This window comes from Mesoplodon mirus (genome assembly GCF_964341445.2).
Source record: "Mesoplodon mirus genome assembly, chromosome: 3".
NCBI lineage: Eukaryota > Metazoa > Chordata > Mammalia > Artiodactyla > Ziphiidae > Mesoplodon > Mesoplodon mirus.
Genome location: NC_138978.1, coordinates 22,425,382 through 22,560,787, shown reverse-complemented (window position 1 = coordinate 22,560,787; position 135,406 = coordinate 22,425,382). Strand labels below are relative to the sequence as shown.

General features: G+C 40.5%; 1 protein-coding gene across 1 annotated transcript; it reads right to left on the bottom strand.

The window, feature by feature from the left end:
• Nucleotides 1–36,056: 36,056 nt before the first annotated feature.
• Nucleotides 36,057–126,468, bottom strand: CLIC4 (chloride intracellular channel 4). Its single transcript, XM_082613302.1, has 6 exons — nucleotides 126,214–126,468; nucleotides 80,740–80,849; nucleotides 63,198–63,323; nucleotides 55,752–55,858; nucleotides 40,304–40,485; nucleotides 36,057–39,599 (listed from the first exon to the last, which is right to left on the bottom strand). The coding sequence occupies exons 1-6, from the start codon at nucleotides 126,283–126,285 to the stop codon at nucleotides 39,435–39,437; spliced, it is 762 nt and encodes a 253-aa protein (XP_082469428.1). The 5' UTR covers nucleotides 126,286–126,468; the 3' UTR covers nucleotides 36,057–39,434.
• Between the last annotated feature and the right edge of the window lie 8,938 nt (nucleotides 126,469–135,406).

Below are 135,406 nucleotides of genomic sequence, written 5' to 3'. Positions count from 1 at the left end.
CAGATGAGCAAGCGAGAGGGATGGCTCTTCTTTGCTCCTGGAGACCCCTTGTCCATGAATGCAGGTCTAGGAAGAGCAGGGGAGGTGAAACCTGGCTGGGACCTTGCCAAGTTGTCCCTCTGGGTGGGAGACCAACAGCCATATCACCTCAGTCCTGGCATCTTTCACTAAACAGAGCATCTCCCCAGGCCAGAGGAAATCTTCAAGGAGCAAAATTCCACTAGAAACAGCATCTCCCAAACTTCACTCACTCAAGTATCGTCTCTCCACTTTTTCCCATATCTGGCCCATATCAGCTACACAGGTGTTTTACTTAACATTTTTCTTTAACATATTACCTCTTTCTAGTCTCTTCAACACATGGTGCTGGGACAACTGGATATCCGTATGCAAAAGAATGAAGTTGTACCCCTACCTCACATCATATACAAAAACCAACTCAAAATGGATCAAAGACCTAAATGTAAGCACTAAAGCTTATAGAGGTTAAATCTTCATGACCTTGAATTTAGCAATGACTTCTTAGACATATGACACCAAAGCACAAGCAACAAAAGAAAAAAGTAGATAAATTGGACTTCTTCAAAATAAAAAATGTTGTGTATCAAAAGACACTACTAGGAGAGTAAAAAAGCAACCCACAGAATGAGAGAAAATATTTGAAATCACATATCTCATAAGGGATTAATATCCAGAATATATAAAGAACTCCTAAAACTCAACAACAAAAAGACAAACAAACCAAATCAAAACTGGACAAAGGACTTAAAAGACATTCTTCCAAGAAGATATACAGATGGCCAACCAGCACATGAAAAGATGCTCAACATCAAAAATCATTAGGGAAATGCAAATTAAAACCACAGTGAGATACTACTTTACATCCACTAGAATGGCCAAAATGTTTAACAAAGAAAGAAAATGGCAAGTGTTGACAAAAATGTGAAGAAATTGGAACCCTCATACATTACTGGTGAGAATGTAGAATGGTGCAGCCACTTTGAAAAAACAGACTGGCATTTCCTCTAAAAGTTGTACATAGAGTTACCACATGACCCAGCATTTCTGTCCCTAGATGTATACCTCAAAGAATTGAAAATAGGTATTCAAACAAGTACATGAATGTTCATAGTAACACTATTCACATTAGCTAAAAGGTGGAAACAACCCTAATGTCCATCAGCGGGTGAATGGGTAAACAAAATGTGGTCTATCCATACAACAAACTATTATTCAGCCATAAAAAAGAGTGAAGGACTGGTACATGCTACAACATGGATGAACCTTGAAAACGTTATGTTAAGTCAAATAAGTCCGACACAGAAGATCGCATATTATATAATTCCTTTTATATGAAATATCCATAATAGTTAAATCCATAGAGACAGAAAGCAGATGAGTGGTTGCCAGGGCTTGGGCGGGGAGGACTGAGGAGTGACTGCTTAGTGGGTACAGGGTCTCCTTTGGGGGTGATTAAATGTTTGGAACTAGATAGAGGTGACGGTTGCACAACCTTGTAAATGAACTAAATGTCACTGAATTGTACATTCAGTGTACAATGAAATTAACAAGAAATGGAAACAATCCAACCGTCCATCAGTGGTTGAAAGGATACACAAAATGTGGTGTATCCATACAGTGGAGTATTATTTGGCCATGAAAATGAATCAAGTACAACATGGAAGAAGCTTGAAAACATTATGTGCTAAGTAAAACAAAAGAGCACCTACTATACGATTCCATTTATCTGAAATGTCCAGAATAGACATTGACATTAACATTGTCTATTGTTCACAATGTTCAGAAATGTCTATCCATAGAAACAGAATAGATTAGTGGTTGCTAAGGGCTAAGAAGAAAGGGGGATGGGGAGTGACTGCTAAAAGGTACATCATTTCTATGGGGGGCAATGAAAATATTCTGGAATTAGTGGTAATGGCTGCATGACTGTGTGACTATCCTAAAAACCACTGAACTGTACACTTTGTAAAAGGGTTAATTGTATGATATATGAATCATATCTTTTTTCAGAAAAATGCTTTTGAGTCTGGAAAAATTGGGGACAATCTGGTATGACCGAGGCTTCTACTCTCCATGATAACAGCACCTACCTCACAGGCGGGATGAGCAGGCTAAAAAGCTAAAGCCGTGATTCTCGAATTTTAGATTTCAGCAGAATCTCCTGGAGATGTTGTTAAAATACCAACTGCTGGCCACCTTCCCAGGGTTTCAGATTCCGAAGGAGCCCAAGAATTTGATTTCTAACAAGTTCTTAAACGATGCTGATGCTGCTGGTCCCTGGACCACCCTTGGAGAAGCACTGAATTAATTCTTGTAAAGTGCTCTGGGTCTGGCCTCTGAGCAAGGACTCACTATCACGTAAACACATTTTAATTATTCCCATAACCCTAACTGGGAGGTTTGCAAGACCAGGGTTATTATCTTGGTGGTGAAATTGAGGCTTAGAGAAAGCAGTAACCACCTGGAGTCCTGAGGACTGGAGGTGGCAGGACTGGGACTCGAGCCCGGATATTCTGGTGCATGTACTTCCCTCTGAATTCCCCACAGTTCCTGAAGCACATGCTAGGTCCGTTCCAGACTCCCAGTGCTCCAATCCACTCACTCCATCTTCAGCAAACTCACTGCAATCTCCCTGCTATTCTGGGGTTTTGTCTAAACCCTCTGCTCTGAATCCGCTTCACTCTGGATGCTGCTTCCGGCCACCCCCTCCGCCAGCTCCAGAGCAGGTCTCAGCCTTATCCTCCCTGCCACTCCCTGCCCCACCCACCAGAGACCCAGTCCTTGGTCCCAACAGGCAGGATTGGGGTAGGGCAGCCTGAACCAAGTCACAGAAGGAAGGGGTGGTCCTGAGGTCTCCAAAGGGGTCACATAACGTTCTCAGCAAACCCCTCAGAGTTCCTGCGAAGGCACGTTACATGCCATCCTAGTTGCTCCTGTCAATTTCACAAAAAGGGACTTTCTCAAGGGCAGGGAGTCAGGCAGGCTGCAGGCTGCAGGATGATGTCTCTCCACCAGGGTCTGTCATTGGCTCATTCATTTAAATATTTCCGGGGCACCTGCTCCGTGTCAGGGGTGTGCTGGGTTTTGAGGGAACACAAAGTTGCAGAAGGTCACAGCCAGGTTGGGAAGACGACACTGACCCTGAAACAGTCATTAGACGGGTTTGTCTGAGGGGAGACCCCATAAAGAACACCTTGAACCATCCCCAGAGAGCACAAGCCCCACCTTCGTCTGCACCCAGAAAAGATGGTCCAGAAGCAGCCTGGTGTCAGAGCCATGGTTTCTCTCTCTTTCCAGATCGGAGCCAGAGGTAGTAACACCCTGGAGACATGGGCAGATGCCACCTGTTTAGGGATGGGATGACCAGTGAGACTGCTGGCCGTGAGGAAACGGAGGCACATCTGCTTTACGGAGCTTAATCATCAAGACGAGCTGCTTCTCAAAGGAAACTGCTTCAGTGAGGGAAGATGTTCAAAAGTGTAACAATACACTGTAACTCAGCCATTCTAAAAGGCATGGTATTTCACATTTTAATACCTCTGAAATCAGGGCACGTCTCCCAGTATCTGCTGGCCAGGGGCCCTCTGGATGGGGTCATTATTGCCTGCCCAGCACTCTGGTATGGGTTTCTGCGGCTTGGAAGAAAACCCTGGAGACAATAGAAGAGTATTCTTTTAACCTCTAGGAACCAACCGGTTGTGGGTAGAGGGTGGAGGAGTCAGTAAAGCAGACGTGTTCAGCCACATTCCTCACGCGGGGATCAAATGTGGGAAGAGTCACAAAAGGCAAGGCCAGCGTAAGGACCCTTGGCTTTCAATTTATCTGTGAATTCTTGTAAGAAATGCTGCTTCAGAGAGGCTCCTTGGTGGAGGTGGGCTAGGGAGAGCACACAGGAGCCTTCTAGGCTGCTGGAAAACTCTCTCCTGACCTCTACAGTGGTCATACTCAATGAGGTGCTCGTAAACCAATCTCTGAGGGGGGAGGGGAGACCCTGAATTGTAGCGCTTGCCAATTTCCATGGTGTAAATATTCTCACCATGGCTCATTTTAAGTGACTAAGATTTTAAAAACCAGTGTGCAAAATTCCTAGATATTTAACCATGAGCCCACCACTGATGTATACGTACGTGGACAAAAACTCATCAGATATACTTCTGATTTGTGCATGTTATTATATGGAAGCTTTAGTGCAGTAAAATGCTTTTAAAAATAGAAAGAGAGAGTGAGGTCTGCGTCACCAGCGCTGGCCGACACAGAGGACGATGTTGTGTGAGAAAGCACCAGCCTTGGCCACTCTGAGTCAGAGTCAGATTTTGAATATGAAGAAGTTTATTTTCACATAAATTCAGTTTCATTTCACATAAATTTATTTTCATATAAATTTCCTTTTATTATGCACGAGAGTGATATGTATATATATGTATATATATACATATATATGATATGCAACTAAGTCTAAAAGAGCTCTTTTACTAAGTAGGAAACAAAAAAATCCTAAGTGATAACGTATTGTGTCTTGGTTTAACGGACAGCATTTTTATTTCCTAGGGTATATAAAATACTGGTGTATCTATGTTCAATGATGTGGATTTATTGAAATATAGTAATGTATTTTTTTCAGTTTTACGGCTGTTCTCAAGAACTGTTTAGAGCACTGGGCCAGGAGTCAAGAGGTGAGTTCTAAGTCTGGATTTGCTGCTCTGTGACCTTGGGCAAGTCAGTTAACCTCTCCGAGCTTCAGTTTCCCTACTTCTAAAATAGGGATGATAATATTGTCTACCTCATATAGCTGCTGGGAAGATTAAAGAAGATGCTGTGTGCAGCATGGTTGAGCATCATGCTTTTAGCGAGGCAAAAAAGAGCTCAATAAAGGGCAGCAAATTGATGTCATTGTCATTTCTTAGCTTCTCTGAGCCTCCATCTATCAAATGGGCCCAAGTCCCAGGTTTGCTGGGAAGATCCACTGAGCTGTTGCATATATAAGTGCTACACAAACTAGAAAGGGCTCTGCTAATGAGAAAGATTGTTAAGAACAGTCTAAGAAGTGTGTGCAATAGACATCAGAGCATCAAGACCACGACTGAACACATCACCCAAGGGAGAGAGTGAAAAGGGAACCGTGAAAACACACGTCAAGGCTCAAACTCACTTCCACATGTGGAAACATCTGTCAATCTGTGGTTAGACCTGCCGTCCCAGCCTGGTCTCTTGGTCATTTCAGAATGGAGAAGTGGCCATGGGAACGGCCTCCTCGTCTGTAAGGGACTGACGTAGGGGCTTGGACAGAGGGCGGGGGATGAGACACCAGAGATGAACTGAAAATGTTCCCAGGGAGGCATCCCATGCATTTCCGCCCCGCTGCCCAGCTGTACTGTGCCAAGACCACGTGGGCTGGCCCCAGGCCTTCACAGCCAGGGAAGAGGGTTCAAATCCCTGTCTGCACCCCCAGAGCCGAGTGGGCTTGGACACTCTCATCTCTGAACCTCAGATTCTCCAGCTGAGAAATGGGGCTAATAGTGCCTACGTTCAGGTTATTGGGAGAATTAAACAATGTATGCAAAGCATTTAGTAGGTTGGCACTGGGGAGGCCAAGTCGTGTCCATCAAGCTCTGTGCTCCGATGAATCAGGTGGACAAACATGGAAAGTCACGTGTGATGTGATGCAGTCAGTACTAAGTAGAGAAGGAGGCACGAAGTGATTTGAACGGGCACAAGGGTGACGTCACCCAAGATGGGGGTGCTGGGAGGTTTCCTGGAAGAGCTGAATCTCATCAGGTGGGTGAAAGTCAGCTGAGCAGTGGAGGGTGGGAAAGGCATTCCTGGCAGCTATGACAGCATGAGCAAAGCCAGGAGGCACGAGGCGACTGTCTTACACAAAGGGCTCCTGCTCCAAAGACAAACCCTCATCTTCAGGATGGGAATCACAAACGTCTTTTCCTTATCCTGAGCCAACGTTCATACTCAGCAGGCAGTGAAATGGGCTGTTGCTGCTCCCTCTAGGATTAGAGGGTGAGCTCCCCAGCACCTGAAGCATGTAAGCACAAATAGTCACAGGCCAGTCCTGGGCTTCCATTCTCAAATACCTCCCTGTCTGTGTTGCATGGGGCTGATGCCTGAGGGCTGCATTGCCCAGGCTCTCCTGCCAGCCGGTTTCCAGTTGGGTGCTGCCCTGTCAAGGCACTGGGGGACCTGGAGGAGGGGGCGTGAAGAGAGAAGCTGGACTATTCCTCCCCCGTTCAAGTCTGTCCCAGGTGGGGTCACTGCAGCAGCTGCTTCTCCTCTGTGCTCCACCCAGCAAGGTTCCAGCTGGCACCAGGTAGCCCAGGATCCTGGGTTCTGCCCACCCCACCGCCTCCCCTGTTCTCTCCAACCCTGGGTGGTGGCAGTTTCCCACGGTGGATGATCTCTGGTTTGACTCATCACCCCTCTGGCCTCTCGGCTCTCCTATACCCCTGGGTGACCAACTCCCTGTTTTAAGTCCCTCTATCTGAAATACCTAGAGCGTGTCTGTTACTTGATTGGGTCTGAAAGGACACAAGTCCTTCCTGAAGCCACATGAAGAGGCTTGTCCTGACAGGTCACGGATAGAGGCTGATCCGGGAGGTCCTTTGTAAGCCTGCGACTCTCACCCAGGAGTCCACAGCCCCCTGCCCATCCCAGTGCCCGCTTCCCTCTGATGGGGCATTGGACAGGCTGGCTCCACCCAGAGAGGTCCTAGAGCAGAAACTGAACCACCCCCAAGCCATCAGAAAAGTCCAGTAGCCTTTCATTGTCACCAGAGCAGAGAGAGTCCGTTCGGACAGCAGGGAAGAATTGCAGGGCTCTGGAGAAGAGTCATTGCCACAGTTTGTGGACTGGCATCCGATGCAAGCCAAGAAAGGCTGCCAGTGCCCTCTGGCCAGCATCCTCTTTTGAGGTAGAGGAAACAGGCTCAGACAGGGGAAGTGACTCTCTAAGAGCCCAGGCCTCCTGACTCCTGGCCCAGGACTCTTTCCCCTCCTGCGTCATCCTGTTCCCAGCCACCTCCCAGGAATCAGGGTCTCAGGTCTGCTGGCACCCTGATTGTGACCGGCGATGCTGTGGTCCAGCCAGTCCACCCTTGGGAAGGTTTCCTACGCCAGCCTAAGCGTATCAGTGCAGTGGGGTCACCGAAGCCTTGTTTAAAAGTGAAAAGCTAAAGATAAGCTAAGTGACATCAGTAGGAGGTCGGTCACAGAGCATGGCACGCCCACACCCTTAGCCCCCCAGGGTAGCCATTAGACCAAATGCAGTATGACCTGCCCTCCCCTGTGTGTTTGGGGGTTCAGAGAATTCATAGCAGGGGTCAGTGTGGGGTGTGGGACTGAAGATAACTCGTTTTTCACAGTAAACCTTTTATGCTGTTTACATGGCTGCCTCAGGCACAGCATTGTTCTAAGGACTGTTAATAAAGTTGTTTTTCATATTTCGTTTAAACAATAAAAAAGAATGCGGTTGCACTCTATGTGCCAACATGGAAACCCGCCCCTGATAAACGAACGATCACTATGTGTAGTGCTTACCTTTGGGAGGAAAAAGGATTTTCCAGGTGGAAAGAAAAATGCCTTGAAGGAGACTCACCAATCTGTTGACAGAGGTTAAGATTTGGGGAGAGAGAGAGCAATGAAAAAGGGCTTTGCTTTTTACTCTATACACTTTGGAATTGCTTCACATTTTTACAGTGAGCTTGTTTCATTTTTGTCATTTAAAGATGAGAGGAAGGACTTCCCTGCTGGCGCAGTGGTTAAGAATCCTCCTGCCAATGCAGGAGACACTGGTTTGAGCCCTGGTCTGGGAAGATCCCACATGCCACGGAGCAACTAAGCCTGTGCGCCACAACTGCTAAGCCTGAGCTCTAGAGCCCGCGAGCCACAACTACTGAGCCCATGTGCCACAATTACTGAAGCCCGTGTGCCTAGAGCCCGTGCTCCACAACAAGAGAAGCCACTGCAATGAGAAGCCCGCGCACCACAACGAAGAGTAGCCCCCGCTCGCCGCAACTAGAGAAAACCCGCTCACAGCAACGAAGACCCAACGCAGCCAAAAATAAATACATTAATAAAAAATAAAGATGAGAGGAAGAAAACGTGTTTTCAGTTAAAAATGACGGTGGTTTGCCAGGGTCTCCTCTGGTCTCTGGGCACAAGGCTGACTCAGCCTGACCCTCCTCTGGCTAAGACCTCCATGCCTCAGACAGCTGTGCCTGTGCTTTTAGGACACCCAGAGAAAGAAAAGGATGAGAGCGAGAGAGAGCTGGCAACGGTCATGATGTCAGGTAAGCCCACCCCATATGAGGAGGATGCTGGAGGCCCCTGTATCTTCTCTGCATTCTTCAGCCAGAGTCTTGTGCTCAGCCCTGCATGCAAGAAGGATCTGGACAAACGAGAAGGGTGGGAGGTGGGAGATAAGAAGAGTGGGGGGCCTGGAGCATCCTGATGGAGAATGGCTGGGGGGACCAGAGAGCAGACCCAGATAACTGTAACTCGTATGTGGATTAGACATGCAGTGTGCTCCATGCGGTCCCAAGAGAAAGGACTGGAATCCATGGGAGAAGACCCCCCCAGGATATAGAGCTGGGCTCCACATCAGGAAGAATTGCCAACAGACCTACCTAAGATGGAATACACTACCTTGAGGGGTGGGGAGTGAGCATGCCGTCATCAGAGGAGATTAAGCTGAGGTTGGCACTGCCCAGCAGGACACCACAGAAGTGATCAGTTACAGGATGGAGGGGTGGATTCTTCGAACTTCCTTCCACCCTGAGAGTCCGTGATCCTGTGACTGGAGGACCCAGGGCCGGGACAGCCCCCTTTGCTGCTTCCTCACTTTGGCCCAAGTGCTGAGCAGCGGGCTGTGCAAACACTAGCGTCTCAAGCCTCACAGCAAAGCTACAGGTGGGATGCTACTGCTCTCCTGTCTTCCAGATGAGGAAACGACTAGGGAGCCAGAGTAACGCTGTCAGACTCCACCCCCGCAGGGCAGTGGATAGCACTAACCACCTTCCTGAGACGTCCCACGGGCACCCCTAATCAAACCAATTGCCCTGGGGAGAAAATGACATTTCTGGAAAGATCCATCTTGCTAAGGATCATGATCAGTGGCTGGGCATTAGACATCTGGGGTTTTTTGAGGATGTGGGACTCCAGTGACCAGTCCAAACCCTGGCCTCTGCCCAGGGCACCTGGAAACCTGCCTTGGAGATGTGTTCCAGAGCCTCCCTGGGCACCCCCCGGACCCCGCTCTGGACCGCCCTGGGCTCCGCTCTCTGGGCTCCCCTCTGGGCCTGTGCACATCTCCCCGCATCTGGGGACATCAGGCTCCTCTTGCGCCTTGATGCCCCCTGCTTTGCTCCCAGGCCCCATTTCTGACATTTAATCCTGCCTGGCCTCTCATCTTCCCACTGGAGCCTCTCCAGAGGACCAGGGGCCTCCTCCTCCCGCCTCCCCAGTGGCCCTGCCCAGGGCTCCTGCTTTCTCCCCTGTCTGAGTGGGGAAGCCTCTCTCGGCTTCAAGGAAAGGACACATGTCCTCAGACACATGCCTGCCTCCTGAGACGTGTACACAGACCCTACCCGATGGGCCCCCGGCCGGGCGGCGCGAGAAGTCACATGTGCAGCCTCGGAAAAGCCACCTACTGTCTTCAGGAGTCCTTCCGACTCCTTCCCTGCTCTCGCCGCCCTGGCCTTCCTCACCCCTCAGCCACGCCAGCTCTTCCCTTCCTTGGGGCTGTCCCTCTGCCCAGGGCACTTCCCCTAAAGAGCGTGACGCACGGACCTCCCACGTCTTGGCCGCTGTCAGCTGTCGCCTCCCCAGAGAGGCCTTCACCAGCCACCCGCGCAGGGCCCAGCCTCTGAGGCGGCTCCACCCCACCAGCACCAGCCCTCTGCCCCCTGCCTCACCACCCATGAATCCTCTCACTGGTTTCCCGGTTGATTGTCTGGTTCCAGCCCTGTAGGCCACCTTGGGGGACCAGGACCTCGTCTGTCATGAGAAGGGCCTGCCTGGCGTGAAAGCAGGTGCATTATAAATGCTCTTTTCGGGAATGAATAAGCAGCACTTTACAGTTTACACGGTGTTGTCATGTCCACAATACGCTCAATCTACAAGAGCCTGGCAGGTAGGTGGTTTCTCATCCCCTTTCGAAGATGAGCAAACTGAGGCCCAAAGAGGTGAAGGGACTTGCCTGAGGTCACAAAGCCAGGAAGTGGCAGAGCTTGGACACAAGTATGTCTTTCTGATGCCAAAACCCTTGCTCTTCAACACGATGTCATAAATTCTGTCCCTGGTAACATGTTCTTTGGGCTGTTTCTCCCCTTGTGTGAGGAGGCCGCTCTGAATCCTGTCCTACCGAGCCAGTTGCCCAGTGGCTGTTGTGATCAATATCTACTAAGGGACTAATAATCTCCCACAGGGGTCAGCTGTGCTTGGGGTCAGAATCGGCCTCAGCCTTTCCTGGCTGTGTGAGCCTGGGCCAGTCACCCACTCCTCTGGGCTTCAGTTTCCTCATCTGTAAAATGGGCATCTTGGGCTTCCCTGGTGGTGCAGTGGTTAGGAGTCTGCCTGCTGATGCAGGGGACGTGGGTTTGTGCCCCGGTCCGGGAGGATCCCGCGTATCACGGGGTGGCTGTGCCCGTGGGCCATGGCTGCTGGGCCTGCACGTCCGGAGCCTGTGCTCCGCAACGGGAGAGGCCACAACACGGTGAGAGGCCCGCGTACCGCAAAAGAAAAAAAAAAGGGCATCTTAATGATCCTCACAGCCTGCTACAGAGCCAGAGTTCAATAAATGGAGACTATGATTGTTATTTATTCATATACAAATATATTAAAATATTTTCAATACAAAAGTAGAACCTCAGTACATTTCTTTTTTTTTTTTTTTTTTTTTTTTGTGGTACGCGGGCCTCTCACTGCTGTGGCCTCTCCCGTTGCGGAGCACAGGCTCCGGACACACAGGCTCCGCGGCCATGGCTCACGGGCCCAGCCGCTCCGCGGCATGTGGGATCTTCCGGGATCGGGGCACGAACCCGTGTCCCCTGCATCGGCAGGCGGACTCTCAACCACTGCGCCACCAGGGAAGCCCCTCAGTACATTTCTGTTACAAAAATATTAAAACATTGCAAATAAAGCTAAAGAGCTCCTAGCAACTGCTGTTGGTTTGGTGAGAAATTTCCAGACACTTTTCTCCTCATCTGGAGAGATGGTTGGGGGGGGGCGGCAGTTGAAATAATGAACATCACCATCCTGTGTGGCTCAGCCTGAACTTGATTTTCCCATCAGCACTTCGTCTCAGAGATGTCCTCATGCTTCCTGTTTCGTGGAGTGTTTCCCTCCCGCCTTCTACCTTGAATTTCACAGGCCTGTGATGGGAGCTGGGCAGGCAATATCCCCATTTTGCAGATGAAAAAACTGAAGTTCCAAAAAGTAAATGACAATTGCCCCAGGTCACACAGGAGGAAGGAGTGGGGCCACAGCCCAAAGCAGGAAGGCTGAACAGGTGTCTCCTGAGGTGAACCACCCAGGCGGGGACAGACTGCTCAGCACAGCTTCATTCACTCATTCATTCATTCAGCCTTTACCAAGGGCCTGTCACAAGCCAGGCCTCCCGCTGGGGTAAGGATTCCAACAGGGCCGTCAAGCAATTTCCAATCCAAATGAGGGATGAGAAATCCATAGCCGCTCCGGAGACAGTGCAGGCGATTCAGACAAGAAGAGGCGAGGGAGGACCTTCGTATCTGTGCCGTTTCCAGTCTTAAAGACAAACACACATTTCTTTCGTTACTTAAAAAAAAAAAAAAAAAGAGGGTGACTGGAGGACTCCGCGAGGCGCCCCAAAGCTCCGGGCTCCCAGCAAAGCCTTAGATGCTGAGCAGGTAAAGCCGGGAAGCGTGGAGCTGTCAGCGGGAGCTCAAGCCCCATTAAAAAGGCCCTCAGACCCGAAGGTCATTTCCTTCTGTGCAGTAGATGTATTTATTTTATGGATCTGGCCAAACGCAGGGGAGAAACCGGGCTGCCGAGCGGAGGGGCTGTGAGAGAGAAGGGGGGGAAAGAAAACATCGTGTTTTACAAGCGGCATTAAATCCCTTCGCACGATGAAGCACGCAGCACGCAGCCGCTAACAAGGACGACTCCGGAAAGTCTAGGGGACGGCGGAGTCGGGGGAGATGCAAGGAGTCGGGGGAGATGCAGGAAATCGGATCACGGTGAATACAAATGCACATGTGCCACACACACGTATCTGCTCCGAGAAAAAAGGGGTTGGGGAGAAAACACACCTGCAAGGTTAGAACTCTGGAACCATCCCAGCAGAGTCCCTTTGTTAGAACCCTCCAGGGTCATGGTCACCTGCGTGGAGCACCGGGTCTCACTTTATTGTCCTCCTGCCCCTCCCATAGGGCGTAGGTGTTGGGCCTGGCCGAAGACACATCTCTCCTTCACACTCACACACTCATTTACACACACACCACTTTCATTTCTTTCCCTCTTGGGGGAAACATCTTGACCAACCATCAAAACCATCAAAAGGTTCTCCATGGGGGTGGGAGTGGGGCAAAATTGCCAGCGTGCCCCTCCCTACCCCCCACCCCGGGCTGCAGGAAGAGACAGTTTTTCCCCACGTGGGGTTGGGTGAGGGCCCAATGAGGCTTGGAAGAACTTAGCACAGGGCTACGTACAGTCTTGGTAAATGGGAGGTATTATTTTTCATGTCATGTTATTTTCATTAGCAGGGACCTTGGGAGAGCCTGTGTCGGGGTCGGGAGTAAGGGGGAGAGAAGAAGAGGACCAAGGAAGCTGGAGCAGGCGAGGTCGGGGAGGGACTGCCGAGCAGTGTCCCACAAGAGAACAGGCCTGTCCTGAGGGCCCGAGCTAGGGTCTGCAGTAGGGTTAGGCAGCTGGTGTGAGGCCAGAGTCACCGAAGGTCACCCAGACTGGCAGTCAGAAAGGAAAACTGGATGTGGATGAGAGCAGGGACAAACCGGGTCCCCTGAGGATGGGGTCTGAGCATCTACCACTGAGCATGGGCAGGGGGGAGGGGGGAATATGGGCTCTGTCCCCAGGAGGAGGGATAGGGGATGGCCTGGAAAGATGCCTGGTGTCCACTCAGTTGTACATAGAAGCTTTGCCTCAAACTGTGTGACCCTGGGCTCACCCCTGACCACTCCAAGCCTCAGTTTCCTCTCTGGGTATCTCAGGATCCCACCTCCCCACAGATTTATGGCTCAGTCTGACGCTGCCCACTGGCCCCACCAAGAGTGTTCCCTGCACCCCCCGCCTCGCCCTGAGCCTCCATAGCTCAGGCAACAGCCAGGAAATTCTACTAATTGCCTCTCCCTCCAAAACAAACCAGAAGGAGTCACGATCCAAGTGTGCTTTTGGTCTGCTGCTGGTCTTCTTGAAGCCCTGCCTGATTTCTTTGAGGCCCAGTTATACAAAATGCTACTTTATCTGACAGCTGAGAAAGAGCACTGGGTTCTGATGTTTGTTCTGGACAGCAGGTCATCTGGCAAGTTGTAGACTGGTGAGCGCAGAATTGAAATTATTCAAGGCAGCACCCCAGCCCTCCTAAGCACACACCCAAACTGTGGATGGCCTGTAGTGAATTCGTCAAAGTTAACAACGGGTTCTGCCAGGAGGGTGTGCCTGTCAGAACCCGAAGCCCCGGGAGCCAGCTTCTGGGCAGGTGGGTGGTAAATTGTCCATTGTCTGAAGGATGGCCTGGGGGTGGCACCAGGGCCAAGACCTCAGCACCGGCCCCGCCTCCATCCTCTCCTGCTCCTTTAAGAGATGTGAGCTGGACGCTTCGGGAAACCTTCCCATCGGCCCCCACAGCTCCACCAGGGCTCCCCAGGCCCCAGCTGTGGTCATGGCCAGGGTTAGAGAAGCCAGCAACATCACCCCGTTTCTGGGGGATCCCAGGGCAAGTCATGTTCCCCAGTCCATTGTTATCGACCAGGGTTCTTGGCCCCCTTAATCAATAGAAATTGATCAGAGGCCAGACAAGAAATTCCCGCAAGGCTTTACTGGGGCCTCTGCTGCAGCAGCGGGGAGAGAGAACAAACAACAGGTTCCCTTGGTTGCTGGCTCCCCGAGGGGGCGGGCAAGCTTGTTCCTTATATGGGGTGAGGGTAGCGGTGTGTCCAGGGGTCTGGCCAGAGGGGTGGCTTAGGGGTTTTGCCCACCCGTTTAGTGGTGGTGTGTGCAGGGGGCATGAGTAGTACCCTGCTTTTGCTCCTGACCCTCTGCTTTTGCTCCAGGCTCTTCAAAATTTGCAGTTGGGGGCTTCCCTGGTGGCGCAGTGGTTGAGAGTCCGCCTGCCGATGCAGGGGACACGGGTTTGTGCCCCAGTCTGGGAAGATCCCACATGCCATGGAGAGGCTGGGCCCGTGAGCCATGGCCGATGAGCCTGCACGTCCGGAGCCTGTGCTCCGCAACGGGAGAGGCCACAACAGTGAGAGGCCCAGGTACCGCAAAAAAAAAAAAAAGTTGCAGATGGGTTTTTTGGTCTCTTTGTATGTTTTGTCCAGAATTTGCCCCCAACTGCGCATGCACACAGTTATTTTTAGTCCCATGCAGTTTCTTTGTAATTTGTTGCTGGAGGAGAGGTGCACTCAGGTGCAAGCACTGAAGCAAAGGGTTCCAGGTTCCAGCTTGTCTCACCATCAGGGGTTGCTCAGCTGGCAGGGTCACCAGGACATCTGGGTGCCTTTGTGGGTCACACCCAACCTTGCCTCCTTCCTGCCAATCCTGCCCCATGTCTGATGCCCCAGGGAGGGGAATGACAAGACTGGGGCCCTTTGTGGCTGCAGTCACAGAATTCCCAATGCCTCCTGATGCTCTTTGCACCTCCAGGTGATGGGACTTCTGCCTTGGGGACCTACAGGTCAACAAATAGCCATCAACAGTGGCCAAGAGAGGGCTGGGGCCCTGGATTTCCAGATGCTCTTGCCACCCACTGGTTACTAACGGGTGTGGGGTGAGTGACACAGCAGGAACCAGGATCCCCCAGGGTGGCTGGGGGGACTCATTTGAAATCTGACTGCTCAGACCCCACTGCATATCTACTAAACGAAACCCCTGATGCCCTGGCCCTGAATGGGGCTCCTGGGCCCCCTGACAATGCCATGTGGGGCACAGTTCTTAAGGTACAGTCCCAAGAACCAACAGACTCAGGGCAGAGCCCTGATTCAGCCCCTTATGAGTAGTGCAGCCTTGAGCAAATAACTGAACTTTTCTGAGCCTGTGTTCTCATCCCTAAAGTGAGGATACTACTGGCACCAATCTCACCTGGTCGTGAATAAAACACAAGAGAATTCAAGACAGCACTCAGTGCAGGACTCAGCACAGAGTGATGTTCACTAAATGCCACTGTTGTCATTGCTGTTGCTGGGTGACAGGGAACCCACTATTGACCACTACCTCGCTCGCTTTCAGGCTGGGATCTCTCTCTGCCCTGCCTTGCTGACCAAACTGCCCCTCCCAGTCAGGGCTGCCACATGTGGTTGCCTAGTCTGTGCACCGCACGAAGTGCTGTCATTGGCATTGGGGCTGAAATCCACCCTGACTCCACTAAGCCAGGCGCACTGGCATGTGAGCTGTGCCCACAAGGGGCACGTTTTCTAATCTGCCCAGAAGTACCACACAGGCAGTGAGGAGTTTTACAGAGCCCTGGCCACTGCCCGTCAACAGACCAGGATCAGTTTGTCAAGGACTGTCATCCAGCCCCAGCTCACTGGAGCTTGGTTTGTAAAACTATATATATATATATATATATATATATATATATATATATATATGCAGGACAACTTGGGAAATTTGAAAATCCATTTATTATCAGATGATATTAGGAAATACATGTTAATTTTCTTAGGTGTTAGGCCTAAGAAATTATTGAATTATTTACGAGGGATATGTCATGAAGTTTACAACTTACTTTGAAATGTTCTAGCCAAAATATAGGGCTAGAGATAGAGAGATAGAGATATCATATAAATGGGTAAAACACACGTGGCCAAGTGTCAACAGCCATTACATCTAATGGTAGGTATATACCTATAAGTCGGACTAGTCTTGCATCTTTTCATTGAAATTTTTTATAATAAAAATATTTAATAACAATAATTTTTAAAAAGGCAATGGTGAGAAAGGGGCTTCAGGGTCATCTGAGTCCCCATTGTCCTGTCTCCAAGATGCACTGCTATCTTCACCTCCAGGAGGGACCCTCCTGGGCAGACCCCTGCCTCCTTCGGGGCTATCTAGGGGGTCCTCCCAGGGTGACACGGTAGAGCCACTCAGAACCCTCACCATCTCTGACTCGACCCTCCCAGGGTAGCGACAATACTCCTTGCTGTATTTGCATAATCAAAAAAAAAGGAACTGTCTAAATTAGCCTAACTGTCCCTCAAGGGGAGTTGGAGGTATACATTTAACAGTCATATATCTGCACCTTGTGACATGAAAGTATGTCCATGATATTCTTAGTGAAAAAGCAAGTTGCAGAACAATATGTATGGTATCATGCTTTTAAGAGAAAACACTCCCTATATATGCTCATCATGTATGTCTAGAGAAGGATCTAGAAGGTGGTCCACTGAACTATTCTCAGTGGTTACTTCTGGAGTGTGAGAATAGGTGACAGAGGAGAAACTCCCCTTTCATGTCAATCACATTTGCATTTTTGGAAACTGCTTACAATTCTACATAGCACACATCTCAGAGCACTTACTACCTTCTGGACAGTGTAGTAATACCACTACCCATGTAGCACTTACCACGTGCCAAGGACGTCATGCAGCTTAACTCATTTAATCCACATACAATTTAATCCACACATCATCATCTTCATCCTTCCCAGTTTAGAGATGAGTGAGGCACAGAGCTTTAAGGAACTTGCCCAAGGTCACACAGCCAGTTAGTGGCAGAGCTGGGATTTGAACCTGTGCAGTCCCTTTTCACCAGCGGTGCCGTAACAACTATTATATCCGCACAGAGGCCTGTACATGTGTTGTTTCATTTCCTCCTCACGAAGCTCTCAGAGGGGCTCCTTGCCTGACTCGAGACTCCCGAGGAGCCTGATCCGAGATGGCCCAGGTACTACCACGATCTGAAGCTGTGGGAGGCTCAACCCTTCCTAAGAAGGAGAAGGTGAGGGCACCAGAGAAATAAAGAAGACGTGCGTGTGTACAGGCTACACAGACATCTCTGGGGCCACAGTGTTCATCCTGCAAATCGAGGCCCAGATGCTCATTTGACAGATGAGGAAACTGAGGTCCAGAGATAGGAAGTGCCCAAGCTTGGATGAGTTTGGTCAGGGACTTGCAGGGGAAAGGGGAAGAACGAAGACAGTCCTTCCCACTGCAGGGTTCCTGGTCTTGCTCTCCATAGTCAGTGAGGACAAGTCTTGAAATCCTATCTGCTTCCCACATGCAGCAAAATGTGCGGCCGCCTGGGGACCCCATCACAGCTGGGACCCGATGGCTCCAGCACGCACCCCATCCAAGACGTCACTGGGGCCTGGAGAGAGGTGTCCACTGGCCCGGAGGCACACCTTAGAATTCTGAAAATAAAAAGTGGCCCAGATATAGCCTCATCAACCAGAGGGCAGACAGAAGAAGCAAGAATAACTACAATCCTGCAGTCTGTGGAACAAAAACCACATTCATAGAAAGATAAACAACAAGAAAAGGCAGAGGGCTATGTACCAGATGAAGGAACAAGATAAAACCCCAGAAAAACAACTAAATGAAGTGGAGATAGGCAACCTTCCAGAAAAAGAATTCAGAATAATGATAGTGAAGATGATCCAGGACCTCGGAAAACGAATGGAGGCAAAGATCGAGAAGATGCAAGAAATGTTTAACAAAGACCTAGAAGAATTAAAGAACAAACAAACAGAGATGAACAATACAATAACTGAAATGAAAAGTACACTAGAAGGAATCAATAGCAGAAGAACAGACAAGTGACCTGGAAGACAGAATGGTGGAATTCACTGCTATGGAACAGAATAAAGAAAAAAGAATGAAGACAGCCTAAGAGACCACTGGGACAACATTAAACACAACAACATTCACATTATAGGGGTCCCAGAAGGAGAAGAGAGAGAGAAAGGAGCCGAGAAAATATTGGAAGAGACTATAGTCAAAAACTTCCCTAACATGGGAAAGGAAATAGCCACCCAAGTCCAGGAAGTGCAGAGAGTCCCATACAGGATAAACCCAAGGAGAAACACACAGAGACACGTAGTAATCAAGCTGGCAAAAATTAAAGACAAAGAAAAATTATTGAAAGCAGCAAGGGAAAAATGACAAGTAACGTACAAAGGAACTCCCATAAGGTTGACAGCGGCTTTCTCAGCAGAAACTCTACAAGCCAGAAGGGAGTGACATGACATATTAAAAGTGATGAAAGGGAAGAACCTACAACCGAGATTACTCTACCTGGCAAGGATCTCATTCACATTCGATGGAGAAATCAAAAGCTTTACAGACAAGCAAAAGCTAAGAGAACTCAGCACCACCAAACCAGCTCTACAACAAATGCTAAAGGAACTTCTCTAAGTGGGAAACACAAGAGAAGAAAAGGACCTACAAAAACAAACCCATAACAATTAAGAAAATGGTCATAGGAACATACATATCAATAGTTACCTTAAACGTGAATGGATTAAATGCTCCAACCAAAAGACACAGGCTGGCTGAATGGATACAAAAACAAGACCCATATATATGCTGTCTACCAGAGACCCATTTCAGACTTAGGGACACATACAGACTGAAAGTGAGGGGATGGAAAAAGATATTCCATGCAAATGGAAATCAAAAGAAAGCTGGAGTAGCAATATTCACATCAGATAAAATAGACTTTAAAATAAAGAATGTTACAAGAAACAAGGAAGGACACTACATAATGATCAAAAGATCAATCCAGGAAGAAGATATAACAATTATAAATATATATGCACCCAAAATAAGAGCACCTCAATACATAAGGCAACTGCTAACAGCTATAAAAGATGAAATTGACAGTAATACAATAATAGTGGGGGACTTTAACACCTCACTTACACCAATGGACAGATCATCCAAACAGAAAATTAATACGGAAACACAAGCTTTAAATGACACAATAGACTAGATAGATTTAATTGATATTTATAGAACATTCCATCCAAAAACAGCAGATTACACTTTCTTCTCAAGTGCACACGGAACGTTCTCCAGGATAGATCACATCTTGGGTCACAATTCAAGCCTCAGTAAATTTAAGAAAACTGAAATCATATCAAGCATCCTTTCTGACCACAATGTTATGAGATTAGAAATCAATTACAGGGAAAAAAACGTAAAAAACACAAACACATGGAGGATAAACAATACGTTACTAAATAACCAAGAGATCACTGAAGAAATCAAAGAGGAAATACCTAGAGACAAATGACAGTGAAACCACGACAATCCAAAACCTATGGGATGCAGCAAAAGCAGTTCTAAGAGGGAAGTTTATAGCAATACAAGCCTACCTCAAGAAACAAGAAAAATCTCAAATAAACAATCTAACCTTACACCTAAAGGAACTAGAGAAAGAAGAACAAACAAAACCCAAAGTTAGCAGAAGGAAAGAAATCATAAAGATCAGAGCAGAAATAAATGAAATAGAAACAAAGAAAAAAAGAGAAAAGATCAGTAAAACTAAAAGCTGGTTCTTTGAGAAGATAAACAAAAATGATAAACCATTAGCCAGACTCATCAAGAAAAAGAGGGAGAGGACTCAAATCAATAAAATTAGAAATGAAAAAGGAGAAGTTACAACAGACACTGCAGAAATACAAAGCATCCTAAGAGACTACTACAAGCAACTCTATGCCAATAAAATGGACAACCTGGAAGAAATGGACAAATTCTTAGAAAGATATAACCTTCCAAGACTGAACCAGGAAGAAATAGAAAATATGAACAGACCAATCAAAAGTAATGAAATTGAAACTGTGATTAAAAATCTTCCAACAAACAAAAGCCCAGGACAGATGGCTCCACAGGTGAATTCTATCAAACATTTAGAGAAGACTTAACACCCATCCTTCTCAAATTCTTCAAAAAATTGCAGAGGAAGGAGCACTCCCAAACTCATTCTATGAGGCCACCATCACCCTGATACCAAAACCAGACAAAGATACTACAAAAAAAGAAAATTACAGACCAATATCACTGATGAACATAGGTGCAATAATCCTCAACAAAATACTAGCAAACAGAATCCAACAACACATTAAAATGATCATATACCATGATCAAGTGGGATTTATCCCAGGGATGCAAGGATTCTTCATTATACGCAAATCAATCAATGTGATACATCATATTAACAAACTGAAGAATAAAAACCATATGATCATCTCAATAGAAGAAGAAAACACTTTGGACAAAATACAACACCCATTTATGATAAAAAAAAAAAAACTCTCCAAAAAGTGGGCATAGAGGGAACCTAACTCAATATAATAAAGGTCATATACGACCAACTCACAGCAAACATCATTCTCAATGGTGAAAAACTGAAAACATTTCCTCTAAGATCAGGAACAAGACAAGGATGTCCACTCTCACCACTATTATTCAACATAGTTTTGGAAGTCCTAGCCACAGCAATCAGAGAAGAAAAAGAAATAAAAGGAATACAAATTGGAAAAGAAGAAGTAAAAGTGTCACTGTTTGCAGATGACATGATACTATACCTAGCGAATCCTAAAGATGCCACCAGAAAACTACTAGAGCTAATCAGTGAATTTGGTAAAGTTTCAGGATACAAAATTAATGCACAGAAATCTCTTGCATTCCTATACACTAATGATGAAAAATCTGAAAGAGAAACTAAGGAAACACTCCCATTTACCATTGCAACAAAAAGAATAAAATACCTAGGAATAAATCTACCTAAGGAGACAAAAGACCTGTATGCAGAAAACTATAAGACACTGATGAAAGAAATTAAAGATGATACAAACAGATGGAGAGATAGACCATGTTCTTGGATTGGAAGAATCAACATTGTGAAAATAACTCTACTACCCAAAGCAATCTACAGATTCAATGCAATCCCTATCAAATTACCAATGGCATTTTTTACAGAACTAGAACAAAAAATCTTAAAATTTGTATGGAGACACAAAAGACCCCGAACAGCCAAAGCAGTCTTGAGGGAAAAAAACAGAGCTAGAGGAATCAGACTCCCTGACTTCAGACTATACTACAAAGCTACAGTAATCAAGACATATGGTACTGGCACAAAAACAGAAGTATAGGTCAGTGGAACAGGATAGAAAGCCCAGAGATAAACCCACGCACCTATGGTCAACTAATCTATGACAAAAGGAGGCAAGGATATACAATGGAGAAAAGACAGTCTCTTCAATAAGTGGTGCTGGGAAAACTGGACAGCTACATGTAAAAGAATGAAATTAGAACACTCCCTAACACCATACACAAAAATAAACTCAAAATGGATTAGAGACCTAAATGTAAGACCGTACACCATAAAACTCTTAGAGGAAAACATAGGAAGAACACTCCTTAATATAAATCACAGCAAGATCTTTTTTGATCCACCTCCTAGAGTAATGGAAATAAAAACAAAAATAAACAAATGGGACCTAATGAACCTTAAAAGCTTTTGCAAAGCAAAGGAAACTACAAACAAGATGAAAAGACAACCCTCAGAATGGGAGAAAATATTTGCAAACAAATTAATGGACAAAGGATTAATCTCCAAAATATATAAACAGCTCATGCAACTCAATATTAAAAAAACAAACAACCCAATCAAAAAATGGGCAGAAGACCTAAATAGACATTTCTCCAGAGAAGACACACAGATGGCCAAGAAGCACAAGAAAACCTGCTCAACGTCACTAATTATTAGAGAAATGCAAATCAAAACTACAATGAGATATCACCTCACACCAGCTAGAATGGGCATCATCAGAAAATCTACAAACAACAAATGCTGGAGAGGGTGTGGAGAAAAGGGAACCCTCTTGCACTGTTGTTGGGAATGTAAATTGATACAGCCACTATGGAGAACAGTATGGAGGTTCCTTAAAAAACTAAAAATAGAATTACCATATGACCCAGCAATCCCACTACTGGGCATATACCTGGAGAAAACCATAATTCAAAAAGACACATGCACCCCAATGTTCATTGCAGCACTATTTACAATAGCCAGGTGATGGAAGCAGCCTAAATGCCCATTGACAGACGAATGGATACAGAAGATGTGGTACATATATACAATGGAATATTACTCAGCTGTAAAAAGGAACGAAATTGGCTCATTTGTAGAGACGTGGATGAATCTAGAGACTGTCATACAGAGTGAAGTTAAGTCAGAAAGAGAAAAACAAATATCGTATATTAACACATATATGTGGAACCTAGAAAAATGGTACAGATGAACTGTTTGCAGGGCAGAAATTGAGACACAGATGTAGAGAATGAACTTATGGACACCAAGGGGGGAAAGCTGTGGGGGGTGTGTGTGATGAATTGGGAGATTGGGATTGACATATATACACGGATATGTATAAAATGGATAACTAATAAGAACCTGCTGTATAAAAAAAATAAATAAAATAATTGGCATTGGAAAAAAATGTTATAATAAAAATGCATAATAAATTAATGCCAAAATTAACTTACTCCACCTGTAATACAGGCTAATTTAGTACTATGTATTTCCATGCTGGCACTTTTATCTTTATATATTAATTTCAGAAAGTGGGTTTATATACTTGAAATAGTCACTTTCTAGTATTATTACTATTATTTAGACAAGAATGAAGATTCTTGCCTTCCTAAAATAAGGCTGGTAGAAAAGATTTTGTGAAAAAAAATAAATTAAATTAAATTTTTTTTTAAAAAGTGGCCCAACACCCCTGAGGACACACCCAGATGTTAGCAATGGCAGATCTGGGGCGTGAAATTGTAGGTAATTTTTATTTCCTTCTTTGTACTTTCCCACAGTTTCCAAATTTTTATTCGATGAACACACATCACTGTTATAATTAGAAAAGAATTACTATGTTTCTTTTTTTTCCCTCCAGGAGAAACCGAGGACATATCACACAAAGTATTTCAGCCAGTGAGGGTAAAACGTGTGATCCTTGTTAAACCAAGAAGAGGAAATAGGAGCAGGAGAGAGGGGGCGACCAGTATCTGTTGGGTGCCTAGCATGTTGCAAGCATGGTGCTAGGAACATCTCCTCCATTATCTCTTCGATCCTCACACCGACCCTGGGAGTTTGGTGCCATGGTCCCCATTTTACAGATGGGGACGCTGAGAGTGAAAGCAACTGCTCTTTCCACTCACCATGCTGCCTCTCCACGAGGTGGCAGAAAATGCAATTTCAAACCAGTTTGATTTACAGACATTCGAGTACCTATTATCTGGGGCTTCTTAGAAAAGAGTCACCAGTTCTTCACAATACAGCTGCCCCTCCAGGCATCACAGTATTGTATCCCAGAACAGTGACTGGTGTCTATTGTTTGCCATTTTCTTGATGACAGAGTGTCTTTTTATGTTCCATGTACAATGTTTTGTCTGGTGGTGTTAATGCCTAATATAGATAAAGCTGCAGTGGACTCCATCTACCATTTGGTTGCCGGTAGCAGTGAAAATCGGTACAATCCTTTTGGAAGCTATAAGTGAGAGTAGAGCAAGAGTCATAAACAGGTTGAGATCTTTTGACTCAGGAATTCCATTCCCAGGGATGTATTTCTAAGAACTACTTCAGCAGAAAAAATAGAAAGTGAGTGACATGCATAAATATGTTCATGTCGATATTAACTACAATAGCAAATAACTTATAATACAACAATGTGATGGGAGATGCTATAAAAAGTGACATTTTACAATGGATAGTTTATCCGTGTGTAGTAGCCAGCTTCCAAGGAGCCCTTCATGATCCTCACTTCCTAGTAGTCATGCCTTGGCGAAGTTCCCCTCTCAATGCTAAATAGAGCTGACTTGGTAACCTGTAGGGTCAGGTGGAAGTGATCATGTATGACTTCCAAGGAGACGTCCTAGAAGATGTTTCAGCTTCTGCCTTGCTCTCTTGATCATTCACTCTGGGGGAAGGCAGCCACCACGTCATAAAGAAACCCAAGCCCCGGAGAGGCACTGAGGCCTCTGGCTAACAGCCATGCAAGTGCACCATCTTGGGAACGGATGTCCAGCCCTGGTCTAGGGTTCAGATGACTGCAGCCCTACCCAATGTCTCAAGGGCAACCTCATGACAGATCCTGAGCCTGTACTGCCCAGCTAAGCTGCTCCTGATATTCTTAACCCATAGAAACTATGAGAGATAATAAATGTCATTGTTTTAGGTCACTAGGTTTTGGAGTAATTTGTTCCAAAGCAATAGACAACCAATGCCGCACACAATGGAATACCATGCAGCAGTGGAAGTGAAAAGTGAATGAACTACTGCTACACACACAATATGGGTGAATTTCACAAACATGATATTAAGCAAAAGAAGCCAGATACCAGAGAGGATATTCTCTGTGACTTTATTGGCACAGAGATCCAAAACACTCAAGGTTAATCTATGCTATCCAAATAGAGTTCTCTTTGGGAGGCGGTTGGCGATGGTGACCAGTCAGGAGGGGGCCTCCAGGTGCTGGTAATGTTCTACTTCTCGATCTGGGGGCTGTATAGTTTAGATCATGGGTGTGTTTTGTTTGCAAAACTTCATCAAGCTGTACATTTATGATTTGTGCTCTAGTCTGTGTGCACACTATATTTCAATACGAAATGTCTTAAATGATCATTTTATGGGCACTGTTTGAAATCTAAACACCTATGATCAGGCTTTGGTCCACAAAAAGGGCAGAACCTCAGGAGAGCCTGTACAATGATTTGCAGCCCTGTAAAATGCACACACACGGAAGGCAGGATGGGAAAAAAACCGAAATGTTTGTGTTGGGAGGCAGGGATTCTGGGTAACTTAAACATCTTTTAAGTATTTCATTTAGGAATGGGTTCTATTGTCTTGTTGAAGAGAATGAATAAAGGGCCGAGAGATATAATACATTTTCACAGGGTGTCTAACCAGAAACTAAAACACGGTCTTCTAAGGAGTAAGCTTTTTATTCACCAAAAATTTGGCCACCCAGAATAACTCCTTCCCAGAAATTTTACAAATTGTTCAAGTGCGATTTCTCTAGCGGAATCGGGTTATTGAAACTGCCGTTTTCCTTAAGCAGAAGAGTGGAGGCCTGCTCTCAAGGTTCGTGGTCCAGCCGGGCTGGGAGGGAAGCCACGCCAAGCAGAGAGGGCACGTCAGTGACGTGGTGGGCAAACAGAGCAGTAAGTATTAACTTGCTGGGCAGTAAGGACATTTGCGGGCCTGGAGGAGCCCTCTCAATGCTGATAGTAACAGTATCAGAGCAGAAACATCACCCTCAAATCCCCAAACAGCTGCAGATTCAGAAGACAGTGGAGAAAATTCTCAAGTTTCACTGAGCTATATAAACTTTGGATTTCCCATAACAGCTTTCCAGAATAGGTTCCACATTGTTCTCGGTAGAAATCACACATTCCAGTATTCAGGTAGCATCTTGAAGACGCAGACTCTGTTTGGCAAACTACCCCCATATGCCATCTCCCAGCTCAAAAACAGTCAGTGGGTCCCCCACCTGTAACCCCAAGCCCAGCCTTAAAAGGTGTCCCTGATCTGGCCTCCAGTGACAAAGACGACCCATGTACCCCAGACTGTGTCACCTCTGGCCACCTGGCCAAGGGCCCGCTGTATCCATCACCTGGGAACTCCCTTCACCAACTGATCTTTACATGGGGAAGGGCTTTCTAAGCTTCAAAGCCGTGGAAGAAACCACAAAGGAAATGCTTGACGGTCCCACACTACACTAAAACAAAAAATTCTGGTGTGATTAAAAAATTCAAGGGGGCTTCCCTGGTGGCGCAGTGGTTGAGAGTCCGCCTGCCGATGCAGGGGACACGGGTTCGTGCCCCGGTCCAGGAAGATCCCACATGCCGCGGCGCGGCTGGGCCCGTGAGCCGTGGCCGCTGAGCCTGCGCGTCCGGAGCCTGTGCTCCGCAACGGGAGAGGCCACAACAGTGAGAGGCCCGCGTACCGCAAAAAAAAAAAAAAAAAATTAAAAGACAAACAACTGGGGGAAAATGTTTGCAGCAAATACCACAGACAGATGGTTAGAACCCTTACTTTATAAAGAACCAACATAAATCAATATAAAAAAAAACCACATACAAAGATGCTCACAGATAAAAGGGCAAAGGACGTAATAAAAAGCAAATATAAGTGGCAAATAAACATTTGGGGGGAAAAAAGAACGCTCAATCTCTCTAAAGGTCAAAGAAATGAAAATAGAAATAAGATAGATTAAGTTATCAAAGACACTGCTCCCTGCTAACTGAAGCACAGAGGGATGGCACTTGTGCACAGGCGCTGGGGGCATGTAAATTCATGAGATATTTCTGGCAAGCCACTTGGTGATTATCAAAAGCCTGGAAAATGTTCCTACTTTTGGTTCACATTTTTTTTTTACCATTTCTTTAGAAACTTTTCAGCAAATAATTTGGTGATATTTACCAATCTTCTTAAGATGTTTGTACTTTTGACTCACATTTCTGATTATTTTCTCTAAAAACAAAAGTTGAAATTCAGCCGAAGATGTATGTACTTAAAGAGATGTTTTCTGCAATGTGAACGTTGTAATAATGAAGAGCTGGAAAGAACCTAAATGCCCTACAGTCCAGGAGCTGTTGAGTCAATTACCGTGTGTCCATATGACTGAAAGCATTGGGTAAAGAGCCATGTAATAGTCAAGGGTTCCAGATGACATGGGGAAATGCTCATGATGTAATCGGTTTGCAATAGGAAGCAAGCTCTAAACTTCCTAAAGAAAAAAATTTTAGCCAATAGACTGGAAAACACACCGCCTCTGGGTGGTGAATTTGGGGGAAATTTGTGTATGTGCTTCTTTACCCTTTTCTGTACTTTCCAAAATTTCTACAATGTGCAGAATTACTTTAATAATCACTTAAGCAGTTAAAAACCTGTAAAAAAATTATATTTGATACACTCTCGGTTTTCCTAGTGAAAAGCAATTGTTCCCTTTATGAATCAGCACAAGGTAGGCTCAATAAACATTCGTGAGTGAATGAATGAATAGTGCTTTTAAGTCTCTTGTGAATTGTTTCTCACCTTCTGCTTTTATTGCCTGGTTATTTGTGTTTATGTCTTTCTCCCTTGTGATCCTGGAAGTTCCCAGAAGGCAGAAATCACGTGTCTCCATTCATTCACATCCAGCCAGTGCCTTGCATCCAGGAGGAACTCAAAGTGTTATTTTTTAATGAATGGAGCGTCTCATAAGTTAAGTGTGTTTTAACATGAGATAAAGATTCTGGATGCCAAGGACTAAGTTAAACCCATGTCTTATGAAGTAAGGGAACGAAAGCCATGGGCAAGGGGATCAAGAAGGGGTTCTAGTGGCAACTCTGCCCCTACCTGGTAGCCATCATGTGTTTATGCCAAATCCACTGTCTAGTCCTGAGAGCACTGTCCTAGGAGTCCCCATGCCACAATTAACTACCTATGGAGTCTTGGGCAATTCACTCATCCTTAGTTCATTCAGTGATGAACCAAAGGTGCTGGAGTATTTCTCACACTGCTGTCGCTATGATTTCTAAAAAGCATCTGATAATGAAAGTTGGTTTGGAATAGCAAGGTGAAAGGTATCTTTAGAACATGGCAGAATTCTTCTTAAAAAGAAACCAATAACCCTCTATTGATAATCAAGTCAATAATGTGCACCCATGAGCTGGGCTCCACTTCATTTACATTTTGTCTTTATCTTCGATTTTTAAAATAATTAAATTAGGCAACCTTAGGGTTCTGGTAAGGTCCATGGGATTCCTGGAGCATCTGTAGAGATGAGGAACAATTGCTCTACAGTAAACGATTTCAGAGAATGAGATCACATCACTGAAGTGCCAGTGAAGGCAGGGAATGGAGAGAGCCCTGGGCTTTTCTTCTCCGGCCCCTTCCTTGGTGGGGAAACCTCCTGTTCATCCACAGCAGGGTGACCTCTGTAAGGGTGACCTTACAGTGACCTCTGCAGACAGCAGGGAGTTGCTGCACGTCTGTCTCTGAGCCAAGGAGGCGGAGAGCCCCTTCTGCTCTCCCTGGCTTCCCAGAGTCTCCCTCTCACCAAGCAGGACCCTCCCTATTACACAGAAATGGAGCGCCGGTCCCTGCGCTTGGCACGTGGTATTAGAGCCCTTAGTTCTGCTTGCCTCGTCCCCACTTCCCTGTGCGCTTGGGAGACTGGAGCTGGGCATGGCGCAACCTTCCTACTGGAAAAGCCTGCTTGGGGAGCTCTGGGTTGCTTCCACCGCTGGGCCAAGAAACCAACCTTCCTGAGTCCCCAACTTGAGCCCCTCCCAGCACAAGAGAGGTGACAGCATGGAATCCAGCGCCCTGATGGTTAAGCTCTGGAGCCAGACGGCCTCCATGCATTCCTGGCTGCGTGAGCTTGGGCAAATTACTGAACCTCTGGACGCTTAAAGTTCCTTATCTTTAAAACGGGGGTAATAATCATCCCTACCCCAAGAGACTACTGACAAGATTAAAAGACTTGAAACAGTTATATATTTTTAAAACATATTTATACCTATATGTATATAAACTCAGTACGATAACTGGTGCATAGTGTTTAAGGGCAATCATTTATTCTTACTTGATTGAGGAAATCAGAGAACGAGGGAACACTGGAAAAAACGGAAGCATATTCATTTCTTATAAGAAATGGGATCAGAAACGAGTCACTGGCTTTCCCTTTTTTGTCCCCCAACGACAGCTCGCCTCCCTTGAGGCCACTCCTCCCTCCAGGGCCGTCTGCAGAGGGGACCCCCCTCCTAGCTGTCACTTTCAGCTCACGGTGCAGGGCCCCTCTCGGGGAGGCGTGCGGGGAGGCGTGCGGGCGGGTCTCTTCCGCAGGCGGCAGGGCTCTCGCCGGTGGCGGTCAGCTGGGCGCCGCGCGGGGCGCCTTCGGGAGCTGGGACCCGCGGCCCCGCACCTGGCGCGGTGGCGGCACGGGGCCGGCTGTGGCGCGGGCGAGGCGGGGAGGAGCCCCGGGACTAACCGCAGCAGCACCTCTTCCCCCCTCGTGCCAACTGCCACCAGACCTGTTAAGTTTTGCTTCGGAGGCGCTTTCTCCAGCCGCCTCGCGGGCCGGCGAGAGCCGAGCGCGTGCACAAGTGCGAAAGGGCTGCGAAAAACGGGCGCGCGCGGCCCCGGCCGGTTGCGGGGGGAAGCCGGAGCTGACCTGACCTCAAAGCGACCTGACCTCAAAGCAGGGTCCCGCCCCCGAAGAAGGTGCGGGGTGGGGCGGGCCGGCCTCCGGCGGGCTGCAGGCGCCGGGGTGTAGATTAGCGGCTTCGGGGGGAGCGTCCGTTCGCCACAGGAAGGAGGGAAGAGGCCGGAGGTGCCTTCACAGCGCGGCAGCCCTGACAGATCTGATAAAGAGGAAGGAAGCCCTCGAAGTGGCTGAACCGAGCTGCCGGCTCCCCAAACGGACGAGGTCCTGCAGCTGTCACAGCCCTGCTTGCAGCCGCGGGGCAGAAAGGAGGGGAGCCTGCGCCCCCTGCTGGTCGTTTTAGAACGACCATCTCGGGCAAGGAAAGCCGGCAGGGCTTGGGGACGCAGGCGCGGCCACTGCTTCCTGGGCAGGAGGTGGTAACGCCCTTGGGATGGTAAGTCCCCAGGGGAATGCGGGGCTTGTCTGGGCCTGGATCCTCTACCTTCGCAAGAGACCTGCCCCCCAGAAGAAACAGAAGAATAGGTTTGCTCCAGCTGGGCTCCGCTTACCTGGCTACCCAAGTCCACCCTAATGAGAAAAGTATGAATAAAAGCACTTCTCAAGATTGCAGAGCACGATCTGCACAGTGCTACATTTCTTGGGCTCTAATTTTGCTGTCACTCACTAGCTGTGGGACCTTGAGCAAGTTTCTTAACCTCCCTGTGCCTCAGTTTCCTCATCCACAAAGTGGGAATCATAGTCTAGATCTCACAGGATTGTTAGGAAGACTGAGTTAATATATGTAAAGTGCTTAGAATAGTTCCTGACTTACCGAACATATGTCTGTTAAATTAAAATGTTTAAATTTCACTGTAGGGTGTAGGCTTGTTGCACATGCTGTAACTGATTCCTTATTCTGGGGATTTTCTTGCTGTCTTTCAATCATACTGATTTCTAGTTCAATTCCGCTGCAGTCAGAGAACATACTTTGTATGATGTCACTCCTTTGAAATTTGTCGAGGCTTGCTTTATGGGCCAGCGAATGGACTACTTTGCTAAAAGCTCCATGTGCACTTGAAAAGAATGTGCATTCTACAGTTATTGGATGTAGTGTTGCAATGACAAGTCAAATTACTTAATTTATTCCTTACTGTGTGTGTGGGGGGGGGCGGTAGTCTGGTTTATTTCCTGCTCATTCTGTCAGTAAGAGAGCTATGTTAAAAATCTCCAGTTATGGGCTTCCCTGGTGGCGCAGTGGTTGAGAGTCTGTCTGCAGATTCAGGGAACACGGGTTCGTGCCCCGGTCCGGGAAGATCCCACATGCCGCGGAGCGGCTGGGCCCGTGAGCCATGGCCGCTGAGCCTGCGCGTCCGGAGCCTGTGCTCCGCAACGGGAGAAGCCACAACAGTGAGAAGGCCGCGTACCGCAAAAAAAAAAAAAAAAAAAAAATCTCCCGTTATGATATTGTATTTGTCTATTACTCCTTTCAGCATCATTAACTTTTGCTGTGTGTATCCAAGGCTGTGTTATCAGATGCATATAAATTTAGGACTGTTGTATCTTCCTAATGAATAAAACTTTCATCATTATAAAAGTACATTATACATGGCTGTATTATAAAATGTCCTTTGTCTCTAGTAATACTTCTTGCCTCAAAGCCTGCATTTTATGATAAATAGTTACATCTGCTCTCTTGTGTTTACTGTGTCAGTGAATTAAATCCTTTAATTTCAACCTTTCTGTGTCCTTATAAAGTTTGTTTCTTGTGAATGTCATATATTGGGCTTTGATTATTTTAAATAGTTTCATACTCCCTTTTAACTGGATTGTTCAGCACACTTATATTGAATATAATTAATGGTGTAGGGTTTATAGCTAAACTTTTGCTGTTTTTCCAAGTTGCCCTGTCCTTTGTTCCTTTAGTCCTTTTGTCCTTTCTTTTATTTTTTAAAATTTATTTATTTATTTATTTTTGGCTGCATTGGGTCTTCGTTGCTGCGTGCGGGCTTTCTCTAGTTGCAGCGAGCAGGGGGCTACTCTTCGTTTCTGTGCACGGGCTTCTCATTGCGGTGGCTTCTCTTGTTGCGGAGCACGGGCTCTAGGAACGTGGGCTTCAGTAGTTGTGGCTCGCAGACTCTAGAGCGCAGGCTCAGTAGTTGTGGCGCACGGGTTTAGTTGCTCCGCAGCATGTGGGATCTTCCCAGACCAGGGCTCGCACCCATACCCCCTGCATTGGCAGGTGGATTCTTAACCACTGCACAACTAGGGAAGTCCCTGTCCTTTCTTCTGGATTCATTGTTGTTTTTGTTTTAATTCCATTTTCCCCTTGAATCTTAGATTTTTAAGTTATTCTCATAATTATCTTAATAATACCTGTTTCCCTAGAGATTACAGTATTTATCTACAATTTATTAGTTTTCTTGAATTAGTACTTTTACCGCTTGCCAAATAATGAAAGGATCATACAAGTACATACACTTAAACCTTTCTTTCACCCTTCCATGGTGTTATATATGTATAATATATAGCCACTGTTATGTATTCCACGTTATATATTTTTTAACAGTATATGTCTTCAAGACATTACTGCTGCTTAAGTAATCAATACTCTTTCATATTTGCCTATATATTTACCCTTTCCATTGCTCTTCATTCTTCCTTCTGGTTCTATACTACCATCTGGGGTCATTTTCCTTTGGGCTGAAGTACTTCCTTAAGTATTTTTGGAGCACAGGTCTGCTGGTGCTTAATTCTTTCAGCTTTTGTCTGTCTGAAAATGCCTTTATTTTGCCTTCCCTTTTGAGAATATTTTCACTAAGTTGGCAGATCTTTTTCAGTGCTTTAAAGATTCTGGCTTCCAAAGTTTCTGCTGAAAAGTCAGCCATCACTCCTTCAAAGGTTACATGATATTTCTCTCTGGCCGTCTTTAGAATTTTCTCTTTGGTTTCCAGCAGTTTGACTATGATATTCTTAGGTGTGTCTTGTTTTGTTTTGTTTTGTCATTCCATAATGAGTTTGCTGAGTTTTATGAATCTGTGGGTTGATGTTTGTCAACGGTTTTGGAAAATTCTCAGCCATTATTTCATCAAATATTGCTTCTGCCCCATTCCCTTTTATGTCTGGGACCTCAATGACATGTTTCTTATGCTCTTTTGTTTGTTTTGTGTGTGCATTCTCTTTACTCTCTGCTTGGATTTTTTTCTATTGGCCTATCTTCAAGCACTAATCCTGCCTTCTGCTGTGTGGGCTCTGCTGTTAAACCCACATGATGAATTCTTAATTTCAGATTTGAGCTTTTATTTCTTTTTTTTTCCAAACAGCTTTACTGAGGTATAATTTACAAACTGTAGAATTCACCCATTTTAGATGAACAAAATTAAATGATTTTTAGTAAATTTATAAAGTTGAGCAGCCATTAGCACAATTTTTTTTCCTCTTTCTTCTTTAAGAATATATTTTGGATAACATTTAAATTGAACTTTAATTCAAATGCAAGGGAAATCGACATCACTAACTTTGCCAATCAACCTGTGTATACACTGATTATCCAAAAGTTTTAAGCAGGCAGAATTGCCCCTGTTGTAATTTTTTTTAATTGAGGTATAATTTATATATCATAAAGTTTACCCTTTTAAAGTATACAATTCAGTAGGTTTTAGTATATTCACAAAGTTGTGCAATCATCACTATTGGCTAATTCCAGAACATTTTCATCACTCCAAAAAGAAACCTGTACTCACTAGCAGTCACTCCCCATTCTCTCCTCCTCCAGCTCTTGGCAACCACTAATCTACTGTCTGTCGCTATAGATTTGTCTATGCTGGCCATTTCATATAAGTGGAACCATAAAATATGTAGCCTTTTGTGTCTGGCTTCACTAAGCATAATGCTTTCAAGGTTCATGTTGTAGCTTGTATCAGTAGTTTTTTTTTTTTTTTTTTTTTGCTGTACGCGGGCCTCTCACTGTTGTGGCCTCTCCCGTTGCGGAGCACAGGCTCCGGACGCACAAGCTCAGCGGCCATGGCTCACGGGCCCAGCCGCTCCGCGGCATATGGGATCCTCCCAGACCGGGGCACGAACCCGTATCCCCTGCATCGGCAGGCGGACTCTCAACCACTGCGCCACCAGGGAGGCCCTATCAGTAGTTTTTTAATGGCCTTGATATAGGTATGTTTATCCAGTCACTGGTTGATGGACATTTAGGTTGTTTCCATTTTTGGCTACTATGAAGAATGATGCCATGAACATCTATGTACAATGATGTAGTTTTCAACTCTCCTGGCTGTAAACCTAGGAGTGGAATTGCTGGATCATAGGGTAGCTTTATGCTTAACTTTTTGAGGAACTGCCGAACTGTTTTCCAAAGTGGCTGCACAATTTTACATTCCCCCTAGCAATGTATGAGGGCTCTAATTTCTCCACATCACTGCACTTTTGTCTGTCTTCTTAATTATAGCCATCCTAGAGGGTGTTTTTTGTGGTTTTTGATTTACACTTCCCTAATGACTAATAATGTTAAGCTTCTATGTATTTATTGGTCATCTGTATATCTTATTTGGAGACATATATATTTAAATCCTTCCTCATTTTTTAATTGGGTTGTCTTTTTATTATTGAGTTGTAAGAATTCTTTATATGTTCTGGATACTAGACCCTTACCTACAATCCATATTTAAAACAGACCACTCACGTCCATTTGTGGTCAATTCCCTCTCCCATCCCTAGTGACTGGCAACCACTAAGCTGCAGCTGCTTTCTGTGTTTCAGGTAAGCCCTCCCTCTAATGAAATTTTGTCTCCTAAGTATTGTGTCACCGTGGGAGATTTCACTCTGCCTCTTGGAGGCCCTGGGCTTAGCTTCTAGCATGGCTTGTAGAGCTCTGGAATTCAGCAAATGTCCTGTGAGAAAACCAGTCACATATTTAAGATGTCTCCGGTTTCCAGTACGCCCTATCACCAAGAGCCTTATGATTTTCTTTTACCCAGTAAAGCCCTCTCCATGGGCCAAACCCAATCCTCACTTCCAGGCCCAGAATCAGGAAATGCCCCCAAAGGAAAAAATGGCCAGACCATAAGTTCACCTCAGAAAGGCTTTCTCCTCTGAAATCGAATTCATTTAGTCCTTATTGCTTCCACAGTTTTCTGATGTTTAAAAACAGTATTTTCGAGTTTTAAACGAAAAACTGTTTACCAGTTTTTTCTGGTAGTTGCAGCAGGAGTGTTGTGTTTGTGTGACTTACTATATCCTACCCAGCAATTACTATAAGCTTTTAAGACTTTGTATCTTGTCAGGCAAGTTTCCTTTCTTTCCCTCCCCCCTCCAGATAAATGTTGGCTATTTGGGGGCCACACTTCTTCTATATGAATGTTTTGAATCCTTTTATCTGTGTTTCCAAAAAATCCTCTTGGGATTTCGTTGGTAAAATATATTGCATTTATAAATTACTTAAGACAGAATTGAAATTCTTATACTTTTACATTCTCCATCCATGAACATGGTATACCTATCCACTGAGCAGGTTTCTATTAGGTCCTTTGATAATATTTTGTACTTTTCTCCATAAAGGAATTGCACATTCTTTGTTAGATTTGATCCTAAATATCTTAGAGATTATCTTTTAAAACACTTCTAATTTTTTAGAATAGGTAATATATTTATGGTACAAATTTCTAAAAGCTCAAAAAAGTATACACTGACAATTTCCCATCCATTTTTCTCAGTCACCCAGTTTTCTTCCAGAAGAAACCGTTACTAGTTTATTTTTAATGTAGTTAATATTAGTATATAGAAATTACATTGATTTTTGTTCCTAAATCTTGTATCTAGTAAGCATCTGAATTTTATTATTATTATTTTTTTGGCTGCACTGGGTCTTCGTTGCTGTGTGCGGGCTTTCTCTAGTTGCAGCAAGCAAGGGCTACTCTTCATTGCGGTGCACGGGCTTCTCATTGCAGTGGCTTCTCTTGTTGCAGAGCATGGGCTCCAGGCACACGGACTCCAGTAGTTGCAGCACACAGGCCCTAGAGCTCACGGGCTTCAGTTGTGGCTCGTGGGCTCTAGAGCACAGGCTCAGTAGTTGTGGTGCATGGTCTTAGCTGCTCTGCAGCATGTGGGATCTTCCCGGATCAGGGATCGAATCCATGTCCCCTGCATCGGCAGGTGGATTCTTAACCACTGTGCCACTAGGGAAGTCCCTGAATTTTATTATTTCTAATAGTAGGTTATTTAAATTTTTTTATATATGCATCATCTGCAAAGAAGTCATTTGGTCTATTCTTTTCCATTCCTTATTCTTTTTACTGATTTTAATGCATTGGTGTAGGATGCCTCTAATAAAGCAGCTATGGAAAATAGCTGAGTAATAGCTGTGATAGAAGGCAATCCTGTTTTATTTCTGACTTTAATGAGAGGGCTTCTGTTTCATATTTATATATGAAATTTGCTGTAGGTTATTGGCAGATGTCTTTATTGGGTTAAAAAAATTAATCTCTGGTCCTATTTCGCTAAGAATGGGTAGCATGAAAGCTTTTGTAAATTATTTTATGCACCTATTGAGAGGATCATATGGTTTTTCACCTTTAATCTACTAAATGTGCTGAATCGCCACTCATGAAAAAAAGTAGTCTCAAATAAAACACTTTTACCCCAAATTGTTATTTATTTTCATGAGGGGGTAGAAAAGAACCTTTTATGATAGTGAAAATATACTTTATTTTTTAATACAATAGCTGCCAGCAATATATGGGTTCCAGAGACAGAAAAGAAAATACAAGCATTCTATAATAAGCTTTCATTTTCCTTTTCAACTAATTTAAAGAAAATACTCCAATTCCGTTCAACATTATGATTTGGGGGAGTTGAAAATTTCTTCCATGACAAAAACATAATTTTGACAGCCCCAGCCTTAGTCATTTGTAAAGGATGGAATAAAAAAGACCATATATTATAACAATAATGAATGCTTCCCTTTCTTTGAATCAAATACTGATTATAAACAGTGTAAGAAATTGGTTAATCAATAAACTTGATGAAATGTGTATCAAAATGTTCATGAAAAAATACATTTCTATTTCTTCTCATTTTTACCATGTAGATATTTTCTAAATGGATATTTTAAATGCACAGAAATAAAAGCTATCTACATGCAACTCTGGAGAGATTCGAAACAACAGAAGTAAATATGCCTAAATTCTAAAGTCAATCAACTGAGTGTAAGAATAAATGTCAGAAACCTCTTCATTGTATACAGATTGCTCAAGGGTTTAAAGATAGTTGTATTAAAAAAAATAATAAAGGTAGTTGTATAAACCAAAGTTACCAAGAAATAAAATCTTACATGAATTTTATCACTAAAGTCAACAATCCTAGTTAAAGAAAATAACAGAACTGTATAGAAAACCTGCATCTACATTTTTTAAAAAAGGAAGTTACATCAATTGAAATGGTAGACAGCTTTCCAAATGTTGAACACAAAAATTTCTTAGAATCCCTTGGAAATTAGTAAGATCTTCCATTCAGACTCTAATCTCCTTGTTTAAATGGAACAAAAGGGGTTTAAATGAAGGGGAAAATGATTCAGTAGTTGTAGAAATAATAACAGATGATTTCTACTGTGTCAAACCATATACTACAAGAACTGACATGAAAACTTTCATGTCCCAAATCTCCCAAGACATGAAGCTAGGATCTTTCCACAAATGTAAGATGGGGTAAAAAGCATATTCTAGGATCATCTTTCTTACTAGCTTTCGTCCATTTGCCAATCTCAACCTCATCTAACTTCCCTGATAAAGTAATAAGATCTGTCTTTCAACAGAAAAATAATTCTACCTTCATCAAAATTATAACAGATAGACCTTGCTTTCCTTGGACATCCAGAGAGACAGCCAAGTACAATCATGGGATAAATTTTTAAAAAGAAGAAGAAGAAGAGAATAAATATCCAAAGTGGAAAACACTTCACAACTGAGTTTCAGAATGTGTTTTTTCATCCGTTTTGAGGACTGTAGCTCTTTCCTCATTAGCCTTCTACTCTGCACCAGTTAGTCCACTGTTCACTTGAAATAGACATCCCCACTTCTCTTGAATCTTTTCCATGCTTTAAGCTATGAGGCAAGATTCAATGTCACCTGATGCCAAGTTACCACTATCGTAAAAGTAAGTGAAAAGTGAAGATGGCTGTCTGTGTATTGGTGCAGAGGTGACATATTCACCCACGGAAGCTACTGCTGTAGAATTTCTCAATATATAACCTGATAATGCTTCTTCCTGGAACAAGATAAATCATCAACCAACATTTTATTACAAAAAGGTGGGTACCCAAACTTTTGATCAGCAATAAGGAGTTCTAAGAAAGGTAAAGCAAGGAAATCTCCCTGAGCCAAATGGATACAATATGGAGTTTTTCTTATCTTTCTATACCAAGCTAATCACTGATAGGTTTAAAAAATGCAGAATGCTTATTAAAAAATCAAGCTGCTTCCATAAAGCCAGTGCTTACTAAATGTTAGCATATCATAGTGAAGAAAACACTGCCATTTTAAAGCAATATACTTAAAATTTCCAAAAGCAGCCTATGAGAAATAGCATTTCTTAAACAGGTTAGGTATAAAAATTACCCAAACATTATTATAGTCACAATCACAGTCTTTGGAGTAGTACATAGAAAGTCTTTTTTTTTTTTAATGAATAAATACATAGCAAACTTCTGTTTTGTTTTCACCAAGTTCATCCTCCCTTGTTACAACACAAATAATTCCTGGTTTAGGACTTCAATTTAAGAAACAAACAAACATGAAGACTGCTATTCCTCAATGTGGCTGTAGGAAAATTTAATTGAAGGAAGTGCAATGATTGAGATTAGGCAAAACTGCAGTCAATATGTAGTCACCATCACAACTATAATTCAGTCCAAAAGAAGTGAACTATCCTCTACCCAAAGTCTAACAGTAAATGGGGGTGGAGTGGTAATCTATGTGTTTTATCTTGTTTTCAATATAGGATGGATAATGTATGCTTTAGATTATCCACATTAAATGTGCTTTAGAAACAAAATTCTACTTGATATTTTGACAAACCCACACTACATTCCTTAGGTTAATTTTTACATTACTAATCATTGTACTGCTATAGCTAAATCAACTAAATATCAGTTTACGTAGTGTTGCTCAAATGATCTACAAACAGCAAGGCTGATGCTTACCTAAAAAAGGAGCATTTTTAAAATAAAGGAAGAAAGTAATAATGTTCCAAATGAATGGCACTGGGCAAAATACATATAACCAGTAACATATTTAGACAGAGAGTATCACGTGCCCATTGGGTTCTCTTATATGCATAAAAGGCTTGAAGAAGATCTTGCAAATATTGTTCCTCCCTCTAGACTTTTAGCTTCTACATAGTGTCAGATATTATAATTGATATGAAGGATAAATGTGTTTAGGCAAAAGTAAAAATCCACATACAAAGTAAAATAGCAAAATCTGTAGTGACTTTCTGTAGAAGGCTCTCTTCTCTGGTGGTAACATCCTTTAGTACATATCCAGGATAGACTAAACTGAAACAGAATATTTTGATACAGTAGCAATCCTTTCATATACTCTTACTAAATATTATAAAATTCCAAAAATACATAAATATTCCTTGTACCGTGCATTATGCACCAGTTTGGGCCTGATGAGGTTGTGATTACTATTTTAACAGTTAAACAGTGCACCTCAAAAGTTCTGCCATCTATACACAGTGAATGGAGACAGTGGTGAGGGCTCTAGAGAGATGGCAAACTGCCTTTAAAGTGAAAAGTTTTTACGGAGTGTCTCCAAATTAGAGAGGAGGATACGGGGTAGGGGAGGTAAGCAGGGTAAAAGAATTTTAAAATAATACTGCTTAGGAGTATATATTTAAAGATAGCTACTATACCTTGTCTATCCTTTATCCTAATCTGGAATAACTGCATGTTTGTGCAAAATAAAGTTTCTATTTTATAGGAAGAGGAGCAGTCTGTTAGGAAAAGCATGTTCTTAGTCAGGGGAAGATGTGAAGACATCTCTCTCGTAAGTGTTATTTTATTTGGTAAGTCTTTTGGCTACATCACTATATGCTATTTCAACCTCCTTATCACTGGGGCAGGTATTGGTGAACTCGTCCCTACTATATGCGTTAGTTAAGTATCTCCAGATGCCGGTCATTCCTTTTGGAATATCAAAGTTGCGATATTTTTTGGCCACCACCTGAAATACAAAGAGATCAAAAATTAACATTTATATGCCATGTCTTATAAACTAGACATATATCTGATTTCAGGGCAAATTAATTCTGTGAATCTCTGAAAACTGCTTCTACCTGAAGTCTGTCACCTTCATTCTAACTAGACTTTTAAATAAGGACTGCACGCTACACCAGAGATTCAGAAGTGTGATGGTCATTGCAAATGCCTGCCTTGGCCATCCAGAGAAACAGCCAAGTATAATCACTGGATAAATACTTTAAACACAAACACACTAGTTTAGATCTCTGTTTTTCTTGATCTTGATCTTTACTGCACAACCATCCTATATAGCATAGTGTTTCACACAATAAATGCTCAATGAATATTTTCTGCCTTGAAAAGAAAAAGCCAGGTGATCAGAGAACAAAGTTTGATGCTATACGTCAGTGTAGCAACCACTTCAAAGTTACCTGTTACATCTTTGAATTTTTATGCAGTCACAGAAAAAAAAAATCCTATTTCTCATATGCCTTGATTTTAAGACAGAATTTTCCATTTAATCAACCCTAGCGTGTTTCAACTATTGCCTGAACAACATTAAGTTACACTATTTGGGGCCGTGCTAAATAGTGCGTGTCAGAAGATCAGCCAAGTTTTACACAGAGGAAGTGCTGCCTTAGTAAACAGATACTAGGTGTAATAGTGCCCCACATCCTGCAGGCCTACCTTGACAATGTGCAGTTTGGGCAGCAGGTTGCAATCAGCTAGTGTCATTTCATTGCCATCCAGAAATTTACGTGTGGAAAACTTAATGTCCTCCATACTATTCTCATCAATTTCATCAGGGAGGGGAGAATTCAGATATTCATCCAGTTTCTGCAGTGTTTTCAAGAGACCCCTCTCCAATGCTGAAAGAAAAATGGAAATATTCTAAGAAGAAAAACCACCCAAGCCCCAAGTAGAAGCTTTACTCCTTCAGTCAAGGACTATTTGTCAAATGTTTCTCTGACACAGGAGAACAAAACAGACAAGGTTCCTGCTCTCATGGAGCTTATTTACTTGGGGGAGAGAGATAAAACAAACAAATTTATAGATTAAATTATAGATAAATATAAAAACAAGCATGATAATTTCAGATAGTGGTATCTATAAAAATTTGTTAATAACTAAATGCCCCATATACAAACAAATCATGGCCCAACACAGTTGATATTTAAACTGGGGGAAAAAATGGGTGAGAAAAGGCAAACCTATTATTTCAAATCTAGGAAAGAAAATCTTGCCGAGACGGATTCTTGCCCTCAATTTTAAGTCCTGCTCCCGTAAAAATATTTGGATTTATATCCATGAACTGTGTTAAGAAACTCCAATCCAAGCACTCCAAGCAGAGAAGCCTGAAGTTTTTGCACTGCCTTAATATACATAAGAAGCCAAAAATAGCACTATCTTATAATAACATGAAAAATAGAGGTAGATTAGAAAGTTCAATTTACAATCTGAATTGGAGGCCTCATTAGCAAAATAGATCAAGATACTATATGTTATAATTCAGAGAGAAGCAGGATGCAGCCACCCTGTATATCTAGAAAGTCAAGGTTAGTGACCCTTAGCAAACAGGGGATGGGAACATCATTAGAAAGGAATATGAAATAACAAAAGACAGATCCTCCCTTATCCCTTTTTGCCTTTTATCCTCTCAACCCACCTTCACCTCCCACTCCCAGAATAGATGAGTTCACACTGATGAGTACAGTACTTGGCCATAAAAGAAAGTTAAAATCATGAGGTGACACTCCATATTAGTTATAAGTTTGAATAAAGTTGGATCCATCACAGAAAAAGGCAAAGTTTTACATGCTGTATATTAGATATTTCACCAGCAACATAAATGTCCTAACCTTATACCTCTTCTTCCAAACTGCTCCCACTGACTCATCCCTTGATCCCTTCAAAGTAGTCCAGACAATAGATGGTAGTCTTAGCTAGGTAGGGGCTGTAGGCATTACAAGGATTTTAGAAGTACTTAGGAGATAAAAACCTACCGAGCTTGGAAACCAAACTGAATATGGAAAAGGGAGGATAGAAGTATTCAACAAAATACAAATGGAGGCCCTACTACATGCCAAGCTTTGTACCAAGCATCGTTAAATTCACTACTGAATAAAACATAAAAGGTTCCTACTCTCAGTTTATATTTTGGCGAATGAAAGTAGTATAGAGAAGCTGATCAACAAAAGATTCCCAGGGTGAACGCTGGCACCACTGCTGAGACATGTATCTTCCTAGAGGAGAAGCAGATTCAGGAAATGTGGAGATGAGTTCAGTATATGCTGACTTTGAGATGTCTGTAAGACATCTGAGCAGCGATGTCCACAGACAGTTGAGTTCTAGTCTGGAACAGACTAGGCTGGGGCAATATATTTGTAAGTCCTGAAAGCACAAATGAACGCTGAAGCCATGGAAATAAAGGAGAAGCAGAGGGCCTAGGACAGAACCCTAAGGAACACCACTGATGGTGTTGTGTGAGGCAGATAATACATTTTTGTCATTATTCGGCATTTCATTATATGATTATAGAATAAATATGTATCCATTCTACTGTTAATGACATTTGTGTTGTTTACAGTTGGGGCTTATGACTAACAGTGTAACAAACATTCTTGTGCAAATCTCTTGGTGTGCATCTATTCATATTCCTATCAAAAATGGAACTGTGGATGAGATATCTCATACCTGTTAGAATGGTCATAATCAAAAAGACAAGAAATAACAAGTGTTGGCGAGGATGTGGAGAAAAGGGAACCCTTAGGCACCGTTGATGGGAGTGTAAATTGGTGCAGCCACTGTGGAGAACAGTATGGAGGTTCCTCAAAAAATTAAAAACAGAACTACCATGTAATCCAGCAATATCAATTCTGGATATTTATCCAATATGGAAACAACCTAAGTGCCCACTGATAAATGAATGTATAAAGAAAATGTGGTGTATATATACACACACACACACACACACACACACACACACACATACATCACATACATATGATGGAATATTATTAAGCTACAAAAAAGAATGAAATCTTATCATTTGCAACAACACAGATGAAACTTCAGCTGCATTATGCTAAGTAAAGTCAGTCAAACAGAGAAAGACAAATACCATATGATCTCACTTATATGTAGACTCGTAAAAGACAGACAAACAAACAAGCTCATAGATACAGAGAACAGATTTGTGGTTGCCACAGGCAGCGGGTGGGCAAAATGGATGGAGTGAAAATGATGTAATGTATAGCATGGCGACTACAGTTAATAATACTGTACTGCATATTTGAACGTTGCTAAGAGTTGTAAATCTTAAAAGTTCTCATCACAAGAAAAAAATTTTGTATCTACATGTGGTGATTGATGTTAACTAGATTTATTGTGGTCATCATTTCACATAGTACACAAATATCAAACCATGTAGTACATCTGAAACTAATATATGTCAATGATACCTCAATAAAAAATGTTTTTCAATTTTTTTACATGGAGATGTAGGTTATAGGGTATGTGTGTGTTCAGGTTTAGTAGAAACTGTGATCAGTTTTCCAAGTTCAGCACAGCAAGCAGCAGTGTATGGATGTTCCAGTTACTTCACGTCTTCAACAACATTTGGTATTGTTGGTCTCTTTAATTTTAACCACTCTTGGGTATGACAAATTCGGTTTAACATATTTTCGTATTTCTTGACTCTTTGGACATCCTCTTTTTGTAAAGTGCTGTTTGCTCAGTTTTCTCTTGGACTGTCTGTTGTACTGACTTGCAGTCTGGTTTTTTGTTTTTGTTTTTGCGGTACGTGGGTCTCTCACTGCTGTGGCCTCTCCTGTTGTGGAGCACAGGCTCCGGACGCACAGGCTCAGCAGCCATGGCTCACGGGCCCAGCCGCTCCGCGGCATGTGGGATCTTCCCGGACCGGGGCACGAACCCGTGTCCCCTGCATCGGCAGGCGGACTCTCAACCACTGCACCACCAGGGAAGCCCTGCAGTCTTTTTATATATGCAGATGCAAATCCTTTGTGGTTATATGTATTATGCATACCTTCCCCCTTTTCACTTGCTTAATGGGGACTTTTGATGAACATAACTTACTAAACCTAATGTAGTCCAATTTATTTTTTTTCTTTTATGATCAGTACTTTGTGTTCAGCTTAAGAAACCTTACCTACTCCCAAATTATGAAGCTATTCTCCATTATCTTCTAGAAGATATATTATTTACCATTCATATTTATATCTACAATCCACTTAGAACTGATTGTGTGTGGTGTGAGATAGGGATATTTTCTTGATTCTATATTCTGTTCCACTGTTCTATTTGCCTACCCTTCTGTTAATACCATACTGTTTTAATTACTGTACCTTTCTAACAAGTCTTGATATCAGGTAGTGGAAGTTTTAAAACACATCTTTCTTCAAGATCATCTTGGCTCCTTACATTTCCCTAATAAACTGTACAATTAGCATGTTAATTTACACACACACACACACACACGCATGTGCTGTTGGACTTTTGAATAATCTATAGATTCAACACAACCCCAACTTGCAAACTGGCATCTTTATAATTTTGAGTCTCCCAATCTATGAATATCATTTATTTCTTTTAAAATTTTTATTTTATGAAATTGAAAGAAATTTCCATTTCTTTTGCTTTCTATGTAGAGGCCTTGCCCATTTTTGTTAAATTTATTTCTAAATATTTGACATTTTTTATTGTATAAATATTTTTATCACATTTTCTATTGTTTCTTGCTAACATGCACAAATACAATTGATTTTTATAATAGCCTCATATGCAACCACCCTGCTAATTCACTTTTTTTATTCTTATGGTTTATCAGTAGATTATTTTAGATTTTCTACATGTACAATTATATTAAGAATAATGACAAATTTATCCCTTCTTTTATAAGTCTCATACCTTTCTTGTCTATTATATTGGCCAATGCTACATCCACTACAATGCTAAATAGAAGTGCTGACAGTAAGCATCCTTCTTCAGTTCTCAATTTCAAGAGGAAATCTTTCACTACTCCCCTATTATGATGCTTGCTGTAACTTTTCTGTAGATTCCCTGTCAGATTAAGGAAATTCCTTCCTATATCTTTTTCGCAAATTTTTAAAAAATAAACATCTTAATCATAAGTATTAAATTTTATCAAGCACTTTTTCTGCATTGATTGAAATGATCACATAATTTTTCTTTTATTCTATTATTGTGATAATTCGAATAGATTTTTGAATGTCCAAACAATCTTCCATTCCTGAATTAAATTCAACTTGGTTATGTGCATTATCTTTTTTCATATTGCTGGATTTGGCATATTTTGTTTTAGACTTTTACATCTATGTTTCAGAGAGACTGGCCTGAAAGTTACTTTCTTTTGATGTTTTTGTGTGGTTTGACCTCAAAAAGCAAGTTGGAAAGTATTTCCTCTTTTCTGTTTCCTGGAAGAGTATATGCAAGACTGATGTTACATCTTTCCCAAATGCTTAGAAGAGTCCATCAGTGAAGCCATCTTTGTGAAATGGTTTTTAATTATAGATATCTTGATGATTCACATCTTGAATCCGTTCTTGCAATAATTTTCTTACATTGTACTTTCTGTAAATTGATGCAATAGTGTTTTCAAATTTATAAGCATAGGGCTTCCCTGGTGACACAGTGGTTAAGAATCCGCCTGCCAATGCAGGGGACACGGGTTTGATCCCTGGTCCGGGAAGATCCCACATGCCGCGGAGCAACTAAGCCTGTGCGCCACAACTACTGAGCCTGGGCTCTAGAGCCCGCAAGCCACAACTACTGAGCCCACGTGCCTAGAGCCCGTGCTCCACAACAAGAGAAGCCATCTCAATGAGAAGTCCACACACTGCAATGAAGAGTGACCCCTGCTCACCACAACTAAAGCAAGCCCAGGCGCAGCAACAAAGACCTAACGCAGCCAAATATAAAAATAAATTAAATAAATTAAAAAAAAACAAATTTATAAACATTGTCATAATATCCTCCAAAAATCATTTAAATGCAAGAGCTGTAGTAATCCCCTTTTATTCCTAATATTGGTTATTGCTGCCTTCTCTCACTTTTCTTAATTTTTCTTGTCAAGGATTTATCCATTTTCTTATTAGACTTTTCAAAGAACTAACTTATAGCTTTCCAAATCCTGTCACATTTGTTTTCTATTTCATAAAATTCTACTCTTTTAGTATCTCATTCCTTCTACCTTCTTGATTTGCTGATCTAACTAAACCCCTGAGGTGGATACTTTAAGGTTACCAATTTTTAGTTCTTCTTTTTGCCATTCATTCATTCATTCATTTGGCTGCACCAGGTCTTTGTTGCAGCAGGCAGGATCTTTAGTTGCGGCACACGGAATCTTTTAGCTGCGGCATGTAGGATCTAATTCCCTGACCAGGAATCGAACCCAGGCCCCCTGCATTGGGAGCACGGAGTCTTAACCACTGGTCTGCCAGGGAAGTCCCTTCTTTTTTCTAATATATGCATTTAGAGCTATAAATTTTCCTCTAAACACAGCTTTAGTGGTAGCATATAAATTTAGACATGCTATATTTTCATCATGTTATTCTTCAACCTATGGGTTATTGAGAAATGCACTGCTTAATTTTCAAACATGTAGAAATTTTCCAGCTGTACTTTTGTTACTGATATCTAGCTTTTCTTTGTGGTCAGGGAAAATATTCTATATGATTTCAATTTCCATTTTCTGGAAAATTTTTCAGATTTGCTTTATGGCTCAGCTTTACAGTCAATTTTGTGTTCCATGTGCATTTGAAAAACAAGGGTATATTCTGCAGTTGTGGGGCACAGTGAGATTAAATTTATATATCAATGAGATTAAATTTGTTCATTGTATTATTCAATTCTTCTGTATTCTCACTGAATTTTTCTTTTTGGCAGATTCTAACAGTTACTAAGGGAATAAGTTAAAATCTCCCACCGAGATTGTGGATTAGTTTATTTCTCTTTTAGCTCTGTCAATCTGGTTTATATATTTTGAGGGTAGTTATTTGGTTACACAAATTTAGAATTATTTTATTTTCCTGGTAGGTTAGTCTTTTTAAATCAGTCTGAAATATGTTTCATTATCTCTTGCAATGATTCTTTCCTCAAAGTCTACTTTGTGCAATGTCAGCATAGTTTTGCCAACTTTCTTTTGGTTAGTATTTACACCATTTTACATTCAACTTTCCTGGGTCAGTCAGCCTATCTGTCTATTTATCTATTGGTGTGTATTTCAAATGTAGGAGGGAGGGAGGGAGAGAGAGAGAATTCCTTCTTGTACATAAGCAACACATTTTTTTTTCTTTTTTTCTTTTTTTTATTTTTTGCTTTATAACAAATTTAATCAGTTATACATATACATATGTTCCCATATCCCCTCCCTTTTGCGTCTCCCTCCCACCCTCCCTATCCCACCCCTCCAGGCGGTCACAAAGCACCGAGCTGATCTCCCTGTGCTATGCGGCTGCTTCCCACTAGCTATCTACCTTACGTTTGGTAGTGTATATATGTCCATGCCGCTCTTTCACTTTGTCACAGCTTACCCTTCCCCCTCCCCATATCCTCAAGTCCATTCTCTAGTAGGTCTGTGTCTTTATTCCTGTCTTACCCCTATGTTCTTCATGACATTTTTTTTCTTAAATTCCATATATATGTGTCAGCATACAGTATTTGTCTTTCTCTTTCTGACTTACTTCACTCTGTATGACAGACTCTAGGTCCATCCACCTCATTACAAATAGCTCAATTTCATTTCTTTTTATGGCTGAGTAATATTCCATTGTATATATGTGCCACATCTTCTTTACCCATTCATCTGATGATGGACACTTAGGTTGTTTCCATCTCCGGGCTATTGTAAATAGGGCTGCTATGAACATTTTGGTACATGTCTCTTTTTGAGTTATGGTTTTCTCAGGGTATATGCCCAGTAGTGGGATTGCTGGGTCATATGGTAGTTCTATTTGTAGTTTTTTAAGGAACCTCCACACTGTTCTCCATAGTGGCTGTACCAATTCACATTCCCACCAGCAGTGCAAGAGGGTTTCCTTTTTTTCCACACCCTCTCCAGCATTTATTGTTTCTAGATTTTTTGATGATGGCCATTCTGACTGGTGTCAGATGATATCTCATTGTAGTTTTGATTTAAGCAACACATTTTTAATGCAGTTAGCAAACTCTGTTTTCTACTTGGAGTATTTGAATCATTTACATTTAACATAATGACTACAAACTTTGGTTTAGAACTGCCATCATACATTTGTTTTCTATTTGCCTTCCTGTTCTGTGTTCTCTTCTTCTTTCTTGCCTTCTTTTGGATTAAGTTTTTTTAAAATTATTATTCATTTCCCTCTCCACTGTGTATCATACATTTTTCATATAATTTTTGAATTTTATTTATTTTTTATACAGCAGGTTCTTATTAGTCATCAATTTTATACACATCAGTGTATACATGTCAATTCCAATTGCCCAGTTCATCACACCACCATCCCCACACCCCCGCAGCTTTCCCCACTTGGTGTCTATACGTTTGTTCTCTACATCTGTGTCTCAATTTCTGTCCTGCAAACCGGTTCATCTGTACCATTTTTCTAGGTTCCACATACATGCATTAATATACGTTATTTGTTTTTCTCTTTCTGACTTACTTCACTGTATGACAGTCTCTAGATCCATCCATGTCTCAACAAATGACCCAATTTCGTTCCTTTTTATGGTTGAATAATATTCTATTTTATATACCTACCACATCTTCTTTATCCACTCATCTGTCGATGGGCATTTAGGTTGCTTCCATGACCTGGCTATTGTAAATAGTGCTGCAATGAACATTGGGGTGCATGTGTCTTTTTGAATTGTGTTGAATTGAATTTGAATTGGGTATATGCCCAGTAGTGGGATTGTTGGATCACAGTATCACACATTCCTTTGCTACATTCCTTTGCTAGACTTTGTTTCCTTGACTTACTAAAGCTTAATTATAACTTTTACCACTTCCAGGATAATGCAAGGACCTTAGAACACTCTAACTGTATTTAATTTCCCTCCTGTCTCATACGCTACTATTGTTTTGTGTATTAATTTGACTTTTTTTTTTTTTTTGGACTGCGTTGCGTCTTCATTGCTGTGCACAGACTTTCTCTAGTTGCGGCGAGCGGGGGCTACTCTTTGTTGCAGTGCACAGGCTTCTCATTGTGGTGGTTTCTCTTGTTGGGGAGCACGGACTCTAGGCATGCGGGCTTCAGCAGTTGCAGCACATGGGCCCTACAAGGGCTCAGTACTTGCAGCTTGCGGGCCCTAGAGTGCAGACTCAGTAGTTGTGGCACATGGGCTTAGTTGCTCTGAGCCATGTGATATCTTCCCAGACCAGGGATTGAACCCATGTCCCCTGCACTGACAGGTAGATTCTTAACCACTGCACCACCAGGGAAGTCCCTTGACATATATTTTAAATCCAAGAAGACACTACTGTTCTATACAGACAGTATTCGTTTATATTTTATAATATATTTATATACTATTCTCTGCTTTCCCTTCCCTCCTGCATCTCTGGGTGTTCATCTGAAATCATTTTCCTTCTGCCTGAAAAACTACTTTTAGTATTTTGTTTAGTGTGAGTCTGCTGAGATGAATGTTCAGTTTTTGTTTATTTGAAAATGTCTATTTTGCTTTTACCATTTAAAATTCATAAATAAAAAACTAATATATTAATCATTACATTCTTATAGTAATATTCAGTTGAAAAACTTGGTGAACATATGTTAAGAGAACTGATTCTCAGAGCAGCCATGGGACATAGGATGGGTAGATATTATCCTATCTTATAGATACTGAAATAAAGAAGAGACTTTGCCTTTTCTCAAAATCAAAGAAAGGAGGTCTGACATCTTGGAATTTTACTTGTTACGACTACCTGAACTTATAAATTGAACTGTGAATTTTAGAGGCTCACAGAAGAGGCAGTAAGAAAAAGCTGACTGGTCAGCAAGTATATGGATCCAGCGCTGTAAATATAAATGTCACATCTTGAGGCAAAAATAAAATATTTGGATGTGTTTGCTTTCACTTTTGGAGGGTATTTCACAGCTTACAGAATTCTAATTCGTTTTCTTTTAACTCTTGAAGATTTCATAACACTGTCTCCTGGATTCACTGTTTCTGTTAAGAATCAGTGCTCAGTCTTATTGCTTTTACCTTGAAGAGCTTTCTTTCTCTCTGCCACTTTTAAGATTCCATCTCTGGTATTCAGCAATTTGACTATGATGTATACAGGTATAGTTTTATTTGTCCTGCTTGGGTTTTGTAATGCTTGACTCCATGGCTTGTTATCTCTCATCAGTTTGGAAAATTCTTGGCAATTATCTAGCTATAGCTTCAACTCCATTTTCTCCTCTTATTCTGGGATTCCAGTTATACACATGTCAAACTTTTTTTATTGTGCCCCACATGTCTTACACTCTTTTCTGTGGTTTGTTTTTTTGTTGGTTTTGTCTTTTTAACTCTCTGTGCTTCCATCAGCTATTTCTTTCTGCCCTATCTTCATGTTCACTAATACTTTCTCATCATTGTCTACTCTGTTAAAAATTCATCTATTGAGTTCATAATTTCAGATATTATATTTTTAAATTCTAGAACTTCCATTTGATTCTTTTTTATAATGTCCAGTTCTTTGCTGCAATTTTCACCTTGTTCTTTTACTTTTGAATATATATATTATTTTAAAGTATCTGATAACTGAATACCTTGTAGTTTTTAAATGGTTTCATAAAATGTATTAGTTGTATTCAGTCCTTGATATGGGTACTTTCTATTACTATTAGATTTTTAAAGCTGGTAAATTTTTAAACTCAGGGCTGGTTTATATTAAAATGATAATCTACTAAGTCATGAACTTCTTTCTTCATATTCTTGTTAAAATTAATGCATCATTCTTGCTCCCCAACCGTACTATATGTTCTTTGAAGGTAAAGTCTGTGTCTTGTGCTTCTTCTTCTGCATATCCCCTTAAATTCATGGCACTTTACCTCAGCATATGGTGGACACTTGGTCAATGTCTGGACCAGACTGAGAAAGGCCAATAGTTAAGTATAAGAGTTTTGAGTTTCATAAATGTATGAAGTTCAAGAGGCAAGTAGGTGAAAATGTAGAATAGACACTTTTAAAGTCAAATGATTGAAGATATTTATACTTGAATTTTATATCTTCATGGGAAGCTGAGAATAAGGTAGGTACTACATATTGCTATAGAGCACGTAGCCATTTAAAAAATGTAAAAAAGAACTGGTAATATTTTTTACCTAGGTAAATATCAAACAAATTGGAATGTGTTATGTCAAGTTATAGACAACAAGATTAAGATCAAAGAACTACCTGTTTTATTAAAAGAAAGTCGCTCTAGCCATAGCCAGGATCAAGCTAGTTTATTTCTTAGAGAAAATAGTTAAGAAACAGGCCAATAGAACCCAGTAAAATAAAGTTGAGGAGTTAGGGGAGCTTAACTGCAACTGGGGAAGTGACAGGGAATCAAGCCATTTAAAGATAAAAGATCAAAAATACAAAGGCAATAAATATAGCCTTTTATTAACTACATACAAGCTGTTAATAATGCACGCAGTCAGCTGAAATGTAAAGTTTATAAATTAACAAGAAAATGCAGTGTGAGAAACAGCTATGTTAGTAAGGAGTCCAGGTCATGATGGAAAATTTTCACGGTTGCACTTAAAAAGAAAAAAAGGAGACAGCAGAATCTCAGGACTGTAAAAGAACAAACTTTTAAAGATTCAATATGCTTCCTGTCAAAAGCAGTGAATACAAAATAAATACATATTAGATATAATGACTTGTTCTTTGATCAGATTACAATGAACAGGATCATGACCTATGAGGAAGACAATACTGAATTCAAACACTGAAATAATGTCTCAAACAGTACTTGAGTGGTATAACAAGTGCAAGCAAGTTTATGATCTCTGATCTACTCTAAATAAATCCTTTTCCTGAATTAACTCTCAAAAGTATCCAATAGAGAAATAAAATATCCTAAATTTCCAAGGTTTATAACATACAATGCTTATGATCCTAGCTGTAAGGCATGGACTAAAATTCAGAAGCTAGCAGAACATTACAATTACTGCTCTATAATTTTGGACATAGCAAAGTACCTGCAATGAAGTTGAACTGCTGTACTCGACCAGAGTGTTAGTGACTTTTCATAGTTAAGAATGTCAGAGTAAAGGGTATATTAATGAAAACAAAGAATGCTGAATTAGCTTGATACAATTTTTATGTATCAAACTAAGGAATGGACAACAAAACAAAGAAAAACGAGGTAACAATAAAGTTTTAAAGACAACCCATCACAAAGGAATGTGAAATTGGTTAAGATAATGTCAAGATTAACCACTAGAAGGCAGTAGCAGTCCATCAAAAAGTAGCTCCTTTTTTTTTTCTTTTTTAGCTCGTCTTTTGTAATTAAAAAGTAGCACTATTATTCTCTAATACCGCTACTATAGTAATGCCGTACCTCTAAGGAGGTATTTCAAAAGTTCTCGAAAAAATTACTAAGTACCACAGAGGCCATACAATCAGTTTTTAAATTAACTGTGAATATCAAAATATTATCACATACTCTCTCTCTCATACACAGACACACACAATCACACCAGGGTCAGAAGTGTGGGGAAACGAATACTTTCACATTAGTGGGAATAAAAACTATTATAGTCTTTGGAGAACAAAACCTTTTGACCTATTTGAAATCTAGCACAAGGACATTTCACTGGCAGCACAGTTTGTCATAATAAAAAACTTGAGGCAATCTAAATGTCTATCAGTAAGGAAATAGTTAACTAAAAATCCATATTATGGAATATTAAGCAGCATTTCTAAAAAATGAGGTAGATCTACATTTTGAAAGTATTTCTACCATATAGTACATGATAAAGATAACTGAAGAATGTATATATATATATATATATATATATATACACACACATAAATACACATTTAAGTACAATGTGTGCATAGAAAAAAAGAAGGATACATACTAACTGCTGGGGAAGAGTTTATATGATGTGACTAAGAAGGGGCACTGAAATTTTATTAATTTCTGAACTATTTTAACTTCTTCAATAAGCATGCGTTATTCTACTACTTGTATAATTTGAATGAGTAAAAGCGCAAGGCAAAAAGCATTAAATGTAACAAGACAGTTACTGTTGTAGAAAAACAATATAATTTACAGTGAAGAAAAAAATTATGAGCACTTACATGGACAAAACTATATTTTAAAGCTACTGCTAGTTTTAATAAAAGGGTAATCTTACACAAGCAATTTTTAAATGCCAGGTAACACATCAGTGGAAAACAGGGAGAGGTAATAAGTATTTAAACATGATTAAATACCCAACGCAGCTTCATTGCTACAATGATGAACAACCATCCTCTGATTCCACACACTTTTCCAGAGAGAGACAGAAAGAGAGAGATGGATGGAGAGAGGGAGACAAGTAGAGAGGGAGAATAAATCTTGAATAAAAAGGAACTAATCAGAATCTAAAGATTCCTTGCCTCCATTTAAAAATGGGAATTGGGACATTATGAAATATGCCTCGGAGGCGATAATGGCAGATTTCATCGCTGCTAAATTCACTGATCTCTTAAGAATATTATAAACATCAACAGACTAATAAATTACCTATTAGTTACATTTGGGAGCTTAATAAGTTATATAAATGAATGAAATCACGGAACTGAAAAAAACTTAAGAGATCTGGGACAGGTCATAACAAACCCATCCCATAAAAGGAATTACCCATTAATTTCTCTTGTAATGCTTCAAAAAAAACCACAAACTGTTACTCCCAATCACCTCAGACATGTTACCGAAAGAGTTATATGTTTTATCTATCTATCTATCTATTTATCTATATCTATCTATGTTTCCTTTTATTTTATTCTTTAAATCATATTTGCTTACTTTGTACCCCAATATAAGCATTGGCCCTTCTCTTTCACTTTCACTAGCCCAATTGCTATAGCCATCTAGGCATCTAATCCCTTAGATAGAATTAGCTCTTAAAAGGTCTTAAAATTGTCCAAACACATTGGATTTTGTAAAACATTTAATAGGTTTTTAAAACTAATCAAAGGCTTGCCTACTCTGATTTACCATGTAAAATGACAAATCCATCTTCATGTAAGTTGTTTATTGTTTGGGGGAATTAGGAGGTGGATGACTAAGGCTTATTTAAGGCATTTAATTGCACTAAACAGACAGATAAGAGACCTGCAACAAATATACATAAGGGAGACTCGTTAAGCTCCAAAGTGATTTGGAATACTGTTTTCTAAAGTCTCATGGCAGTGACAGGCCACTGTGGGGGGAAGTTGCTTGGTAACTGGAATTCTTATTTACCAATAGGTAATTTAATGTAAAAAGCCTTCTAAGTTCTGTACCATGTAATCCATTATGTTGTTTGTTCTTATTGGTTACAGCATTCTAAGGACAGTAAGTGTAGGTGGCTGCTTAAGACAGTAACAAATTGATAGGAAAAAAATAGAATACAAAGTTATACTTAAATGAGTCACTTTCTCCCCTATTCTCTACCGCCATACCATCCCTCAAAGCAATTGGTTTTGCTGGGTTTTTTTAAGCAAACACATTTTATTTCCCTCTCCTCCCCACCAAGTGTCAAAATAAATTCAACCACCCTCTAGTTTCCAAAAGCCACACAGAGAAATAAAAACATTATGACTTTAACTAAGAGAGTTCAAAGAACTATGCAGCAAGAGCATCTGGGTGTAAAAAGAACAGTCACCTGCAGGAAGGAGGGTAGGACAGAAAAGACACGGTCTGTGGATAGGAGGGGCTCCAGTATAACTGTTTACCGAGTATATAAAATTCTCAGACAGAAACAGTAGTCAGGAAGAAAAGCCAATTACTAAGGAAAATTGCTCCCAAACTAAGGCAGCTACTGAAACACATTTAATAAGCCAGGCCTGAGCACTAAGGTTTTCCCTTTTTTCCCTTTGCTATAGAAAAAATAAAAGCCTGAATGGCTTGGAAATCTACCCACTGATTTTTAAAAGATGTTTATTCTTGCTTAACCAGCACTGATATTTTTTCCCCTTTGGTATTCTGGCTCATTTGCTGCCATAAACTCTACCCAAAGAAACCCACCCAAGCTACCAAAGAGTCTAAAATTATGATGGATTATAGTGTCTTTAGGACTTGGCTCTTTGGTTATTATTGTTACTTTTAATTAAACACTAATGCTCTCTCTATATAGTTTTCCCCAGAAAGAACAATGCTTAACACCCTAAAGAGAAGAAAAGGGGAAATGACTGAATGGTGTCATTAAGACAAGGTTCATTAAATGGGACCTCTTTCTAAGAGGCTTCCCTTTACTATATGTAAGTTTGGTAAATGAAATAATAAGATAGTGTCTTTTAATAAATAAAAGAAGGAAGTTGCATCTGTACTACCTAAACAATTCTCACAATGAAAATATGACTTGAAACTAAAATCTTAATTTTAGGATACGGGGAAACTTGTAAGGCTGGTGAGTCCAAATCTCTCTTAGAGCAACTCCAAAAACTGCTCTTAAGGGTAATTAGCACAAAAATCCACCCCGGCTGACTTCAGGTTGCTGGTACGGATAATAAACAAAGATTTGGAAACACTTTAAATTGCGCTGTATCCACCTATTCCAACCTCCTCAAACACCCAGGCCACTGCTCCTGAGGCCGTAGTTTTCTGTATAGCTCCCTTCGTGGTAACTTCTCAGAAGAATATGAGAACAAATTTATTCAATAAACATTTTATCACACATCTACTTTATGCCAGGCACGGTCCCACTAGCAAGAAACAGAGAAAAAAGCAATTTAAGGACTTACCCTGGTTTATCCTCAAATCTCTGATTAACTCTGAAAGCCAGTTTTTGACACTTATGGGAACGTCTGGCCTCCAAAGTAATCATTTATAATCATTGTCATAATAGGGATTTTTGGTCTTTGTTCCTGTTTTTGTTTTGTTTTGGGGTATTTTTGCGGGGAGGGGGGAATGGTTCTACAGTCCTAATTCAATCATTTGGGGTTTTTTTACCTTCATTAGCCTCTGGCCTTGAATTCTTGATATATGCAGAGAATTTGGCAAAGATGTCCATTCCAGCGGTATTTGATTCTGGGTGTTTTGGTGAAAGCTTTAAGTACCTAAATGAAAAATGTAATAACGGATTATAGATCCTCCAAAGATACATTAGCATAAATTCTCTCAATCAAACCATTGTGCTAGCAGTTACTAGACATCTTTTAACAGTTATTACTCTAAGAAATGGCATCATCTGTTTTCCATGATATTTTTAAGATGTGTTTTTTCCTTAGGAAACAAAGTTCTACACAGTGTTTTTGTTCACGTATTAATATTCTTGGCAACCAAAGCTCATCCACACTCCACCTCCATTTTATAAATTAGAATGCTGGGGAAACAGTCTTGTTCAGAGACTTGTGCTAAGCCCATGGGCGTCTTAGAACCCTAGAGCAGAGCTGTCCAAGAGAACGTTCTGTGATGATGGAAATATTATATATTTGAATTGTCCAAGATGGTAGCCATTAGTGACTTGTGGTTATCTGAATACGAATTTAAATTAATCATAATAAAGTTACAATTCATTTCCTCAGTTACACTAGCCACATTTCAACTGTAGAGCTTTCTCAAATAGGAATGCCAAACAGACAGATCTTTGGTATGCCACACAATGAGCCAGCCATGTATAGCAGTACCACAGAACCCTGACAGTAGGAAGAGTCTAAGCTGCCCAAGCTTAGATTAAGGACAAAAACAGCAGGAGGCCGATCATTCACTTTCCTACACTCAGGATTTTCCAAAACCTCCCATATATTAAATATTGTAAGGGTGACAATGAGCAACAGAAAAATAAGACATCAGGAATTTTGCTAACAAGTGCTCTGTTGTGTTGTTACAAAGTCTTTCTACTTTGAGAAAAGACATTCATGACACAACAGCTTTTTTAAAAAAACACACACAAATGTGTATTTCATATACTTAAATTTTCAAACACACATACCCAATGTTTATTTCTTCCTCAAATTGGAAAACACATGTGAAAAAGCCCAATTCTTTACTTCTCCCTTCAGCAGAGCTTGTATCAGCTCCAGGGAGTCAGGACTAGAGAAGTTCAGACTCTTGAGCACCATTTTAGGGAAGACTGATCAGCTTCAAAGCCCTGCAAAATGGGCTGGGGGCCAGTAAGACTACGGAAAAAATCTTACATTGAACTAGTTTAGATTTATTTATATATTTTAAGATGCTGTCTTACTACTTTTCTTTAAATTAAAAATGAAAGTGAGGTATTTTTAGAAAAAAAATTGTTCAGTTGTAAGCTGTAGTTTCAGGTTAGTTTTTATATTTGTATCTTTTACGTTTACCATTTTAAATTCAAGAAAAGATATATCTTCTAAATTAGACATAGTACTACATTGGTAAGGAAAATATAAAATATCTATTGAATACCAACATACTCAAGTTATTTTTCTGTTTAATATCTATTTTTAAGCTTAAAGAGTTCTTCATAATTAGAAATGAAATTAATTACATAACGAGCTTTTCAGTGAATGATTATAGTAAATAAATTTCACCTGTGTGTGTATGTATGTTTATATTATATATATGTGTATGTGTGTGTATATATATAATATGTATTTTTTTTCCTGCTAACTATAGAAAACTTTACCTTCTCTCTCTTTTTATTTTCCCTGCCTGAACTGAAACAGTTAATTCCAGCCTCAACATTCCTGGATTCCCCTTGACTATGAAAACAACCAGCCTCTAATTTAAATGTTTCCACTGCTTTTAATACAGTACCTTCACTGACTCATTCCAAACAAAAAATAGTGCAAGGAACAAAATATATTGAAGTGCCTCTTCAATATATCGATGACTTCCTCTAGCCAAGTTTCCAAATTTACTCTTCTTTTCCCCAACCAATATTTAGCAGTACCAACTTTTTCTAATGAAGTAAACTTCATAATTCTCATAATAACTTATAGAAAGGTAGGCTTGAATTACAGATTATTTATATATTCATTATTCATGCATATATTCATTTATTCTAATTATTAAGTATCTACTATGTGTCAGGAATTGTACTAAGTACTGGGGTTGTAATGATCAACACATAGAAGCATGCTTACTAGAGATCTGTTTTAATGAACAGGTAAAAATTAAAGACTTGCAATCAGCATATCCTTTATTCATATGGAAACAGATGCTGTTACAGTTCTTAAGAAAAACAGTGTTCTCTAAAGCAGGTTAAACATGCCCTATTGTCCTCCTCCAAGACAATTAAATTTGTACTATTAATTTAATGCATACAATACTATAGTTACAAGAGACCACTCACCTCAATCTCTCATTTTGCCTAACAGGAAATTATATTCCAGAAAGCTCACATACTTGGCCCCAAAATCACTGGACTAGTTAAAAGTGTTGTCAAACTGAAACTCACATCTCCTGTCCCCAGGTCCAGTGTTGTTTTGTTTTTGTTTTATTAAAGATCAAATTCTAAAAGATAAATCAAATGCTAAACTGGTAGGTCCAAAATCAGCTATCAGGGGCTTCCCTGGTGGCGCAGTGGTTGAGAGTCCGCCTGCCAATGCAGGGGACACGGGTTCGTGCCCTGGTCCAGGAAGATACCACATGCCACGGAGCGGCTGGGCCCGTGAGCCATGGCCGCTGAGCCTGCGCGTCCAGAGCCTGTGTTCCGCAATGGGAGAGGCCACAACGGAGAGAGGCCCGTGTAACGCAAAAAAAAAAATCAGCTGTCAACTTTTTTGCATTCCCCCCAAACAGTGTATTTTAATAATTTATTATTAGTAGTTTTAGCAAACTGCTTGATAAAGCAATACTTTTCAATTATTATGAGCATTCACTTAAATATTTAACAAAAGGAAGGCAAATAATTAATAAAAGTCTACGTGTCAACAACAGAATAGACATGCGCATCCAGGGTATTTAGACTTTCAGATCAGTCCTTTATCACATCCTGTATTACATCACTGACTATTATTAATGGAAGACCAGCTAAGAATACTTCCATCCTTTAAGAAAGATCTCAAACATTTTCTCCTTTCTTGTGTTAATGTAAGAATAAAGTGTGGTTATACAGTCTATTAAATTATCCCTGTAAACTCAAGTTTCGTTATATTTCTCTTTAAAAAAAAAAAAAAGGCGGGCTTCCCTGGTGGCGCAGTGGCTAAGAGTCCGCCTGCCGATGCAGGGGCCGCGGGTTCGTGCCCCGGTCCGGGAAGATCCCACATGCTGCGGAGCGGCTGGGCCCGTGAGCCATGGCCGCTGAGCCTGCGCGTCCGGAGCCTGTGCTCCGCAACGGGAGAGGCCACAACAGTGAGAGGCCCGCGTACCGCAAAAAAAAAAAAAGGCTTAACAACAATTTATAGAACTCTTCTCCAAAATTATCTAGCTTCCTCTATCCTTCTATCCTTCTATCAGTAAGTTAGCCAAGTATACAAGCCTGCTTCAGTTAAAAACCCAAATTTCAAAGTTTTTTTGAAAGCTTTTTTTGGGCAAAGTAGTCCCTTCTTTCAAGCAAGGGGAACTGAAAAAAATATGCCCAGAAGAGAAGAAAGATAGTTTCTTCTTTAAAACCTATAGTTACCTAGACCAGCAAAAGTTCCTTGATTTTATCTTTTAATTAGTCTCTAAATTCTAAACAACTCTAGAATAGACAGTCGCCTGTATTTGTATTTGTCATGATTAAATTATAAATGCTCACATAAAAACCCCTCTGTTCTCAGTATCATCAAATGCCAAAAACATGTTATTAGAAATGCTAGATTCTAGTCCACCAGCTTGTACAACTCTTCTGCCTTTTGTCCTCATCCTATCTGGAAACAAGAAGGCTTACAATCAGTGTGAGTAGGGTCAGCTAAGGACCTGAAGACCTCCTTATCCTACAGAGAAAAGGCAGACAGCCCCTGGCTGCCCTAGAACAGAAGAAAGGAAGAAGAATGTATGGGGTGGTCCCAGAAACACTTCCTCTTCTCATCCTCTAGAAGCAATTCTGCATGACAGAGAATATGCTGTTTGATCCGCATTTCACATTATGTGTTACAGAGCCCACTAAGGGCAAGGTACTCCCAATCCAAACATGCTGTTCCAATGCATATAAATAAAAACTCATCAGAAGTTAAACCTCACCTACTTTTTAAAAAGGATTCATTAAATTAAGTTTGAAAACCACCTTCAGTCCCACTTGGTCATCACAGTAAAACAAACTACCTTTGCTTTCTATCTTACCCTTCCTCTAAACTTGAGCTAGCCTTCAATTTTGTACTCACTAAAGCACAATTCCAATTAAAGACTCACATTTTACCTTTTATAAAAGTCAAACATAGGTTTTTGTTTTTACTTGGCTTTGAAAGTAAGTATGCCAGCTCTGCTACCATGAACTGTGAAATCTTGGACAAATTATTTGGATTACTCATCTTCAATTTTTTCATAAAGTCTTCGGGAAGATTAATTGAGATAATCCACAAAATAATCCACAATGCACAGTGCATGGCACATAATTAGCACTTGAATGTTAGTTAATAATAGCAGAGGCAGGGCTTCCCTGGTGGCGCAGTGGTTGAGAGTCCGCCTGCCAATGCAGGGGACATGGGTTCGTGCCCCGGTCTGGGAAGATCCCACATGCTGCGGAGCGGCTGGGCCCGTGAGCCATGGCCGCTGAGCCTGCGCGTTCGGAGTCTGTGCTCCGCAACGGGAGAGGCCACAACAGCGAGAGGCCCGCGTATCGCAAAAAAACAAATAAATAAATAATAGCAGAGGCATTAGTAACATCAAAAATACTCCCTTCTATATAAAGTAAAATTTTAAACTTTAGAAACTCTCTTCAGAATATAAACTTCAACATAAAAACAAGGAAAATTAACCATAGAGAGAATTTAGTGGATTATGAACCCTTTATAACAGAAAGATCTCCAAGTTTTAAATTAAATTATTTAAACCAAAAGATAAGATCATTTCTGGTTAGAGTATCTCTATGAATATGCCCAAATGAAATGAAGCTAAATTTTCTATATATGAAAAGCAAAATGAGGGAATCCCCTGGCGGTCCGGTGGTTAGGACTCTGCGCTCTCAATGTCAACGGCCCGGGTTCAGTCCCTGGCTGGGAAACTAAGATCCCACAAGCCACATGGAGCAGCCAAAAAAAAAAAAAGAAAACAAAAAAAAGCAATGTGAAAATGTTTATTTTCAAGGTCCAATTCAAAAAGCTATGGTGTCTTACAGAGTACTGGATGCCAAAAAAATTGAATATTTTGATATTAGTTCTACTATTTCTGTTTATATTTATTCCCTCTGAGAAAAATAAGAAAGAATAATGAAAATTATTTTTGTTGCTGTTATTGCTGCTATTGTTGAAGAAGAAGGCTAGAAGAGAATATGAGAAAATGCCCATTTTACTGAAATGGTATATAATGTTACCAGCATACTGATTTCAAAAATGTAAATATCCTTGGAAGGATTTACACAACAAACATTTTAGACAATGCTTTAAAACAACATACAGCTTCCTTCACAGAGAATGAATGTCATTCAAACTGTTTCTCTATTTATAACTTAATGTTGATACAATGATCTACAGTTATGAGAGGAAGATCACTTCCATTAGTGCCTGAGGATAAGATGGCAAATATGGAGCTTTCCTCAGAGCTGACAGACTTTAAGAATAAAAGGGTAAAATATACATACATACATAAAAAGAGTAAAAGAGATCCAGTAGGTTCTATGATGCAAAAAAATATCTGAAAAGTTACTTCTACTAAGTTGAATGCATGTGCATAATAGTTCCTTACTTATGTGTATACAGCTTCAATTTATATTTTTACAAGGATCCCAGTTTCAATTTATCAGTATTCTAACTATATACATGGCCTGGAGGAAAAGACAAATATAGTTTTATTAATGTTGGTCTAGAGAAACTTTACTAGGGATGGAAGGAAGGTTAGGACTCCTGGACAGTAGAGATAAAAAGTTTTGAGGCTTACATATGGCTGAGTCACTTCACTGTACAGCAGAAACTAGCACAACATTGTGAAGCAACTACACCCAAAAAAATAAAAATTAAAAAAAAAAGAAGTTTGAGGGTCTTAGAAAGACAGGAAGGAAGGCAGAGAATAAGCTTTAGAATACACGATTAAGAAAATGAATTTTAAGCTTAGTATAAGATTGCTAAACAGAGGGCAATTCTGTTCACAATTGAAGATGGGCTAGTTGTAGACAGAGGCGTCATTATTCATATGTCTCCTGGCAGCCTTCCTGCCTACCATCCCCAACCCTGCAGGCTATGCTCCAGCCACAGCTTTAGGTCCCCCAAAGAAACACTATTTATTCAAAATTATTTTTCTGCTTGGAACATCTGTCATCCCTTCATTCACCTGCTAAAGGCCACATTTTTTTTTCAATTAAAGCTCAGTTCAAGCGTTATCTCTTTCTATAAAGTCTTTTCTGATTCTACTCACTCTCCCACAGCACCACTATCTCTTCATACATATTTGACTGCACTTCTTGAGAGCAGGAACTATCTTATTAACTATTATATCCATAGGGCTTTGTTGCCCAGTAACCGTTTGCAGGATAAACTAATGAATGAAGGAGTGAATACTGATTAACTATTATTTTAGAACTCTCTGACCCATTAATCCCAATTCAGGGAAATTTATCTGTATATATGGAGGGTGAAAGACAACTAACAAGGAAAGGTTTGGGCCAGAAGAAACATTCCAGTTTTCAGGATAATGAAACTGGAAAAGCCTAAAAGAAACCAATGATGCTTTGAACCTATGCCAAGATTACATTATGATGAATAGTTGCAATTTAGGTAACTGTCATTACAGTACATCTATTCCTCAACTACACCTCACAATATAGTAAATAGTTGAGTACTTTAAAATCATTAACCATGTGGGCTAATATGCAAGACTGGGGGATCCAGAATATCTCAAAGAAATACATAAATAAAAATGGAATCCCAGGGACACAATCTAAAAAGTTAATTCCCTTGGGTGGTAGCTTCAGAAAGTTACCTTTAAAATGGCCTGATAGGAAACCTCCCAGCAACCTGTACCACACTCCTGCTTAGATATTCTGGCTGGGTTCAATTTGAACCTGTCTTTCCCCATCTTTTCTTCTCCCTAAACTTCTCTCTCATTTTGGGACCTCAAATAACCAGTCATTCCTGACCTATCTCATGTGTCCCAAACCTACTTTCACCAGGTACTCTATAGCTTAATCAGATTCCTACCTTTCTTAGTGTGGCTTACTGGCCTAGCTGGCAGCCAATTCTGACATTTGTGTAGCATTATAATGTATGAAGAGAAGTGTTAGTCATTCCAACTTAATGCTGTGACAATTTAACTCAAGTACAATCAGGAGAAATGTCTCTAACGGCCAGATAAGACAAACTTTAAAGAGATGGCAATATTTCCATGCATATTTTCTTCAATACTCACTTGGGGGGGCATAAGACTTCTTCAAGAAATTCTTCAATCTTATTTACATCCGTTTTGACCTCATTGTTGAAAGTTATAAATGGTGGGTGGGTCCCCGGAGCCAAGTTCTGCAGGTCTGCAGGCTTCCTGTTAGGCAAAATAGTGGTCAAAATCAGGTCATTTTTTACTCTAACTGAGAAGCAACAATACTTTACATTCTCAGAGTGATTCCAAATTTTAAAATATATAAAAATGAATAAGAAATAGTATTTTTTCCACTAAGTATAACAGCCACAGTAGTACTCTAGTGAAGCAAACATCCACAAAGCACATAATTTAGGATAAAAAAAAATTAAGTCTTTGATTTTAACCAAAGACAAAGTTCTTCATTCTCATTCCAAATGTAACTGAGGTACTTATTAGAAATGGAGGTAGAATTAGGGGAAGAAGACTTGGGAAAGTCAGTCTCTAGTCTCAACTCTGGCACCAACTCACTGTGTAAAGACGGGCAAGCTATAGCTTCTCTACTTCTCTAGGCCTTCCTTTTCTTTTTTTTTTTAATAAGGAAGAAGAGCAGCTGATTCCTACAGTCCTTTTCAAATTCAGATTTCAAATTCAAATGCTACTTCTCCATTTTCCTATAAGTCCAGACTTAACAATGAAAAAGATTATGAGATTTGACTATCTAATATCAAAATTACTTCAATATATAAAAAATAGCACAAAGGTAAAAAGCAACATAGAATGGAAAAAATAGCATAGTAAATAAGAAGGATTTTGTCCAAATTCATCAAAAATTCAAGTAGGCATGGGTGAAAATAAATTGATAAGCAACAGATAAGTGAACGCATGGAAAAATGTCCAAGAAGCCAATCATCAAAGAAATTCAAAATTAAATAATGAAGACATTTTTCTCCTATGAATTAGGAGAAACTGAAAATACACAGAACACTGATAAAAATGGTGAAACTGGTATGCTACCCTATTAAAAAGCAAAATGGCTCACCTAAGCCTACCAATGAATCCTAGAGTCAATACCATGACAGATATGGTGTGCATCCTAATGATAAAATATGAGGCATACATCACCACCTATGAAATATTCTTACCAAATAAGCCAAACCTGACTCTAAAATTAAGTCTCCTTGGGCAGCTGTCTCTAAAATTGTGATCTAGGGGACCCTTTCATCAGATGGTCCATGAGGTCAAAACCATTCGCATAATACTGACATCATTTACCCTTTTCACTCTCATTCTCTCATGTCTGTATAATGGAGTTTTCCATAGGCTACTTGGTGTGTGTCATCACAAGGTAATATATACAGAAGCAGACATGAGAATCTGTCTTCTGTTAAGACAGACATTAGATAGGTACAAAAATATAAAACAATGCCACTCTTCTCACTAATTTTGTTTTGGAAAATACAGATATTTTTAATTCTTAAAAAATTTTGTGATAACAATGAGTTCATGATTGTTTTACTTAAATGAATTAGTAAATATTTTAAATTTCTCAGTTTTAATTTCTAATATGGTAAAATCAATAATAACTGAAAGCTCTTTGAGGTCCTCAATAATTTAAGAGTATAAAGGGGTCCTGGGACCAAAAAGTTCATTTACAGGAAACACAAGGAGTTACAGAACAAAGTTAAGTGATACCACAAGGAAGCAATCAGCCAAATCCAGAATTTGGGGCAATCTACAGTTCAACTACTTACATTTCTACCAGTCAATGGCATGGGGACAAAAAGCCACAAATGGGAGTTTGAAGGGATTGTTGTGGATTAAGAAAAATTTAAGAGACATAACAACCAAATATGAGTAGAATTTGTTTGAATCCTAATTTGAACAAACCAGCCAAAGATAAGATATTCTGGAGACAACTGGGGAAACTGGATTGTATACTGGGAACTAGATGTTATAATGGCATTGTGGTTAGTTAAGGACCTGTCATTATTGTTTGGAGATGTACACTGAAATGAGTAGAGGTGAAATGACAGGATTCCTGGGATGTGCTTTAAAATATTTCAGGGGGGAAAAAAAAAGAAAAGAAGAAAAAGAAGCAAAAGGGGACAAAGCAACTGGGAGCAAAATCTTAACCGAATTGAAGTTATGGGGAAGTTTATTCTTTCTGTGTATATGTCTGAATACTTTCATAATTAAAAAGATGAACTTAAAAAACTTAAATTAAAAAAAATATTATAATATATTGCTTCAAAGAACTTTTCCCCCTACTATAGACCTTCCTTCCTTCCATCCTTACCACAAATGCATGGAATTTGAATAAATAAAGGATATCTTTAAGTGTATCATGAAGGTGAAATACTTTGTCATTAAAAAGAATTTTTAAAATAGAGTGTACCCTAAAATCTATATTCAGCCCAGCTTTTCAATTATGGTCTTATTCATATCAATTCTCTCTCTTTCTCCCTTTCTTTCCCTCCCATTGCCCTGCACACACCCCTTTGTCTCTCTCTCAATTTAGGTTTGGAAAGTGCCTCATCTATTACTACGTTACAATCAAATATATAAAGACTTATTAATTATCCAATTAGTCCAAATGTTCTAACTCAGAGCCTCCCTCTACTCAAGTTCTAGAGCCTATCTCCTTCCCAAGCCAAAGAAAAATAAGACTATCTATCAACTGCTACAAAAATCTAAGCTCCGAAAGGGAACTTTTTAAAGTCAAAATCTGATTTGTTTTTCAACTCTTGATTCTTTTACTGAGCATTCCTTGGTTGGACAAGGTAAAGTTGAGCACAAAATGATTGGAATACATGAAACTTGAGTAAGTCTTCCAGATGCACATTTATTTAAATAGTGAGGTATGCCTATAAGGTTTCAGTAACTTTTATAAGTACTCAGCTCCAAGTCAGAACTAATCCTGTTCTGTTTTTCATTTCACTGTTTTTCTCTCCCCACCTCTGGCCATACTATGTGGCTTGCAGGATCTTAGTTCCCTGACCAGGGACTGAACCTGGGCCCTCGGCAAGGAAAGTGTGCAGTTCTAACCACTGGACTGCCAGGGAATTCCGCATTTCACTGGTTTCTTTTTGTTATTCCTTCTTACTCATCATCTTAACCACCTGTTCTTTGATCACTAAAGGGTCCAGCATGTCCAAGACCACAGTCATCTCTAATCTTCAAGTCACCCACTCATGTTCTCACTCAGACTCACATTTGTTCCCACTTATAATTTACTTCCTACTCAACTCAGGAAGACCTGATACATAATCAAGAGTCTAGAAATCCTAACAGTTTAGGGTTTATATATTTATTTTCAAATCCTAACACTTTAAAGTTTAAAAAGGTAGCACAAACGTAAGCAAGAACAACAGTATCTCAACACAGCAAGTAGGGCTAATAAAACTCTATAAAGTACACAAGAGAAAGAGAATACACACATTTCCCATCAATGCCAGTGACGGATAAGAATGTTCTTTAATCTCATCATACACAAACTGTGATCACCTGGAAGACAGTTTTCTCATCCCAAAGTTATAAAACATATCCACTAACATTTTTATGACTAACAAACAGTCCATTAATGCCTAAATATAAGGTAATAATGTTCTCATGAACAGGGTGGATTTAGGTAAGGGAGAAGAAAGAAATCAATGCTTTAAAATAACCCATAAGGGAGGGCAGCAAAATAAAGAGCAGCTATTACTTCTATAATAAATTATGACAGCTTTCAAGATCTCAAAACAAAAATATTTATTAGAGGAGGGATAAAGTTAGCATGGTAGAGAAGAAAGAAAAGCAAAGACCGAATAAAAAAAGGACCTGGTTAAAGTCCCAAATTGAACAGTTCTGCCATTCACCAGCTATGTGACTACGTAAATCACAACCTCTTTGGGTCTAGATTTCCTCATTTGTACTATGGATATAAGACTAGCTCTTCCTGTAAAGATCAAATCAAATAATGGGTGTGACAGTGAACTAAACTTTATACAAGTGATGAAATTGGCAGTTTTAAACTCTATTTGAGTCTGATGGTTCAAAACTGGCTATCTAGCATTAACTGGTAATAAGAAATCTGATTAATATAGAGGTGTGTACGTAAAGTGAAACCAGGCATATGTTTACCAATTTTCCTTAATATTAACGACTAGCGAATAGTCCTTCTTGTTTCTGCTAAAAGGCTATAAAGATTTTTTTTTAAAGATGATAAAACTATTTTCAGGATTGACTGTTGAGATAAAGCACGATCATGTTAGGTCCCTACTCCAAGTGAAAGTAAATTTGAGAAGAAACTTTAATGCCCCTAACAGATCAGTAAACGTCAAATAAATGGACAAGTTGTACGCATTGAAGTGACTCACTTAGAAGTTGTTATCAAGTCAGCAACCAGATAGAATCTAAGATTCTTCAACTTCAAGTCCTCACTGGCACTCTAAGGTCTCAGGTGTTTCAACTGACCCACAAAGGCTCATTTTTACAGATGCTTCGCAGAAACTTAACATTTCAAGAACTGCAGTGTGAGAAAAATAAAACTGAATAAGCAATGGCTAAAATTTTAAGGGCATCTTTGGTTTTTTTCATAAAAGGTCTTCAAATAAATATTCAAGAATTCATTCAAATTCATTCAAATGTTTCTGTTAAGTGATATCTAGGAAAAGCAAAATGCATAGAATCCATGCCTTGAGATGAGACCGTGAATATTCTCCAATATTTTGGCGGCTTTTTATTTTCACCATTACTTACCAGAGTAAGTTTGTTTCTAGATGAAGAAAAGGAAATATATAAAGAGAAAAAACTAGAGGGGGACCTTCAAAATGGCAGAGGAGTGAGATGTGGAGATCACCTTCCTCCCCACAAATTCTACAAGTGGAACAACTCCTAAAGAACACCTACTGAACGCTGGCAGAAGACCTCAGACTCTCCAAAAGTCAAGAAAATACCCACATACCTGGGTAGGGCAAAAAAAAAAAAGAAAAAACAGAGACAAAAGACTAGGGATGGGACCTGCACCTCTGGGACGGAGCTGTGAAGGAGGAAAACTCTCCACACACTAGGAAGCCCCTTCACTGGTGGAAACAAGGGGTAGGCCGGGGGGGAAGCTTTGAAGCCACGGAGGAGAGCACAGCAACAGGGGTGCAGAAGGCAAAGTGGAGAAATTCCTGCACAGAGGATCGGTGCCAACCAGCTCTCACCAGCCTGAGAGGCTTGTCTGCTCACCCGCCGGGGCGGGCAGGGGCTGGGAGGTAAGGCTCAGGCTTCGGAGGTTGGATCCCAGGAAGAGGACTGGGGTTGGCTGCGTGAACACAGCCTGAAGGGGGCTAGTGTGCCACAGCTAGCCGGGAGGGAGTCTGGGAAAAAGTCTGGACCTGCCGAAGAGGCAAGAGACCTTTGTTTCGGGGTGCGCAAGGGGAAGGGATTCCTTTCCCGTGTGCCCACAGTAGGCAGAGCACCGCCTAAGTGAGCTCCAGAGACAGGCGCGAGCCATGGCTATCAGCTCGGACCCCAGAGACAGGCATGAAACGCTAAGGCTGCTGCCACTGCCACCAAGAATCCTGTGTGCAAGCACAGGTCACTATCCACACCACAGCCCCCGGAGCCTGTGCAGCACACCACTGCCGGGGTACCGTGATCCAGGCACAACTTCCCTGGGAGAACACACGGTGCCTCAGGCTGTTGCAACAGCACGCCGGCCTCTGCCGCCACAGGCTCGCCCTGCATTCCAATTATGACTACCATACCCCTCCCTCTCCCTGGCATGAGTGAGCCAGAGCCCCTTAATCAGCCGCTGCTTTAACCCTCTCCTGTCTGGGCAGGGAACAGATGCCTGAGGGCAACCTACATGCAGAGGCAGGGCCAAAACCAAAGCTGAACCCCAGGAGCTGGGCAAACAAAGAGGAGAAAGGGAAATTTCTCCGTGCAGCCTCAGGAGCCGCGGATTAAATCCCCACAGTCAACTTGAGGTACCCTGCATCTGTGGAATACCTGCATGGACAACGAATCGTCCCAAAATTGAGGCGGTGAACTTTAGGAGCAACTGTAGACTTGGGGTTTGCTGTCTGTGACTGATTTGTTTCTGATATTTATGTTTATCTTAGTTTAGTTTTTAGCACTTGTTATCATTGGTGTATTTGTTTACTTGTTTGGCCGCTCTCTTCTTTTTTTTTAATTATTATTTTTTTATGTTAATAATTTATTTTTCTTTTTTTCTCCCTTTTCTTCTGAGCTGTGTGGCTGACAGGGTCTTGGTGCTCCAGCCTGGTGTCAGGCCTGAGCCTCTGAGGTGTGAGAGCCAACTTCAGGAAACTGGACCAACAGAAACCTCCTGGCCCCATGTAATATCAATCGGCAAGAGCTCTCCCAGAGATCTCCATCTCAGTGCTAAGACCCAGCTCCACCCAATGACCAGCAAGCTCCAGTGCTGGATGCCCCATGCCAAACAACTAGTAAGACAGGAATACAACCCCACCCATTAGCAGAGAGGCTGCCTAAAATCATACTAAGTTAACAGACACCTCAAAACACACCACCAGACGCAGCCCTGCCCACCAGAAAGACAAGATCTAGCCCCACCCACCAGAACACAGGCACCAGTCCCCTCCACCAGGAAGCCTACACAACCCACTGAAACAACCTCACCCACTGGGGGCAGACACCAAAAACAACGGGAACTATGAACCTGCAGCCTGCAAAAAGGAGACCCCAAAAAGAGTAAATTAAACAAAATGAGAAGACAGAGAAATATGCAGCAGATGAAGGAGCAAGGTAAAAACCCACCAGACCAAACAAATGAAGAGGAAATAGGCAGTCTACCTGAAAAAGAATTCAGAGTAATGATAGTAAAGATGATCCAAAATCTTGGAAATAGAATGGAGAAAATACAAGAAATGTTTAACAAGGACCTAGAAGAACTAAAGAGCAAACAAACAATGATGAACAACACAATAAATGAAATCAAAATATCTCTAGAAGGAATCAATAGCAGAATAACTGAGGCAGAAAAACAGTAAGTGACATGGAAGATAAAATAGTGGAAATAACTACCGCAGAGCAGAATAAAGAAAAAAGAATGAAAAGAATTGAGGACAGTCTCAGAGACCTCTGGGATAACGTTAAACGCACCAACATTTGAATTATAGGGGTTCCAGAAGAAGAAGAGAAAAAGAAAGGGAATGAGAATATATGTGAAGAGATTATAGTTGAAAACTTCCCTAATATGGGAAAATAAATAGTCAATCAAGTCCAGGAAGCACAGAGAGTCCCATACAGGATAAATCCAAGGAGAACCATGCGAAGACACATATTAATCAAACTATCAAAAATTAAATACAAAGAAAAAATATTGGGCTTCCCTGGTGGTGTAGTGGTTGAGAGTCTGCCTGCCAATGCAGGGGACACGGGTTCGAGCCCTGGTCTGGGAGGATCCCACATGCCGTGGAGCAACTGGGCCCGTGAGCCACAACTACTGAGCCTGCGCATCTGGAGCCTGTGCTCCGCAATGAGAGGCCGCGATAGTGAGAGGCCCGTGCACCGCGATGAAGAGTGGCCCCCGCTCGCCGCAACTGGAGAAAGCTCTCGCACAGAAACGAAGACCCAACACAGCCAAACATAAATAAATAAATAAATAAATTTTAAAAGAAAAAATATTAAAAGCAGCAAGGGAAAAGCAACAAATAACATACAAGGGAATCCCCATAAGGTTAACACATGATTTTTCAGCAGAAACTCTATAAGCCAGAAGGGAGTGGCAGGACATATTTAAAGTGATGAAAGGGAAAAAGCGACAGCCAAGATTACTCTACCCAGCAAGGATCTCATTCAGATTTGACAGAGAAATTAAAACCTTTACAGACAAGCAAAACTTAAGAGAATTCAACATCACCAAACTAGCTTTACAACAAATGCTAAAGGAACTTCTCTAGGCAGGAAACACAAGAGAAGGAAAAGACCTCCAAAAACAAACCCAAAACAATTAAGAAAATGGTAATAGGAACATACATATAATAATTACCTTAAATGTAAATGGATTAGATGCTCCAACCAAAAGACACAGACTGGCTGAATGGATACAAAAACAAGACCTGTATATATGCTGTCTACAAGAGACCCACTTCAGACCTAGGGACACATACACACTGAAAGTGAGGGGATGGAAAAAGATATTCCATGCAAATGGAAATCAAAAGAAAGCTGGAGTAGCAATTCTCGTATCAGACAAAATAAACTTTAAAATAAAGACTACTATAAGGGATCCATCCAAGAAGAAGATTGTAAATATGTATGCATCCAACATATAGGAGCAACTCAATACATAAGGCAAATGCTAACAGCCATAAAAGGGGAAATCAACAGCAACACAATAATAGTAGGGGACTTTAACACCCCACTTTCACCAATGGACAGATCATCCAAAATGAAAATAAATAAGGAAACGCAAGCTTTAAATGACACATTAGACAAGATGGACTTAACTGATATTTATAGGACATTCCATCCAAAAACAACAGAATATACTTTCTTCTCAGGTGCTCATGGAACATTCTCCAGAATAGATCATATCTTGGGTCACAAATCAAGCCTTGGTAAATTTAACAAAATTGAAATAGTATCAAGTATCTTTTCTCACCACAACGCTATGAGACTAGATATCAGTTACAGGAAAAAAACTGTAAAAAATTCAAACACATGGAGGCTAAACAATACACTACTAAATAACCAGGAGATCACTGAAGAAATCAAAGAGGAAATCAAAAAATACCTAGAAACAAATGACAATGAAAACATGACAACCCAAAACCTATGGGATGCAGCAAAAGCAGTTCTAAGAGGGACGTTTATAGCAATACAATCCTACCTCGAAAAACAAGAAACATCTCAAATAAACAACCTAACCTTACACCAAAAGCAACTAGAGAAAGAAGGACAAAAAACCCCAAAGTCAGCAGAAGGAAAGAAATCATAAAGATCAAATCAGAAATAAATGAAAAAGAAATGAAGGAAACAACATCAAAGATCAATAAAACTAAAAGATGGTTCTTTGAGAAGATAAACAAAATTGATAAACCATTAGCCAGACTCATCCAGAAACAAAGGGAGAAGACTCAAATCAACAGAATTAGAAATGAAAAAGGAGAAATAACAACTGACACTGCAGAAATACAAAAGATCATGAGAGATTACTACAAGCAGCTATATGCCAATGAAATGGACAACCTGGAAGAAATGGACAAATTCTTAGAAAAGCACAAGCTTCTGAGACTGAATCAGGAAGAAAAAGAAAATATAAACAGACCAATCACAAGCAGTGAAATTGAAACTGTGATTAAAAATCTTCCAACAAACAACAAACAAACAAAAGCCCAGGACCAGATGGCTTCACAGGCAAATTCTATCAAACATTTAGAGAAGAGCTAACACCTATCCTTCTCAAACTCTTCCAAAATATACAGCAGAGGGAGGAACACTCCCAAAATCATTCTACGAGGCCACCATCACCCTGATACCAAAACCAGACAAAGAGGTCACAAAAAAAGAAAACTACAGGCCAATATCACTGATGAACATAGATGCAAAAATCCTCAACAAAATACTAGCAAACAGAATCCAACAGCACATTAAAAGGACCATAGGGCTTCCCTGGTGGCGCAGTGGTTGAGAGTCTGCCTGCCGATGCAGGGGACACGGGTTCATGCCCTAGTCCAGGAGGATCCCACATGCCGCGGAGTGGCTGGGCCCGTGAGCCATGGCCGCTGAGCCTGCGCGTCCGGAGCCTGTGCTCCGCAACAGGAGAGGCCACAGCGGTGAGAGGCCCGCGTACCACAAAAAAAAAAAAAAAGGATCATACACCACGATCAAGTGGGGTTTATCCTAGGAATGCAAGGACGCTTCAATATACACAAGTCAATCAATGTGATACACCATATTAACAAATTGAAAGATAAAAACCATATGATAATCTCAACCGATGCAGAAAAAGCTTTCAGCAAAATTCAACACCCATTTATGATAAAAACTCTCCAGAAAGTAGGCATAGAGGGAAGCTACCTCAACATAATATAGGCCATATATGACAAACCCACAGCCAACATCGTTCTCAATGGTGAAAAACTGAAACCATTTCTGCTAAGATTAGGAGCAAGACAAGGTTGTCTACCTTCACCACTATTATTCAACGTAGTTTTGGAAGTTTTAGTCACAGCAGTCAGAAAAGAAAAAGAAATAAAAGGAAACCAATCAGAAAAGAAGAATTAAAACTGTCACTGTTTGCAGATGACATGATACTATACATAGAGGATCCTAAAGATGTTACCAGAACACTACTAGAGCCAATCAATGAATCTGGTAAAGTAGCAGGATACAAAATTAATGCACAGAAATCTCTGGCATTCCTATACACTAATGACAAAAAATCTGAAAGAGAAATTAAGGAAACACTCCCATTTACCATTGCAACAAAAAGAATAAAATACCTAGGGATAAACCTACCTAAGGAGACAAAAGACCTGTATGCAGAAAACTATAAGACACTGATGAAAGAAATTAAAGATGATACAAACAGATGGAGAGATAGACCATGTTCTTGGATTGGAAGAATCAACATTGTGAAAATGACTATACTACGAAAAGCAATCTACAGATTCAATGCAATCCCTATCAAACTACCAATGGCATTTTTCACAGAACTAGAACAAACAATTTCACAATTTGTATGGAAACACAAAAGACCCCGAATAGCCAAAGCAATCTTGAGAAAGAAAAACGGAGCTGGAGGCATCAGGCTCCCTGACTTCAGACTATACTACAAAGCTACAGTAATCAAGACAATATGGTGCTGACACAAAAACAGAAATACAGATCAATGGAACGGGATAGAAAGCCCAGAGATAAACCCACACACATATGGTCACTTTACCTTTGATAAAGGAGGCAAGACTACACAATGGAGAAAAGACAGCCTCTTCAATAAGTGGTGTTGGGAAAACTGGACAGCTACATGTGAAAGAATGAAATCAGAACACTCCCTAACACCATACACAAAAATAAACTCAAAATGGATTAAAGACCTAAATGTAAGGCCAGACACTATCAAACTCTTAGAGGAAAACATAGGCAGAACACTCTATGACATAAATCACAGCAAGATCCTTTTTGACCCACCTCCTAGAGAAATGGAAATAAAAACAAAAATAAACAAATGTGACCTAATGAAACTTAAAAGCTTTTGCACAGCAAAGGAAACCATAAACAAGACAAAAATAGGAGAAAATATTTGCAAATGAAGCAACTGACAAAGGATTAATCTCCAAAATATATAAGCAGCTCATGTAGCTCAATTTCAAAAAAACAAACAACCCAATCCAAAAATGGGCAGAAGATCTAAACAGACATTTCTCTGTTGAAGATATACAGATTGCCAACAAACACATGAAAGGATGTTCAACATCACTAATCATTAGAGAAATGCAAATGAAAACTACAGTGAGGTATCACCTCACACTGGTCAGAATGGCCATCATCAAAAAATCTACAAACAATAAATGCTGGAGAGGGTGTGGAGGAAAGAGAACCCTCTTGCACTGTTGGTGGGAATGTAAATTGACACAGCCCCTATGGAGAACAGTATGGAGGTTCCTTAAAAAACTACAAATAGAACTACCATATGACTCAGCAATCCCACTACTGGGCATATACCCTGAGAAAACCATAATTCAAAAAGAGTCATGTACCAAAATGTTCATTGCAGCACTATTTACAATAGCCCGGAGATGGAAACAACCTAAGTGTCCATCATCAGATGAATGGGTAAAGAAGATGTGGCACATATATACAATGGAATATTACTCAGCCATAAAAAGAAACAAAATTGAGTTATTTGTAGTGAGGTGGATGGACCTAGAGTCTGTCATACAGAGTGAAGTAAGTCAGAAAGAGAAAAACAAATACTGTATTCTTACGCATATATATGGAATCTAAAAAAAAAAAAGGTTCTGATGAACCTAGGGGCAGGACAGGACAGAAATAAAGACACAGATGTAGAGAATGGACTTGAGGATATGGGGAGGGAGAAGGGTAAGCTGGGATGAAGTGAGAGAGTAGCACTGACATATATACACGACCAAATGTAAGATAGATAGCTGGTGGGAAGCAGCTGCATAGCACAGGGAGATCAGCTCGGTGCTCTGTGACCACCTAGAGGGGTGGGATAGGGAGGGTGGGAGGGAGACGCAAGAGGAAGGGGATATGGGGATATATGTATACATACAGCTGATTCACTTTGTTATACAGCAGAAACTAACACAACATTGTAAAGCAACTATACTCCAATGAAGATGTTTAAAAATTTTTTTTAATTTAAAAAAAATTTAAAAACTGGATGGTGAATACTCATTAAAAAAAAAGAAAAAACTAAAATAAGAAACAGAAAGAAAGGGAAAGATAGGAATGAAAAGGAGACACCTTATAGGAGCTAATACTTTAAGCAACTTAAGTGGCTTAATTGCAATTAAAATTTAATTCAGCACAAACAATTGGAGGCCCTCGGGCTGGTGGCTGGGTTCCAGCTGCTTGGTATAAAATGAGTACAGCACAGCCACAGGACACTGGAGCTGCTCCTTAAAAATGACCTACTGTAACTAGTTGACTCACTAAATGGAGAGAAAAAAATATGAAGTACGTAGACTTACACGTTAATTTAGTTCCTTTTTAAAACTTTAAAGATGTTGATTTTCAAGGCATAGAATTATTTCATACAAATCAAGAGAATGCTGGACACCAGATGGCAAATAAGCAAAAAAAGGTAACAACACAAATCTTTTGTTTCAGATCAGTTTACTCCTATTAATTATCCTTCACTAGATTTGCTATATTCTGACTAATAATAAAGTCACTAACTGAATGACTGAATTGTGAACATCAAACCACACACACCAAGATCCCAGTTACTAAGTATTTTGTCTGTGTGTCCCGTTCAACCAGTTAAAGGATTTTATTTATTGTGATTAAATGTGGTATACTGCTGATCTCTGTCTACTTTAACGTCAACTTGTGGAGCAATCATTTTAGAACAAAATAGCACCCATGAAAAGGTATCAAATTCAGCTTTTATAATGCTCAACAGATTTTATTTATAGTTTATAAGCAGAGTTTATACTGACAACAGGTTTAGAAAACCTTTCACTAACAATCCATTTTTCTATTTCAGCTCTTAGTGGCCTCAGCAGGATTCTTCATCTTTGAAATTATCTTGAAAAAGAACATAAAGACATGTGGCAGTGGCAGTGGCAGTGAAATTCTGTCTGTCTCTGTCTCTATCTCTCTCTGTCTCTATCTCTCTCTGTCTCTCACACACACACAGGGTATGTATACATGTGATTCAAAATGCATTCATGAGACCCATACCTTGAATTGTAGGACCATTCTAACAAGGGCTTCACGTAGCCCAAGTCAACTTTACAAAGTGGAAGAACAGAGTCTGTACTTTCCTGACTGACCAGCAGCAGGAAATGAATGATTTCTCTAAAAGGCTGGCCTGTTCCACTCCACTTAGTCTCTCTGTATGTGTTATTCATGCTGCTGTGTACTGAAGATGTACCTGGAACTCAAACTGATCTCTCAACTTGCTGAAGACTATTTTCAGAAGGGTAGAACCACAGAGACATGATAATGAAAGCAAATTACCTGAAGAATCTATTTGGAAATCAGATTTTGTTCTGAGTTTATAACTCCTTTTAAGATATACAGAACTCTCAGTTTTATAGTTCTGCTGTAACATTTTAAACTATAACAAAATTGTTAAAGTTTAAACTATCATAATAATAATCCAAAACCTTATGCCATGATCATGGCAATTTACTTGTGGGTCTGACTCATACAATGTTACAAATGGTATGCTGACTTCTGAAGCAGAAGGAACTGGTGACACCACAAAGGATGAGACAGTTAGTTTCAATGTTTAAGGTGGGAATGGGAAAAATGAAAACAAATATTTCTCAGATTTTTAAAGTGGTCTTCTCCAATTTATCTATTTTCTCAGAGAATATCATGGAGAAGGAATATTATTCACTGGTAATATAGCAGATATCACTGCTTTTACAATAAAAAGCTAATTTCTTAAAGTTATCATTTCCACTCTCATTTCCCAAAACAAGAAGAGTTTACCCTAACAACTATATGGCCACACTCAGCTATATCCAAGTCAATGTCTCAGTGTGTATATGTATGTGTGTCTGTCTCTCTCTCTTATTACTGTTCTCACACTTTCTTCTTTCTCTTCCCCCAGCCTACCTCTCAGGCTTATCTGTGCTCTAATGATGCTGATCTCTGATTTAAGAACTTCGGAGCATAATGAAGATAATGGAAGTCTTCAAATAAAGATCTTGATCACTGCCATGAACCTGTCAGCCACAAAGGCCCTGTAACACCAGTGTGATAAAAATAATAAATTCTATTCAATAGGTCTGAAAATGGTCTGGTAACAGTAGTAAAAAGTACCCTGAACAGTGTTTAGCATGTAATAGACAATGAAGAAATGTTAGTTTACTTTTCCCTTCTTTCTTACTGAGATTAAAAATGAGGTAACTGACCTCCAAGAAGATGAGACAGCTTGCCCAACGAAATCAGAGACAGGGCTCTCTCCACACAGACCCAGGTCTCTACCCCTAGCACTTTCTGCTATGCCATGGTTGCTCCCCTTTTGATGACACGTGATAACATCCTGAAATGTGTCCCATATTTTAATATTTTCACTTATATTTACCTGAAGCTTTTGTTCAAACGGCAGTTGATATAAACCTAAATTCCTAAAGCCTGGGAACTTTTTTTTTTAATCTGAAAGTTCTGTAATACGACTGCAGAATAAACAAAAAATTAGGTTTAGAAATTACTCCCACAAAAGTATGAAGGCAGCACTGGCAGGAAGCAATGGGAGGTTGTTCCAAGCCTCACAGGGGCATATGAATACCACCAGCATAGTCACTAACACCGACTGAGCTTCAAAGAGAACGTGTTACACAGTGCCAGAACTAGAAACTGGCTTGTTCTTACGGATGAAATGTCATTTAACAATAATTTTTTCAGAGCAGAGAGTGGGCTTCTAAAAAGCTCTCAGTAGAGTTCTATTGCTCTCCGCCAGTTTGTTCTGGGATCAGTACATTTCACCAAGAAATTAGGCAATTATCAGGAAAAGCAGGAAAATAAGCACTATAGGCACCGAATCTTTCTCCCCCGCAGCTTTCTAAAAACAATCATATTTAAAGTTTTAAGAATATATTATGAAAGGTACTTTTTACTACAGCATGTTTTAGTCCTCTGTGACAACTTTATTTTATTTATACTGGGGTTTTTTTTTTTTTGAGCCAACGTTCACTCTCTTGGGGTACCTTCTCTTTGAAATCTTACTTAAGACTATATATAAGCATGTAAACTCATAGAAAAGGTCTGGAAGGATGATAAAGACCAAACCTAAATGCAATTATCTCTGTGAAGGGGAATCTGATGACCAAGGTTAGGGATGAAGGGGACTCATTATCATGTACTACTTGTACACTTTTAATTGACCTTAAGAAGGATTTTTTTATATGTACTGTAGACCTGAGACTTTTAAAGAAAGCTAAAGAATATAGGCTCCAGTATTAAGTGCTCTCTGTAGATTTTACACAAAGCTCTAGGAAATAAACACACGTCTTCTTTGAGTAGCAAATTTTCTAATTAGGAGGCCCTGAATCTTTCATCCTACTTCCCATGTGTCACTTTTTACATGTAGGGTACATTACTCCTAAACATATACAAATCCCCAAATATCAATCAACTTCCAAGAATAATGTCATCCAAACTTTGTAAATGAAAAGTGAAACAGATGACTTAGAAACAGCCGTTATGAGTTCACTTCCTTTTCAGAACCAGATTCCCATCGTTTATGGTTCTATTACTGGTGTGCACCACGATCAAGCACTGTATTGAGCTGTTCAAAGAAGGCTTTTTCAAAGCATGTTAGTCAACGCACTTGCTCCAAGCCAAAAATGGAATAGGAGAAATCCATGTATTTTAAGACACACTAAGGGTGTGTGCTTGGCGGCATGGTCTATTTTTAGAAGTTATATTGGGAAACTCCCTTTGTGAACGCATGTAGGAAAAAAACAGTAATAGAAGGGTAACTATATAAATTATTTCCTTCTTACAATAGCTCTGTCCAATATGAGCTAGGTATGTCTTCAAATGAGCCTGTAGTTCTTACAATTCCCAAAGGCTTATTTCTACATTCATATATATAACCAAAGGGGTTCCTGGGAGACTTTATGGCTTATTTTCAATAAATAGATTTTAAGTCTGCAAAATCTCAATTAAGTGAAGTAAAAAATAAATTTTAGGGCTTCCCTGGTGGCGCAGTGGTTGAGAGTCTGCCTGCCGATGCAGGGGACGCGGGTTCGTGCCCCGGTCCGGGAGGACCCCACATGACGCGGAGCGGCTGGGCCCGTGGGCCATGGCCGCAGAGCCTGTGCGTCCGGAGCCTGTGCTCCGCAACAGGAGAGGCCGCAACGGTGAGAGGCCCGTGTACCACAAAAAATAAAAATTAAAAAATTAAAAAAATAAAAATAAATTTTAAGGAACTGACAGGGGTCCCAGAGAATGCTAACCTAGAACAGGGAATGGGATTATAGCTGTCAGGTAATTCTCACATTGTGATGCCCAAAAGGAGAATGTTCATGAATTCTGCTACCCATCCAGTGATAGCCTGTCATCATTTTTTCTTGGACACTGCTCATGTCTAATATGCTTAAAAAATAAGTAGCAAAGCATTTTCTGCTTTGTGGCATTTGTGTCAAGAGGAATACATTTCCACTGCCAAATCCCAGATTTTCTATTGGTAAAAATGTTCTCAACCCTTGGTTTAAATCTTTTTTTTTTTTTTAAGTATGAATGTTCTTCGCCTCAGACCTGTTTGCTAAGGGAGAGGAGAAGTTACTGAGTAAAAAAAAAGCTTACTGCTATAAGCTTACTGCTATCAGGGCTCTTCGCAGCCCTCTCCACTTTGGTCTGTAGAGAGAAAGTCAGAAACAACCCTCCACCTAGCAAGAACAATCACAGGGGCATAGATAACTGCTCTTATTCTATAACTGTATTTAACCAAATATGGTTAAAATCATATCATAGAACACTCCTATTATGCTTTGAAAAGTAGATGAAATGAAAAAGACCACAGCAGTAATCAGCCTCCAAAAATCCCACTCTTGGTTTTTAAAGATCCAGATTATATAGGCTATGTGTCTACGAGCACATTTGAGAAGTCGCCTGCTTAGAAAGTTCTGCATAGTTACATGTTTATCTGTAAAGTCAAAGATTTCACTGCTTCTACACTAAAACAGCTCCTGGCGCTGCTCTTGATATTATAAGGTAAACATACAATAAGTTCCTAAAAAGACTGAGAGGCCACAAGCAATATACTTACATTGTGAATTATCCATAATACTTATACAAGTTAAATGTGCCCATAAATCAGCTGAACTTTAATACATTTCTTTATAGAACATATGCAAGCAAAGTGAGGGATGAGGAGAGGATCAAACTGAAAACAGCAAGTTGATCCCCAACTACAACCAAATCTTACCTTTTCAGGTCAACAGTTGTGACACTAAACACAACTCCTTTGAGCCAAAGAATCATGAAGAGCCTCTGGGAAAAGGGGCAGTTTCCTATGCTTTCACCATCACTGCCAGCCTGGGAAAGAGAAGTAAACATTAAAAAACAAGGCCAAAGTGATGATACACAAAACAATAGACCTTTTCCTGAATTTTAGTCAAGGGTACTAGGAGACAGGAAAAGTTGCATTGTGGAGGGAAAAAATTCAGGTCTTTCATTTACCTCTTTCTCTTTTTTTTGTTTTGGCCACACTGCGCAGCTTACAGGATCTTAGTTCCCTGACCAGGGATTGAACCCAGGCCTTCGGGAGTGAAAGCGCAGAGTCCTAACCACTGGACCACCAGGGAATTCCTGCCTCTTTTTCTTAAAAATGGCCAGTCTAATATAGCGCTGTCCAAGAGAGCTGTCTGCAATGGTAGAAATTATGTGAATTACCACTGTCCAATACAGTAGTTATTTGTGATATATGGCTAATGAGTACTTAAAATGAGTACCTAAAAAACTAGCCATACTTAAAATGTGGCTAGTTCAAATGAACTGAATTTTATTTACTTTTAATTAATTTATATTTAAACAGCCACATGCGGCTAATGGCTACCTTATTGGACAGCACAGGTCCAGTCAATCCCTAGGGGGTACATATATCCTTGCGTCAGGGCAGACTATCATAAGTTTTATGAAACGTAAGTCATTTCTTGTTCTATGAAACAGTATTCTTTACAAGGCAAAATAAAAAGGGAAACGTGTGCCTCTCTCCAAAGGGCAAAATAACTGCCAACCTCCCCCACATTAAACAAAATTATTCATGGGACTTCCCTGGTGGTCCAGTGGTTAAGACTCCACACTCCCAAGGCAGGGGGCCCGGCTTCTATCCCTGGTCAGGGAACTAGATCCCGTACGCTGCACTAAGAGCCCGCATGCCGCAACTAAAAGATCCCGCATGTCGCAACTAAGACACAGCGCAGCCAAACAAATAAATAATTTTTAAAAAATTATTCATTAAAAAAATCCCATACCCTGTTTACACATTCCTTCAGGGAACAAGAAAATAACAAAAGATATCTTTATAATAAGTTATTTGTAATCCTACTTAATAAATGAAGCAGCTGACTTCCCTGAGCTCTACGATAACACAATTTTCCTAAAAATTAGAGTGGGACAAATCTAGAATTCCATCAAGTATGCCCCCCAAGTTTAAAAAGGAGGGAGGGGGGAGCAGGAAATGAAAGAGCGAGCAAGCAGGCTGGAAGAGAACATTCTGACACTCACTAGCAGCCAACACAGCCCTCTTCACCATAAAGTCTATGAATAGAGCCAGTGACGTTCAACAAGTCACTCAAAGATGCTGGTAGAAGTACTGTTTATTATCCTAAAGTAAGTCTCAAAAACTTCAGAAGCCATTTCAGTAAAATGCTACATTAGTAAAGTCATTAATTCCTAAACTAGTGGGGAAATGGAGGGGAGTTAAAAAAAATAAAAGCAGTTACCTGATTAAATATAATACAGGGGACTCCCCTGGTGGCACAGAGGTTGGGAATCCGCCTGCCAATGCAGGGGACACAGGTTCGAGCCCTGGTCTGGGAAGATCCCATATGCCACAGAGCAACTAAGCCACAACTACTGAGCCCACGTGTCACAACTACTGAAGCCCACATGCCCTAGAGCCCGTGCTCCACAACAAGAGAAGCCACCGAAATGAGAAGGCTGCACACTGCAACGAAGAGTAACCCCTGCTCGCCACAACTAGAGAAAGCCCATGTGCAGCAACAAAGACCCAATGCAGTCAAAAATAAATAAATTAAATAAATAAATAAATAAATAAATAAAAAGTATAGCATGTGCACTCTTCAGGATAAATCTGGAAAACGCCTTTGTATTAACTGCTCTCCTAAAACTCATGACAATTCAAATAAGAAGTATTGCCATGAGTAAGTTTTTCCAAAGTCATAACAGCACTAGAAAATTGGCAGCTACTAGCCAGATGATGTTTTCACAAAGTAGAGTGAAACTGTGGAAAAACTCAGATGTCCAGTAGTCATAAATCAAAAACTCCCTCCTTTAATCCAAGTTGTACTAATAGAATTCCATTTCAACAAAGTTAAAGGATTAAAATTACCCTCTTCAGTATGAATTACAATAAATACAACCTATTGGTACAACTGACTGAGGAGGTGAGGAGGATATTATGGTATAATGGAAAGCATACTACACTGGGAATCAGGGTATCTTATTATGCATCCAGTTTTTATTAATGTTAAAAATGAACACATAGCATCTAAAAAAAGTATGCTTTTTTTTTACTGCTTCTAACAGTAACATATACACTCATTTTAAATTTTTTTTATTAAATGAAATTCTTTAAATTCTATACTGCTTTAAAATTTTCAAAAATTTCACACACATGATTTCATATAATCCCAAAATAACCCTTTTTTACTCCTACCCCTCTATTGCCCCTTCCCCCCCACACTAGTAACCACTAGTTCGTGCTCTATATCTGTGAGTCTGCTTCTTCTGTTTTATTCACTAGTTTGTTGCATTTTTTAGATTCCACATATAAGGGATATCATACAGTATTTGTCTTACTCTGTCTGACTTATTTCACTTAGCATAATGCCCTCCAAGTCCATCCATGTTGCTGCAAATGGCAAAATTTCATTCTTTTTTATGGCTCAGTAGTATTCCATTGTATACATACACCACATCTTCTTTATCTATTCATCTGTTGATGGACACTTAGGTTATTTCCATACCATCACAATTGTAAATAATGCTGCTATGAACATTAAAGTGCATGTATCTTTTTGAATTAGTGTTTTTGTTTTTTTCAGATATACATCCAGGAGTGGGACTCCTGGGTCATATAGCAGTCCAATTTTTAGTTTTTGGGGAAACCTCCATACTGCTTTCCACAGTGACTGCACCAATTTACATTCCCACCAATAGTGTCCAAGGGTTCCCTTATCTCCACATCCTTGCCAACATCTGCAATTTGCGTTCTTTTTGATGATCGCCATTCTGACAGGTGTAAGGTGATATCTCATTGTGGTTTTCATTTGCATTTCCCTGATTATTAGTGATGTTGAGCATCTTTTCATGTGCCTGTTGGCCATCTGCATTTCCTCTTTGGGAAAATGTCTATTCAGTTCTTCAGCCCATTTTTTAATCTGGTTGCTTGTTTTTTTAATGTTGAGTTGTATGAGCTGTTTATATATTTTGGATATTAATGGATATTAACCCCTTATTGGTCATATCATTTGCAAATGTCTTCTTCCATTCAATAGGTTGTGTTTTCATTTTGTCATTGGTTTCCTTCACTGTGCAAAAGCTTTTAAGTTTCATTAGGTCCCATTTGTTTATTTTTGCTTTTGTTTCCTTTGCTTTAGTAGACGGATCCAAACAAATATTGCTGCAATTTATATCAAAGAGTGTTCTATGTGACTTTTAAGTTAATCTATATCAAAGGAAGCCATTTTATAAATTTAGACAGCTAATTTAGATAGAATCCATGCTAAAGGTAAAACTTCAAAACCTCACTTATTCATGTTTTCCTCTAGGAGTTTTATAGTATCTGGTCTTACATTTAGGTTTTTAATCAATTTGAGTTTATTTTTGTGTATGGTATTAGAGAATGCTCTAATTTCATTCTTTTACATGTGGCTCCAGTTTTCCCAACACTATTTATTGAAGAGACTGTCTTTTCTCCATCGTATATTCTTGTCTCCTTTGTCATACATTAATTGACCATAGGTGTGAGGGTTTATTTCTGGGATTTCTATCCTGTTCCATTGAACTATAAGTTTGTCTTTGTGCCAATACCATACAGTTTTGATTATTATAGCTTTGTAGTATAGTCTGAGGTCAGGGAGCATGGTTTCTCTCCAAGATTGTTTTGGCTACTTGGGGTCTTTTGTGTTTTCATACAATTTTTTAAATGATTTGTTCTAGTTCTGTGGAAAATGCCATTGGTTTTTTGGGGGGAGTTTTTTTGCGGTACACGGACCTCTCACTGTTGTGGCCTCTCCCATTGCGGAGCACAGGCTCTGGACACACAGGCTCAGTGGCCATGGCTCATGGGCCCAGCCGCTCCGCGGCATGTGGGATCTTCCCGGACCAGGGCACAAACCCGTGTCCCCTGCATCGGCAGGTGGACTCTCAACCACTGCGCCACCAGGGAAGCCCGCCATTGGTATTTTGATAGGGATTTCACTGATCTGTAGATTGCCTTGGGTGTTATGGTCATTTTAACAATATTAATTCTTCCAGTCCAAGAACATGGTATATCTTTCCATCTGTTTCTGTTGTCTTCAGTGTCTTTCATCAGTGTTTTATAGTTTTCTGAGTATAGGTCTTTTACCTCTATTATTTTTAAAATAAAAACTGAAACACTACAGAAAGTCAGAGTTCCCCTACCCTTGAACCATTCACTAGTTATTCTTCTAGATTTTTATTTTCTATGTACACACTATTTTTTTTCTTTTAAACGTGTGATCACACTACACAGCTTTCAAAAATATTTTATTCCCAAACTAATATAATCAGCCCTCTGGAGGCTGTAATGCCCCCACCAGGATGGTATCAGAGAAGGCCAAAGAGGGAGCCAGGCTTTAAAGCCTGCTAGCCAGTAATGAGAAACCCCCCTTTTTCTTGGTGGGAAGAGAGGGAAGCAGAGGGGTGTCAGAGGAGGAGGCCTAGTAGAGAGTAGTCAGGACTTTCAACATCAACCAGCTGTAATGAGGCCACCTCGACTGGGGTGTCAGTGGAGACCACATGGGGAGCTGGAACCCTCACCCCTGCCCAACAATAATGAGGAGCCTCCCCACCTTGGGTATCAATGGAGGCCGAGTGGGGCACCTGGACTTCTATCTCCACTTGGATGTCCATCTGGCTTCTCCTTCCCACTGCCGTTCTTCTCTCCCACCCCCCTCCAGAGCAATGTCAGAGAACTCTTATTTGAGTGTCAGAGAAGTTTAAACAGAAGGTTTAGGGGCTTCCCTGGTGGCGCAGTGGTTGCGAGTCCGCCTGCCGATACAGGGGACACGGGTTCGTGCCTCGGTCTGGGAAGATCCCACATGCCGCGGAGCGGCTGGGCCCATGAGCCATGGCCGCTGAGCCTGCGCTTCGCAACGGGAGAGGCCACAACAGCGAGAGGCCCGCGTACCGCAAAAAAAAAAAAAAAAAAAAACAGAAGGTTTAAACAAGATCCAGAGCTTCACAACATAATAAGAAAATGTTCAGGTTTCAATTGAAAATCCCTTGTCATACCAAGAACCATATTAAATTGAATGAAAAAAAGCAATCAAAAAATGTCAACATCAAGATAACATAAATGTTAGAATTAGCTGACAAAGATTTTAAAGCAGCCATGATAAAAATGCTTCAATGAGCAATTATGAACAGCTTAAAATAAACATAAAAATAGCCTCAGCAAGGAAATTCAAGATGCAAAGAAGAACCAGAAATTTAAGAACTGAAAAATACAATAACTGAAATAAAAAGCTCAGAGGATGGGCTCAACAGCCAATGTAGAGGACAGAGGAAAGAACTGGTGAACTGAAAAACAGAATAATAAAAATTACCCAACCTGAACAACAGAAAGAAGATAGATAGAAAATTTAATACTTCTTATATATTTCCATATTTTAATGTCATCTAATGGTCATTTTTGAAGGCTTCACTGTATGCTATTGACCCAACAATTTCATGTCTAGAAATTTATTCTACAGAAACACTTATACAGTTAGTTGTCCAAGGATACAAGAGGAAGGAAAAATAAAGTATCGTTTATAATAGCAAAACACTGGGGATCTCCCAATGCCCATCAGTAAAGGGTTTGTTAAATGATATCACACCACCAGAGGGTGGAAGTCAGGGCTAAACCCATTCGGCCTTCGCTGGCATGGGTGGAAAACAGGACCATAGATTTTTCCTGTGGTGTCTGCAATAGAGCAGCTACTGTCTGAAAGTCTTCTGTCCTGCTTAGGCTGCCCCTTTTCCTGGTTGTTTGGCTAGAGAGAGCAGCCTTTTGTCAGAGTGTTTGTTGTTGTTGTTTTTGTCTACAAATGTTGCAGTTTCCAGGTTGCTGGGTTCTATAGTGCCAAGTCTGGGATGTATGAAGCAAAAACCCAGGAAACTCACCACCACCATCCAATCCATCTTCCCAGAAGTGGAGGTTTCTCAGATATATTAAATTTAAAAAGCAAAATTAATACAATGGATTATTACTAAGCCATAAAAAAGAATGAAATAATGCCATCTGCAGCAACATGGATAGACCTAGAGATTATCATGATAAGCAAAATAAGTCAGAAAGAGAAAGACAAATACCATATGATATCGCTTATATGTAAAATGTAAAACACAACACAAATGAACATATCTATGAAACAGAAACAGGCTCACATAGAGAACAGACTTCCAGTTGCCAAGGTGGGGTGGGGGGGAGGGAAGGAGTGGGGGTTTGGAATTAGCAGACGCAAACTGTTATATATAGGATGGATAAACAACAAGGTCCTACTATACGGCACAGGGAACTATATTCAATATCCTGTGATAAACCATAATGGAAAAGAACATGAAAAAGAATATATACATGTATAACAATCATTTTTGCTGTACAGCAGAAATTAACGTAACATTGCAAATCAACTATAGTTCTATAAAATTTACAAAAATTAAAAAACAAAATTAAAAATATATGAAAGGTGATATGTATACATAAAATGGAATATTATTTGATAATAAAAAGCAATACATTACTGATACATGTTATAACTTGTATGAACTTTGAAAAATTATGCTAAATAAAAGGAACCAGTCACAAAAGGCCACATATTATATGATTCCATTTATATGAAATGTCCAAAATAGGCAAATCCACAGAGATAGAAAGTAGATTAGCAGTTGCCTAGGGCTGGTAGAGGGGAGGAAAGAAAGGGGAGTTGGGAATGACTGCTAATGGGTAAAAGGTTTCTTTTTGGAGTGATAAAAATGTTCTAAAATTAGACTGTGGTGACGGTTGCATAACTTTGTGAATATACCAAAAAAAAACATTGAATTGTACATTTTAAATGGGTGAACTGAATAATATCTGAATTATATCTCAGTAAAGCTGTTTTTAAAATTCATAGACTCAGGACTTCCCTGGTGGCACAGAATCTGCCCACCAACGCAGGGGACACAGGTTCAAGCCCTGGTCCGGAAAGATCCACATGCTGCACAGCAACTAAGCCCGTGTGCCACGACTACTGAGCCTGTGCTCTAGAGACCGTGAGCTACAACTACTGAGCCCGCGTGCCACAACTACTGAGACCGCATGCCACAACTACTGAAGCCCGTGCGTCGGCCTGTGCTCCGCAACAAGAGAAGCCACCGCAACGAGAAGCCCGTGCACTGCAACGAAGAGCAGCCCCTGCTCGCCGCAACTAGAGAAAGCCCGCGCAGCAACGAAGGCCCAATGCAGCCAAAAATAAGTAAATAAATAAATATATATATATAATTTTTTTAAATCTTATAAAAAAATTAAATAAAATACATAGACACAGATTACAAGTATAAATATCACATACTGGACAAAATTTTAATTTGCAATACATAGTTTTTAAATTATAACTTCATATTACAGAAAACATACATGTCTATATTTCTTAAAAATCAGAAAATCCAAATAATCAAAGCAAAAACATGAACAATACCACTGACAGAAATAACCACCAATTCCAGACAAATAATGAATCTTAGCATTCATTTAGGTTTTGTTCTTACAAAAGGGGTAGTTTTGTTTAATTTGTTATCTAGGGTTCTTCTCATACACTCACTGTTCCACATCCTTCCCCCACCCCACCTCTGTTGTAATTCTTGAATTGCCTAATACCAGTATTTATTCAGAAACTACTGGATTAACTCCTACATTGCAGAAGAGGGGTCAGTGGTAGGTGCCATAAATATTTTAATGTTTTACTAATTCAAGGTTAAGGAACTGCTCACTTAGAAAACCCAGTTTAATCAGTTTTCAGAACAGTCAGATTTTAAAACACCCTAGAGGGGCTTTCCTGGTGGCTGGTTAAGAATCCGCCTGCCAATGTAGGGAACATAGGTTCGAGCCCTGGTCCCTGAAGATCCCACATGCCATGTAGCAACTAAGCCTGTGCACCATAACTACTGAGCCTGAGCTCTAGAGCCCACAAGCCACAACTACTGAAGCCCACACGCCTAGAACCCGTGCTCCGCAACAAGAGAAGCCACTGCAATGAGAAGCCCATGCACCGCAACTAGAGAAAGCCCAAGCGCAGCAACGAAGACCCAACGCAGCCAAAAATAAATAACTAAATTAAAAAAAAACACCCTAGAAAGAGAGCTTTAACTTGGTTCCTCTTTTCTTCTTTGTGTTTAAGGGACTGGGGGTAAGGGATGACTATGACTAGGGGAAGAGAAAGAGAAGCTGGGACCTGAAGGTAAGAATGGGCTCCTGACCATTAACTTACCAATATTTTCCTTGACATATTTTCAAGGGAATGTATGAGAACAGCGTGTAGCTGAAAGAATGAACTTTAAAACTTTAAGAGCTCACTTATCTTTAACGTGGTTTCTATCTAAATTAGCTGTCTAAGTTCACAAAATGGCTTCCTTTGATTTAGATTAACTTAAAAGTCACAAAACAACACAATAAATGGGCAAAGTCACCTGGCTTCTATTATCTATTTCTTCAGAGTTTTTGCTAAACATGCTGGAACCAAGGTTTAGAGTCTACACGTTTAATAAGCTGTTATCCTTCTACAGGGTCTGCAGAGTATGGAGGAAATAATGTTTAGATTAAGACATCTGGATTTGAATCCTGACTTCACTAAGTATTAGCTGTGTGACCTTCGGTAAAATACTTAACATTGTGAAACTTACGTGATATTATGAGGATCAAATCAGTTAAGGTACACACAGTTCCTGGCACATGGTAAGAGTTCAATAAACGTTACCTGACGTTAAAGATACTTCATGCACAGAACTCAAGGACTAACAACAGGTTCTTCAGTTCTAGCACTGTCATTAGAATCCCTAGGTTACATCATTTAGAAAATAAGAGAGGGGAATGAATCTAAGTATTTTCTATGTTAAGTTCTTCCAAATGACATATATTATGCCCTAATGCTTTAAGAAATATGGTCTATATAAAGTTTAAATAGTCCACTAAATGGAGTGAAGCAAAGATATCCTCTATTTGAGAAGATGTCAAAAATCTCTGGTCATGCAAAGAATGTATCACTGTTTTCCTGGCCATAACCATATCATAGAAATAATTCTATAAATAAAGTCAAAGGATATGTAATGGAAGAATTACCGTATCCCAAGCTCTGCCTGGGATGTATTTTATGTAAATAAAATACAGACAGCCAATGACAGGACACTGAAAGGACCTCAGTTGCTACCGTTTTCTTGTTCAGTATCACCAATTCATGAAGTCTACTCTCCAGAAGACAGCCTGTGCAATTTAGAGAACTGATTAGTTCTAAATTACATAAGGATTAGATACCAGGCTTAGATGAAACTCCAGGGTAGGCTGTTAGAGTTCATATGAAACATTTACCATGTTGAAGACGAACTCTATACTCTCCCAGAACAAGCTCTTCACATGTGTTAATCTAGTTAATCCTTATATCCTAAGAGCCAGACTCCCAGAAAACTCCAGCACTTCCTAGCTGTGTGACTTTGAAAAAGTGATTTAACCTCTCTGGGCCTGTTTTTGTCTTCTATAAAATGGGATCAGTAACATGACCTACCTCACTGGATTGTTTGGAAGAACTGAATGAATTACTATATTAAAGGGCTTAGAACAGCACAATGCTCTAAAACAGGGGAATGGGGAGGGAATTGTTCATTGTATACACTTTCACACTTTTTGATATATGTACCATGCACATGAATCTTTCATTTAACAACAAAAAAGCAAGCAATCAAAAACCTTCCCACCCTAAACATATGAAAATTAAGTAAAACACAAGTTATAGAATGAATGTGGAAAAGCCCTGAAAACAAAAGACACCTACATAGGAGCAGGACTCTAGAACTCAGGATACATAAAAATCCATAAGGAAATGGGTTTAAAACACAGATTACCAGGTCTCACCTCCAGACACTGATTCAGTATGTCTGTGGTAGGGTTCAGGAATCTGCAATTTTTAACAAGCACTCCAAACAATTTTAATTCTGATGCATTTGGTAGGCAGACCATATTTGGGTAAACACTGACATGCAGGAAAAACATGCCAAAAAAAAAAAAAAAAAAGGATGGAAAGATGTTTACTCCATGGTTAAACTCTGAATTCCTCATGATGCCTTCTGGACTCTGCTCTTTGTAAGCCAGCAACCTAGTCACCATTTGTTGGGGTCAGATTTGATAAATAACAGCCTCCTCTCATACTCTTAAGTAATGCCACACTATGCTATCTTGCCTCACACTTGGCAAAAGCCAAGTTACTTAAACCAAACTAGCCTAGAGCCCCTTAAAACCTAGACACTCAAATTCAAGAACACCCTCATTCCACAAAAACTAAGAAGCAGAGGCAAGTACCTTTTAGTGCAAAACAATATAACATTAATGTTTCTTAAAGCTTATCTTAAGACCAAATACAATGTCAAGGACAATTATGATGACCCAGAGTCCTTTATAGATCAAGTCCTTTATGCTTGCTGCAGGATGGTTATATCTGGTTTTAGAAGAACAGTTATAAATTTTAATTAGTATATTATACTGTTAAGTGATTTGACTTGTCAAGAGAAAAAAAGAAAAGATACTGCGGTGATTTAAGGATGAGAACCAATACCTGACTTGCAAAATAGGCTGGATTTACATGGGTAAATCACTTAATCTCTTTGGGTCTTAGTTTCCTATTCTGGAAAGGGGAGGTTGGGGGGTATGGTGGAGACTGATTTACAGAGTTGATAACTGTTATGCTGTAATACAAGATATATCCCTACTCTTAGGGAATGCACACTGAAGTATTTAGGGGTAAAGGGCTACAATGTACACAACTTACAAGAGAGAGAGTAAATAACAAAGCAAATGGGGTAAAATGTTAACAATAGGTAAACCTGGGTAAAAGGTGTCTTTGTACTGTTCTTATTCTTATAACTTGTCTGTAAGTTTGAAATTATTTCCAAATAAAGTTTTTTTCAATTATTAATCTAGTTTCCACTTCCATTCTAAATAATTTCTAACTATATTATAACCCACTTTTATTATGTCATTTATGTATTATCTCCAAGGGCAGATAGAAGTCTTTTTTAATTAAAATTTTTATTTTTTAATCATTCATCAACCAAGTGAGGACCTACACTAAACACTGAAAATCCAGTGATAAACAAGAGAAGACATGGTTCCTGCCTTTGTATTACCTGTGGTCTACAAAGTTTAATCCGAATAATTTAAAAATTTGAGAATACACAAAGTAAAAATGTCACTATAGGATACAGTGAAACTCAAAATACACCCCCCAACTTTATCACAACTGTAATAATACTTGTTTAGCATTTTCTCATAAACATCCCCCAATAAATCATGATTTTGTGAGTTTTAGTCTTAAGGGCTTGCCATGGCTCCTCCTCTGAGTTGGTGATTTAACTTATAACAGGAGACTTGATGTTCTCTTGCTTTAGTCTAAATCACTGTGAATTGAGAAATCATTTAAAACTATACAAATATGTCTCTTCACTTTATTCTTAAATTTTAAACAAGGAGGGAACAATTAAAGCACAGCCAAAATTTATCATGCTTACCTATCTGAAATAACCCACTAAAACCTATAGTTATTACTAAAGTCATCAAGATTCAAAGTTACTTGAATGCCATTGGAAGAAATAGCTAAGATACACAACTTAGCCAATTGTTTTAGCTAAATGTCAAGGTTTAGTGAAAATGCTCTCCCACAACTATCCACAGTTAAACCTGTCAAATGGGAGTGACAATTCAATTCCAGTAGTTTCAAAGGTTGCCTGTTTCTGTTTCTTTCAGTAAGTGATCAAATTATGATTCAACTAATACAGCTAATAATTTAATTTTTTTTAACTTGTAAACATGTACAATAGCCTTTAAAAATGAGGTCTTGAAAAAGGTCTCTCTCCTCCTTTCCTATAGCCTTCCCCACCAATATCCCTTGAGGATCCATACTACTATTCCATTATCCCCTCCCATTCATCCTGTACAACAGTCAACATAAATCTGGACACTTTTGTGACTAAAATCACATTATCCTCCATCTGAAATGCCCCTGCTGCACCTGCCCTTCTGGTCAAGCTCAAGCCTCTCCCCCAAGAGAACTTTCTAAATCACTCTAGCCCAAACAAATTATCTGTCCAATTACCCGTCCAGCTTTTCAAACTCTGATGTCAACATAAATCAGCAGAGGATCTTGTTAAAATGCAGATTCTTATTCAGTAGATCCAGGGTGAGGCCCAAGATTCTGCATCTCTTACAAACACCCAGGGAACAGCAACTCTATGTTATGCTTTTAAAATTAATCATGGGGGCTTCCCTGGTGGCACAGTGGTTGAGAGTCCACCTGCCGATGCAGGGGACACGGGTTCGTGCCCCGGTCCGGGAAGATCCCACATGCCACGGAGCAGCTGGGGCCGTGAGCCATGGCTGCTGAGCCTGGACGCCTGGAGCCTGTGCTCTGCAACGGGAGAGGCCACAACAGTGAGAGGCCCGCGTGACGCAAAAAAAAAAAAAAAAAAAAAATTAATCATGACTTGCCTTGTGATCTCTTAAATCACTACTGTGAATTATTACTTTAATATTCGTATCTCTGCACTGTATCTCCTGAACTAGACTACAAACTTATTGACACCCCGTACATTTTTTTTCTTTCTATAGGACTTCATCTACTGCAGATGCCTTACTATTTATTAGCTTTCTGTTGATTACTAACAATGAAAGCCTTTGAGTTACAAAAAATGGTTATCAGTATAGAAAAAACTTATTAAGTCAAATCTTTCTGATTTAATAAGTTTTCTCAAAAAATTTAATTAGGGATTTAGGGATAGAGCTAACCTTGGGATAGAGCTAACAAACCACAGAAGCCACACAGCAAAATCTGATAGTTGCCTGCCCAAGATCCATTCTCCCCTTTCTTTTGCTGATAGAACTTGAAATTTTTTTTATCAGGAATCCATTCCTCCCTCCCCCAAGTGATACAGGAGATGATAACCCAATCCCCAATTCTAGGGGTAAATCCTGACTGATTCTAAGCCAGTCATGATAGTTCCAGTCCTCTTGCCAGCGACTGACCTACTGTAATCATGTGACTCAGTTCTAATCAACAAAACAGTCCCCTGAGAAAAGTTTCTCACTCTTAAGACAAAGACAGCAGAAGAAGAAACACTTCGATGAGAAAACTGTGGCTGATGTGGCCAACTTGATACTGCCTGAGGCTGCAACCAACACCAAAAGAGGACAGACCCAAAAGAATCACAAGGGAGCCAGCCTTCCTATTAGACTTCTTTCTTAGATACGCTGCCTTAGTGGTTCCAGACAATTTGGGGCAAAGTTTTCTGTTACTTACAATCATAAGTATCCAAACCAATATCTCTATTTGTCTCCAATTAAGACTAGCAGGAAGAATGAAAATATGTAAGTGTGGTAAGGAATGAAAAAAGAAAACTCTCAATATAAGTGAAAGGAGATATAATAACCAGGGCTCTGGTTTGTTTACAATTAATTCTATTTTCATAGGCTGCCATTTAGACTTCACTCTAGGATTTCAGTAGTCTGTGTAGTACTTGCCACTGAAGTTCAAGCTATGGGCTGTATTTCCTCATTCACAGAACACCTTTTATACACCTCCTTGCCTAGGACCCAGATATATTTATTCAACATTCAATATATATTTACTGAGGACCTACTATCCTCCCAAGCACTGGGAGCTGGCACTGGAGAAACAACTGTGAATGAGACAGATAAGACCTGACTTCATGAAACCTTCATTTTTATGGAAGAAACAGATAATAAATATATCAAGTTAAAAACTTTAAACTGCAGTAAGTGCCTAAAGGGAAACAAAGTACTGAGAGAGGACAAGGAGCACCTACTTTAGATAAGATGGTCATAAAAGATCTCTTAGACCTAAAGAATGAGACAAAGCCAGCCCTGCAAAGAGCCAGTATGACTAGATTGCTGTTAAGTACTAGAGAAAGTGGTATTGGGGGGGGCCAGATCATGAAAGACTTTCTAGACCAAATTAAGGAGTTCAAACTTACATTCACAGAGGGAATAATTTTTCATTCGTTTAACAAATGTTTACCAAGTACCTACTAGGTAGAAAGAAATCATTTAACACAGTGGTTAACAGCAAGGATTCTGAAGGCTGAGAGCCTGGGCTGATATATGGGTTCTTCTTCTTAACCACCTGTATGATATTGGGCACTTAACCTCTCTGGAACTCAGTTTCCTTATATGTAAAATGGGAATAATACCTACTTCACAGAATTATTATGAGATTAAATGAGTTAATATATCAAAATCTCTTATAATATTGCTCAGCATGTGGTAAGCGCTTGGTAACAAAGTATGTGCCAAGTAGAGAATATATTCCTTACTTCACAGAGCACGCACGTGCGTGTGCATGTGTATGTGTGTGTGTGTGTGTGTGTGTGCTGGGAGGGGAGAATATGCCACAGAATGGGATAATGGGATACCCCTGAAGGGTTTTGGTGGGCAGAGGTATATGAAGGTAAAATAGGATTTCAATTTTAAGGCAATAAATAACACTTGCTACCATATGGAAAACAGGTTGGGGGCATGGAGCTGATGAATAATGGAAGCTGGGATGCCTACTGTAATAGTCCCAGTGGAATGTGGCTTGGATTAGGTAGAGACAATGAAGATGGAAAGAAATGCATGGATTAAATTGAACTGGGAAGGGTATAATCCTAAAGAGTTGTGGATGGTTTGGATGTGATAAGTGAGGGAAAGAAAGAAATCAAGTACCTCCTAGACTTCTGGTTTGAGCAACTAGGTAGAGAAAAGCCTCAAGATGGAGGTGAGGGTTTGTCTGCCTATACTTTGCTGAAGCATAGAAAGAGACGTCCCTTCAAGAGATAACCACAGAGCTATAATCTTGGCTTGAAAATATTTCTCAGGTGTGGGAGGCTACAAACCAAAATTAACATTGCTTATATCTCAGGACAGACTTGGGGAAAGGTAGAAACAAGGGTATTAACTTTATAGACCTCTGTACTGTTTTGTTTTGTTTTTAGATTTAAGAAAGTTTTTAAAGAAAATGTTCCAAATGTTTATACATGATAATCTTATTCCTGCCCCAATCACTGTCAAAATAGTATGCTGTTTAAATACGATAGCATTTTTTTCAAGCACTATGAAGAATTCAAAAGAAATTCTGAATACAAAGCTGTTACTCAAAAACTACTACTGGAAATAACATAGGGAATTAATGACATTTGAAAAAGATTCTACTGAGTACTACTTTTGTTCTCTGTTACATATTTGAACTGTATGCTGAAAATGAAAACAAAGGCTCTAATCCATACTAAAATCAAATCTGAAATGTCTCAGCCAGAATCATTTGTTAAAACTAAGTACCAGATATACAATGACCAGACTTTCCATCTAAGCACAATAGAACCATAATGGAAAAAACAAGCTCTGCTGGAATGTTTACATTCACTCATCAAAAGCCTAAAGTAGGAGGAACAAAGTCTATTATCTCTTCAGAACAAATTATAACCCATATAACTAAAAATACTGCACGATAAGAAGAAAAAAAAGATAGCTAAAGGTATAACCCTTTTTATTGTCTGAATCGACCTTGAATCTACTCCCTATAAGAATCAACTACAATAAATGAAAATGCTGCCAAAATTGCCTGCAAACAAGTTAATAGCCACTGTTTAATTTAGCAGTTGATTTCTCACTCAACATGCACTATTTGAAAGTGCTTCATATAGATATATTAATCCTCACAATACCCATATGAAGTTAGGTATTGTTTTCCTCATATTTCAAACAAAGAAACTGAGATTTAGAGAAACTGAGTAACCTGCCATAGGTCACACAACTGAGGAGTGGTAAAACTGAAGTCTGAACTCTAAGTCCATGCTATTAACCACTTTTACAGTTTTTGACACCAAGATAAGAAGGAAATTCTGGAATTGAACCTGTTAGTCTCATGATTTGTGTGGTACAACCACCAACTCACACAGATGGACATGACTATTATCAATTAAGATAAGTTACCTGAACCACAACCATTACAATGTGATCCAGGATTGTTATTTAAATTTTCTAGCAGCCATATTTTAAAAAGAAAAAAGAAGTGAAATTAATTTAAATATTTTATTTTATTCGATATATCTAAAATATTATCATTTGAACATATAATCAACATAAAGTTATTACTTCCTTTTCTTTGTACTAAATCTTTGAAATCTGGTATATGTTTTATACTTAGAGTACATCTCAATTCAAACAAGCACTTAATAGCCACATATGGCTAGCCACATATCATACTAGACAGCACATGGCTAGAGAAAAAGTCTCTGAACAACAAACACTAATGTATGTCACCAAGACCGTGTACTAAAGGTCATGTACCTGACTCATCAATTCAACATTCAAACTCTCAGAAATTATTTACTCTTATTTCAAACAAACTTTAACAAGTTTGTTTATCTGGCTTACCCAAACCACAAAAGATTACAATAGAAAATTAAAGGAAATGGGCTGCATCAATAGTGACCAGTTGACAAAGGAAGAAATAGAAAACACACACAAACACACACATACCCATGCATACACACACACAGGAGATTCAAAAAGCACAACAGTTGAGGTCATTTAGCAGAAAGGCAAAAATAGTCTTACATACCTCAGTAGTTCCTTAGGCCATCATTGCATTACTGAATTTGTATTCAGAATGCTGACATTGACAGTTAAATTCAGCATTTTAAAAAGTCAAGGAAATATTAGTATATTAGAAATATTTTCATTTAAAATCAATTCGAGAACTCTATACTATTTTTGCGAATATTCTATAAATCTAAAACTATTCCAAAATTATAAAGTTAATTTTAAAAATCAATTTGAAGCTTTTAGTATGGCCAAGTAGTTCCCATAAGATCAACCCTTTGCCCCCATAAAAATGATAACATCTAGACCAAAAAAAAACCCACTTGGGGTGAACTACACTGGAGAATGAACAAAAGCAAGCAGTTGTTGGATGGAGTTGATACCTGCAAGGGAAATACAATGGACAAGTTTCCCCAATTTTTATCCTTTAACCTTGTGCCATGCAGGGCAGCTAAAATTCCAATGAACGATTCACAGTCCTGCTGGCTTGAAGAACCAAAGGACAGAGTTTAGAGAAACCATCACCACCAGAAAATAATGTCGAACACCACAAAAAAGAGAACCAGAGAGGGGGAGCCCTAAAATCTGCACAAAACTCTGTCCAGATGTCTGGCTGATCCCTGGTGTACATATGCACAGGGCAGATTCCAAGTAGGCCAGCTAAAAGAACTGAACTGAAATTTGAGCTGCCACCCACCAGAGGAGAGAGAGTTTTTCAGTTTGAGTTTGAGTTGAGGGAGAGGGAGAGGGAGGGAGAGAGTGAGAGGGGGAGAGGGGGAGGGGGAGGGGAGGGGAGGGGGAGGGGAGGGGAGGGGGAGGGGGAGAGAGAAAGAAAGAAAGAGAGAGAGGGAGGGAGGGAAGAAAAAGAAAAGGGAGAGAGAGAGAGAGAGAGAGAGAGAGAGAGAGAGAAAGATAGATCAATACTCTTCAGAAGAACAAAACAAAATCCAAAGTTTCTATTGATACAACTTATCATTCACAATATCAGAATACAATCCAAATGATTCCCCATAAGAACAGGAAAACATGACCCATTCTCAAGAGAAAAAATAATCAAGGAGATATATGCTAAACAGACCTAAATGCTGCATTTTGCAGACAAGGATTTTTAAAGCAGTTATTATAACTATGTTCAAGGACACAAAGGAAAATAAGCTCATGATAAAGAAAGATAGGAAATCTCAGTAGAGAAAGACAACAAAAAAGAATAAAATGTAAAATTTTAGAACTAAAAAATGCAATATCTGAAAAATTTTAAAAACCACAAGATGAGCTTAACAGTAGAATAGAGAAGAGTATGAATGTGAAGACAGATGCAAGAAACTACTCAATCTGAAGAAGAGAAAAGAACAAACAAGTGAAAAAATCAACAGAGCCTCAAACACCTATGAAAATATCAAAAGGTCTACATATTTTTATTTATTTATTTATTTATTTGTTTATTTATTTATTTATTTTTGCGGTACGCGGGCCTCTCACTGTTGTGGCCTCTCCCGTTGCGGAGCACAGGCTCCGGACGCGCAGGCTCAGCGGCCATGGCTCACGGGCCTAGCCACTTCACGGCATGTGGGATCTTCCTGGACCGGGGCACGAACCCGTGTCCCCTGCATTAGGAGGTGGACTCTCAACCACTGCGCCACCAGGGAAGCCCTCAAAAGGTCTATATATTTAAATAGAGTCTCAGGAGAGGACAGAATGAGGCAAAAAAATTTCAAGAAATAACAGCTGAACTTTTCCCAAATTTAGACAAATTTACAGATTCAAAAAGTTTCATTAACATCAAGTAGGAATAATATAAAGAAAGTCACACCTAGGTATATCATAATTAAAATGCTTAAAAAGCAAAAAGAGACAATCCTAAAAGTAACTAGAGGGGCTTCCCTGGCGGCGCAGTGGTTGAGAGTCCGCCTGCCGATGCAGGGGACACGGGTTCGTGCCCCGGTCTGGGAAGATCCCACATGCCGTGGAGCGGCTGGGCCCGTGAGCCATGGCCACTGAGCCTGCCCGTCTGGAGCCTGTACTCCGCAACGGGAGAGGCCACAACAGTGAGAGGCCCACGTACCGCAAAAAAAAAAAAAAAAAAAAAAAAAAAAAGTAACTAGAAAAAAAAACTACACTGCATACAAAGGAATAATGATTCGAATGACAGCTGAATTCTCATCAGAAATAATGGAGGCCAGAAAACATGGAACTACATTTTCTAAATACTGAAATAAAAACAACAACAAAAATCACCCCAAAATCTTACATCCCACAAAAATATCTTTAAAGAATGGAAGTGAAATCAAGACATTTTCAGATAAAACTATGTAGAATTTAAATGTGTGACATTTAAATGAGTTAATTTCAGGAATGCAGAAAACTAATTAATGTTTATTATATTAAGGCATGATTATATTATTTAAAAAAAGAAACAGGTGCCCTTTAAAATTACATATTCTCACTTTGGTCACATACAAAAAATGTATCTCAAACTTTTTCAATGGCTAAGCCTCATTCTTTTAACATCTTCTAACCAAAGATAAACTCACTAACTGCCAGTGTTCCCTTGCTTATCAGCTGAAGACAAATATGTTAGAGCGGTGAGTGAAATTCTTATGCAAGTCAAAATCCAGCAGCCCACTTCCCCTAAGGGCAAGTTAAAAATATACATGCTGTAGTATAAACTAAATTCAGAAAGAGTCCTGGGAGAGAAAGAAAACAATTAAGTGTTCAAAAAATACTCCTCCTCCCCAATCTGTGCTTACAGCAACTACCTAACTTTAGCACGTAAGAGCTATTTCTCTTTATCAACAAGTTCCCAGACCAAGCAATTTTAACTAGAAATTCCATCAACTTCAGCAGTAGAGTCAAAAATTTCTCCCTCTGTAAAGAATCTAAATTCTCCAGAAAGTTTTTAAAGAGATTACACTTTAGGTAAATAAAAGGAAAATGAAGAATTCAGAGGATAAATGAGATTTGTGAGGGACTTTAAAAACAATTACATGGGGACTTCCCTCGTGGTCCAGTGGTGGAGAGTCTGTCTTCCAATGCAGGGGACGTGGGTTCGATCCCTGGTCGGGAAACTAAGATTCCACATGCCGCAGGGCAAGTAAGTCAGCGTGCCTCAACTAGAGAGCCCGCATGCTGCAAACTACAGAGCCCACGTGCCCTGGAGCCTGCGCACCATAACTAGAGAGAGAAAACCCGCACGCCACAACTAGAGAGAAGCCCGCACGCCGCAACTAAAGATCCTGCATGCCTCAACAAAGATCCTGCGTGCCTCAAGAAAGATCCCGCATGCCTCAATGAAGATCTGATGCAGCCAAAAAAAAAACAATTACATGACATGGTTATGCACAGAAAATTGGCTATAAAGATACACATTACAGCACTGGGGGTTTTTTTCTTAAGCTATTTATTTATTTATTTATTTTTGCAGGTTTTTTTTTTTTTTTTTTTTAATTGAAGTACAGCTAATTTACATTATTGTGTTAGTTTCAGGTGTTCAGCAAAGTGATTCAGTTATATATATATAGATCAATATTTCAGATTATTTTCCATTATAGAATATTACAAGATATTGAATATAGTTCCCTGTGCTATACAGTAAATCCTTTTTGCTTATGTATTTTATATATAGTAGTATACATATGTTAATCCCATACTCCACCCCTCCCTTTCCCCTTTGGTAACTATAGATTTGTTTTCTATGTCTAAAAGTCTGTTTCTGTTTTGTAATATATAGATTCATTTGTACTATTTTTTAGATTTCACATAAAGTGATAGCATATAATATTTGGCTTTCTCTGTCTGACTTACTTCACTTAGTATGATAATCTCTAGGTCCATCCATGTTGCTGCAAATGGCAGTATTTCATTCTTTTTTATGGCTGAGTACTATTCCACTGTGTGTGTGTGTGTGTGTGTGTGTGTGTGTGTGTGTGTGTGTGTGTGTACACCGCATCTTTGTAAACCAATCGTCTGTTGATGGGCACTTGGATTGTTTCCATGTCTTGGCTGCTGTGAATAGTGCTGCTATGAACATTGAGACACATGGATCTTTCCAAATTAGAGTTTTCACCTTTTTCAGTTATATGCCCAAGAGGGGGATTGCTGGATCATATGGTAGCTCTATTCTTAGTTTTTGTTTTGTTTTGTTTTTTTGCGGTACGTGGGCCTCTCACTGTTGTGGCCTCTCCCGTTGCGGAGCGCAGGCTCAGTGGCCATGGCTCACGGGCCCAGCTGCTCCACAGCATGTGGGATCTTCCCGGACCAGGGCACGAACCCACGTCCCCTGCATTGGCAGGCGGACTCTCAACCACTGCGCCACCAGGGAAGCCCTATTCTTAGTTTTTTAAGGAACCTCATACTGTTTTCCATAGTGGCTGCACCAATTTACATTCCCGCCAACAGTGTGGGAGGGTTCCCTTTTCTCCACACTCTCTCCAGCATTTATTATTTGTAGACTTTTTGATGACAGTCATTCTTACTGGTTTGAGGTGATACCTCATTGTAGTTTTGACTTGCATTTCTCTAATAATTAGCAACGTTGAGCATTTTTTCATGTGCTCATTACACTACAGTATTGTGGTTTTTAATTTAATTTTAATTTTATATTGGAGTATAGTTGATTTACAGTGTTGTGTTAGTTTCAGAGGTAAGCAAAGTGATTCAGTTACACATATACATATATCCATTCTTTTTGATTCTTTTCTCATATAGGTTATTACAGAATATTGAATAGAGTTCCCTGTGCTAAACAGTAGGTCCTTATTGATTATTTTATATATAGTAGTGTGTATCTGTTAATCCCAAACTCCTAATTTATCCCTCCCCCCTACCTTTCCCTTTTGGTAATCATAAGTTTGTTTTCAAAGCCGGTGAGTCTGTTTCTGTTTTGTAAATAAGTTCATTTGTATCATTTTTTTAGATTCCACATATAAGTGATGTCATATGATACTTGTCTTTCTCTGACTTACTTCATTTAGTATGATAATCTCTAGGCCCATCCATCCATAATGCAAAGGACATTATTTCATTCCTTTAAATGGCTGAGTAATATTCCATTGTATATATGTACCACATCTTCTTTATCCATTCCTCTGTTGATGGACATTTAGGATGCTTCCATGTCTTGGCTATTGTAAATAGTGCTGCAATGAACACTGGGGTGCATGTACCTTCTCGAATGATGGTTTTCTCCAGATAAATTCCCAGGAGTGGGATTGCTGGATCATATGGTAACTCTATTTTTAGTTTTTTAAGGAACCTTCATACTGTTCTCCATAGTGATTGTACCAATTTACATTCCTATCCTATAGTGTAGGAGGCTTCCGTTTTCCCCACACCCTCTCCAGCATTTATTATTTGTAGACTTTTTATTTTTTATTTTTTTTGGCCACACCGCGTGGCATTCAGGATCTTAGTTCCCCGACCAGAGGTTGAACCCATGCCCCCTGCAGTGGAAGAGCGGAGTTTTAACCACTGGACTCCGCCAGGGAAGTCCCTATTTGTAGACGTTTTGATGACAGCCATTCTAACCAGTTTGAAGTGATACCTCATTGTAGTTTTTTGGTTTTTTTTTTTTTTTTTTTTTTTTTAGGTACGCGGGCCTCTCACTATTGTGGCCTCTCCCGTTGTGGAGCACAGGCTCCAGACACGCAGGCTCAGCGGCCATGGCTCACGGCCCCAGCTGCTCCGCGGCATGTGGGATCTTCCCAGACCGGGGCACGAACCCGTGTCCCCTGCATCAGCAGGCGGACTCTCAACCACTGCACCACCCGGGAAGCCCCTCATTGTAGTTTTGATTTGCATTTCTCTAATAACTAGTGATGTTGAGCATCTTTTCATGTGCTCATTACACTATAGTATTATTTAATAGTTAAATTTTAGACCTCTAAATGACTAAGAACAAAGGATTAATAACAACAATAAGCAATGCAAAACTGAAGTCATAAAAATGCTATAGAATATTTTAATATAAAATACTCACACATAATAAACATATGAATGAATGACTGGTATTTTATTTTGGATTATCTATGTTTAAACTTTTCATTAAAACATATTACAGGGCTTCCCTGGTGGCGCAGTGGTTGAGTCCGCCTGCCGATGCAGGGGACGCAGGTTCATGCCCTGGTCCGGGAGGATCGCACATGCCGCAGAGTGGCTGGGCCCGTGAGCCATGGCCACTGGGCCTGCGCATCCGGAGCCTGTGCTCCGCAGCGGGAGAGGCCACAGTGGTGAGAGGCCCACGTACAGCAAAAAAAAAATTACAAAATAAGTTTCTTTTAAAACTATATACTCAACAACATATTGCAGCTGTGAAAAGTTACTTACCATTTCAATGCACAGGTGCCTTAAATATGATAAAGGCAAATTTTAACTTAAAACAGTGCTTTATCTGTTTTATTTTAGACACAACAAAATATTTATCTTTCAGGTTGTTCATCTGGAAATACAATATCTTTCTGGTCAAATAATTTACTCTTGAAATACTTTTCATTTCTCTGGCAAACTGCCCCCATTATCACTGATAAATTTTATTGGCTCCATTTATATTTGTTTTCTAATAAACTGCTTCCAATTATGAAAATTTAATTATCTGGACCTGATTTTGAAATCTCCAGTCTCAGCTTTCTGTGTGGGTCTAAACACCCAAGACTCAGGCTACTTTGGGTACATAAAATAAATCCAGACTACAGTGTTCATCACTTCTAAGAAACACACCCACTTTACAGATGAGAACAACAACTTAAACCTGATCTTTCAGTTATATAATTGGAAGATTCTTGACCTCTAAACCAATCTGTTATTAAGTTTAGATCAATGGCTATCTATCTAGTGAGCAGCTTAGTCATAAAACCTAAATTACAAGTCTCAAATTCAATAACTGAACACTATTTTTATTTCTGGTATTTTACTATGAGTTAATATAGAACACAATACCAGAAACAGACTTAATACTCTCTTACTCGCTTCTATTCCCAGACTACACATACCAATTTGTCCCAAAACGTTAATAGATACTTACTGAATTGATGAGTTATCTCCTATATGACAAGATTTGTGTTAGGTGAGAAATAAAAGATGAAGAAAATAACCCCTGACCCCTCATCTCCTGGAATTCACATTCTAACTGTAACAATGATATGAAGGAAGAAGATTCAGATGAGTGACAGAACATGCAACTGCACAGTGCTCCAGACAGATGGTAGGAAGGGTTAGCTCTGCTGAAGAAGCACAAAGATCAGAGAAGGATTCAGAAGATACCTGAACTAAACCTTGGAGAGCATTTGGTTTCCTGAACTAAAACCCTTGAAATATGTTAAGATAAACGTTTTACAGAGTTAGTTGTATTTTAAAATATTTCGAATAAAGATATGCTATAAAGGTAGATCATTCTTCTCTTCAGCAGCATAGTACATTGCTAAGTGCCTGAATGTTTTGGCATGCTTGCAAAGGGCTCTGAGGAGGAGCACAAGAGCTGAAAACATTTACTGTGGGTAAGAATGCTTTGGGGGGACTTTTAAAAGTCCTTATTGACGGGCTTCCCTGGTGGTGCAGTGGTTGAGAGTCCGCTGCCGATGCAGGGGATGCGGGTTCGTGCCCCGGTCTGGGAGGATCCCACATGCCGCGGAGTGGCTGGGCCTGTGGGCCATGGCCGCTGAGCCTGCGCGTCCGGAGCCTGTGCTCCGCAACGGGAGAGGCCACAACAGTGAGAGGCCCGCGTACCGCAAAAAAAAAAAAAAAGTCCTTATTGAGAACGACCTGTGCTTTTGGCCAGAAACGGGAGATTTCTTCATTCTGTTCTACTACAATACCTGTACTAACCAACCAATCAGAAGAATCCTATTACTACCTGGCCACACTGAGATCTAACTTAATGGTTAAACACCAAATAAACCAAGAAGATACTAAGTAAAACAGATGACAACAAGACAACAAGAGTCTAGCCTCACAGTAAAAATATGTGTGAAAAAGACTTCAGGGTAGGGCTTCCCTGGTGGCGCAGTGGTTGAGAGTCCGCCTGCCGATGCAGGGGACACGGGTTCGTGCCCCGGTCCGGGAAGATCCCACATGCCACGGAGCGGCTGGGCCTGTGAGCCATGGCCGCTGAGCCTGCGCGTCCAGAGCCTGTGCTCCGCAATGGGAGAGGCCACAACAAGGAGAGGCCCCCGTACCACAAAAAAAAAAAAAAAAAAAAAAAAAAAAGACTTAAGGGTAAAACTAACTAAACAAACAAACAAACAAAAAATAGAGATAGGAAAATAACAAGAGGTTCAAGAAACTAAAATATTTATTACACCCCCTCAAAAAGAGGCTTAAGCCCAAGTTCCCTGGTGGCCTAGTGGTTAGGATTCCAGGCTTTCACTACCATGGCTGGGATTCAATCCCTGGTCACGGAACAGAGATCCGCAAGACCCGCAGCGCAGCCAAAAAAAAAAAAAAAGAGGCATAAGTAACTATTCCTTATACACAAAGCAGAATATTTTAAAGTTATGTTTGCTTAAAGGAAGATTCCTTATAAAAATTTTTTTTAAGGGACATGGAAGGCTGACCATAGGACTAATCAGTTTGGTAACCTTTCAGTGAGCCAAAAATTAAAGAAAAAAACCCAGATCCAAAAGCACTGGCTGATCTCATTAGCTCTGCTTAAGAAACTTTATAGATGTGACTTCACTCCTGGAATACACATCTATATTTAGTTTATACCTAATATGGATAAAGTCCTGAACTAACAGCCATTTCCTCTCTCCACAAAAAGAAACTTCCTTGCTTTTTTTCTGTCAACAATGCAAAGATTAGTGTAGGCCCCTCTGAAGGGAGAGGTTAAGAAAAAAAAAGAAAAAAGAACAGGAAAACTAAAACTAACAATTTAATACATGATTTTTGTTAAACTTGGAACTGTTTGACACTTCTAAATTGGAAAACAATCCTAAAATCAAATATGTGATATTCAAGTCAAGTCCCTCAACAAGTTTATAAATAAACCCTTAAAGTACTTTTAAAAATACTAATTAACCAGGCCCCCAAAATGCAAAGAGATGAGGTAATGGAAAGTTTACAGTTTCCTTTCAAATTTAACCAAGAGAACTGGAAGCACCAAATTCATTTAACAACTATCTAGGCTCACTGGTTGTTAGTGTTTTCGAAATATTCTTAAACATTCTCTGAATTCTTTCTTTTTTATTTTTCAGGGTGACTGAAAACAGCAAGTAGTGAAAACAAAACTCTGTTAGGTAAAAATTCAAGTTTCAAACAGAGAAAAAGAATATAAACAAATAAAAAAGCTCTTCGTGGTTAAGAGTCACTCTCTCAGAATCACAAAGACCTTGGTACAAATCCCAGTACTGCTACTTACCAGCCCTGTGAGCACACACAAGAAATAACCTAAACCTCATGTGTAAAACAGTACTGATAGTTCCTATTTCTGAGTTTATATGAGGATTAAATTACATAACATATGTAAAGGGCTTGGCACACTGTGCCTGAGCCACAGTAAGCACTCAATGCTACCTATTATCTTACGACTATTACTCTGACTTTAATAGGAAAACAAAAACCTACTGCTCATTTTTATACACCAGTGTACTCTATCTTATATAGGAATAAATTAAGTAGCTTCAAAAAGCTTATAACATTATAAAATGAAGGATTTTAAAGTCACTTTATGATCCTTACATCATCTATCAATTACAGCCATGCCAAAGTTTACCAAAAAAATCAAGGAACAGTGCAATGTAGTAGCACAGGGAGCTAAGTGAAACCTATATATATGCCAAGATCCATAAGTCAAAAGTACTTCTACAAAACCACTAGATCCTATATGTTTTAGATTATCCCTCTTTATGTCTTTTATGCTCTCACAAAAAAGAAAAAGAAGAAAGAAAGAAAAAGGAAAAGACAAAACAAAGAAATAAAAAACAAGAAAAACACTCTTGATAATAATGGACTCTCAGCTTTAGCTACAAGTCCAGAAAGAGCTGCTGAGGCAGATGTTCTAAGATGGCAGAGTCCAATCTGACTGTCCTTTAGTTACCTAACAAGTGTCAACAGGATCATGGTTCAATGAAGTTAATTCAGGAATAAGTTCAGGTCTAATCTTGGACTTTTTTTTGTACTAAACCTGCTCTTCTGATAAACAATGGAAAGTTCCCCACCTATTTGTAATGGCAGACTGGCAGATGCTTCTCACAGTAACATCCTGGAGGTTGAAAGCATATATGTTAAACATACAAACTATCCATGGACAGTCTTAACTCAGCATTCCCAAAGGTCCGTGGGATGACAAGCAAACAATGCTTACTGTGTCAGACACTAAGTGCTTTTCTTATATTAACTCTTCTAATCTTCACAAAAATCCAAGAAGTAAATACTATTACCCCAGTGGAGACACTAAGGCACAAAAGGAGAACTAGGGTTGAAACAATCTACATTGCTCCAGAACCTATGCTCTTAACCACTACCCTACAACAACAATGTAACACAAAGATCCAGTCTTCCAAATGACACCTCAATTGCCTACTTGAAGTATTAATTCTAATTATCTTCAATTCTGAAATAGACTATTTCAGTGCCTACAAAGGGAATACAAACGATACTTCAAAGTCCACAATCATCCCCTGGGTCTGACTTTGGGATCTCGAATCTCAAATATTACACAGGACAGAAAGAACCTTTACAAGCAACACTGAGGCAACACCATAATCTAGCACACGGGTCCCTGCTGAGTCATCAGGAGAATGACAGCAACTCTTGGGGCTTGTGGGCTGTCAAACCACAAACTTAGGGCCAGAACACAGCTGTGGACTCTCCCTTCAATCTTTTTTATTTTGCAAGGAAAAAAAGGTAACTGTTCATTTCAATCGAAAGTAACAATGATTTTGAGGCTCTAAATCAAAACTGCAAATATGAACTGAGCCCAGTGATTTGCATTCTACTCCCAGCTTATTTCTCTGGCTTCTCTATACGAAGATTTCTGTGAACTTAATAGGCATCTGCTTTTTCCCCAATAATGTGATCTTTTATTTCTTCTTTTCCCCCCAGTCTCCTCTGGAATCAACCCTGTTCAAGGGAAGAGGGATAAAAAAAAAGCTTCTGTATATTCCTTCAGCAAATACTTTCTTGAAGAACAATCAAATGAGTTAATACATGTAATGCAGTAAACAGTGCCTGGCACACAGAGAGCACCTCATAAATATTTACATTAGTTCAATTAAGTATGAAATACTCTTCTATATTTCTATCTCATGCATTTGGAAAATGCAACAGAAAAAAAGTCAGTGAGATTAAGCGTCTATTCTAAATATACACAAACCAGATCTTCCTTGCAGTAAAAAGTCCTCCCAGTCAGTGAATTATGATGATTCTCATGGGAAATATTTTCCCCTTTAAGATGATGGTGTAAGTGTTCCTTCCTACATTATAGCTCTTACAGCTGATACTTTTTTTTTTCTTAAAAGCCTTCCCTTGACATGTATCCCCTTCTACCTACCAACCTGTCTCTTCTACACAGCCAAGTTTCTTCTTAGAATTTGGCTTTACTCATTGACCCCACTCTCTTACTTCATCTTCACTATTCCACCCACTCTATTATGGCTTCCCCACCACCACTGCACCAAAGCTGTTACTACTGAGGTTACCGATGACTTCCAGGCTGATAAAGCAAATACACACTCATCTGACTCGACACAACTGGTCGCTTCCTCCTTATAAACTTCTCCTAGTTTCCTTGGTACCTTGCTCTCATAGTTTTCCTCTTCCCACTACTGCTTGATTTCAAGTCCTCCTAGTTCTCCTTCTCCAGATTCTCGATTATACAACCCCTTAGTGTTGTGAGTTCCTCAGAACTTGGTCCTGGGCATTCTCCCTATTCTTCACTCCTCCACAGAATGATCTCACACACTTTAAATACCACATAAACAAACAAACAACTGAAGTATGTGTATACACACACACATACACACACACACTCAAGTCCCAAATCTCCCTACTGTGCCTAGACTTCTTTCTGAGCATCAGGTCTGTACATCCAACTTTCTACTAGACATCTCAGTCATCTCAAACTCATTAAGTCAAAAACTGAACACTGTCTGCTCCTCCTCCATCTCAATAAAAGGCACCTCCATCAACCAGTGATTCTACTAAAATACCCAAGTCATTTTTCACACTTTTCTCTTTCTCAGAACTCCTTTTTCAGTATCTTCCTAGGTACTCCACTTCCAAAATTTATCTCAAATCCATTCTCTTCTCTCCATCACCATCCTAATCCAAACCACCACCATCATCTTCCTGCATCACAACAGCCTGCAAGTAGTGTTCCTTGTTTCCACTCTTGCCTCTCTTCATTTTCCACAGAAGAGCTGGACTACTCATCCTAAAATGCAAATCAAATCATGACACTCCCTTTGAGAACTGCCTTTTTACTAAGGATAAAACTCACATGACGGGACTTCCCTGGTGACGCAGTGGTTAAGAATCCACCCGCCAATGCAAGGCATGTGGGTTCGATCCCTGGTCCAGGAAGATCCCACATGCTGCGCAGCACCTAAGCCCGTGCGCCACAACTACTGAGCCTATGCTCTAGAGCCTGTGAGTCACAACTACTGAGCCCATGCACCACAACTACTGAAGCCCGCGTGCCTAGAGCCTGTGCTCTGCAACAAGAGAAGCAACTGCAATGAGAAGCCGGCATACCACAACGTAGAGCAGCCCCCGATCGCCGCAACTAGAGAAAGCCCGTGCGCAGCAATGAAGACCCAACACAGCCAAAAATAAATACATAAAATAAATTTATATTAAAAAAACCTCACATGACACACAAGAACCTCCATGATGTAGCCTGTCTACTCCTCACTCTACACCTCAGTCTTGTTCTCTCTATTCCAGCCACACTCTCAATTTGTTGAATACTTCCAGCCTTTATATATGCCAATTCCTCCAGCTTGGAATGCTCTTCCTCTCATTCTTCCCCTAATTACTATTCATCCTACAAGTCATTTTCTCAAAGAAGTCCCCATTAAGCTTCCATCTAAATTGAATTTCCTGCCATTCTTTCTCAAGACACCCTGTTCTTTTTTTTTTTTTTTTTTTTAATTAATTTATTTTATCTTATTTTTTTGCTTTATAACAAATTTAATCAGTTATACATATACATATGTTTCCATATCCCCTCCCTTTTGCGTCTCCCTCCCACCCTCCCTATCCCACCCCTCCAGGCGGTCACAAAGTACCGAGCTGATCTCCCTGTGCTATGCGGCTGCTTCCCACTAGCTATCTACCTCACGTTGGTAGTGTATATATGTCCATGCCGCTCTTTCACTTTGTCACAGCTTACCCTTCCCCCTCCCCATATCCTCAAGTCCATTCTCTAGTAGGTCTGTGTCTTTATTCCTGTCTTACACCTATGTTCTTCATGACATTTTTTTTTCTTAAATTCCATATATATGTGTTAGCATACAGTATTTGTCTTTCTCTTTCTGACTTACTTCACTCTGTATGACAGACTCTAGGTCTATCCACCTCATTACAAATAGCTCAATTTCATTTCTTTTTATGGCTGAGTAATATTCCATTGTATATATGTGCCACATCTTCTTTATCCATTCATCCGATGATGGACACTTAGGTTGTTTCCATCTCCGGGCTATTGTAAATAGGGCTGCTATGAACATTTTGGTACATGTCTCTTTTTGAATTATGGTTTTCTCAGGGTATATGCCCAGTAGTGGGATTGCTGGGTCATATGGTAGTTCTATTTGTAGTTTTTTAAGGAACCTCCATACCGTTCTCCATAGCGGCTGTACCAATTCACATTCCCACCAGCAGTGCAAGAGTGTTCCCTTTTTTCCACACCCTCTCCAGCATTTATTGTTTCTAGATTTTTTGATGATGGCCATTCTGACTGGTGTGAGATGATATCTCATTGTAGTTTTGATTTGCATTTCTCTAATGAGTAAAGATGTTGAGCATCCTTTCATGTGTTTGTTGGCAGTCTGTATATCTTCTGTGGAGAAATGTCTTTTTAGGTCTTCTGCCCATTTTTGGATTGGGTTGTTTGTTTTTTTGTTATTGAGCTGCATGAGCTGCTTATAAATTTTGGAGATTAATCCTTTGTCAGTTGCTTCATTTGCAAATATTTTCTCCCATTCTGAGGGTTGTCTTTTGGTCTTGTTTATGGTTTCCTTTGCTGTGCAAAAGCTTTTAAGTTTCATTAGGTCCCATGTGTTTATTTTTGTCTTTATTTCCATTTCTCTAGGAGGTGGGTCAAAAAGGATCTTGCTGTGATTTATGTCATAGAGTGTTCTGCCTATGTTTTCCTCTAAGAGTTTGATAGTGTCTGGCCTTACATTTAGGTCTTTAATCCATTTTGAGCTTATTTTTGTGTATGGTGTTAGGGAGTGATCTAATCTCATACTTTTACATGTCCCTATCCAGTTTTCCCAGCACCACTTATTGAAGAGACTGTCCTTTCTCCACTGTACATTCCTGCCTCCTTTATCAAAGATAAGGTGACCATATGTCCGTGGGTTTAACTCTGGGCTTTCTATCCTGTTCCATTGATCTATCTTTCTGTTTTTGTGCCAGTACCATACTGTCTTGATTACTGTAGCTTTGTAGTATAGTCTGAAGTCAGGGAGCCTGATTCCTCCAGCTCCATTTTTCGTTCTCAAGATTGCTTTGGCTATTCGGGGTCTTTTGTGTTTCCATACAAATTGTGAAATTTTTTGTTCTAGTTCTGTGAAAAATGCCAGTGGTAGTTTGATAGGGATTGCATTGAACCTGTAGATTGCTTTGGGTAGTAGAGTCATTTTCACAATGTTGATTCTTCCAATCCAAGAACATGGTACATCTCTCCATCTATTTGTATCATCTTTAATTTCTTTCATCAGTGTCTTATAATTTTCTGCATACAGGTCTTTTGTCTCCTTAGGTAGGTTTATTCCTAGATATTTTATTCTTTTTGTTGCAATGGTAAATGGGAGTGTTTCCTTGATTTCACTTTCAGATTTTTCATCATCAGTATATAGGAATGCCAGAGATTTCTGTGCATTAATTTTGTATCCTGCAACTTTACCAAATTCATTGATTAACTCTAGTAGTTTTCTGGTAGCATCTTTTGGATTCTCTATGTATAGTATCATGTCATCTGCAAACAGTGACAGCTTTACTTCTTCTTTTCCAATTTGGATTCCTTTTATTTCCTTTTCTTCTCTGATTGCTGTGGCTAAAACTTCCAAAACTAGGTTGAATAAGAGTGGTGAAAGTGGGCAACCTTGTCTAGTTCCTGATCTTAGTGGAAATGGTTTCAGTTTTTCACCATTGAGGACGATGCTGGCTGTGGGTTTGTCATATATGGCCTTTATTATGTTGAGGAAAGTTCCCTCTATGCCTACTTTCTGCAGGGTTTTTATCATAAATGGGTGTTGAATTTTGTCAAAAGCTTTCTCTGCATCTATTGAGATTATCATATGGTTTTTCTCCTTCAATTTGTTAATATGGTGTATCACGTTGATTGATTTGCGTATATTGAAGAATCCTTGCATTCCTGGAATAAACCCCACTTGATCATGGTGTATGATCCTTTTAATGTGCTGTTGGATTCTGTTTGCTAGTATTTTGTTGAGGATTTTTGCATCTATGTTCATCAGTGATATTGGCCTGTAGTTTTCTTTCTTTGTGACATCCTTGCCTGGTTTTGGTATCAAGGTGATGGTGGCCTCGTAGAATGAGTTTGGGAGTGTTCCTCCCTCTGCTATATTTTGGAAGAGTTTCAGAAGGATAGGTGTTAGCTCTTCTCTAAATGCTTGATAGAATTCGCCTGTGAAGCCATCTGGTCCTGGGCTTTTGTTTGTTGGAAGATTTTTTATCACAGTTTCAATTTCAGTGCTTGTGATTGGTCTGTTCATATTTTCTATTTCTTCCTGATTCAGTCTTGGCAGGTTGTGCATTTCTAAGAATTTGTCCATTTCTTCCAGGTTGTCCATTTTATTGGCATAGAGTTGCTTATAGTAATCTCTCATGATCTTTTGTATTTCTGTAGTGTCAGTTGTTACTTCTCCTTTTTCATTTCTAATTCTATTGATTTGAGTCTTCTCCCTTTTTTTCTTGATGAGTCTGGCTAATGGTTTATCAATTTTGTTTATCTTCTCAAAGAACCAGCTTTTAGTTTTATTGATCTTTGCTATCGTTTCCTTCATTTCTTTTTCATTTATTTCTGATCTGATTTTTATGATTTCTTTCCTTCTGCTAACTTTGGGATGTTTTTGTTCTTCTTTCTCTAATTGCTTTAGGTGCAAGGTTAGGTTGTTTATTCGAGATGTTTCCTGTTTCTTAAGGTGGGATTGTATTGCTATAAACTTCCCTCTTAGAACTGCTTTTGCTGCATCCCATAGGTTTTGGGTCGTCGTGTCTCCATTGTCATTTGTTTCTAGGTATTTTTTAATTTCCTCTTTGATTTCTTCAGTGATCACTTCGTTATGAAGTAGTGTATTGTTTAGCCTCCATGTGTTTGTATTTTTTACAGATCTTTTCCTGTAATTGATATCTAGTCTCATAGCATTGTGGTCGGAAAAGATACTTGATACAATTTCAATTTTCTTAAATTTACCAAGGCTTGATTTGTGACCCAAGATATGATCTATCCTGGAGAATGTTCCATGAGCACTTGAGAAAAATGTGTATTCTGTTGTTTTTGGATGGAATGTCCTATAAATATCAATTAAGTCCATCTTGTTTAATGTATCATTTAAAGCTTGTGTTTCCTTATTTATTTTCATTTTGGAAGATCTGTCCATTGGTGAAAGTGGGGTGTTAAAGTCCCCTACTATGAGTGTGTTACTGTCGATTTCTCCTTTTATGGCTGTTAGTATTTGCCTTATGTATTGAGGTGCTCCTATGTTTGGTGCATAAATATTTACAATTGTTATATCTTCTTCTTGGATCGATCCCTTGATCATTAGGTAGTGTCCTTCTTTGTCTCTTCTAGTAGTCCTTATTTTAAAGTCTATTTTGTCTGATATGAGAATTGCTACTCCAGCTTTCTTTTGGTTTCCATTTGCATGGAATATCTTTTTCCATCCCCTTACTTTCAGTCTGTATGTGTCTCTAGGTCTGAAGTGGGTCTCTTGTAGACAGCATATAGATGGGTCTTGTTTTTGTATCCATTCAGCCACTCTGAAGACACCCTGTTCTTGTCCTTAATGTAATTATATACTATATTTGTGTATTTTTTTAACATATGTCTCTCTCACTAGACAACAGGTTCCACGAGGTCTTAAAATATTCAAATACAACACATCACAAACTAAACTCCTGATCTCTCCACCAGAACTAGCCCTTCCCAAAGGCTTCCCCATCTCAGTTAATGGCAACTCCATCATTCTAGTTGTTCAGAACAAAAATCTCAGAATCATCTTTGACTTCTCCTTCTTTCACGTTCCACATCCAATTCATCAGGAAATCCTGTGATCTCCATCTTAGAAATATATCCAGAATTAGACTGCTTCTCACCTCAGTCCAAGCCACCATCATTTCTTGCCTGAATTACTAAACAGCCTCCTATTTAGTCTCCTTGATTCTGCCCTCGCCTCCCTATGCTACTTTCTGCAAGGCTACATACTCAACAGAATGTCCTGTTAAATCGAAAAGAGCACACCCCCCTATCATTCTCTATACTCCTTACCCTATTTCATTTTTCTTCATAGCACTTTTCACTAGTAGACATAGGTTTATTTTTTGCCTCCCCCAACTGAATATGAATGCCATAATGTTCTTTGATGTACCCAAGTCCCTAGAACAGTGCTTCACTATTTGTTAAACGATTGAATGAAAAAAGAACAAATACTACTCTGGCAGGCAGAAATTGAAGGTAGGGGGAGAGGCTAGCAAAGCCAAAGATAATTCAAATGAAAGAAACAAGAGCAAAAATCTTCCATGAAGGCAGAGTAGTACAGGGCATGTTGAGGACCCATCTGCCTAGAACATGAGGTATATTTGTAGCTGCAGTGGGGGAAAAGACTGAAAACACAAGTCAGGATCATGATCTGAAAGACTATGAATGCTAGATCATGGAGTTTGTATCTAATCCAATAAACAACTAGAGAAAGTAGGATCCATTTAAGATTTATGGCAAGAAGTATCCCAGTTTTATTTTAGACAAAATTACAGAATATAACACAACTAATTATTGAGGGAAAGGATAAAAGTTTCTTCAAACTGATAATATACAATACTTGGTAGATTCAGTAATACTAACTACCCTTCATCTGTCAGAATACAACATAAACATTTCACTCATCTCTAAGTCAATTATGTCATGTAGGTTGCCACATAAATCATTTCTGAAGGTCTTAATTCAACTGGACTTTAAAAAGCACAGGAGACAAAAAGTCACTGTATTACATGGGAAAAAGCCATCATCAACCATGGCTCATTTACTCATCCTCTGTCCATTAAGCTGTTCTGTAAGCTCCTTGAAGACAAGGGAACCTGTTCTTGTTTCTTTCCCTCTCCAGCACTTAGTGCATGGAAAGTATTCAATATTTGCTTCCATAATGATCCCTATACTGTACTCGACTGTTCCTAGACAAAGATTGCATCTTATATCCTCCAACTATAAAATGGGCATACCTCACCTACTAGACAGTTACTGAAGGGGAAAATTAATACTAAAAAATAATTTGACTTTTCAAAACAGATTTCTTCTAAAGAGCACAAAGGAGGGCCTACCTTCAAACCATTTAATCAATATCTATACTATGAGCAATTCTAGGTGTTGGCAGATTTCACAACATAAAAGCTTCCCTTCTTCAAGCAGAGATCAAACAGGGTAAATGTTCTTTTAGTGCCATTAGGAAGGTAAATCCAATCTGAGTTTCTCTGATAAAAACTAAATAAAGTAAATTTTCTTTAAACCAACTCACTTAACTCAATACATGTTACATATTAGATTGGGCTTCACTGTGCATTCTTCCAAGAATTCTGCTGTCATGAAGAACATTAAAACATTATACATAAAATGTCATCAATAATTCACACAAGTTTATGAATAAGATTAGGACACATAACAAAATAGCAACAACAGTCATTTCAAGAAAAAGGGGATATAAATAATTTTTACTTTATGGTGCTTTTCTGTGTTCTAAGTTATCTACAGTAAACAACTGTTGCTTTTATAACTGGAAAAAAACATTTTTTTAAAGCACAATACATACAAATGAATATACTAGGAAGCAGAAGGAAAATGACATTACTTTTCAAATTTAGGGCCAATATTTAAACTAAAACAGACTAAGGTTAGATACTATTTATTCTGAGTCACTTTTTTTAGGTACATTTGCAATCAAGGGTCCTGCTGACAATTACAAAATGTAAGTAAAGTCTATGTTATTGATGGCTAGCAACAGTTTTTACTTGAGTTAATGAAGAATCAAAAAGCACTCAACATTTTTAAATCAAAAATTTAGATTCCTGTGTTAACTAAAATATTCTGTAACTTAGAGGATCAAATAATACAAAACTTCACACTCTTCATAAGTTTATGTCTCTGCAAATTTTTCAGTTAAGTCTTGTGCATATGTATATTCAAAGCCAAAATTTCATTTAAGTCTAACCATCTTCTTTTTCTGTCGATTAGTCTATGTAGTCTGGTCTCACCACTCTTCCATTTCCCTACGTAGCACAACGGCCTGATTCGGTTGTCTTTAGCTTTTGATGAACTTTCACTCTAGCAATCTACCACCTGGTGTCCACCTCCATAATAAAGCAACTGGTTGTTAGCTGAGGAAAACATGCATAGAACTCACATATTCTTTAAAAAGTTCTTAATTACTTCAGCTTTCATCTAATTGTTTGTTTTTGTATTCTCCAATGTTTGTTCAGATTCTCCTTTTTCCTTCTCTCACACATACAATAGCTATGCTGCATGATGGTAAAATTCAATACTTAAATTATTACAGACGATTGACATTTTTACTATTCTAATGAAAACTTAATCCTTTTCACAAAAATGAATTATTTCACCTGTAAAGTTGGAAGTAATAATTTTATTACCAAAAAAATGTAAAAAACCTGTTACACCTCTTGCTTAGAGTCACACTGTATTTCAGCTCTAAGCAAAGCAAAAAAAAAAAAAAAAATCTACAGAACAAAATCTATGCTCTGAGGGTCAATACATGGCCCTGGTTCTATATTGCTACTTCTTCAAAATATATTTTTTTAATTTATTTGTTTTATTTATTTATTTTTGGCTGCATTGGATCTTCGTTGCGGTACACGGGCTTCTCATTGCAGTGGCTTCTCTTGTTGCAGAGCACGGGCTGTAGGCACACGGGCTTCAGGAGTTGTGGCGCACGGGCTTCAGGAGTTGTGGCTTGCGGGCTCTAAAGCACAGGCTCAGTAGTTGTGGTGCACGGGCTTAGTTGCTCCGCGGCATGTGGAATCTTCCTGGACCAGGGCTCGAACCCGTGTCCCCTGCATTGGCAGGTGGATGCTTAACAACTGCACCACCAGGGAAGCCCTCTTCAAAATATTGATATTAAAATATAAAAGACTCCTAGGCCATCTTTGGCACAACTTTCAAATATAATCTCATTTATCTACATAAGTTGTTATTTTCATAAATTTATACTAATACAGTCTCCTGGTTGTTGTTTTTTGGTTTTTGGGTTTTTTTGCGGTACGCAGGCCTCTCACTGTTGTGGCCTCTCCTGTTGCGGAGCACAGGCTCCAGACGCGCAGGCTCAGTGGCCATGGCTCACGGGCCCAGCGGCTCCGCGGCATGTGGGATCCTCCCAGACTGGGGCACGAACCCGTATCCCCTGCATCGGCAGGTGGACTCAACCACTGCGCCACCAGGGAAGCCCTGGTTTTATATTTGAAATAAAGGAAAATAACAGAAACCAAACAAGGCTAACTGATATTCCTTATACCATTTCTTGGTACTGAGCACTGACGGATAAAAGTCAGGTCTCCAAAAAGACAAAAGGATTAAAACCTCCAAGAGAATTCACAAACTGATGCCCTGAATTAAGTTTAGATTTCTGTTAAATCATACTTGGACAGTTTGTAATCACGACCTTAATGTTATTTTCCTTCAGAAACTCCCTTTCCATTTTCTACAGGAACCTATACAATGGGCAAACCTATCCTAACTTACTCCGCTACTTGATCAAAATCTTAATTCATGCCTTAATCACACTTCCCATCCTGGCTAACAAATTTCCCTTTTATAGACTCACTAATTCCCTATTCAGGAGACATTAGAACATTGAGGCTCCACAGTGCCAATGAAACAGGAAGTGGGAAAGTCTTGCTCACCACCCTTTTACCAGCTTCCAGGCATCTCTGTAAGCATCCTTCCTAACTAACTCAGATTTTTAGTGACAGCCAGGTCCTCCGCATTGCCTCTTTCCTATTATTATTCATACCATTAGGCTTTTTTTTTTAATTGACGTATAGTTGATTTACAGTGCCGTGTTAGTTTCAGGTGTACAGCACAGTAATTCAGTTTTATACACACACACACACACTTTCTTTTTCAGATTCTTTTCCTTTATAGGTTATTATGAAATATTGAGCATAGTTCCCTGTGCTATACAGCAGGTCCTTGTTGGTTGTCTCCTTTATGTACAGTAGTGTGTATATGTTAATCCCAACCTCCTAATTTATCCCTCCCACCCACCCGCCCCTTACCGTTGGACTTTTCATGTGTTCAGTCACCTTGTCTCAGAATCCTCCCATCTCTTACCCATTTGGGGCCCCTTTCTCTCAGAATTTTACATTTAACCAAAATTATCACCTTGGCCTTTGCTCAGAGGGGCACTGTTAGGTCTTCAAGAACAGCTCAGACAAAACATAGTAAGAATAGAGTTCCCATTAACTTCACATTTTTACATTCATTTCTATCTCCTGAATTTTCCCCTATGGAAATCTCAAATGAATGTCAAACCAATTCATCCAATGTAACACTCTCTTGATGTTGAATTAGTTTTTGTTCAATTATTAAAACAAAGTTCTCAGCATCATTGTCTATAGAAAATTTATTTCATCTGTCTGTGTTTAAAAAAAAAAAAAAAAAAAAAAAAAGCCTGCACTCAAAACAAAATATAAAGAACTCCCAGGCTTCCCTGGTGGCGCAGTGGTTAAGAATCCGCCTGCAAGTGCAGGGCACACGGGTTCAAGCCCTGGTCCGGGAAGATCCCACATGCCGCGGAGCAACAATGCCCGTGCACCACAGCTACCGAGCCTGCGCTCTAGAGCCCGCAAGCCACAACTACTGAGCCCATGCACCACAACTACTGAAGTCCACGCCCCTAAAGCCTGTGCTCCGCAACGAGAAGCCACCGCAATGAGAAGCCCGCGCACCTCAACAAAGAGTAGCCCCCACTCGCCGCAACTAGAGAAAGCCCGTGTGCAGCAATGAAGACCCAACGCAGCCAAAAATAAATAAATAAATAAAATTAATTTTTAAGAAAAAGAACTCCCATTTTATACTGTAAAAAAACAGCTGAGAGTTTGTCCACCTGTACAATCCATTTGCACCTTCCCAAATGCTGCTGGGAAGTTGTTGAATAGACAGCAATCCAAAAAGTAGGGAAGTGTTGGGAGGACAAACAAGACTAAAAGTTAGGTTTTAAAAGTCTCATTCTCAACTTTTAAATAACTTCTCTCCCTGGCACTATGGGTTTGAATCATTGTTGGGTCCTTCTTCTTCGAAAGTATCATCTGTCTACTGTTCCCTGCATAACGAGTTTACGAATGGTGTCAAAACTAATATTCCCATTCTTGGTTATTCCCAATGCACTTATTCCAGCCACTTTTTCAAGGTCAAGTTAAAGCTTACTTCCCTCTTTCCCCATATGTCCTGGCCCAACTTAATGTGAACCACACTTGGCTCATTAAGCATGTACCATCCTGTATTGTTTTCTTTCCAATAAAATTTATAAACCTAAAGGTAGAAAATGTTTAATAATTTCTTATATCTCCCATAGTACCTAATAATTTCTTATATCTCCCATAGTACCTAATAATTTCTTATATCTCCCATAGTACCTAACTCAGTATTAGGCACTTCCTTCATGACAACAAATGCTTTAAATCACAGATAATAAGATGGAAGTGACTTTAACGATCATGTAGCCCAAACCTTTCTTCTATACCTTGCCTGTATGAATTATGTTCGACACTCAGAATGCCACCATTTAGAACAATAGTTCCTAATCCCCCCAAAATATAATGGTTCCTAATCCCCCCCAAAAAAGACTAATATAGAATTTTAAATGTAATTTCAAGGATTTACAGAATCCCCTGAATTCTATTAATGAAGCCCACATTTAAGAATAATATACTATTGGAGGGGGCTTCCCTGGTGGCACAGTGGTTGAGAGTCCACCTGCCAATGCAGGGGACACGGGTTCGAGCCCTGGTCCAGGAAGATCCCACATGCCGCAGAGCAACTAGGCCCGTGAGCCACAACTACTGAGCCTGCACGTCTGGAGCCTGTGCTCCTCAACAAGAGAGGCCGCGATAGTGAGAGGCCCGCGCACCGTGATGAAGAGTGGCCCCCCCTTGCCGCAACTAGAGAAAGCCCTCACACAGAAACGAAGACCCAACACAGCCAAAAATAATAAATTAATTTTTTTAAAAGCCTATTAAAAAAAAAAAAGATAGATAGATAGATAGATAGATAGATTATTGGAGGGGGGACTTCCCTAGTGGTCCAGTGGTTAAGAATCCGCCTTCCAATGCAGGGGATGTGGGTTTGATCTCTGGTCAGGGAACTAGGATTCCACATGCCACGGGGCAACTAAGCCCGCAAGCAGCAACTACTGAGCCCTCGGGCCACAACTAGAAAGCCCGCATGCCACAACTGCAGAGCCCATGCGCTCTGGAGCCCGTGCGCCACAACTAGAGAGAAGCCCGCACGCCGCAAGGAAGAGCCCACGTGCTGCAATGAAAGATCCCCCGTGCTGCAATTAAGACCCGACACAGCCAAACAGATAAATAAATAAATATTTTTTTTAAAAAAGAATAATATACTTTTGGGAATTCCCTGGAAGCCCAGTGGTTAGGACTCTGCATTTTCACTGCCAAGGGACTGGGTTCAATCCCTGGTCGGAGAACTAAGATCCTGCAAAGCCACACTGTATGGCCAAAAAAAAGAAAAAGAAAAAAGAAAAAAAAGAATATACTATCATCAACAACAAAAATAGGTGTCTACTGTGTGCCAAGCACTATTCCTAATACTTTACATAGACTGATATATGGTTAGATCATATTTCCCAGCACTCCTTGCAGTTAGACGAAACCTTGTGATTAAAGTTCTCCCCACTGGAGTATGAAAGGAAGTGACAGGTAGAAGAAGTTCTGGGCTGGGGGCCTTGAGATGAGCCTCCTCCATACTCTTCACCTCCCACTGCTGCAACCAGGACTTCTCAGCAACCAGCTCTGTCAACTTCGGAGGACAATGCTATGGGAGTTGGTGGAAAAAGAAGCTGGAAAGACTTTGGTCCCTAAATGACTCTAAGGAGAAAAGCCACCACCATCTAGAACACCCTCCCTGGGCTGCTAAGTGAGAAAGGAAATAAGCTTCCATTTTGTCTGAACCACTGTTTGAGCAGATTACAGTATTTCTTACAGGAGCTTAGACTACCCTAATTAATACACATAGATCACCAGTTAATCCCCTCGGCAACCCTATAAAATTGTGTTATTATTATTATCCTGACATTAGAGGTCAAGAAACTGAGGTACTGAGAACTTAAGAAACTTCCCTGACACACTACTAGAAGCCAGATTCAAGCCAAGCAGTCTGGCTCCAGGGTCCACACACATTAAAAATCCTGCCAAATATCTCAAAAGAAGCATTCTTATGTGTTAAGCCACTCTGCGCCAGATTAACTTTTTACACCACCCCAATTCTAACAGTTTAGGGATGACTGCCAACAGTGAGTGTCCCAATGCAAAATGGCATGCCAACAACTTTAAATTCCAACCAATAAAACTAAACTCTGCAAAGGGACTCCTCCTAAACCAAAATCAGAAATACCATCACATCATACCAAAGATTCTAGTGGGGGCTGGGTGAAAGCAGCAGTGTCAATAGGAGTTAGGCATATACAAGGAAAGGAAAAATCCAAAAATTCAGTCTCTTCTCAACTTCTCTCATTTTGTTGTTCAACACAATATTTACTTTTACCCAATACAGAAATCTTGGCTTCCAAATTCTGAACGTAACCAAGAAGAAATATTGGCAGAAAATATATGGCAGATACATGAAAAGCTCAGAAGTACCAAAAAAATGGAGGGGAAAAAAGATAGATAAAACCACACAGTTTTGGAGGATGGAGGCTAGGCAAAGTTGAACAAATGAAGGACCAACGTTTGAGAGTCAGACTACCAGGCTCTAATAAGTAAGTAGCTCTCAATTCCGAAGCATGCCAGACACATATATTGACACCAAAATGCTCAGAAAGAAGGAAACAATCTCATTTCAACTATTTGGTACCCTCTTTGGTACCGACTCAGAACAATATACAGACCTTACCCTCAAGGAACTTACTGCCTATCTAGCAGGGGAGATGAGCATACAAATAAGTATATACAAAATGACACACAACTAGCATTTATTTACTTACTGTGTACTAGACACTGTTCTAAGCTTATTATCACCACATATATTAACTAATTTAATCCCATGAGGTTGGTCTATTAATATCCCACCTATGCAAATGAGGCAGAGAGGTTTATGTGTCCTGGGACACACAATTAGTAAGTGGACAAATTGGATTAGAAACCCGGGCAGCAGATAAGAGACCTTATGACCTTGCTAAAGGGCTTGAACTTCACCCTGTTAATCAGTGGTCCCCAAGTGGGGCTGGTGTATCAAAATATATACATCTACTAGGCCCCGCAGGGTAGGGAAAGAGGGCATTCTAACTCTTGAGGATGACTGCCTTTGTAAGCCTCTTTTACTATTGGGAGGGTACTCTATCCTATAGGTGTTGGGGTAAACAAACAAAAATGGAGCACTGCTGTTATACAAGTGATGAGGATTCACTGGGCTCATGGACAGACAACTCCAAAAACAATACTCACAAGGAAAGAAATGTAGCTGTGAGTCCAGTCACACTAGTTGGGAAAGTCCTAGCCTATTTCTGTTCAATTTAATGCTACCTAAACAGGTGGCACTTTTAAACTCATTTCCTTTAAGTGTAGATAATAGTTTTCTGCTACAAACTCAGATATCTCTTGGCAGAATAATTAACACTGCTTAACACACCACACTGGACAACCACAGCCTCTGCCCTTTCACTGCTTTCAAAATAATTGTATTTACAAGGGGATTTTCCCCCATTTGCATTTCCCACACATAGATTTTGGAAATCAAGAACACTCTTTACTACAATTTACCTGGCCCCTTTTTCCCCTTTGAAACAGCTATGCTGATTTACATCAGTATAAAGTTTTACCTATGCCGAACCACAGGACAGCAGAAAACATTGCATCTCTCACTTCACAAAGGAGGAAAACAAGTCTCAGAGAGGGAAAACAACTTGCCCAGGTTAAACCAGCCAGTGAGTACAGAACTGTGACTTGAACCTGGTCTCTGCCAACAAGCCCAGTGACAAAGGCTTACAACTAGTGATAAGCAGGATGCTTTTAGGTGGCTCACGAACATTTTTTCTTTTAATAGTTATGCACACACACACACAAAATAGTTATGTATATAAGAAATATATTCACCACACCTAATCCACATTTTCACAGGTATTGCTTAGGGCAATGTGTTTATGTTTTTTAAAAAACGGGCTGAATTTAGTAAATAATAATACCAATTCAACACATATATGGAAAACTAAGAAGGGGTATGCAAGTGACTAAAGTTTGGTAAACACCTCTCTCCTTCTAACAAAAGTTAAATTAATAGTAAGTAGGGCATTAAGCATTGATCTCCTCATCTCTAATTCATATAATTTATTTCTTTTTCTTGTCTTATTGTATTGGCTAGACCCCAGTACAATGCTGAAAAGAAGCCATTACTGATAGTACCCTTATCTGACACTAAACTTAATGATACTTCTAAAGTAACATGTTTAAGAAACATGTTTTTTAAGTGTTTAGTAGATACACTGTTTTTGAATTTATGGAAATTCATTCCTATTCCTGGCTCAGTGAAATTTTTTGAACATTTATCTCTGACCCACTCTTCTTCCTTTTTCTTATTTCAGGTTTCTTCCTACATTCCCTGCATCTCAAAGTACTATATCTGCCACTCGAAGCAACTGAGACTCTTTGAAGATATTCTGGGGGTTCTATACCTGTCTGTTGTTTCAGTTCCCTGAATCAAAATGTTTCTAAAACTGATAACTGAAAGAAAATCCTAAAACAAACACTGTTTCCATCACTTGCAGATCATTTCTTCTTTCCATGTCTTAAACACACCCTTTAGTGTCTCCCGTTCTTTAAAATAAAAACTCAGGAAAAAAAGAATAAAATTGTTCTGGATTTCTGTTAAACTCTCCAATTCAGAGCTTGGTTCTGAAAGAGCCTGCTTAAGTAAGTGACTAAGAAAGAAAATCTCGAGGATTTTAAAGAAGTCTTGAGGAAGGCAGTTGAATCCAGATGTTCATAACTTCTATCTTTCTTCTTTGCTAAAACGAAAAATATTAAAGAAAAAAGGAAAGGGCTAGAGGTAGTACTTGTCTACAAATATGGTAGTTTCAGGATATATAAACTGAAAAGACCAGAAGGGAAAAATCAACCCTTTAAAGCCCAAGCAAGTGAGGAGTTCTTTCCCTCATCAGTTTTTCTTTCAAAACAAAAGGGCACACACAATCCTTCCCGAGGCAGCAACACCGAGGGGAGCAGCCAAAATGTTGCATCATACAAAACACTCGCGCTTGAGAAACAAGAAAATCAGATGGTGGTAAAATAACTAAGACAGAAAAACACAAGTTGGGAATCTCGGTCTTTTCCTGAGGCCCAGGAATGTCTGCTCTTTTTAAAAAATTGTTTCAGATGGAATCGAAAATTAAAGTTACAGTTTCCTACCAGCCGGGAGCGAAACGCTCAGAAAGCGTTCAAATAAGTTCAGCTCATCAGCTCACAACGGGCTCGAGGCTTCGCCTCCCCGGGCTGGGGGTGAACTTGGGAGAGCCGAGGGCTGGGGTGGGGTGAGGTGAGGTCGGGCGTCCGGGCGGTGGCGGGGGAGAGGGGGTGACAGGACACACCCGTGCCCGGGTCCCAGGGGCTGGCGGCTTCCGGGGCACCCGGGGGGAGGGGGGCAGCTCGTCCCACCCGGACGCGGGACGACGGTGCGGCGTCCGCCGAGGCCAGCGCGGCGGGAGGCGGTGCCCCCCCGTCCAGCAGTGCTGTCTTTCTGGGGTCCCGGTCCCAACCCGGCTCCCTCGACGGGCCTCGGCGGCGGGAAGGCGCGGGTGGCCGAAGACAATGGCCCGGGGGCGCGGGAGCAGCGCTCCCCCTCGGCCCGGGCACGGGGCGCCGCGCGGGGGCGCTGCGGCTGAGGAGCGCCCAGGGACGCCGCCCCCCGCGGCCGGGCGAGCGCCGGGGGCTCGGCGGGGTGGGACGGAGGCGAGCATTCACCTTGACGAAGAGCTCGATGATGGGTTCTTTGTCCTCCTCCTTCAACCCGTTCAGAGGCATCGACAACGCCATGGCCGGTTCGGCTGGACTCCGCGGTCGGCGACGGCTGCTTCTGCTCCGGGGCTGCTCTAGCTACGGGCTCCCGCTGCGTTGCGCCTCCCTGGACAGTCCCGGCGTCTAACTCGCCTCAGCCTCGGCGCCTCAGGGTCGGTTCCTCACCACCGCCCCACGCCCAGCGCGCGACTCTTAAGTGAGCCGCAGCCCCAGCCTTTTCAAGTCGCTGGGCGGGGTACCGGGGGCGGGGCCTCGTTAGGGGCGGGGCCAAAGCTCGGCGTCTCGGGACTCCCGTGAGGAAAGAGGACAGCCCGGGCTCGGGGGCGCGGCCTCGGGTGAGGGAGGTGGGCGGACAGCTCTGGCTCCTCGAGGCAGCTAAGGCGGCTTGACCTAGGCTCGGGGGAGCGGCCTCGGTGGGGACCGAACGAAGCCAAGGCTTGGGCGGGCGGTGGGCGGGACTCTGAGCCTCGCCTCCAGAGGAGACGGAAGGGAAAGGGGACCAGCGCCTGACACCGCCTCCCGCCGAAGCGCGGGCGCGTCCTCGCAGCTGCTGCTGGCGCTGTGCCAGGTGACCTCAGCTTTCCGTCGCCTGGAGAGGCAAGAAGGCGCCTCCCGTCTTCTCCCCTGCTGCAGCCCCCAGGACTCATCGCCCTTTCCCGCAGAGGTCGCCTCCCCAACGCCCTGTGTTAGGCGGAGCTCCCTTTTCCCTTTTGGGAAAGTTTTCATCCCCTTAGAAACACCGTTTTTTCCCTCCTCTGACTTCTTCATTTTCCCGTTTGAGTCTCCCGTCACTTCTGTCTTGGGAACCAGCGTATTCACAAATATTTATGAGGCCCTACATTGTTCCAGGCCCCCGGCGATCAACAGCACGGACGCGATCCCTCTCCTCTGAGAGCCTACAGTCTTGAACGGCAACCCCAGTGCCTGAAGGCTACAACGAACTCCCAAGCCGTTGTCGATACGGTTCCCCTTTCCTGGCGTGATTTCTTTCCCCATTCACCGGGCAAACCTGAGTGTGGTTTGCCAGACCTGCTTTACCCAATTCTCTGATTCTCCTCCGGTGGGGAAGGGAGAAATTCACATTTTAACAAGCACCAGGACTTTTTTTTTTTTTCACTATTACTTGGTACTGTTGCTCTAAATCTACCTACACTTTCAATCTTAGTCAATGAATACATTTGGCTGATTAACAACAGAGTCTACTGTTTGCTAAAGATAGCACCAGGACATTTTTGATGTAGGTGGTCCTCAAACTGGAAAAACTGTACTGGGGTTTGAAGCCACTGGGGACAGGGGCTGTGATACTTTGAGCCAGGCACCGGGTCTGGGTTTGCTACTGCTGAATGCCTGGGGCAAATGTCACCCCCTCTGGAAACAGTTACTTGTCCCGTCTTATGACTTTCGGTAATGCATGACTCAACTACTCCTCCTCACCTTCCAGTTTAAGTTGAAGGCTGAGTCCTGAGAGGGCCAGCCCTAGGTTTGTCTTTCCACACCCTCAGTGCATAGCACATGTCAGAACGTTTGAACAAACTGAAGGTATGTGTGAAAATACAGTGAAAGGACGAGCAGTTTCTCCCTCTCCCAGTCTATAGCAAGTTGCTCAAAGATTCTTGCAGGGACTCTGTTAAAGAAGCATCCTACCCCAGAGCACATGATCTGGAGTCAGACTAAGTCCTGAAACTGCAAGATCCTGAAATCCCTAAGCCTCAGTTTCATTCTCTAGATGGGGGGTGGCGGGGGGGGACTGTAACTGGTCCATGTCTTACCACACGTCCTGCTCAGTCAGTGATAGCTGTTATCACTGCACTGGGTCTTGTACTGTCCCTGTCCACCCCTGTAGGCTAGGATGGCATCATATTCAACTGCCTCCAAGACCAGCTTGTTTGTTGGAAAGAAGTAAACGCTAGGAGGCTGTCCCCTAGATGGGGACTTGAACCAAAAAACAAAACAAAAAAACAAAAACAAAACTGAAGTGTCTGGCTGGACTCTGAACTAAATCCAGTCTTAGTTTTTCATGGAATCAGGAAAGTGAACCAAAGTTCCCTTCCAGTCTCTCCCTGCCTGAAAAGAAACCAAAATAGTGAAACAGTTCAAAGAAGATTCAGGTCTAAAATGATCAAATGGAACCTCAGAGATGGCCTCAGACTGGCCCTGAGGCAAAGGAATATTTCAAGGTGGTCCTGTTTTCAGAGGTGTGCCCGAGGTTTATCAAATTCAGTTTGAATCAGCGAATATTGCCTGCAGTGAGTGTCTGTTGACGGCCCCATGCTGGCCTCACAGCACCAGAATATGGAGATGACCAAGGCCTGGAAGGATGAGCAGGCCAGGGTTTTTTAGGCCTTATTGACTCAGATCCTGACTGAGAGAAAGCCAGTGACATTCTCCTTCACAGAGCCTTGAGGTAGAGATGATCGCCGAGGCTCAGACCCAGAGCCTGTGCTTTGAAACCTGATCACAACCACTAATACCTATGTTTCCCAATTTTCAACCCCATGTGGCTCACATGGATGGGCAGTGCCAGTCTGGGGAGAGGGAGAGAGGGAGAGAAACAGGGTGTGTATGTGGGGGAGGGTCCACAAGCATATTGCATTCAAGTCTCATATTCCAATTTTGAAATGCAAGCATATTTTGCATTCTATACTCGTTTGTTTTTATAACACACACACAGATCTTGAAGATGGGTAGAGATGTGTTTTCCTCCCTTGTCCACCCCCACCCCCTTCTGACCTCATCTCTTACTTCTCTCCCCTTTGCTCTCCATCCCAGCCACACCTGCCTCTTTGCTATTCCTTGAATGTGCCAAATGCACTCTTGCCTCAGGGCCTTTGCACTTGCTCTTCTCCCTCTGTGGAATATTCTTCCCCCGGAATTCCTGCAACTCACATTCCCTTCAATCCTTCAGGTCTTTGCTCAAATACCACTTTCTCAGAGAAATCTCCCCAAATATCATCCTACTCAACACTGCAAGCAGTTGGATCTTATTCTACCCTCCACTTTATTTCTCTCCATAACACTTATCACCCTCTGAAATATATCTTACTTATAATTTGCACATTGTCTGTTTCCTGCACAAACAAAAACTCCATGAGGGCAGGGATTTTTGTTTAATTTTGCTTATGGCTAATATTCCCAGCTCATAGAACAGCTCATGGTACACAATAAGAATTTATGGAATGGGTGTATGTGCCATGTTTAAGCTGAGGTTTCCTGTACCCCTGACATACCATTTGGAAAGTCTTGCTCACCCCATCTGAGAAGCCAGGTGGTTTGTCTTTGTTTATGATTGCCACTAAGTAAGAAGTCAGGTTTTCCAAAGGACAAGATGGCACCTCCAGAAAGCCTCCCCTGGTGACACACTTTCCTCTTCCCACTCCTGATTCTATGGCGCTGCTGGCTGACTGTCTCAACCCCACTCTCTGCAATTTAGGCAGTAAAGTGCTATGTCTGTGGACTCTGGGCCAGACTGCCTGGGTTCCAGTCCTGCCACTGTCATTTGCTAGCTCAGGATAACTTATTTAACCTCGCTGTGTTCACCTTTCTCTGTAAAACTGGGCCTAAAAATAGTACCTAATAATAATTATGATTGTTCATAAGCAAATAGGATTGTTGATAAATAAGTCCATGTTGAATGCTTAGAATGGTGCCTGGCCCATGGAAAGTGCTCCGTAGGGACTAGCTGTTGGTCTTATACCCATCTGTCCATAATCTCAACTATTGAACTCCCATGCTGCATGCCAGATATCTAGCTGAGTGTTTTTATATCCAATCACATTTATTCCTCATGGCGTTTCAGATGAATAGTTTTCAATGTCCGCATTTAACAGTTAAGGAAACTGGGGAATGGAGGAGATAAACACAAGTAATTCGGCTGGGAAGATGGCAGAGCTGAGCTTTCAACCCACAACTGTCTCTTCACCACACTGTATACTTAGTGGGTATGGGAAAAGGTAAGCTCCTACCCATCTTTCAAGGCCCAACTCAAGTATCCCCCTGCTCCAAGGAGCTTCCTTCCACCAGTGCATTAGTCTGGATTCTACATCACCCATCAAGGAGGTCAGGTGGTGTTGCAGGTACCAGTGTGAGCTTCCCTAGCAAACTGCCTGATTTTGAATTCCAGTTGGATCAGTTACTCAACTCAAGCAAGTTTCCTCATCACTACAACAATTAGGTTCTACAATAGAACCTAACAAAGTCACTTTGAGGATTAAATGAGATAATCCATGTAAAGCATTTAATTATAAGCATTTAATAAATGTTAGCTATTATTACTATTCATATCAATGTCTTCTTCTTTGGTATACTGTGAGATTCTTGGAGTAAAAGGAACCTATATCCATCTTTAGTTGAGCAAAATATTTAATTTCCCATCTGTGTGATTTTGAGCAATTTATCCTCTCTATAGCTTGATTCTTCATATAAAATGATGATAATTACAATACCTTCCTCATAGGGTTGTTATGGAGATTAAACAGGTAATTAACGTAAAGCACTTAACACACTGCCTGGCATATACTAAGTGCTCAGTAAACATTAGAGGCAGACTTTGGAGATGTGAGTTCGGTTCCAGACCACCGCAATAAAGTGAATATCTTTTCTTTTTTTAAATAAATTTATTTATTTATTTATTTTTGGCTGCTTTGGGTCTTCATTGCTGTGCACGGGCTTCTCATTGTGGTGGCTTCTCTTGTTGCGGAGCACGGACTCTAAGCATGCGGGTTTCATTACTTGTGACACGCAGGCTCAGCAGCTGTGGCTCAACTGGCTCTAGAGCACAGGCTCAGTAGTTGTGGCACACAGGCTTAGTTGCTCTGTGGCATGTGGGATCTTCCCAGACCAAGGCTCGAACCCGTGTCCACTGCATTGGCAGGCGGATTCTTAACCACTGCACCACCAGGGAAGCCCTAAAGTGAATATCTTAATAAAGCAAGTCACACAAATTTTTTGGTTTCCCTGTGCATATAAAAGTTATGTTTGCTCTATACTGTAGTGTATTAAGTGTGCAATAGCATTATGCCTGAAAAAATAATGTACATACCTTAGTTTAAAAATAGTGCTTTTAGGGGCTTCTCTGGTGGCGCAGTGGTTAAGAATCTGCCTGCTAATGCAAGGGACACGGGTTCGATCCCTCGGCCGGGAAGACCCCACATGCCACAGAGCAACGGAGTCCGTGTACCACAACTACTGAGCCTGTGCTCTAGAGCCCGCGAGTCACAACTACTGAAGCCTGCACGCCTACAGCCCACGCTCTGCAACAAGAAAAGCCACCGCAATGATAAGCCCATGCTCCGCAGCAAAGAATAGCCCCCGCTCGCCTCAACTAGAGAAAGCCCGCACGCAGCAACGAAGACCCAACGCAACATAAAATAAATAAATTTATTTTTTTAAAAGGCTCTTTAAATAAATAAATAAATAAATAATGCTGTTAAGGAATTCCCGGTGGTCCAGTGGTTAGGACTTTCACTGCCGAGGGTGTAGGTTTGATCCCTGGTTGGGGAACTAAGATACTGCAAGCCGTGCGGTACAGCCCAAAAAAGTGAAAATATTTGCAAATGACACAACCAACAAGGGATTAGTCTCCAAAATTTACAAACAGCTCATGAGGCTTAATATCATCAAAACAAACAACCCAATCAAAAAATGGGCAGAAGACCTAAATAGACATTTCTCCAAAGAAGACATACAGATGGCCAAGAGGCACATGAAAAGATGTCCAACATCACTATTATTAGAGAAATGTAAATCAAAACTACAATGAGATATCATCTCACACCAGTCAAAATGGCTATCATCAAAAAATCCACAAACAATAAATGCGGGAGAGGGTGTGGAGAGAAGGGAACCCTCCTACACTGTTGGTGGGAATGTAAATTGGTGCAGCCACTATGGAGAATAGTATGAGTTCCTCAAAAAACTAAAAATAGAGCTACCATATGACCCTGCAATCCCACTCCTGGGCATATATCCGGAGAAAAGCATGGGCCAAAAGGATACATGCACCCCAGTGTTCAATGCAGCACTGTTTACAATAGCCAAGACATGAAAGCAACCTAAATGTCCATCAACAGAGAAGTGGATACAGAAGACGTGGTACATATACACAACAGAACATTACTCAGCCATTAAAAAGAATGAAATAATGCCATTTGCAGCAACATGGATGGACCTAGAGATTGTCATACTGAGTGAAGTCAGACAGAGAAAGAGAAATATTGTATGATACCCCTTATATGTGGAATCTAAAAGGAAATGATACAAATGAACTTATTTACAAAACAGAAACAGAGTCACAGACTTAGAGAACAAACTTATGGTTATGGTTACGGGGGTCAGGGGGAAGGGGTGGGGAAGGGATAGTTAGGGAGTTTGGGATGTACACACTGCTATATTTAAAATGGATAACCAACAAGGACCTACTGTATAGCACAGGGAACTCTGCTCAATATTATCTGGCAGCCCGGGTGGGAGGGGAGTTTGGGGGAGAATGGATATATGTATGGCTGAGTGCACTTTGCTGTGCACCTGAAACTATCACAACATTGTTAATCGCCTATACTCCAATATAAAATAAAAAGTTAAAACAAATTTTTAATTAAAAATTAAATTTACAAATTTTTAATTTTAAAATAAATTTAAAATTATACTTAAAAATAAAAAATAAAAATAATGCTATTGGTACACTAGACCTGGGTCTCAAATACTTTTTCTTTGCTAGCTAAGTGACAATGGGAAAAATAGCAAATTAGTCTCTAAGCCTCAGTTTCTTTATTTATGAGATAGGGATGATACTAATACTAATTTCACAGAGTAATTGTAAGGATTAAGTGAGATAATACATGTAAAGGATTTAGCAGAGTACTTGGCACATTATAGGTGTGAGATAAATTTTTAAAATACATAAATTAGGGGCTTCCCTGGTGGCGCAGTGGTTGAGAGTCTGCCTACCGATGCAGGTGACGCGGGTTCGTGCCCCGGTCCGGGAAGATCCCACATGCCGCGGAGCGGCTGGGCCCTGAGCCATGGCCGCTGAGCCTGCGCGTCCGGAGCCTGTGCTCTGCAACGGGAGAGGCCACAACAGTGAGAGGCCCGCGTACCGCAAAAAAAATACATAAATTAAATAAATTAAAATAATGGTGTTGGGAAATGGTGCCAATAGACTTGCTCTATGCAGGGCTGCCAAAACCCTTCAGTTTGTAACAAATGCAATATCTGCAAAGCACAATAAAGTATGATAAGATCATGTATGCTTATAGTCAGCATTTATGCTCTCCTATGCCTAACTCAGTGCCTGGGGCATAATAAAATAATAATAATCTTGATAAGATTGAGTGAAAGAATAAATAAAATTTAAACATTGCCTTTTAATTTCCCATGTCCTAAGTTGCACATCATTTTTCTCCCACTGTGCCTATAATAGGTGCTTAATTAACCTCTAGTGATGTCAGTCAACCCAGCTATGGAAAATTCCAATGCAGCTTTGAACTTCAAATGTGTCCCAATGATATGAATTAGGTCCTATAAAATCCTGCTAATTGTGACTTAGCCATCATTTTGGCTAAAGTTTAACCTGAATGCTGTGTCCACAGAAGCACCAACTTTCCAGGCTCCCTGTAGATATGGGCTCCCCTGGAGGAAGCAAAGTCACTCAACAAACATGGGAGCTGGAGACACATTTCAGTTCAGCTTTTCTAGGTTCTAGAAATGGAGCTCCAGTGTGTGGGTCCAAGGACTGAGGTGTTTTTCCCGACCACAGGCTCTACTACACAGACCTTTATTGAAAGGAGGACCATTCAGGTACCATTTGTAACAAGGATACAGCAGAGAGGCTGAGGTTCAGAGACTCAAGCAGTGTGCCTAGGGTCACACAGCTGGAAAAGCAGCAGAGCCAATAATCAAACCCAGATCTCTTTGTCCTTGTGCCCAGGCCCTGGCCAGCCATTTGCTCATAATACCGGCCTCCAAGAGTTCTTAGGAGCATTCAGAAAGATGGTACGTAAAGTTTTTGGCACAGGGTAGGCATTCAAAATATGTCACCTCTGCTGCTTCTGCACAAACCCCTCTCTAACCCCTTCTCTCTTTTGTTTCGCCGTCCTAAGATAAAAAATTTTACATAACAGGCCTCAGTTCAAATTCCAACCCTGCCACTCACCAGCTAAGGCAAATCATTTCACCTTGCCAAACCTCAGTTTCTTCTGTCAAGTGTGGGAATAATGTCTATAACAGAGGCTTATGTTGAGTCAGGGAGAGAAGGGAAAGTTTACACAGATGTGAGAGGTCACCATTCACATCAAAAAGAGTTTATTAACAAAGCATCCATGGGTGCAGGATCTACTGGGCTGACTGTCTTCAACATTAGTTCCAAAGAAAAACAACTGGAAATCTATTACCAACAATAAACAACCTCATGAATGTGATAAGATATCAAGTTAATATTTTTTTAGAAAGCAGTGCCTTCCTATATGCAAAGCCCCACTAGTTAGAAATTTGGAAGAAAATGTCTCAATTATTAAAGCAACCAAAAACATAAAACTATCTGGGAAATAGGAAATCATCTCAATAATATGTGAAGTTCTGTTTGAAAAAATGTTAATACTTTTGAGAAACATATATATGTGAGACAATATATATATTCACCAAAAAAACCTTGAAAATGCTTGGATAAATGGAATAGCATAATCTATTCTTGGATAGGAAGACTCAAAATCATTGTGACAGTAGGTCTTTCTATCGATATATTAGTCAAAAATTTAATGTGATACTCATATATCATCTTTGCATGCCCATATATCACATTCTCATACCATACTCATCTTTTCATAACTATATATCACATGTGCATTTCTCTCTGGAAGGATACACAAGGAATTGGGCACAAGTGTTTATCCCCAGAAAGGAGAACTAGGTCACTGAGGACAGAGGTGTAGATTGTTTTTTACATAAATTTAAAATTTTGTCCTTTGGGTATGTATTACCTCTCCCAAAAATTGGCTTTAAAAAGGGGGAAAAAGGGCTTCCCTGGTGGCGCAGTGGTTGAGAGTCCGCCTGCCGATGCAGGGGACGCAGGTTCATGCCCCAGTCCAGGAAGATCCCACATACCGCGGAGCGGCTGGGCCCGTGAGCCATGGCCACTGAGCCTGTG

Bases quoted from the DNA above. Each gene is read 5' to 3' on its own strand.
- CLIC4 (XM_082613302.1), bottom strand. From the start codon at position 126,285: ATGGCGTTGTCGATGCCTCTGAACGGGTTGAAGGAGGAGGACAAAGAA. The intron at 63,324-80,739 runs GTAAGATTTGGT...TTTGCCTAACAG, and splicing joins ACAACTGTTGACCTGAAAAG to GAAGCCTGCAGACCTGCAGA. The intron at 40,486-55,751 runs GTAAAAAAACCC...TTTTTCTTTCAG, and splicing joins AAGGCCAGAGGCTAATGAAG to CATTGGAGAGGGGTCTCTTG.